General features: G+C 39.2%; 1 protein-coding gene across 1 annotated transcript; it reads left to right on the top strand.

Annotated features, from left to right (window-relative positions):
• Positions 1 to 24,380: 24,380 nt before the first annotated feature.
• Positions 24,381 to 126,125, top strand: st6galnac3 (ST6 (alpha-N-acetyl-neuraminyl-2,3-beta-galactosyl-1,3)-N-acetylgalactosaminide alpha-2,6-sialyltransferase 3). The gene is made up of 5 exons (XM_084913402.1): positions 24,381 to 24,657; positions 53,704 to 53,883; positions 64,823 to 65,232; positions 115,037 to 115,144; positions 119,967 to 126,125. Exons 1-5 carry the CDS (start codon positions 24,640 to 24,642, stop codon positions 120,154 to 120,156), a joined length of 906 nt encoding a protein of 301 aa, XP_084769528.1. The 5' UTR covers positions 24,381 to 24,639; the 3' UTR covers positions 120,157 to 126,125.
• The last annotated feature ends 18,054 nt before the right edge of the window (positions 126,126 to 144,179 follow it).

The raw sequence follows: 144,179 nt of genomic DNA, 5'->3' as shown, positions 1-144,179 counted from the left end.
GTTGCAGCTCTGAAATATGGCCAAACTGGTGGCAAGTGGCATCTTGGCAACTGCACGCTTGACTTTTCTCAGTTCATGGGCAGTTATTTTGCGCCTTGGTTTTTCCACACGCTTCTTGCGACCCTGTTGACTATTTTGAATGAAACGCTTGATTGTTCGATGATCACGCTTCAGAAGCTTTGCAATTTTGAGACTGCTGCATCCCTCTGCAAGATATCTCACTATTTTTGACTTTTCTGAGCCTGTCAAGTCCTTCTTTTGACCCATTTTGCCAAAGGAAAGGAAGTTGCCTAATAATTATGCACACCTGATATACGGTGTTGATGTCATTAGACCACACCCCTTCTCATTACAGAGATGCACATCACCTAATATGCTTAATTGGTAGTAGGCTTTCGAGCCTATACAGCTTGGAGTAAGACAACATGCATGCAGAGGATGGTGTGGACAAAATACTCATTTGCCTAATAATTCTGCACTCCCTGTAATATTAAGCATTTAAACAGCTTGCAGTTAAAGACTTTCATGGATTGCATTGATTAGGATAAAACTCGTTTACTTCCAGCATTAAGACTGATGCTGCAGTAATGAAGTTGGCAGCCCACAGACTCTGCCGATGCTGTGTGAGAGATTGTGTTTCACAGCGGTGGCAGACTGCAGTAATGGACCGGGGTAAAAAGATGGATGCAGTCCGTCTCTGTAATTCTCTCCTACCTGTTTTCCTCCATGTAATGAAGATAAGATTTCCCCCTGCAATGTAACGGAGATAAGAAAATGACACTTATTTTACAGCTGTTTGTAGTCATTTTACATTTATTTTCAGTTTTCAGTTTTCATCTGTTGTTGCTTTGTGTCTTTCAGTGGACATTTTGTGTCTGTGTCTAAGCCTTATTTCATAGAGCTGTTAATTCCTGTTGAGAAGCGCCATTAGAACATTGTGAAGATGTTAAGATATTTAACATGATTGCATGGTCATTTTTAAGCTCTGTGAGTCCAGAGGGACAATTTTCTCACTGTTTTTTGGCTGTTAGTGGTCCTTGTGAATCTGCTTGTGGTCTTATTGGGTCTATTTTTAATACTTTTCAATCTTTTTATGAACTTTTGGCCTTGTGTTTTGTGTGTGTTTTGGCCTTCTTGGGTATACCTGTGGTCATTTTGCATCAGTTTGTTTTGTGTCTTTTTTGTAGATGATATCTTAAAATATTTTTTTATGATTTTGGCCCTGGCCTCCCAGCAGTTTCCTTGGCCGCCCTTGTGCCACCTCGTTTAATAAAACCTGGAATCATCCCCCACATCTTCAGCTGACCTGTTCAATATTCCACCCATAATACTAACAAGCCATCCTTCTCTGACTCTGGTGTGAGGTATGCAGGGGCCAATCAGACCCAAGGTGCCCCTGGCCCTGCCTTCACCTCTGCCACCATTCCTGTTGCATGCATTTTTCATCGTGTTATATTCTTAGTGCAATGTGGTGCTGCAGAAAATATACTGGGAGCCTTGTATTTATTTGTGTATTCATTTAGTCCGTGGGGGAGCAGTAATCTGTGGGCCCCTGGTGTCTGGGCAGAGACAAACATGCTGGTTGTTAGGCTGCTGAGAAACCCCACTGGCTCTCATTAGTGAGAAAGAGACAGGGAAGACAGAAGGTGGGAGAGAAGCAAAAAAAAAAGAAAAAAGTGTGAATGAGAGACAGAGGCGAAGAGTGAGGAAACCAAAGAGAGAAAAGGAGCAGAGAGACAGATGGATGGATCACAGCTTTCACCTCTTTGTCGTATTTGTTTGCAAGAAAAGCCGCAACCCATTTTTCCTCCCTCTCCTCTTCTCAGTCCTGTCACCCTCTCGTTATCTCTCAGCACAAAATACAGAGGATTAGTCCAGGACAGGCAGCTGCAGCCAAATGCTGCTAAACCACAGGCACAGCAGACAATCACTTAATAAATGTTTAATTAAGCCACAGCAATATTATGTGTGTAGAGATTACTCATGAGTTTGGAGCAGTTTTGTTTTTAACTTTTCACCCAGTTTGGTTTTATTCTGCTTCTGTTATTGCCTCTCAGCAGCTCCGCGAGAGGTCGGTTTTGCAGCTTTGGCATGAATTGGACAGTCTTGTTTGTTTCCAACAAATTTATAATTTACCTCATGTTGCTGGTGAGTTTGTTACCCATCAACTGACAGAGCAGCTGCAGCTGGTATTGTGGCTTTGCTTAAAGCTTCACCGTGTTGTCATTCAAAAATATAGATTTTTCAGTGCTTTGGCTGAAGTGAAAGGATATCAGGTGTCGAAAATCTCTCAGGCAGCTCTATGCAGTGAGCTTATTTTCAGTCTGAAGGTGAAGAAAAACAAAACTGCCTCAAAAATCTCTGAGGTTTGCTGATTTTGCTTGAAGCTTCTGTCTAAAGAAGACAAAATAACTCACAAACGTAACTGACTTTTTCCTGGATTACTTATTAATAAGAAGATTTAAACCACTGTCATGTCTGTATGATAAACCATGAGATGGTTTATCATACAGGAAAAGGAAAAGGTCCAATGCTAAAAAACCCCCACCATAGTTCAACAAAGTTTTTGCTCACAATGTGAATTTTGAGGCATCCAGTGAAGACTAGGATCAAGAAGTCTCTGTGCTCAGCCAAGAAAAACTGGCCCATGACTCCTGGTGAAAACAAGAAGTCTAATACTCAGCTTTATGGATGGTGGTAGGCGGTCAGGATTGCTCTTTAGACAAGTCCAGTTTTTATTCAACAATTAAGTTCCTCATGGGGTACCAAAGCAGTACAGTGGTCAGCTCTGTTGCCTCACATCAAGAGGGTTCTTGGTTCAAACCTGCTGGCTGGCTGGAGCCTTTCTGTGTGGAGTTTTTGTGCTCTCCAGGTGCTTGTGTGGGTGTTCTGTCTGGGCACTCTACAATCCTCCCACACTAAAGTTAACTGGCAATTCTAAATCGGTACGAACATAAGCGTGAGATAGTCTCCAGCTCTCTCATCACCCTGAAATGGAAAAGTAATTAAGAAAATGTGTGGATGTATAGATGATTAAAAACTGCACAGTTTCAAAGCAAAAGGTGTAACAGCTATGATGGCCCTAAAGACAATGTCTAAAAATAGTTTGAAAAAATAATTGCACCCAAAAACCAAACAAAACTAAACACTGTCAGAAGAACAACTAAAAACAATATAAAAATAATACAGAAAAACTAATGATACCACATAGGACGCAAACTCCAAATCTCCTGGGTCAAACTCTAAAGATAACATGCCTAAACAGCAAAAAATATATATTTAAAAAAATACAAATTAAAGTAAATATTAAAAACTAACCTACACAGAATATAAACCCCAGTCTCTAGGATAAAAGTCCAGTGTTTGAGTCATGCACCACCTGGAATGGAAAAAATAAAAAAATATGACATTCACATGACTTGTATGCAGGTCAGTAGAAAGAAACAGGAATAAGTGAAAGCATCTCATAATTTTAGAGCCGTTTCCACTGTAGAAAGCTGTAGCTGGTGTACATTTGCTGTGAGACTGACTTGCAAAATATCAAGAGAGAAAATCATGACTTCGTTCTCATTTTAATTACTTTCCACTTTATCTTTTTTTGTTTTTTGCTGTGACCTGAAGTTCCGATCAGGCATCAACACCATCCTTCATGATTTTTTAATGACTCATCTTCTTCTATGGTGAACTGTCAGCCACTTAGACTGGATAAGATTTCTTTTTTTTCTTATATTTTATTCATACATCAAACATTATATTTTTAAGAGAGTTTGAACTAAGCCTGAACAGCCAGACTCTTAAGAAAACAGAACATCCCTACAGATAGTGTTATTGAGTAACGTGAACAAAAGTTTACTCCTGACCTCAGAAACAGCAGCACGCAAAACAATCTGAACTCAAGGTCTGTTTGGAAGCTGTTCTGGAGCATCTGCAGTTTCATGACAGCAGGGCACCTCTGAGATGTACGCTGGGCTGAACTTTCAACTTTCAAGAGAATATTTCATTTTGTCTCATGAGGATTGATTTTCTAAGCAACTAACAACTTGAAGTTACTAAGGAAAAACCCCACAGTAGTGAAACGAGACATCAGTAGATAGAGAAGTGTAGAAGGCATGATTATTGAAATGCTTGAAATCTCACTGCTGATGGTAAATATGAAGTCTTGCTCAATGCCAGTCTTCCCAGGAGTGGTTGTACCAGCAAACTCACCGCAAAGTCAGACTGTGCTCAGACAAGATGAAGCACGAAACCCTAGAGTTACATGTCTTGATGCATTCTCAGTCATCAAAACTTGACTGAAATTGTGTCATGCAATTAGAAAGTGAACCCAAGAACAGCAGCAAATCTACAACAGAATGACTGAAAATGTAAAGAATCATTGTGCTGCAACAGTCCAGTCAAAGCCCAGACCTCAACCAGATTAAAATGCTGTGTCAGAAACTTAAGAGAGCTGTGCAAAAATGAATGCCTGCCTCTTGATAAACTGAAGCAACGCTGTAAATAAGAATGGGCCAAAATTCCCACTGAGAGACTGATAAAGTCACACAGAAAAGGATTACTTGCTGCTAAAGGTGGTTCTACAAGCTACTTAACCATAGGTTGCAAGAACCTAATAGTCTTCTTTGTTAGGAATTCAGAACTTGTGAGATACATCTGATTTTGAATTGTAATTCACTTGTTATCAGTATATTTAGCACTACCCTGCTTTTTAAAAGGAAGACCTTATAAAACATACCTTTGAGGTATGCACTAATCAGGCATAACATTATGACCACTGAGGGGTGAAGTGAATAACACTGATTATCTCTTCATCATTGCACCTGTGGGTGGGATTTATTAGGGAGCAACTGAACATTTTATCTTCAAAGTTTATGTTGGGAGCAGGAACTGGGGAAGGGTGATGATTTGAGGAAATTTGATAAGGTTCCAGTTCTGATGGCTAGATGACTGGGTCAGAGCATCTCCAAAACATCAATGGCTAAGGCTCAGTGATGCACGTGGTGAGGAAAAGTTGTGTGGTCTGGTCTGACAGATGAGCTAATGTGGCTTTGCAGGCCAGTCAGAGTGTGGATGCTGACCAATGTCCACTGCCAAATTCACCAATAATGGACATGTGAGCATGAAGCCCTGGAAGAAGTCGGTCTGGTCTGATGAATCATGTTTTATTTTACATCAGGGGTAGGCAACTCCAGGCCTCGAGTGCCAGTGTCCTGTAGGTTTTAGATATCACCCTGGGTCAACACACCTGAATTAGATGATTAGTTCATTACCAGGAGAACTTCAAGACATGTTGAGGAGGTCATGCCATCAAATCAGCTGTGTTGGATCAAGGACACATCTAAAACCTGCAGGACACCGGCACTCGAGGCCTGGACTTGCCTACGCCTGTTTTACATCATGTGGATGGTCGGATGCTTATGCATACCTTACCTGGGGAAGTCGGTGGTGGCAGTGTGATGCTTTGGGCAATTTTCTGCTTTGATACTTTGGGTCCTGCCATCCATGTGAATGTTACTTTGTACCACCTTCCTAAGCATTGTTACAGACCATGTACATGCTTACATTGAAATGATATTCCCTGATGGATGTGGCTGAGGATCTGTTGCTAACATCTTGGTTGCACGTCCTCAGGGGTGAAATCCATGCTTCGACAGGTCAGGGTTCTTTTTGCAGCAAAAGGGGGACAAATGCAATCTTAGGCAGGTGGTCATAGTGTTAAGCCTGATGAAATCAAGTAATAGTCAGAACAGAGCATTAAATATTTCTTATAAAATAGAATCCAAATCTTTTAATTTACAATAAATCTGGAATAAAAACCTAAATGAGTTATGCACTTTTTGACATCTGCTTTTATGATGCAGATCTTCACACCTCTCGTTCATCTTTCCCTGAACAGCTTCTTCCATAACTTTTGAAATGACAGGTTGCAGCTACATTTCCACAATAACAAGAAAAAATGAGATGATGAAAAGCTCCATAACAGCTGGTAAATGGACCACCGGGTGCTAGATTTGTCTTTGGTATGATGTGTGTGAAAAGCAGCAGATGTCATATTTATTGCCCTACAGTGATAACTGATAGTCTGACAAATCTTTCTAACCCATTATCACCTACTGTTGTATTCACTAGGAGGCAGTAAAGCACAAATTTTGGACTGTGATGATGACATGGATCAGAGTTCAGAAAGAATAAAAATGTCCTTAAAGCTGCTGAAGGGAAAATGAAAATGGAAACTAAATTTTTACCTGGGCACAGACTCCTAGTCTGCAATTCATTTATTAATACAAATGAACCTTGTGTTCTGAGATGAATCATTCATACATTAACAAAATGACACAGTGTCCAAAAGAACTTGTGGTAATTACATTTCAGTTTATGCTTGAGAGAAATTTGTCATAGTGAGTCAAAATGATTCATTCTTGTGAAATGAATTCTTGAAAGCGGAGGAACACAGGACAGCAGATTATCCGCTGTTTCTGTGGCTCGAGGCGACACGAAGTGTGAGTATAGCCTCTGAAACAGATGTGTGAAAATTGTGGTTTACACAGGTCTGGTCTGGAAAGCCACAACTACCAGATCACTATGTAATATTAAAATGTTCATTATAAGACAACTGTGAAAATTAAGAGTTTTTTGAAGAAGGGTTTGTTGTTTGAGATCAATCCAGAGAAAATACTCTAAATAATCTTTGTGAAAATATGTTGAATTAAATGTTGAATTAAAGCTAAAATGTCCATTATATTTCACCAAAATTATAATTCAGCCCATTTTTAATTATAAAAAGTTGTCAGTGTATTCAATAATAGAGAAAAAAACTAACAGAGATTTCTTGGTGATACGTGTGGTAATGTGTGACCAAATTTGTAATACAGCTGATTTTTAGATAAAAGGAGCTCAGAAAGCAGCCAAGAAAAAGCTAAATATGAAGATTTCAAATGTGACGACCTGGAAAAGTCCACCTGCTGAAATTTTGCTGATAGTGCTATCATTTTGTCAGGATCTCCTAATCACATTTACATTTTATGGTCCAACTGATTACAATCATTTTCAGGGTCCTTGTTTTTATTTGGATTCTGCTACAGTGGCTTTGAATGATCCACTGTTTTAAAAAAACATATTTATCTTACAGTAGGTCTTGATACTACTCTACCTTTAAGCCAGATTTCTTCTGGTTGGATGCTGTTCATAAACAAAATGATTTGAAAAGCTGGCGAGTGGGATTTGTGTGCTCAAGGCAAGTGCAGTGAACAGAAGCTGAGGTCAATATTAGAAAAAGAAATAAGCCCATTTAAAAAAAAAAAAAAAATCTGCACAATTTCTAATATGATAAAAAAAAATTTGAGCAATGTAGTTTTATCTGTTTGATTTATTTTTATGTTTTGGATTATCAGGGCATACCAGTGAAATTGAAACTGCAGTTTCTTTCCTCATCAGGAAAGTCAGCCTTCCAGAAATAATGGTCCAAAGATGTGCTTCTATTTGATGCTCATGTTGTATTACATCTGTTACCACCGACCAATTTGTTTTAATCATTTTATGATCCATTACTCTCTCCCAGTTCATCTCTGTGCATACCATATCTTAAATTATTTTAACAACACTTGCTTCACTATCCTGAACATTGTTGGCTCATTAAGGTCACACCACTCCAAAGTAAAATCCCAGTCATGGCTTAATGAGACTCTGTACTCAGACAGCAATACAGGAGAGCAGAGCGGAAATGGAAGGAAGACAAACTTCTCGGGTCTTCTAAAATTTTAATAAATTTAAAATAAAATATTAATATTTTTAATTCTGTCATTCCTATGTCTAAATTATTTTGTGGGTATGGTTCCTGTACTCAGATCAACCATATGTCATATCTTTTTTAAAACTATTTGATTCTTTATGGTTCTTTTTGAGCCAACCTCACATCCACACTTAACTAATATTGTTAATTTGAAACCCACTGAACACCGATGCCATTTTTCCCCATACTCCTCAAAGAGACTTTCAGCAGAAATGGGTTTTAGAAAGCATGACACACACAGTGGTTATAATATTTGTGACTTTTATTTACAGAGCTGTTTCCAAGCTGCAGCAGCCGCTGTCCCTTTCTCTCTTGTTTGCCCAGTTTCCTCGCACTGCTGCTCCAACTCAGCTCTCTTCCTCTTCCAGGTCCCAATGTGCTACTGAAATAGAGGAGGCATGATTAGACGATCATTACCAGCCAAGTTGGCCAACCCTTCCCCTGCAGCTGAGCTACAGAACACACCTCACCACACTCTTATAAGAAGCCCAGACTTAAGACAAAGTAATGGCCAGAACAGAGCCACAGTAGGTACCTTTTCTGGAGAAATCCATTTCCCAACGCTAGCTATTCAATATTTCATGATCAGTGAATCATTTTTAACAATCTATCTGTGTCCACTGTACTAAATTCAATTCATATCTGTCTAACAGGTTGTTTTCAATTAGTATTAGTTTGTATAATAGGCTGTTTTGACTTGTGGTGTACCCCAGGGCTCTATTTTGGTCCTATTCTATTATCCCTCTTGGGTCCATATTAAAATGCATGTTAGTGCCCAATCACTTATATTTCAATTACACCCAGAATTTGCTCTTCATCAGTGAGAATAAAACTAAAATCCTGGTCTTTAATCCTGCTTTAATCCTGCTTGGGCAGCTCAATTCACAAATTTGCCCAAATCTCTCAGATCTCTGGCTTCATGCTATAAACCTTACATAAAGAACCCTGGTGTAAGTTTATTATTTTCCACTCTGAAATTAGATTTGTAGGTTGCATTCACTGGGAGACAGAAAAACAGCTTCATCACAGACAGAATTTGCTAAGACTTTTCACCAAAAGCTTTGTTAAAAAAATCTGTTGTCTACAAGTAGTGTCTCAAGTGGTGTCTTAAAAAACATCCGTGTTGGGCTAAGACATGCCAGCATTTCATGGAGAAAGAGGGAAAAACTCCTGTTTACTGCTGAATCCAAGACAAAGTTGAATGGCAATAGGGTGAACCCAGAGTGAAGTCTGAAGTCACTGCTCTGAGCTTTGAATCCACTCCTCCTAGACCAAGAAAGAGTAGCAGTCTACTCTTCAGAGGCATCTTAGACCCTCTGGTTTGCATCTTTGTGAAGAATGATTCATACTGCAGCAGAAAAGTGAGTTCAAACACAGCTTTGAAGGCTATATGGGCTATAAAACATGGATGTAGTCACTGTGACACTTCCCACTGGTGGATAAACCAAGGACATTGGTTGCTTACATGATAGCCACTTACCAGAGCTAATGTCATATGAAAAAAGATTGAAAAAAGGAGATTGAAATCATACTCTTTTTGCAAAAATATCTCCTGAGGTGTTGAAACAAGTGAGAAGTGGAGTCACAGACTTCTATGCAGCCGGACTTCTTTTTGCAACCACGGGACATTTCCCCCCCGCTGGCCATTAAAAAGAATGCAAGGTTGAGGTTTCTCTTTTTAGACTCCGAGCCTATATGTTAATTTCTTATATACTTATTCTAAGTCTTTAAGACCAAAGATTTTCCTGTAACTGACCACAAACCTGTTGAAAAATTTTGGAGCCATGGGAAGGCAATGAAAGAGAAATTACGTCTCTGGGGGGTTTTTCAGAACATTTCAAGATCCTGCTGGGATAAAATGGATTTTCAGGTTTGAACAAATGTGGAGAACATGCAGCTTGACTATGTGTATGTATGTAATATAAAACAGAGGAATTCCTCCTTAGTAGTATTAGAAATTTAATCCCCCACTGTACATGCTGAGGTATGCTTTGACATCACTTATATCTGCAATTATTATTGCTACAATAGTACTTACAGGCTTGTCTCCATCAGCTGAGAGCCTCTATCAGAGTCTTTGTGTCTGTGTCTGTCAGCACAGGAGGAGGGTTTCAGGGGGCAGAGAGGGCATCATCACTCAGGCATCTTCTTACTGGGTTCACTGCACTGAACTGAAGCCTGGGAACCAGACCAACGCCAACTGTTCCCATCAAGAAAATGGATGCAGGTTCTGTGAAACTGAAATCAGAGCCATACTTCGCAGCATGGTGTCCAGTATTTTTAGACAATAGCTCTGGGAGAAAAAACTGCACTGGCTTCTCTTTTCTTTTCGCAGTTTTAGATCTTTTCCTCACTGATGAGAGAAAAGTACTTAAATGAACCTCAGGGCAATGCTTCCTTCAAGCAGTCTAAATCTGTTATGACTATTAGGCTGTCCGCCTTTCTCTCTGTTACCCTCTATTTTTACACATTTATACGATTTAAACTTTTTGTCCTCAGGTACTTTTTTCCCCACACCTTTTCATCACAAGCTTCTGTGGGAACACTTCAGACACAATGTCTTTTTTCTCTCTCTGCAGGCAGTTTTTGTTATCAGACGCAAGAGAAGCTCGTCTAAAATGGCAAGTCTCAACTCATTCTATTGAAATGTGAGCAAACATTAATCTGAAGCATTAAAAAAAATTCAAAATATTTTTTCTCACATTCTCACTTTTAAAAAAGGTGTTTGTTTTAACTGTGTGCTGAAGGCACACAATTTCTCATTGGTGAAAAGCTTTTAGATGAATTGTCATGACATATCGAGGATGAATACTACAGACTTTACTTACGGGGATCACTTTTTGTTTTTTGTTTTTTAATTGATTGAGTGAAATACTGGATAGATTACTGAATAGATTAGTGATGAATAGTGGATATAGTCCAAGTTCTTATAGCATTTTATTGGGAATCAGGGTTTCTCTCCCACGGTCCAAAGATATTGTTTAGGTTAGGGTTAACTAACTGGTCATTAACTGTTGATTCCAAATAGCCCACAGGTTTGAACACTTGGTGACTTGTCCAGGGTGCACCCCGTCACTTAGCCTATGGCAGCAGGAATAGGCCCAAGTGGAACAAGCGGAAAAAAATTAGTTAAAATTCAAATTTTATTTGTCACACACACACAACCATACACAGAACGACATGTGGTGAAATGCTTATTGCTGTGCAATGCCGGCCATTAAATGACAGTAAGAATGAAAGCAAGATTTACAGATTACTACAAAATTTACAGATTTTAACTCAGCAATTTACAGTAAAAAGAATGTGCAAATAACGATTTATGAAAGAAATTATGAAAGAAAAAAAGAGATAATAAATTATAATTAGTGTACAAATAAACAGAGTGCGTGCGGTGATGTGATGTGTGTGAGAGTCCAGTCCTACACCTGATTCAGGGCCCGAATAGCCTGGGGGGAAGAAGCTTCTCCTCATTATGTTTCTAACAGTAATGTTTAAAACTGTCTGTGAGGGACCAAGCAGCAAAGGCATAGAGCAGGGGTCTCGAACTCCAGGCCTCGAGGGCCGGTGTCCTGCAGGTTTTAGATCTCACCCTGGGTCAACACACCTGAATCAAATGATTAGTTCATTACCAGGCCTCTGGAGAACTTCAAGACATGTTGAGGAGGTAACTTAGCCATTTAAATCTGCTGTGTTGGATAAAGGACACATCTAAAACCTGCAGGACAGCGGCCCTCGAGGCCTGGAGTTCGAGACCCCTGGCATAGAGGACACAGGAAAAATGTCTTCAAAATGGGCTTTTTTAATTTTAACCAACCCCAAAAAGTTCAAACAGACAAAATTCAAAATATAATTGGCAGGCCCATGAAAGAGGTCAACTAAATAGAACTCTACTCAAACTGTAACTTCCAGAAAATTAACCAAACAAAGTGGACACAACTTAACTCACAAACTGACCTGAACACAAAGACACAAGAGGGTAACCTTTATAGTGGTTTGGCCAAACCATTTACACACGATAGGGGAAACAAAAACAAACACCAATACTAACTAAGCACGAAACTACATAAGTAAACCTAAAACATCCCCGTTTCTGACAAGCACTTGGTTGGTCCTGCCAAGCACAACCATCCAACTCTTGACCACGCCTTTTACCCAGACAGGAAACAGCCACCTTCCCAAATCAGGTAACTCAAAGAAAGAGAAACATAATTAGTAACAGAAAACTTTTCTTTTTGTAAAAGCACTAAATGCTATTATAGGTGCACTTCAAAATATCACTGTTAGGTTTGAGCAAAGACATTCATTGATTATATTGCTTGACTTAACTGCGAAACAAACTGAGGTGAATGTATGGACTGATTTTACCGATGCGTGGCTAATGCCATCACACTGTTGTTACCTGTTGCTTCAGTTGCTTAGTAATCATTTGGGTTAAAGTGGGATTCATCCATCAACTGGTACATCTTGTTTTGAGTTCACACATAACTGATAGAAGCATAACAAACTCTATGGCATTTCTAATAGTTGGGTGAAACCAGTGGGAAGTAATTCTCAGTCTTTGCTATGGTATGATTCTCATTCATTTGTGTTTTCCTATTTTCTATGAAAAATTTGCAATTTTCCACTTTAGGGGTGGCATAGGGAGCAAAAGACAGTGAAGTGTTAATCTGCAGAAGACCCGTGATTAAATTCTTTTGAGTGGCTGTTTTTTTCCACAGCCACTTAATAAAAGTTTCTCAGTGTTGACTTTCAAAAACTGGAGCAAATCAAAATGTAGGACATTGTTTCAATATTTGGGGCAGGAGGACAAGGGATAAATGTGCTGTGCAGTCCCACCTGGTCCCCCTAGTTAGGGAAGGAGAGTGTTTACTGTCAGCTTGTTAAAGGTTGACTTAACCCCATATCTGAGCCCAAGAGTCTGCTGCACTAGATGAGATTCGTTCCCTTTTTGTTGTACATGTACAATGAAAATAAAGGGCTATTCTATTTTATTCTAGTGTTGTGTTCCTTATTTTTTTGAATATTCATATTCAGGTGTATTATGGTGTTTAGGACAAAAATATTGTAACACTTCAGTCTCTGATTTATTCCAGTGTGAACTGAAACCTGGGATCACAACTTTTTCAACATATCAGTCACTGACAGCGTGTTGGCTGGTCTTCTTCCTGCCATATGGTTGTATTTGTCTCTGCTAATCAGGCAGTCTCACCATGCACTTTTATTTAGAACAATTTAACCTTTAACCTTCATCTTCCATGTGCTTGTGCATTTGCACAATATCTCTGTCTTCAGAGAAAACATGGTATGTAGTGGCATTTATTTAGCTAACTTAATATTAATAATCTAACAACATTAAGCTCCTAAATTCACTTATATTTTATTCGATTTGTAAAAAATTTGAACCATTTTTAACTTTAACCCATGCCTCGGTGGCTGTTTGCTTTTGGAAACTGAAAGAGCATTTGGACGCAGTGATAACTAATGTCAGACAAGCGGCTTGTGCTGCATGGTTTCTTCTTTGAACAGGACTCTGAGCGTTTGGGAGCTGATATCTATTGACGTAGTTTGGCTGTTTCCCCCTATATTCTTGCTTGAGACAGGATTTCAGTTGATCTCCTTTGTCATATTATTTGTTTCACAGTGGTGCAAACATTTTTAATAGGGTGGCCCTTATCTGCAGGGAGGCCAACTTCTGGACTTTTATCATAATGCCATGCTGTTGAAACAAAAGTAATGTTTAGTGTTTTCTTGCTGTAATGCCTTCAGTGAAAAAATACAATCTGGATGGTTGAATTATCTTTAGTTTTAGAAATAAAAATAACAGATTTACTGGAACAAACCTTTGTACTGATATGCATGGTCCTCAGAGGAAGAATCCTCCTGATTTTTGTTTCCCAAAGCGTTCAGAGTGGAAAATCTCTACAGCTGTTTGATAGTTTAACTTGCACATATTCCTGTTTAGTGCAATAACTCTGTCATCACAAAGCTTTCTTCTACATCAGACAAACATGCAATGGAGCAGTTCACATCTGTAACCAAGTACCTGTAAAGCAAAAATCTTTGAACAGCAAACGCTGACATGCAGGCATGCAAAGGAGATGAATATTTTGGTTTTATTAACTTGTTAGTGTTAATGTCAGCATCATGTTATAGCTTTCTAGAGCTGCTAGCAAGGGGGAAGACTTTAAGCTGTGTCCTAAATCCATACCACAGTTTAAATCCATGTAGGATTTTAACATGTTGTGTGCCCACGCTGGAACACTACCAACATAACACACAGTCCCATCAGTACACAAGCGAGAAACCCTAGAGTTTTATTGCTGCTGTGGGTGGATATTTAAATATGATTGATGAGGATGAGGATTTTTTTTTGGCCATGGCACAGTATACTAAGTAAATATGTACATGCATGCATTTGGTTTGTACACATCAGGCCTGTGGAAGTGGGACAAAACACTTTGTTTCTATATTGGAAAGTCAACTGGAAGTTCACGTGCTGCTAGTTGAAGGTGAAGCTGTCGGTCATTTGATCCACGGTACAAAGCAGAGACACCCATCTGAGACAGTTTCTAACTTGAAGGTGTAGCGCTACCTTCCTCTGCTTCCTTGAGACTGATAGGTGCTTATCACATCATGAAAGGTGACAGAGTATGATCCGCAGTCCCTTAATCATCCAGAAGTAATTTCAGATGCAGATGACCTTGACTTTCTCTTTCAGTGGCACGCACACACTACTCTGAGAATTTTAATCCGTGATGTTGCACTTCCAGCGTTTGAGGGTTACTTTTTTCATGCTCTGTTTGAAAAGCTTTAAAAGAGAAGAGATGGAGACGGCGAGAAAGAAGGAGATTTGGTGATATCCCCGATAGAGCTATTGATTTGTTGAGAGGACCTGCTTCACACCTGCCGAAAATAACTGAGAAGTTTAATCAATGCTGTAGAACCTAATCAAAAGAAGTGAGGTGTACCAGCAGGCTGTGGTTACCCACTCAGAGCGTTTTATAGGTGTGGGTATGTGCTTCTTTTCAAGCAGCAAGTGTCTGTACCTCGTGAATTCATGCTTGTTTGTGCTTCAGTAATTGCAGCTGGTGTATATCAAATATTTTTTGTTAAAAAAAAAAGAGAACCTGAGATTGGTTTCTTTCATTTGCAAACAAGACTGACATCTTGGAAAATTTCTGTTTACTCAAGGTGTCATGTCATCTGGCAGGGAGGCAGGCTGCAGCTGAACTCAATTACAGCCTTCCATACAGGCAGGAGGAACACAAAGGCAGCATCAGAATAGCGTGATGGGAAAGACAGACAGGATGTTTGCCAAGTTTCTATCACTTTCTCTGATATTTCCAAGAGTTTCTGTGAAAGAACATAAAATCAATGTCTCAAACCAAATCAGCTCTCCAAATATGTGCTGTCAAAGAAGGTTAAATTGAAATTTGATGGTTGTGTGGCCACAACTTGTGTTTGTGTGTCCTTGGCTTTTTAAAATGAGGTTTCTACAATATATTTAATCCTTCTCTCATAAAGGAATGTGACATCTTGGCAAGACAGGATTTCATTCAAGTAACAGTTTGAGATCGCCTTTAAGCAAACTCTTTGAAAGGAGACAACTTTATTTACATTGGTATTTTCAGAAGGTAGTTAATATTGACCAGGCTCATCATATGGATTGATCTATTGTATCTCATCAGCATGTATGTACACAGTGTGGTCATTGTGTTAAATGAAACTTTTTTTATTAAAATAAATAACAGCTTAACAATATGAATGGTAAGTTAAAAAAATAATCTCTTATAACATTTATTTCAGAATATCTTTGTATTTATTTTACCCTCTTCGGCTTTGATGGCAGCAGCATATGATTCAAACCTGATCATCCATAATGTCTTTGAATGGTGTTAAAATGCATCAAAGAAGATCTTTTTGAGTTGTCTGTATGTAAAAAGATTAACATAGCTCCAGATTCTGAAAGAAGCCAGTGCAGAATTGCCTTAAACCTGTATTGCCCCCAAAGGCCAGCAGGGGGCGACTTCTTTGGCTGCAAAAATCAGATGATTAGAAGTCTGTGGGAAAATCATGGTAGAGGATAAACGGACTGATTCTTAAATAATTACATTTTCTACTCTACTTGAGCACTTTATACAGCATTCCTCACCCATCAATGATCACATTCACACAAATATTTTTTGTACAAGTGATTTTATCTATCATTCACGCACACTCACAGACTGATCTTAACCTTAACAGGACTTCACTAACCAGTGTGTGATGTCACAATGTCTATCTTTAATATACAGTTTATGGATGTCAACAATGCTTAGCTTTCATAGACTTAAGTAGGTTTAAGTTCAGGTGACTAGAGAAAAAATCCACAAATGTTTGCTCTATATAGCTATTTTTTTTTAGCATTTTAATTTTTTTTTTTTTTATCATATTGCAGTCTTAAAGAGAAAGGTCAGATTCTCCATACTTTATTTTGCTGACAGCTGCCATCGATTGGTGACTTTCTTCCCTGTAGCAAAGCATTTCAAATACCTAAACTCTTCAGCCACGTCCATCTCTGTGATTTTGTAGGAATCAAATGCAACAAAGAAGCAACTTCATTCCAAAAATATTCCCTATTCACCGATCTCTTGGCAATGTGTAATAATGAAAGAAAATGTAAAAATGGCAAGCTCTTCATCCATTGATGTTCATGAATACCACTACAGGGAGTGCAGAATTATTAGGCAAGTTGTATTTTTGAGGAATAATTTTATTATTGAACAACAACCATGTTCTCAATGAACCCAAAAAACTCATTAATATCAAAGCTGAATGTTTTTGGAAGTAGTTTTTAGTTTGTTTTTAGTTTTAGCTATTTTAGGGGGATATCTGTGTGTGCAGGTGACTATTACTGTGCATAATTATTAGGCAACTTAACAAAAAACAAATATATACCCATTTCAATTATTTATTTTTACCAGTGAAACCAATATAACATCTCCACATTCACAAATATACATTTCTGACATTCAAAAACAAAACAAAAACAAATCAGCGACCAATATAGCCACCTTTCTTTGCAAGGACACTCAAAAGCCTGCCATCCATGGATTCTGTCAGTGTTTTGATCTGTTCACCATCAACATTGCGTGCAGCAGCAACCACAGCCTCCCAGACACTGTTCAGAGAGTGTACTGTTTTCCCTCCTTGTAAATCTCACATTTGATGATGGACCACAGGTTCTCAATGGGGTTCAGATCAGGTGAACAAGGAGGCCATGTCATTAGTTTTTCTTCTTTTATACCCTTTCTTGCCAGCCACGCTGTGGAGTACTTGGACGCGTGTGATGGAGCATTGTCCTGCATGAAAATCATGTTTTTCTTGAAGGATGCAGACTTCTTCCTGTACCACTGCTTGAAGAAGGTGTCTTCCAGAAACTGGCAGTTGGACTGGGAGTTGAGCTTGACTCCATCCTCAACCCGAAAAGGCCCCACAAGCTCATCTTTGATGATACCAGCCCAAACCAGTACTCCACCTCCACCTTGCTGGCGTCTGAGTCGGACTGGAGCTCTCTGCCCTTTACCAATCCAGCCACGGGCCCATCCATCTGGCCCATCAAGACTCACTCTCATTTCATCAGTCCATAAAACCTTAGAAAAATCAGTCTTGAGATATTTCTTGGCCCAGTCTTGACGTTTCAGCTTGTGTGTCTTGTTCAGTGGTGGTCGTCTTTCAGCCTTTCTTACCTTGGCCATGTCTCTGAGTATTGCACACCTTGTGCTTTTGGGCACTCCAGTGATGTTGCAGCTCTGAAATATGGCCAAACTGGTGGCAAGTGGCATCTTGGCAGCTGCACGCTTGACTTTTCTCAGTTCATGGGCAGTTATTTTGCGCCTTGGTTTTTCCACACGCTTCTTGCGACCCTGTTGACTATTTTGAATGAAACGCTTGATTGTTCGATGATCACGCTTCAGAAGCTTTGCAATTTTGAGACTGCTGCATCCCTCTGCAAGATATCTCACTATTTTTGACTTTTCTGAGCCTGTCAAGTCCTTCTTTTGACCCATTTTGCCAAAGGAAAGGACGTTGCCTAATAATTATGCACACCTGATATAGGGTGTTGATGTCATTAGACCACACCCCTTCTCATTACAGAGATGCACATCACCTAATATGCTTAATTGGTAGTAGGCTTTCGAGCCTATACAGCTTGGAGTAAGACAACATGCATGAAGAGGATGATGTGGACAAAATACTCATTTGCCTAATAATTCTGCACTCCCTGTATTTTGGAGTTACATGATAAATTTATGAGGTGGCATCAAAAATTTCCACCACTGCACCTATAAAGAGCAAAAACCTCATTTAAATTCAGCCTTTTTCTTTGAAGTCCTCCCTTTCAGCAGCCATACACTGCTCTTACCACATTTGCACGGCTCCCTGGAAGTGCCATTCTGATCACTTGCTGGTGCATGTTAGCAATATCACTGTCAAAGGAGCCACCCTTTAACTTGCATTTCAAATTGGATAAGCACACAAAGTTGCATTCATCCAAAAGTGGTGAGTAGCACACTGGTGCTCCACAATCACTTTTATTAAATTCCCTGTGTTGGAGCAAAAACTGTTCCACAAGAAGCACAAACTGTTATGGGATCAACAGTACATACAGCTGCTGACTCTGAGTGAGAAAAGTTTTGGTAACTGATGGTTAGCTTGAAAACCTTTTAATTTTTTATTTTCTGATTCCATCCGTCCATCCTCTTTCACAATCCTGTACAGGGTCACAGTTAGGCTGCACCCTATCCCAGCTGTCATGGGGTGAGAGGTGGGTTACACCCTGGAGAGGCTGCCAATATATTACTGGGCTAATACAGAGAGACAGATGGCCGCACTCACACCTATACGGACAATTTAAAATCACCAGTTAACCTGAAGTGCATGCCTCTGGGCTGTCGGGGGAAGCCAGGGTATCCATAACAAACACATGTACAAGCTAGAACATGGAAACTCTGCATAGAAAAGCCACAGGTTGTTTTTGATTGTGTTTTCTGTTTTGGCTATCTGTTTTACTGGTAACAATATGATTCTCTTGTTTCTTTCTCCAGACTGTTTAAATAAAGAGTAACTTGTGCAGCCCTGTAATAAATTCTAATAACACAGAACTACAGTAAAAAGGCTAATAGAGGAAAAAGAAGGCTTAATAAAACAGTAAGACTTTATGAATATTATGGGAATATTGATGATTAAAAATAAGGTAATGAAACACACTAATGACCTCACACAGTGGTAGTCCACTGGCTCAGTGGTCATCCTCGTCCCTTCATGACCTCGTTCGAGCTCATCAGTCACCTGTGTGCATGCTGTGTGGTATTTGCATGTTCTCACTGACATTACCAGCAGCGTCACTGTAATTTTCCTGCTGTGTAACAGACTCTTAAGGTATCCTGAGGTAGCCTTGAGTCCTTGTGTTACCTCAAACGACATCTGTTTGCTGGAATTTCACGACAACAACAAAAAGCTAAGATACAAGTGGAAAAATGACAAAATCTAATTTGGCTTCTCAATATTTCAATATTTCAGGATTTCATTTAGAAACTTTCACAACTTCAGCACTGATTACTGCTCTTGGAGGTAATTGATCAATTTTCTTCAATGCCACAGTTTTGCATTCATGTGAAATCAACACTTGAAAAAAGTGCAAGTTTGACTTTATCTACCCACCAGAGCAAACAACAAAAATGTTCTCACCTAAGTTTTTGTAATTATAAAAGAAAAACAAATCAAACAGAGCTGCGAGCTTAAAAACAAACTATTTTCTCTCAGCATTACTGATATAGCCATACAATAAGTGTGTGTCTGTCTTACATAATTAAGTCCATTTCAAGAAACTGCGTAATAAACAACACCCAGTAAAAATACAGGGAGAGAAAACAACCACAATGGTGATTTAAGTTTTTAACTATTTGCTACATTTTTATTGTTGCTGTGAATTTGATTTTATGAGTCAATCCTGTGGGCTGGTTGACTCTGGTTCCAGTCTGTTCTCAAAGCAAAAAAGAGCTAAATAACATCTGCATCATGCAGCGAGGTGAAATGAAACCTGGCAGCAGTGTGGCTGCATCCCCAAAGACTTATTACAGTCAGAGGACACACTTGAAAAATTTAATTATTCTACATTTTCCTGACACTCCTTACAAAAGGCGGGGCTGACCCAAAGAGCCCGCTGGGAGAACGACTACACTGGAAAATGTCAAATCTGTGGCAAATGGAAGGAGTTGTCACCACAGCACAGCAAGATTATCTAGACTTGCATGATTTTCATTTCAATAATTCTTTCCACAAATCGATCTTGTATCTGTAATGTAACGACCTGCTCCTGCAACTTCTGTTCTTGTTTTCTCACACTGCAATAACTTCACAACAAACTGATCGCATTCCCACAAGAAAATATCTTATCCTCACAAGATTAAAATGTGCTATCTTTGGAACGGCGATCGTGTTCCAGCAGGACTTGCTGTAAGAACAACATATGGATGTTGTTCTTACAAGATAACATGTTCCCAGAGGTTAATCTTGATCTGACAAGATAAAAAGAAAGCATCTTTTGGAACACTGATTTTCTCCCAACATGACTTCTTCTCCACATTAAACTGCACTTGATACTCTCTTTGTACGACTCAGCGTCCTGCTTACAGAAAAGAGCTTGTTGTCAGAGAAACGTTTTTTTTTCTCATGCATCTCCCCATATAGTGTGTTTCCTCTGAAGTATTTTGATGTTGCAAACAAACATTAAAAATTTCTAGTTTATTGCCCTTGTTTCAGTGTAGCTTCTTCCAACAGTTAATTTAAAAATTATAAGCTCCCAAAAATATAACAGTAGGGCTGATGGATATTTCAACACAAATTGCATCTTTAAATGTCGTGTCATGAAAGAAATAAATATAGCCTTAACTTTTTACCTTCCCAACTGTTATCAACCTGCCCTCTATGTAAATTGAACCCTTAACTCTATGGTGGCAGTACTTCAATTTTTTACTGTGTTTTAATGTTATTTGAGTAAAGGCACACAAGTATAATCAGGAATATGTACTGAAAATATACAAATGCAAAAAAATTCTACTACATTTAAGTACATCTGATTATGTATTAGTAGAAGAAAAACCACCAATATAAAATATCTGTTGATAAATGCCATCTGTCAACAAGTTCATTAAGGGTTCAAATGTTATAGTTTTTTTTTTTTTTTATAGTTTTCAATATTAAGCCAATCAGTGACAAAGTTAGGATTATACTCGAGCAGTATGAATGTGCATGTGGGCACACATGAACACCCCAGAAGTATATCTATTTTTATGCTGCTCTGTCGTCGGCTTGTATTCTGCTGCTTGAAAACTTATTGCCAGCATGACTTTTGCCATTTTTCTTTGCTTTCAAAATTTATGTGATTTGGATGTATTTGGATGACAAGGCAGACCCAGGAAAGTATCAGCACTGGCTACCTGGCTTGGTTATGAAGGTGCACCTGTGTGTCTCGGTACAACTGAACACTAAATAATATCAAACGGTACAAACCCTCTCACTGAGTAATTGTGCTCATGAATGAACCTCTAATGCAATTTAAATGTGTAATTTATTAACAAAAAAAGAAAGTTCACAGGATGGATAGGAGTGGAAATGAGTACATGAGGGGGACAGCTCAGACTGAGCGTTTGGAGAAGTTAGAGAGGAAAGGCTGAGATGTTTTGGACATGTGCAGAGGAGGGATGGCGGGTGTAATGAAGTTGGAACTGCCAGACAGGAGGAGAAGAGGAAGACCCAGAGAAAGTTTATGGATGCAGAGGATTTGTTTGCCAGAAGATGCTAGGGATAGGGAAGGAAGGAGATAATCTGCTGTGGTGACTCCTAAATGGGTTTAAAAATAGAAAAAAGATAAATACTGTGCTGCTGTGTTGAAGGGGGTGGTGGTGGGGTGATAAAGCTTTTTTTTTTTTTTTTTTTTTAATGGGAGTGTATGGGGTCTGTCTCAATTTTTAAGCAGTTGTACATACAGTGAGGGAAATAATTATTTGGATGTAAAGAGCGAGGACTCCCCTGTTGAATTTGTATTGAACAGTCTCTAATTTTTATGGTAGTTTCATTATAGCAGAGAGAGAGAACGGATATTAACCAAAAATCCACAAAAAAATACATTACAGATATAAGTCGCTTTGCATGTCATTGAGTGAAATAACTCAACCGGAATTCCCAGATTGGCTGTGTGTCATACAGTTAATCAATTACAGATACTCTTACTGATTGCAGCTTATTTTGTGTATAAAGCACACATGTCCTCGCAATGATTTTTCCCCCTCCACCATCATGGGAAAGACCAAAGAGCTGTCAAGGGACATCAAGAAGCAGACCGTTGACCTGCACAAGGGTGGAATGGACTTCAAGACCACCAGCAAGAAGCTTGGTGAGAAAATGACAAATATTGGTGTGTGATTATTTGGAAATGAAACAAATAAAAATGACCACCAATTGCCCTCAGTCTGGAGCTCCATGCAAGTTCTTGCCTCATGGGGTTAGAATGATCATGAGTAAGGTGGTGGATCAGCCCAAAACTGGGAGGTAACACACAATGCAGGGTCCACAAGGTCCCTCTGCTCAAGAAGGAACATGTACAGGACTATCTTAAATTTGCCAGAGACTCAGAGAAACTGCTGTGGTCAGATGAAACCAAAATTACACCACCCCCACACTTAAGCACGGAGGAGGAAACATTATGCTTTGCAGCTGTTTTTCTATTAAGGGTTCAAAATCCTGAACAAGAGCCTCCTTCTCTCAGCCAGAACACTGAAGATGACTCAGGGATGGGTCTTCAAGCATAAGAATGACCCAAAACCAAGGTAACAAAGGAGTGGCTGAAGAAAAATGCACCTCACTGTGCAGTGACATCCACACGCTTCTTATATCCTTGAATGAAACTTACATCACTATGAGCTGTGCAGACCATTGTGATATGGAAAGCAAACCACAAGTGAATTAACACATGTGAGATCCTTAAATGATTGAAAGCATGCTCAGTTACCCATAGCTTTGGTTAACCTTCTAAGATCCACCGTTAATGAGACAAATGGACTTTAAACATCTTTCTAATACTGTAGGGTCTTTACAATATAAAGTGTCTTTAGGTGGCTGTGACTGTGAATTTATATTAGTAAAACTGAACCAAAATGATATGAATGGAATTGAATTAACATTGACTTTGTCATTATTTTAGTTTAAACTGGGCCACCCTCAGCTCCAGGGCCCATCAGCTGCAGTCCAGCTGTAGGCCCTCGAGCACATTTGACCTGTATTGCCAGTTCAAAGGTAACAGCTGTGTTTTGGGTTCACAGAGCAAGCTAAATAAAAAAAGGAAAATAAATCCATTTAAATGTTGAAAACCTCACATTAAAATCCCAGATTAGATTTTTAATATCTTACTGCCTTACAGCAAACATTGTTTAAACGCAGCACTGTTTAAAAGTCTTGAGTTTTCCGGGCTTCTTGAAGGACATTCAAAGCTCTTCTTTGGATGCTGGCTACTTTTTGTTATGTTCTCCATCAAAATGACCTCACACTGCTTCAATAATTTTGAGATCTTGGCTCCTAGGAAGCCAATCCATGACTAATGAAGTTTCATTTAGTGTTTTTCTATCCAGCTTTACTTTTATTGGCAGTGTGTCTCGGTGTTTCATTGTCATGTTGAAAAACCAAAACATTGTCAATCAGAAGACTTTCAGATTGGATCAAAATCTAACGATGCTCTTCTACTTTCAGAATTCCATCAATTTTGACAAGATCTCCAAAACTATCGGCTGAAACGCAGCCACACCCATAACAGAGCCTTCCCTTTGTTTTACAAATGGCTGTATACACTGATGAACCTCCTGACATCCTCTGTGTACTTTAACAATAATGTGAACTAAAAACTCCATGAGACCCGATGCCACTGCCACTCTCCCACTGAGACCATTTCTGATGAGGCTTCAATGGACACTATATGTCAACTGGAGGGCCAGATACATTTCTCTGGTCCTGTGTCAGGTCTTTACCTTTTCTCCTCAAGGACATGACAATCAAATATTGTTTATCTGCAGTAGATATTTTTTTTTAAGCCTATCACTTCTTCTTTTATCCTCCACGTGTACACACTGTACACCATACTGAGGTAGAAATGCAATTTGAAATTGATTCTTTCATTAAGCGGCTTAATTAAAAAACAAAAACTGCAAAAAAACAAGAAACAGTCCTCTGAAAAGGATCAGATGGACTGGACTAAAAATGAGTGAAAAAACAGCCCATGTTCCAAAAAAAAAAAGAAAAAAAACTTTGGAAGACCATCGGAATGTCTGGAAAAATCCAAGACCACTTTGAAAAACGAGTCTGGCTCTTTGGAAGCAAATTATGAAGAAATGAGGGGCGGTACTTTTGCGCGGTACTGCATAACCTTAAAGTCCGTCTCTGCCTACACTCAACACACAGCACCCTCTGTTATTATTGTTTCCCTCGTCCTCATGTTCCTGATGTTGTAAAACGCCAGGGCGTCAGCGGCGGTCACGTGACGCACACGGGGCGGGGCTACGCGTCTCAGCCGGCCAGTAGCAGCGCGGCGTCGTTGCAGGTCCCAGCAGCTCCATGGGAGGAAAAAAAAAAAAAACAGAGAGAGGAGACGAATAACGGTACACTCCAACATTTATGGAGCCGATCCCCGCATACCACCGCACTGCACCCGCATCTGCTCCTGTGATGAGCACGTGAGGAAACGTGCTTGCAGACGGAGGTGCTGAGCGCGTTTAGGGGCTGAAGAAAACAGGCGGTCCACCATTGTCTGCGTGGAAATAAGAATGGCCTGGATGTGGAAGGTAAGAGGGGGCTCCTCTTACTCATATGCTGCTGTCATTAAAGGAAGAAACGCACATAAGGAGGCTGAGACGTGGCCGGCTTTCCGCCTGTGTGCATTTTAGCAGATGTGCGCTGAAACGTGATCCGGGCAGCTGCATGTGGCAGTGGTGATGCTCGGCGGAGGTAATTAACCCTCCTCTGGTTCCTGTCTGCTGGGCTTTTTTGTGTGTGTTTTGTGGGGGCCTTGTGCAAATATGATGGAAGCAGATTCCTGTGTTTGAGTTTTGTTTTCAACCCATGTTTGTGTTTATTTAACAAACAAGCAAATAAATAAATAAATAAATGGCAGCATCAGCAGGCCAGCCAGCTGTGCACACAACATCCTTCCTGACATGTCCAGGTGTTCACATCACGTGAGCTGAGGGAAAGTTAACAAATCTCTGACGTCCTTCACAGGAAGCAGATTTCACTTCGTTTGAAACTTCTTTAATTGGACTACACACTGATTTCTCTTAATAAAGGATGACAGTAGCAGGTATTGTCTTTATGATTTAAATAACTTCTTCTTGAAATGTAGGAATATCATGAAAAATATCGACCACCGCTTTCCAGAGTTCTACTCATAGTCTAGTGGTTCAAACTGCAGGGCATGGACAGTCTGCTGAAAATATACAGTGAAATTAAGATAAATGATTAATGATGTAAAGGAATTAGTAAAAAACTGTAAGGTGTGGAGAAATAATCTTTTTTCAACTTCTGAAGTGGTGTATACCTGAGAAAGTTTGGGAACCACAACATAGTGTCTGAAATCTGCTCAGCAGGTTAAAGCTTGCTTAGCTGACTGTGGAAATTTAGGGATTATGAGTTTCAGAAGCAAAGAGTGTTTTAAAATGTTGCTTAATGAATCTAACTAAACTAAACTAATTGGACTGATTTGTTTTCCCAAGTTATAATTTAGGCTTGAATTGTGAAGGTAGTGATAGTATGGGCAGCTTTTTTAAAATGGTTAAAATGGGTATTGCTTAACTCTTAAAGATATTTTCAAAGTATCTGGTTTGTCAGTTAAGCTTTTTTGGTCTATAGATTGTCAGAAGAAAGTGGACTTTTTTAATCACAGATGGAGAGCTCAGTGTTGTCTGTCTATCAATCATTTTCTTGTCCGATTCAGGGCCGTGAGGATGGTCGACTTTTTGCCCCATGACAGCCGAACAGGTCTCTGGACCACTGCTGGGCTTAATTTAGACCTCTGTTGATTCCATGTAGAGCTTATGATGTAGCCTTTGCAAATGGCCAATGCCGCTCCCAGCCATAATAACTGCATGGACGTCATCAAAGCGATGTGTAGTTAAATTTTTCGTGAAGGTTGTGTCATGTTACGGTGTAGGATTTTAAAAAAGCTTTGTGGTTATGACATACCTACACTGTTGATTCAACTAGGGATTTATAGCTATGTGTCATAATAGATTTGGTGTAACCACAGACCCTTCTGAAACCAACATGGTAACCCACGGTGTAGCCTGAAATGTAGCCACGTCATGGTGATACAAGGACACTGACTAGCCTGGTTGGTACTATCTGTATCCAGATACTTTGACGGATTCATTTAAATCGATCAGAAGTTAATGGACTGCTCAAGGAAAGAAGTCTGAAAGTCCATCCATCCATCCATCCATCCATCCGCCCAACCATTATATCACTTAAGACCAAGAAAAAAGCAAAAATCTTTAAAACTGTGAAGCAAGAATAAGTGTGTTTGTCAGGACTGAACTAATTGACGTTGATTTTGACGTTACATATTCACTGGCCACTTTATTAGGTGCACCTTGCTAGTACTGGGTTGGACCCCTTTAATCATCAGAACTGCCTTATTTCTTTGTGGCACAGATTTAACAAGGGGCTTGTAACATTCCTCTGAGATTTTGTTCCATATTTGATGTGTTAGCATCACACATCTATGATGCAAATTTCCCATTTCACCGCATCTCAAAGGTGCTTTCACCGCATCTCAAAGGTGCTGGATTGAGCTCTAACTGAGACCAAGGAGGCCATTTGAGAGCAGTGAACTAATTTTAATGTTCAAGAAACCAGTTTGGAGGATGATGGTATAGTGTGATCATAAATTAATGGACATGGTCAAAAACAATATTCAGGTAGATTGTCAGACTTTAAAAAATGCTCAGTTGGTAATAAAGGGCCCAAAGTGTACCAAGAACATATCCCCTCCAACATTACAACAGCATAGGCCTGAGCTGTTGATTCAAGGCAGGGTGGATCCACTCTTTGCTGATGTTTACACTAAATTCTGACCCAGTCAACCTAATATTGCAAAAGAAATTGACGCTTATCAGACCAGGGAACATTTTTAAAGTCTTGTTTTTTCTTTGCCAATGTGAATTGTACTCTTAGTTTTCTGTTCTTAGCTGATAGTAGTGGAATGTGGTGTGGTGTTCTGCTGCTGTAGCCCATCTCCTTTAAGGTTTGAGATGCTCATCTGCATAACTTAGTTGCAATGAGTGGTTATTTGAGTAGCTAGTGGTGTCCTATCAGCTCAAAGTGTTTGGCCATTCTCCTCTGACTCTGACATCAAACAGGCATTTTGATCAGTCACTCAATGGATATTTTTTATTTTTTTTCCAGACCATTCTCTGTAAACTCATGATTGTGTGGTAAAATCCCAGCAGATCAACAGTTGATTAAATACTCAGCAGCCTGTTAAGCACCAACACCCAACCCATCACTTAAATGATCTGTCTTCCACATTTTGATACTGGTTTGAACTTCAGCAGGAAATCTTACCTGAATGGATTGAGTTGCGATCATGTGATTGGCTGGTTAGACATTTGTGTTATTGAGCAGTTGAATGGGGTACCCAACAATAGGCGTGAGTGAGTTTTGTGTTGTAACTTGTGTGCTTAAAGCTTAATACGGTAACTTCTTAGTCTGTTGTGCTCGATCGTGAGGTTTTTGATGCTGTAAGAGTAGTTGAAGATATTGCGTTGTGCCTTCTAAGAGGATTTTACATGTTCATTTCCCTTTCTCTTAAAAAAAGCATACACAAAATCACTTCATCACCATTAACATAATGTGTTTTTGCCACATTTAATATATTATCCTTTTTATTTTTTTTGCTATAGTTGAAAGATGACTGACAGTATCCAAACACCCACGACCTCCTCTTCAGCTTCATCAAGAAACAATATGTCACTTCAAAAACTTTACTGTCACACCCGCATCTGCTCTGTTAGGCTGTTTTTGTTATGGGAGACAGCAGTTAATTTCACACTAGATTTGACACTGTAATATGAAAAACGGGGAAAAAAGAAAATATAATTACACGGTACAAGTTTCAGAGTGACTGAACGAAATGTAAACGAGAAGTGGACGCAAGTAAATGAGCTGTAACTTTAAATTAAATGATACCAGTGTCCTTGTTTCTTGTTATCTGAGTTAAAAAAAGCAGCTTTGTATTATTATTGTAGATAGTGGCTATGAGATACATAAATCCAAACCCACCTAATACAAATGTTTGTGTCTTTAATACTTCAATCGTATAATAAATTTTCTTTTTTTCTATTATACATACGCTGCTGTAGTGATCATACAAAACATGGCAAGTTTAAATAGTGAGATTAGTCTGTCTACAAGTACTAAGTAAATAATGTATCTACCCAATAGCAGATGTCCTTAACATTATCAAATGAGACGCATACTCTGGCTGTGAGTGCAGAAACTTTCTGATTGTGAATCGATCCAATCAGAATGAAGTTAGCGTAAATATAGAGAAGGTAAAAGTTTGCTTGAGGCAGGATGCACTAAGTGTGTAGACCAAGGCTCAGTATGGCATGCTAAGGTAAGTAAAGGTGAAACTGTCAAACATGCAGAACTATTCTAGCAGAATCCAAGAATAAATATAGAGCTGGGAATAAACAGAAACGATTCCCCTTAAAGGAGCTATTAGCTGAGGACCTCCAGCATCACATTGACTTTATCATATCATTTATATACTCTCTGCATGAGTTTTAAGGTAAATGTCAACAATATACTGTCATATGTTCTTGTAATATGTTTAAATGTTGATTTGTCCAGTAGCTGTATAGCGTTTTCATGGATTTCTTGGATGTCTGTGCATATTGTTTTCTTTTTACATTCTTAAATAGGCAATAAAGGATGGATAGATGATGTAATTTAGGTGCTGCAAAAATGAAACTGCAAAATGAAAAAACCCCCAAAACAAACAAAATATGCAAATGATTGTGTTCCATTTCTGCTGAATATGTATAGATAATAGCAGTCTTTAGAAAATGACTTTCCGTTGATTCAGTGCAATTAGAAGAGCACCAATAAAACCACTGAGTGATGAAAGTCACGGTGACGTTTGTGTTTTTGTTATTGAGGAATAATGCCTGACATTTTAATCTTTCTGGCAGTTTTCTCTTAAGTGGAAACCTGGGGGGATGTTGAAGTTACATATTTCAGGAATATTATGATTTTTTTTTTCTCCATACACCAGTTTTTCCATCACCTCTTTATTATTTATTATTTTATTTTCAAGGTTTACTGCCAACTAAAATTTTAACCACTAACTAATATTAGGTAAACAAATGACTCCATGAATTAAAGCCAGATGTGGAGGTCTGACATGTTAGCAGATATCAGGTTATTGCAGTATCATGTATGCTGCTGAATTTTAAAAGGAAGCTGTTAAGGTTATTTTCGTGGCCCAGGGAAACACTGACAAGATTGTTTTTCATTTGTGAAGTGCTTTTATCAGAGCGTACAGTATCTTGGTCACCATTTGTAAACTTATAGGGTAATTCTGGTTTATTGCATCCTGGAGGATTTTCCATTATTGTCACTATTGTGGGTCTCTGGGTCATACTAGCTCAGCACTCTCAACCCCTATTTTAAAGATCTGGGAAATGAAGAGTCTCATTAAACTGCATCTGAGTAAACTCAGAAATTACACGCATTGAATTATTAATAGCTGCGTTAGAAATCTCCCTCTGGGAATGCTTGTAGACTGACTGACCTAACTGTCCAAATAGTCACTTTGTTTAGTGTGTGTTTGTGCTGGAATAAGAGTAGCAATTATATCAGCACACAAAATGACTGTTTTCTTGTTGTGATAGGTGATTTCAGAGGAGCTGAAACACTAATTTGTTTTTGCAGCTCCACACCTTGGATTGCTCTCATACATGAACGCATGAAGATTTTCCATGCCTGGAACAAACAGGTCCCAGTCAGTGCAGCAAGTTTTCCTCCAAAATCAGAGATTTTCTTTCAGAGCAGTCTTGTTGTCTTTCACAATTTCTTTGCTTCTGCATCCATCCTCCTAGTCTGTTAGAGTCCATGGACTCATCACTTTCTTCACAATGTTCCATCAATTTTCTCCCATTTATCTGGGTCCAGGTCGAGAGAGCAATTTCTAAACAGAGACACACATATCTTCATTTCCCCAGCAGAGATGTTATCACTCCAGTGTGTCTCAGGTCTATTCCAGGGCCTCCTTCTGGTAGAAGTGAAAAACCTAACCTAGGGGATGCCCAGAAGGCATCCTAGTCACCTCAACCACTTCAACTGGTTCCTTTCGATGTGGAGGAGTAGCTGCTCTTCTCTGAACTCCTCATGAATGACTGAGCTCCAGCCATTCTCCAAAGGAGAGCATTGCCACCCTTTGGAAGAAGCTCATTTGCAGTCCTTGTACCCACGATCTCATCCTTTTGGTCACAACCTAAAGCTCCTGACCATAGGTGAAGGTTATTTTATGTGTTTGACCAATATGCTTTCAGATGTATTGGCTCAACAAGGGACAAAGACTGAAAATGACATAAACAAGAATAAATGTATTTTTAGATAGACATTTTAATGTGTTTGTCCCAGTTTTATCATAGTGATTATGTAAATATACACAAACACATTGTTTTATTCACAGTTTCCTACCAAGTAGGGTCTGAAAAAAGAGATGTGACATGCAGAGTTCCCCCTTTGTCATCTTTTGTTTTAATTGGAGTGAGCTCATCCGTGAAGAGCTGTGCTTAAGCTGGGAAAGGCTGTCGTTGTTGTCCTCTGTGCTAACAGTTCAGGATAAGCCCTCTATCACATCACATCAAAAGACAGCTATTCTGCTGTCATTGCTAACCACATATGGCAGAACAGGGCCAGAGCAGCAAATTCGCCCGACGGGGTGATGTGGGTGCACACCAACCAAAACACACAAGCCGAAATTTTAGATTAATTAATGCGTGCACACACAGACAGACCGTCATTAGTGGGTGTAGAGCGGTGCTTTTACAACTATGGGGAATGCAGCCAGTGTCCCATTTCTTAAGAGTTTCAGGGATGAATGGCACTTCTCTGAGTCCCTCTTGTCCCATGTGATTATGTTGCTATAGAAAGGGAGCTGATAAAACGTGTCCCGTCACAGTTTTAGAGAAAGCACGGGATACTGGCAAGATGTTGAATGAAGCAGATACTCTAGTTTGTATTCAAACTGTTATCAAATCCCTGCTCAGATTCCCTCTTGTACCATTCTTCCCTTTATCTGTTTTACTTCTTGAGTGTGAAGTTTACAGGAGAAGTCTCAGAATCCACTGTTTTATAGTTGCCTGGTCGCACAGGGAGACAAAAACTTTTTAGTCCTAAAGTAGAATAGATCAATTACTTACAGTTAAATAGGTTCTTACACAGTAAGGGTGTGTGGAACTGTGACACGTTCTTAACTACTTCAGCAGAAGTTTAGATGAAGTTTGCTGAATTCGAATTCGGATACACCCTGAACCCAAAACCATAACTGTTTAGTTTTTGTCTGAAAAGTAAAAATCCAGCTATCCAATTAATGCTTAAAATCAGGGAGGTTTTAGGATTTAAACTCACTGGACATTTACTTAGTTACATCTTGGATTATACAGTTGCTGCAAATTTCCCTGCTGCACATCCATCATGTTAATCTGCTGTTCCACACATCCCAAAGGTGTAGTTCTATTGGATTGAGATCTGGGGACTGGGTACAGGACAATGAGTACAGTGAACTCATTGTCCTGTAAAAAACAAAACAAAACGGTTTTAGATTATTTAAGCTTTGTGACGTGGTGCATTATCCTGCTGGAAGCAGCCATGACAACACTGTGGTCAGAAAGCAATAATAGGTTGTAGCCAGAGGATTAGTAAGGAGGAAGTGAGGGCAGCTATCAAGATAATGAAGACTATCAGGTGGTTTGTCCAGATGGCATAGCTATAAAGGTATGATGATGTCTTGGACAGAGGGCAGTGGACATTTTTGGTGAGCCGATGCAAACTGTAACCTCAGTTTTATGTTCTTGGCTGCTGTGGTCTTCGGCTGCTGTACCCCATATGCTTCAGGATTCGAAATGTTGCACGTACCTGGGTTGTAATGAGTGGTTGAGTTACTGTTGCCTTCCTGTCAGCTCGAAGCAGTCTGGCCATTCCCCTCTGATCTCAGACATCAGAAAACTGTCACTTACTGGATATTTTGTGGGAGAGTAAACTCAACCTGTGTGGCACCAGCACCAATGCTACTTGAAACGTCACTAAAGATCACCTTTCTTCCCCATTTTAAAGCTTGTTTTGAACTTCAGCATACTGACTATGTGCTGAAATGTACTGAATTACTGCAATGCAACTGATTAGATATTTGTGTTACCCAAACAAAGAGGCTTGTGAGTTTATACCTCTTTTTTTTTGTTTTAATTTGTTTAATTTGCATTTGTGAAAAGTTTTAAAATAATAGGCAGTAATAGCTAGGAGCTAGGGTTGGGTGATACCCCGCTAAAAAGTTGGACACCTTGCAGCCTCAAAATGAATGAATGAACAGGTCAGGATGGCATGCTTATAATTGAGCATGGTACACAACCTCTAAGTTGCGGTAGTATTAGGAACGCGACATGCAGCTACATGTGGCAAGGTTATCAAGCATGGATAGGCGGGGTTTTGGAAAGTTGTTGGGCACAGGAATTCACATAGGTCCTCTGTTTTACACTACATTAGATGGTCATGAGAATCTCCATCAGAGTAGTACATCAATATCATATAGTTTATGTATAGGCATCCATAGGTTTATCGATATGCTTTGATTGGCAGGTGGTCAAACACAAGCAGCTGTAGCTGCTTCAGTTCAGCTAATTGAAGTCACTAAATTGGACCTTTTTGGTGGGTTGGTGCCTTTTAAAGCATTTTCATTGAATTACTGTATACAAAATATTGCTTGTTGTGTGGGGAAGACTTTCAAAAACGTTTATCTTGATGTTTTGTTGAGTGTAGTATTTTTTAGCATGCTAATTAGCACTAAATAGTGTCTGTGTGTTGCCCCCGCACAGTTCTGTTTGCAGCGTGCTAACCAAGCTTGCTAGTGGCAGCTGATAACTTTTCTCGACATTCTCGTCTAAATGTGGTCGTTTCTGGCGGTGGCCAGCACAACACTGACGCTTAAAAATCAAAAATCAAAACCAGTGGGTGAAGCTACTCTAGCTATATGTCTTTTTTACAGAGCATGCCAGTAACCTTGTTCATATTGTCACATTGTCATCATTGTTTGTTGACACAGAAGCCCTGTTAGAAATATTGATTCTAACTTATTTCAAGAGCCACTGCAAAAGGAGCAAATTCAGCCATGCATGAAGACATTTCATATTGTAACATCATTGCAGGAACGTGAAGGTTTCAGTAAAAAATGGTGCAGCTCTGTTCCATAATATTTTAGAAATAAAACGTGAGGAGAAATCAGATTTCATCCAAACTTTAGCTGAGTCCTTTTCCTGACTCAAAGACCTCAAAGAAAGTCTTTGTCTTTTGCTCTGCTGTTGCAGTCCATCCTCTGTACCCTTTTGAGCCAACAGAGTACCATTTAAGTGTGTGGCTGCTTTATTATGGTAATGTAACCTACATCTGTTGTGCACATACACACACTGCTGCAGAAGCTAGTACAAGGTTAGCTTATCCACAGTGGTAACCAAGGGCGATCACCTCCCTCCAGATCTGGCGTTAATCCACAGTGCAGCGGTCATAGTAGTGACCTCTCACTTACACAAGGGATCTTATCAGCATCTGGGAAAGACTTCTGATTTTGCCTTACTCCTTCTCATTGGTTGTGTTGTTCAGCCAGTCTCTAATCCTGTTGTGTTTAATCATGTGCTGCTCTGCCAGTTCAGGCTGCTTGAGCTCTTCCGATACGAGTTGAGCTGCCAGCACTGGCCATCCTTTTTTTTTTCTCATCCCTTTACTGGACTAAACACAAAGAAACGACACAGTTTAATGAAAGAGGTGATATGGCAGCCTACAAATTAAGTCCCGCTATAATTGCAGTCACGGTCAGCAGCATAAAATTACACGTCGCTCACAAAGAACCTCTGGGCCATAACCCCTATTATTACTGTACATGCGTTCACAGTGGAGCTGTAATGTCAAGGTTGAAGTTTTAAACTTTAATTACCTCGAAACAAGGGGACAGAGTGACAATTCATGCAGAAAATATTTGAGTGCAGTTATTAATCTGCCATTGTTTTTCTTTAATCATTACAGTCGACCGCACTCTTATAGCTGTATTTTCATCTGAAAAGTTTAGGTTGCTTCAGTTTTTGACTGAATAGAAATCCTAACTTTCAGAAACACTGGAGTTATTCTGAGGGGTTTGGCTTAAATCTCAATAAAAAAAAAACCCCCAAACATCCATATGGTCTCTTGATTTGGGGACTGTTGGTACCAAACTTGGCAATGTTTTTCTTCAGTAATCAAGTGCTTCTGTTTTTAAAGTTATTGCTCCAGTCATTTACCATTGCACACATTTAAGAGTCAGCAGAAGCAGTTGTAGCGGGGAAATGTGAGGCAGCTGGCTGCATCTGGATTTAGCACCTCCTCCTCTGTTTTTCTTTGAATGCATATCAAATTAGCTGTGTGGCAAGCATTTTACCAGCGTGTCACATAGCTACATAGATAAGTAACAGCACATGCCGAACACAAACACGTTCAGGACCTCTCGGACAGCAGGTCTGTGGGGCTTAAAGGGTCACACGCCACTTCAGGATTAAGACTGGCATCTCAACAATTCACTGTCCACTGGGATTTTAACTTCCACTTGTAGATAACACTGAGTCAGTGAGTCAGAGACAAACCTGCCAAAGTGGCAGATCCTTGGTGGTCAGATGGCAACATCCGGCCCTGATGGTTCCCTGGACCAGCTTTGGACTTTTGGGTTAGAGAATCCAGGCGGCCACCAGCCAACCTAACAGCAGCGTGGGAATGGCAAATACCGGATGGACATTCTGTGTATGTATGACGGCAGATTTGTCTCTGTGCTGTGAACACCTGCTGAGAGAGGCCCTGTCTGTGATTTGGTGAATATTCAGGTAGAGTACAGAGCAGAAATTAAAAGTGCTAGGGAAGTGAATCAGCAAGCCGGGTTTTAAAAAACATTATTATTTTCACTGTGATTTCTGATTAATTAAAAATGTGAATGCTCATTGTCATTCTCCACAAACGTAATTTTTCTATCATGTATTATTTTGTCTGACCAACCCTCTAAAGTAAAAAAAAAAAAAAGAGAAAAGAAGGGAGGATGAAAAGAAGATGAACATTACCCTGTCATATGTTATAGTCAGCAAATGTTTGGTAAAGTGCTTCTACTTTAAAATTACTTTTACGGTTAATCATCACATCACATGAATTCGTAATTTGAAATGAACTCCAGCGTAGCTCATTTTTAGACCTGCTGTAGGTTCTGGTTACAGTTGCCTACCAGTTGCACTGAATTGTCACAGCAGAATAACCACTGGAAACTCCTGTTCAAGATGTTTGAGTTCAGGTAAATGGTAAATGGCCTGTATTTGTATAGCGCTTTAAGGACCCCAAAGCACTTTACACATCCAGTCATCCACACATTCACACACACATTCACACACTGGTGTTTATAAGGTGCTAATAAGCTTAAATCAAGGTGAAACATTAAGTGAAACACTGGACTTAGGGTTGATTTTACATCAAAATGAAAGTTTTTTGTAATTATCGTTTTTCAAGGAACTAATGTTTAAACTTTAGTGTTACGGTTTTTGAAAATGTGAAAACGTGTGCTCTGTCTTGTCTTCCATTATGTGATCTGAACCTTTTTTGTGTTTTGGACTGTTGGTCAGACAACAAAAAGGAGTGTAATTTGAGTAATTAGATTATACTCTGAAGCAATATGGCAGAACGGTGTCCTACACCTAGGTGGTAAATAGGACAGAACCCCAGAGTCATAGATGATGGTGGCAAGGGAACAGAGTTAGCAGATGGTTGATGGAGACTTCAGATGAGTCTCTCTGAACATCCAGGATGAGGTGAAGTGTTGCAGGAAGGACGTTTGGAAAGGCAGGATGACAGATAAGCAATGAGGCAAGAAGATCAATGGATCAAAGTAATGATGATGAAAATGACAATGAGTGTTAGAGAGAGTTTGAGACCAGAATTGACAAAAAGGAGGAGAGCAGCATGAATCGATCAGACACCCAGGAATGCAGACAGCTATTGGAAACCACACTTTCTAGATTTAAACAGTTTAGTTTTCTGCTACCCTTTTCTTCCCTTGGACGCTTTCCAGCACTCTTAACCACAAATTTCTGCACAATTATCAGCTTTTAGGAGCATTTATTCCTTCAGTTTCTGTTCATTTCCAAGCATAAAGTGACAGAGTTACAGAGACTTACAACCTACAGCCAGTTGGATTCATTTGAGCGTGTTGCACTATTGCTGGATTACATTTGGCAAGTCCCCGTCCGCACATTGTACGCTTGGCAAGGTCTAAGAGCTTGTTGTACTCTTGGCAAGGCCTAACTGCCCGTTGGCACAGCGGCGATCCAAAGCCCCAGAAGAGACAGATCAGCAGAGGCCATGTTTGGTAAGGAGTTATGCTCTCCATAGACTTGGATGCGGCTTAGAAACACTGCCCAAATTATAAAAAAAGACTCAAAGGGATAGTTTGAGGTGTCAGACTGAGTAGGAAGGTTGCAAGAATGAAGGAATGGTTCAAGTGTTGTTTTGCTGAAATATACAAAATACTGAAACTTGGTATTTTAGTATCAGTGGCTTGTTTGTACCTGACCCTGACCATACAGCTAGCGGGAGCAAAGGGGCAAGCAAAGTCCTTCTTCAGGGTATCAATTTAGTGGGGTAATTTTCTAAAATCCTGTTGTAGGTCAAAGCTCGCATCCTTGTGGCTGTTCAAAAAATGATTTTGTTTTCATAACCTTCAATAACCCAAACCAGCAAAGCTGAGTTTGGCACAGGTTAGGCTCATCAGACGTGCAGAATACCCTGGATCTCATAACCATACTGCTGTAATCCTATATGCATTTTCTCAACGGCTCTTCCACAGAGTGAGGTGGCAAGATCAGGCTTGGCTGCTACCCTGAGAAACGCCTGATTGTGTGCAGCTCGCCTTCAGCTCTCTGCGCTCCGCCCTTGAACCGAGCCTCTGAGCAAGCAGAAAATCCCTGTAATTGCATTAGTGTTGTCTAACTGTGAGCTGTGTGCCACGCCTGCTCCCGGCAGACCAGCTTTTTAGCTTAATTTATTGCCCTGACATGTTAGGATTTATTTCCATCCCGCTGCTGAATTGTGGATGACATATACAGCATCAGATATCCTTGACGAATATCCTGGCTTTGATTCAGTTTCCCCTCTCATTGAAGTGTCAGGTAGAGCTATAAACTCAGTGATGTGCTCAGTGGGAAACATGTCTAGTCATAGTATAGGCTCTTTCCTGAGGGCTGTTGACCAGGCTAATAAAAGGTTGCAGCGCCTCTGTTATTATCCCCACTGGAAGTCCGGCAGTGCTCTGGACACCAGCGCTGGGAAGCTGATTGCCGGCGTGAACCGAAGAGGTTGACAGACACAAATAAAGCCTGGCGGTTAAGTGAGGGCATTAAATAAAGGCCAGTCTTTTTTGTGTCCCCCATGAAATAAAAACCGCCGGCTACTTTTATGTTCGCTTGTGCCTCCAAACTTTTGTTGTGGTCAGTGTGGAAAAAGGGAGTGGGCAGCATTTCAAAATGCCACTGTGCACTCTGGGTGATGTTGCATCTGCTCAGCGAGGCTCACTGCTCTCGTTCCATGTCGTGTTTGAGGTTCAGCGGCCGTTCTGTGATTGCGTTCTGTGTCCAGATTTGTATTTTGGCTTATTATTGATCTCCCTCTCAACTGCAGCGTCGGGTGCTGTTTTTTTGTTATTGACTGTGACACCTCTACCACCTCCTCCCAAACCTCCTCCCACACACTCACACACATTGAATGCCACCATTCTCCTAACACAGGGTGGCAGCTATCCACAGAGGCTTTGACAGACTCGGCAAACTTTATTGTTATTTTGCAGAGTGAACACCTGCGTGTGTCGCATAGCAGGCTTGTTTGGTGGCCTTCGATTCACCTGGCTGGGTTGTTTATTGTGTGCAACAGCTGCTCCACTTTAAGTTTCATAATGCCGTCAGTGAAGCTCTTAAAGCACCTTCACAATCTAAGAGGATTAATGAAAAACAAAGAGGTGTGCTTGCAAATCATTTGAGTGCATTCGCTGTTAGAAAGCTCACAGAAATTTCTACCGCTGTAAACAACGAGGGTGCAGCTGACTCAGATTTTCTCCTCCACAATAAAAGCTATACATGCTCAGGGTGAGACATGACTTAAAAATATAAAAATATGTCCTAAATGCAACACATGCTCTGTCTAATCCAACATATCCTATTTGTTCCACTGCTCAGGAAGATATTCCTCCACATCCGTCTTTTCTTATGCTCATTAACTTGTAGCTTCATCTTGACAGACGTGTGGAAAATGTTTCTGGCTAATGTACTGGGAATCTGCATTAATCGTTAGCGAAATGCAAGGATGCTGTAGCAACACTAAGGGTGTTCATTATGAGTATCTAGTGTATCAGCTGAGCTTTCTGTGCACTTTCTTTATTTATATATGTTGCATGTTTATATATTTTGGAGCATTTTAGACCTTTGTTACACAGCACAGTGTAGAGTAGATACGAACGTGGAGAGAGAAAGAGGGTGAGTGACATGCAGGAAATTGTCTGGGGAAGACTCAAGCCAGGCCACTGCATTAAGGACTATAGCCGTTGGTATATGGGATTCCTGCTCAATAAACTGATCTATAGGGGCACCCCCAACTGTGCAGTTATTGTAGTAAAAGGATCTCTCAAAGTCAAAGGCAAAACAAATAACTTTGCCTCTTACAACAATGCATTTGTCACCTCTAGGTATTGTAGTCGTCATCCCTCTGAAGGCTGAACTTCAAACAGGACAAATTCCCTTTTGATGCTGAACCACTTTAGAACTCTACATACATTCCTGTTTCCCCGTCTCCAGCATCCTCGAGGAGACATTTTCTTGCCAAATGTATTTCTTTAACAAATAACACCTTTTTAAAAAATCTCTGCAGAGGCTGAACTTCTGTTTAGTCAAGTGTTGAAAGAAACTGTCAGCGCTGTTTGCTCCTGCGTCCTGCAGATGATGCATTGCATCTGTCTTTCTAATCTTTCCACATTCTCAAATGTCTCTGTGTTTGCACTTTTGATAAATACATATACTCAGATTTCTGTGTGTGAGCAGTCATGCTGTGCATAATCACTTGCAATGAGATGAGGCTTTATTATGAAGTTATGGAGGGATCCTATTGAGTTTCAGGGGAAATATCAGTTGCTAAATGTCAGTAATCCTGCTCTGGCATTTGGCAAATTAAAATGGATTTTCTCTGGTCGATGTTTTTCTCAACAGCCAGATTCCCCCCCTGCCTTCGCCCTTCAAACACAAAGACAGGGACAATAATTGGTATTCTGCTGTAAAGAACTCCATAGAATTTCAAAGCTAAGTTTGCAGCCTCTGCGTTCTCATGCATGTTGGTTTTTCTCCTTTTTCTTTTTGTTTCAGTAAAGTTTGTCTTGCAAAGTGGTTGCAGTCACAACTTGTGGCCCAAATTTGGGACATTTGTGCTGGATGGAGAGCAACTGATGCATTACTGTACAGTAGCTTTGTCCTTGGCCGGCAGTGCGATCTCTTCTGCCCAATGGCCATCTGCGGCTATGAGAGCCAGCCCTTAAAAACTCAGATATGACAGAAGGATAAAGCTGAAATGACTCTTGTCATAAGTGAGCGGCAGAAGTCATTTTGTGCTCCTGGCTGAATGCCAGGAGGCATTTTGGCTCTCTCTAAAAATAACCCCTGACAATAGGAGTTATAGATGTTATAGACGAGGGAACGTTTAGTCATCATTTTTCCATCATAAAGCAAAAGTGAGCAGGTGGTCTGATAAATGGAGTTACTGTATCTTCATAGCCAGGCTTGCTCGGCTTCGCACTGAGAGCTATTAAGGTTTATTGATTGTTTGATTTACAGTTAATTGGCTTGAACCAGGTTCAACAAACATACATTAACACCTTGACTTTCACCCCTATTTTCCTTAAAGAAAAAAAAAAAAGGCAAAAAGCTTGGAATCATTTTGTTTGCTGAAGTTTTATGAGCAGTGGATCGAAATCCAACAAGTATATGCTCATAAAGATGACAGAAAGTGTCATAAACTAACTTTTTGCAGCGTGTGCACTCTTTCTGCGCTGTAAGGAACTGTTGTTGCTCTTCCGTTGGGATCTAAAGCAGCTTGAATTGTGAGGCTTTGTGCAGTCAAACGATGTATAATCTGGGCCTGAACCATTTAAAACACAGCAGGAGAACACTGAAGAGCGTTACTGATGATCAGTTTATTTAGTTAAAGATGCACATAACATTAACCACATCAAATATGTAGCACTTGCTGTGTAAAACAAATGCATCTTTTTCAGGCAAAGGCAAACAACGTTACTTTGACTAGGTTTGGGCTTTAAATCATTAAAAATAATATCATATTCATTATAGTATAATAAATAGTAAAATACATTTAAAGTACCTCTTAATTATTTTGTGATACAGTTATGTTGTTCTTAGATAGGTTAGATAGTATTATTGCAGTCATTAGTAAGGACCGGTCTATGTCCCATTCACACTGGATACACCTTCTTTGTGCATCCTGGGAGATGTTGCCCTCAGTACACAGGGGAGTTTTCAGATTGAGGATCTCAGCTGCTTATCTGAATCTGCAAAGTAAATCCTACAAAAAAAATCAGTAAAGCAGAAAAATAAATAAGCATAAAATTGAAAATACAAGCTTTCTGCTTCACATTGTTGTGTGTTGTGACCTTGAGACAGAACCTCATCAAATGAGACAAATGGGCTTACAGAAGTGCTGCGGGGAAGAAAGTCACATAGCAGAGAGTCTTTATGGAGCACAATAACTTACTGCCAAAAATAATGAATTCTCAGAATGCTTTTTTTTCTCGTCCTGACAGGTAGACTCATTCACTCAGCGCACAGATATTCCAGTTTTCAGCTTTTCAAAGTGCCACAAAGAGCAGCCCCCCCTTTCACTTTGACAAATTCTTCACTTTCTCAAGTGAGCGAGTATCAGCCTACGCAGCAGAGCATAGAGCATCACCAGACTGTTTTTTCTGAACATATGGCGCTCTTTTCCTCTTGTCCCAAAAGTTTGCTGGATCCAGAGGGGGGGGGAAGTGAATATTGCAGTGTTTAATCCTTCATACTTGTGGGGATTATATTCCATTTGATATCAGATATGCATTAGTCAAATGGGTTTTTGGAGCTTTCCTGTCGCAGGCACACATACAAGTACACGTGTGCTGGTGAACACATGTACGCAGCGATTGACGTCATCTACTGATGACTGGGATTTGCGGTATTTGAGTTTATACAGAGAAAAAGGGTGTTAAGTCCTTATTGTTGCCACCTGCAGAGTCTCATCCACACAAAAACAACCTGATTTATTTTTTGGGGTCCAGATTAAGATTGTTCATGATGGTCTGTACCAAAACGATCCAGTTTCATGCCAGTAGACCAGATTAGTGTTCATTTGACCCGGATTTAAGGATTTGCTTTTCATATGTCGCCGCTGATAAGGGTGATACTACGGAAGTAACATGCTCCAAGGGCGTCATCAGGACATTTTGTTATTGTACAGGAGGAAGGTCACTGTGCCCATATCGGGAATGAGTGAAGTTTCATTTACACAGCATGGACAGCTGTACTTACTTGATAAAATACACAAAAAATGAGTTGGAGATTGGTGCACCACATATTACGTGTTTATGCCTTTTATCTTTTACGAGAAATGATCGTTTCTGCTGCGACTTCATTTCCTGCAAATTGGTCTGCAAGCAGGAATGAGCATCTCTGAAATGAAAACTGGATGTTCATCATTACATCCATTATACCTCTTTGACGAGCATGACTTCCTTAAGTTTTGACTGAATACTGACTGCCAGAAAGAAAGCAGCATATAATGAGTTTTTTTTTTTTTTTTTAATTTTTGGTCATGTTTCCATCTGTAAGATGCTGGTTAGTTATTGTTTATTTTGTTTTTATATTATTTTGTAACCGTTGCTCCGGAGACTGTTACATGTATTTTCAATTACACCTTGCCAGCACTGTCCCCTGACCCCCTTTGTCAAAAATTTACTGGAAACATTCTTTAGAGATTTTTGGTCACACAGTTGCAGATTTATCAGATGTGAATATCCCCTGTTGCATCGAGATCTGGTGACTGTGGATGAGATTTGAATACAGTGAACTCACTGTCATGTTGAAGAAGACAGGTTGAGATGATTTGAGCTTTGTGACATGGTGTGTTATCCTGCTGGAAGCAGACGTAAGAAGATTGGTCCACTGTGGGCATTAAGCATGCTAAGAAAATTTCCCTAACATCATTACAGTTTCATGAAAAGGTGGATGGATCCATGCTTTGTCTGACCCTACCATCTGAATGTTGCAGCAGAAATCCAGACTTATGAGATGTTTTTTCATCAATCTGCAATGTTTCTTCAGTCTTCTGTTGTCCAACTTTGGTGAGCTTGTGTGAATTGTAGCCCCAGTTTCCTGTTCTTGGCTGACAGTAGTGGAACGCGGTGCGGTTTTCTGCTGCTGTGGCCCATTTGCTTCCAGGGTTGACATGTTGTGCATTCACAGATCCTCCTCTTGGTTATAATGAGTGGTTATATGAGTTACTGTTGCCCTCCTATCAGCTTGAAGCAGTCTGGCTATTCTCTGACCTCTGGCATCAATTAGATACTTTTGGATAGTTTCTCTTTTTTTAGACCATTCTCTGTAAGATGGTTGTGGGAAAATCCCGTTCTTGCATCAACAACCATGCCATGTTCACTTAAATCACCTTTATTCCTCATTCTCAGTTTGAAGTTCAGCAGGTTGTCTTGACTTCTTGTTGTCTTGTCAATGCCTCAACACAATGAATTGCTATCATGTGATTGGCTGATTAGATTAGGTATACCCAGTAAAGTGGCTGTGCATATTACATACTATATATAAATCGTGACAGATACCGGAACTAAGAAAATTTCACTCAATGGTTGTTTGAATATTTTCAGTCATATAACATGATTGACATTACTCACTGGTAATAATAAGATTGGAATATTGGATTTAACATATGTCAGTAAATACAACCTTAGCCCAGAATGGTGACTATTTTTAAAAATATGGTAGAAAGAAATTATTGTTTTTTTACAACTTCTCTGTCTGTAATTATTAGAGAGAACACCAAGAACCCAAGGTGAGGTCTTTAAATGTCCAGTAATATATAAATTGTATATACTAAATCTCTGAAAAGCAAGGACTGATGTATTTCTCTCATTTGTCATTCAAGAAGACTCACAATATTTAACTAATTGTTTCAGTACTACTTGCATGTTCTGTGTTATTATATTTCCCAACTATAGCTAAGTACATTATGCCTCAAATGCCACACTTGTCAGCAAACTAATCGTGAGCGAGTAACAATTCAAATTTCTTTTCAAATTTTTTTTTCTGTCAAGAAATAAAGCTGTCATTTCGGTTGCCTTTTAAACCTGCTGCATACACATGCTCACTAGAAGTGATTTATTTAGAAGCATGTTTTTTGGATTATGGGCACACCATGGGCAAAGTAAATGAATGAAACACGTTGACTGGATTTGGTTCTTGGTGTTCATTCAGAAAATAAACCTTGTTCTTCTGGTTTAACTTACTGTAACTAACCTAGTGAGTGTTTGGAGGGTTTCTCCAGGCCAGTGGCTTAGTCAGAGGAGCTCCACAGATCAGTTTTTAAGATGCAAGGCTGCAACCAGTGCTCTTCTGCTCCCATATGTTCTCCACATGACAGCTGTGTAAGGGGACTGCCCCCTCTGCTGGGCTTGGTTGGGATCATCAGGTTTTAAAACCCCCAAATGAGCAATGAACTTTGCTGCTCCTCATTCATTTTTACGGCTGCAGCTGTAGTTCATTAGGGCAGGGAAAATAGAAACAGAGATGTGGAGTGCATTTTACATTTATATATGTATATACAAATCAGTCCTTTTTATTTTTCTTACTTTCTAGCACACCTCAACAACAAAGGAATTTATGTGAGAAATTTTACTTAGCAATAAACCAGTTTCTGGTTCTTATACAGTTTTAAAGTATATGTGCTTTACTGTGAGCCTGTTTAAAGCAAAATAGAAATAATATACCCCCTCACTCTCAGCTCTAACTCAACCCTTCTGCATAATTTTGAAAATGCTAAAAAGTGTGCAAGAGAGGAATGGATCAACACAGACATGCAAAACACCTCTGCCTGAGATTTTCCTGAGACGTCAGTGTAGTGAAGGACCACGTTGCTCCCACTCTGCATTAATTTGAGCTGTTTTCTCCAGCCTTGGTAATTCCTGGATCTGAACTCTCCTCGTCTCTCTCCGTCTGCATCCATTGCTGTGCCAGGGGTACGAAAGTAATTTCACAAGAGTTCCTCTATAGCTGACCAAGTCAACCAATATATATAAAAAAGAAAATACTACTTATAGGGTTTATTTATAGCGATCTACTCAAGGGCTTGGGTGTACCTCTAATAAAAGGATGTTGACTTAAGTTTTTTGATATGAATTTCACAATATTGTTAAATCTCAATCTGAATAAAACTGCAGATGGTGCCTTAAGCAACGTTCAAAATACTGGACAGATACATTCACAATCAACTCAGTAGTTTGCAGATGTTATTTTGAAGCCATAGTTTGGTGTTTTGGCTGATTTTAAAATCAGATTTTAACCCTGTTCAGCTTGGTTGCCAAAGTGCATCTGCAATTCATATTAATTGGGGTGCTAGTCTTTAATAAGAGATTCATGAAAAGTATCATATCATCACTATAAAGTAATGATTTAGCTTACAACTAAAAAAAACCCAAAACATATAAGACAAGGGAAGACACTGAATTCAGACTCAACACGCTGAATGCAGTTAGGAGATTTATTTTCACACAATGAAGAAGATAATGTAAAGGCAACTGTTAACTGGATCAACAACGGGTGTTCTGTTGAAGGAGGACAGAATGAGTTAGCCAGGGGTCCATAAGGAATTGAACTATGTCCAAGTGTGACAGAAAAAGAATGGAACAGTTTAACTTGACTTGAGAGAGGCATAGGTATGGGGTGATATCTCTGGAGGCAGGCGGGATCCAAGTGAGAAGTGGATGTTAGCAGGCAGGTGAGTAGTCCAGGTGAGTTCTTCTCTTTGGAGGTTTTAGATATATTTGGAGCTGGACTGGAGCCACCTGACACAGGACTGAAGTGATGCATCTTTGCCTTTACTTGATCAAGCTACTGTTCACAAAGCCTCATTGGAAATGGTCTGAGTTAAAGGGTGGCTGTCAAGAAGCCATTCTTAGGGAAGTGAAACTTGGAGCAAATTTTTGGTTCAATTCATCATCAGAATATTTGGGGCTATATTTCAGCCAGTGGTCCTGGAGATTTTGTCAGATTTCATGGAATTATGAACACAGCAAAGCACTGTAAGATTTTGAGTTTTTTTGCAGCACCATCCGGAAAGTGTCTGATTGGCAGCATAACAATCATCCCAAACACACAAACACTATAGGTCACAGATTGGCCTCCCAGAAACCAGAAGTCTTTTTAAACAGAGATGAGATCAAAAACATGCAGCCATCATCCAAAGAAAAGCTTTGAAGAAGCTCTGGTTTTACCCCATATACTTTATTTAGCCCTGCGACAGACCGGCGACCTGTCCAGGGTGTACCCTTTCGCCCTATGACAGCTGGGATAGGCTCCAGCGTCCCCCGCAACCCTGCAAAAGGATGAGCGGAAGCAAATGGATGGATGGATAGACTTTATTTCCATTTATGTTTGCACATGCTTCAGTAAATCGCTGCACCTAGTTCCCATTTTCCTACCTTTCTTTAAATATAAAGAAATGAGTGGTGGCTAAGACTTTAAACCCATGTCAAGTTTAAATTCATAATGCTACTTTATACGATCATAGTTATGCCAACAGTCCATTTTTCTACAACAAAGCAGCATCAACTCTATAGTTATTCAGAATCAAAATGTTCAAGGGTATTGTAGTCAATAACCACAATACAACTATATTCATCTCTTGAAAATGAAGGTTTGCCTTTTTGCACCTTTAAATATGAATATTATTGGATTTTTCCCTTCAGGTCTAGACTCTACAGTTTAGTTTGTGAAAAACAAAGGTGAAAAATGCTGTCTGTAGGCATGCTTACATTTTGTAACATAAATCTAAACTAGAATACGTTTGACTTGGCATACCTTTTTCCACACTTGGCACTGTAGGGTGATCTGATCCAATTGTCATATACTTTTCTGTAAGGTTGTAACCAGTACTGTTGTCATCCACTTATTATTGTAACTATCCACCCTCCATGTTGCATAGCCCAAAGACAAAAATGGAAATGTGATACCGCTCATGAGAGAGCGAGACATGCACCAGGGAGTTCATTTCCCACTTCCAGCATTAATAGAAGGAACATAGGATATACTGGGAATAACAATGAATGATTCCGATGGCAGTAATTAGGGACCATATGCGACAGATATCAGCTGAGCATGAAGTGGTTCTTGTCATAACATTTATGTTGGCTCTTTAGGCCTGTAGTTCTGCTAACACTGGAACTATCCCTCTGCCTGGTGAAGTGAAACTCTAACAGAAAATAATAAAATACCCTCTATATGTTTTTATCCCATTTTGACAAGATGGATCGCTATAGCCGCTCCACACATTCCTTTCAAAGACAGAAGTGAGAGCATGAACTTGTGAGTGTGACACACGTGATGCCTTCATGAAACTGTACTGAAGCAGATTAAGTTTAAACGTAGAAATAACTCCTCAATTAACTTGATAAGACAGTGATGAACCTAATCTAAATGCAGATACAGCTGCAAATTATATTAACAGCATTTCTCAGTTCCTGTGGCAGTCTAGGCTCCCGTGGGTGAAATTTGAAGGGGAACCTGTGCGTGACCGTGTTACTGGCAGCAAAGACTCGGCCTCTTCCTCCGCCGGGAAAAGAATAGTTTGTTATCTTGTACTTGGATGGCTTTGAAGCGAGACCTTTGCTGGAAATATGACACGAGTGAAGTAATGTGCCTGGGCCCTCTTTTAATCTCAGGAGTGGTTCTTTGTTTATATTTCTGTCTTATTGCCTTGGAGAGAAACACTAGCACTATGAAGAGGAAGAGGAAGAGTGAGAGTAAGGCTCCTCAAATATTTTCTCAAACACCTTAATTGAAATTGGATTTTAACTGCTTGCTGGACCGTGGTGGAGAGAATCAGGAGCCAGTGAGGTAGCGTTTTTGCATTGCAAATGTAATTTTCTGTTTTTTGCCCATTGCCCATGAGACACTCAAAAATAGCTACCAGATATGTTTTTTCATGAGCCATTTTCTTCAGGTTGAGCCTCTCATTATTCCAATACCCACTGCCATTAGCTTTTTGGATTGAACTACTGTGGGGCCCTGTTGTTTACTGAGCTGGAGCATTAGTCTTTGTGGGAAATTGTATTCTCTTCATGCTCAGATAGAGCCTGATGGAGGTGAAATTTTGAATGCACTATATATGCATGAGGAAATAAACAGCTAATTTGCTTTGAATTTTTATTCATCACACAAGTGAATTGAGCACGACTTGTTGATTATTCTGCAGTTTACAGATTTATTATACCTTTTTTGTTGTATATTTAGTAAGAAAAGTGCCCTAGTGATTTACGTAGTTAGTAATATTTAGTGAAGGTATCAGATCTTTTTCATAAACAAAAGTGATAACACTCCATTGTAAGTAAAAGGAAGGAGTGAAGGAGTGAGACAATTTAAATATTTACAGATGGGATGGGTGGTGTTATTCCAGGAATTCTGAAATCACCTCCTTGGTCGTGCATTATAAACCCAAATACAATAATTACTTTGTCAAAATGAAGGGATGGCAATCTTTGTCATATCTGATCTTACTATAAGACTGAGGACTGTGAAAAACTGAGTGGAAAAACTAAAACTACAAACAGAGCTCCCAACCAATCCACCACAACCATCCTGGCTACCACCTCAGCAGGTGTGGGTGTTCTTTGGACATGGTCTGCTTTATCACTCATTTTTAGTCCAGTCTTTGTACCTGACCAATTTACCATTTTCAGAGGAATGGGGTTTTTTTTGTGGTTAAGACACTGACCAATAAATCATTCAAGCATAAAAACAGACTCCTAACCCAAGGGATGAGCAAATATAGTATCTACACACACAGACAACCTAGTAAAGAAGTTGTATCTGTAGACACTTTGGCACGGCAGCCTGTGTTGTACCTGAGAGCTACAACAGTGAGCGCCTACAGAATTGTACAAACTCTGTTTTTATCTTATGAACTGTATTTCCGTGTATGTGTGAACACATTTCAGTAAATTGCTGCACCTACTGTGCTTCCTATTTTACTAGCAAAACATAAAGAAATAAGAAATGGCTCCAAACTGTTGCACAGTACTTCATTTGAAGTCAGTGACACTGACTAATCAGCTAAAAATGTTTCTGAGGTTTATTTATTTTTTATTTTATTTTGAGGTTTTTGAGCCTTTATTATGAAGCTTTACATATATTACTGTAGTATTATTACAGATGAAGTACTATAAACAAATAAAAATGTGTTTGTATGATCTCTAAAGCTAAAGCTGTAAAAATGTAAAAATAAATAGCATAAAACAGAAATACAGACATTTGATTGAATGTACTTTATACCAAACACATAGCTTGCTATTGCTCAATTTCTGCACAACTGACAAGTCAGTTTGGTCATTGCCACAAATGGACAAGCTGGCCATCAATAACCTTCTGCTAGCTTCCTGTGTGCAATCTGCTCATACAGGCTCCCTGCAGGAGGGACTGGGGGGAAATTATGGCTCTCTCATGTACCAGAGCCCAGTGATCCCACACAGTCTGCCGGTGAACTGAGATCAATATCTCCTAAGAGTAGGTTTTAGCACTTTTAAAAATAGACAACTCAGAGCCTTCAGACGGCGCGCATTATATGAAACGTTCCCAGGCTACAGCCGTTAAGTGCCTGTGCCGTTAATGGCCATCATTGTCTGATCTGGTGATGGCAAACAAGGTCGTTGCAGCTGCATATGGAGTCATATTGCTCAAGCGAAATGTTTTAACATTGACCGAAAGCTCTAATGTTGAAACTTTATAGCTGTTCTGCTGCCTCTATGATGGTGTTAATGGTCCCACTCCCCGACTGTACTCCTCCTTTTATACTGAGCCTTTCAATTTCTGTGTCACACGCCTCAACAGGCTGACTCGTGATCACCCTGATGGATGAGCAAACGAGGAGAGAAGTTGTGAGTCTTTCACTCGAGCTAGTGGAGGTTCAGTGCCCCACAACGCCCACATGGAGCCCTCCAATCGCCTCCAGTCTTTGACACATCATTTCCCCTGTGATTTGTGGCCAGATTGAGGTTGAAGGAGACAAGGAAATTTTCTGTCCTCATGAGAACAGATGGATGCTGCAGCTCTGCAGACTGAGCCGAGGGTTGTTTTTTTCGCCTCATGATGAACCCTCCTGCTTTATAAAGGATTTGTTTTCATGCTCCATTATGGACTCTTGATGACTGGCTATTACAGCACATTTTCAGAAACCTCGACCTGCCACTTTTTTGTTCTTTTTTGGGGGGGATGGCATATAACTGACTGTTCTTTCAGGAAAGTGTTATATATTATCTTGTAAAGTACTGATCGAGTGGAAAAAGGATTTCTCATTGGTCCCCTTTGTGCTGTTTTCATGCCAGATCAAAGTTGAGAGTCTGTTTATGATCAAAGATGGTTGTAATGCCATGAAATGATGTATGATGTAACAAACATGCAACTGGTAAAGTGTGATAGGCTTGTCAGGGCAGCAAATGGTCGCCGTCTTTTTCAACCCCACTCCCACCGCACACCAAATGTTTGATCTCATCTCTGAAGAGCACAGCCTCCGGTGTCTCCCTTGGGATGTTTGATGTTGGAGATCAGAGCTTGTGGTGGTGCAGGCAGGCTGGCGGTGGGGGCTTCACCATTACCACGCGCCACATTCAATCTTCCCAACATCAGATAAATTCAAAGAATTTGCAAAACAGCACCTTCTTAAAAACCCAGACTTTCCTGCTGTCGTGTGTTATATTAGCAGCGCATTATTAAAGTTTCCTGGAATAAAAGAGAAAAAAAATAAAGCATCTCTGGCTCTGCTGCAGTCTATCATCACCCTCTGGCTGAGAGCTGTTGTAGCATGCCTCAGATTTCTTTCACCACAGTCCGATTCTTTCTCTCTTGTATCTATTGATCTCCAGCTCTGCCCTGCCAATATCTTCTTGTCTGTGAGACCTTTCCTCGTCCTCCATCTTTTATCCATTATTCATCACTCAGCTCTTTCAGCCAGGCCGTAATACCTCTTACCTCCATATGATCTGTTGTGCACCGTTTGTATTAATGCAGCCCCAGCTGTTGCTTCATTAGTAAAAATATTGAAACAGAAAAGAAGCCCATATCATTTATGCACAGTCAGTGCATTAGTGCAACCAGATGAAAAGTAGAACACAATCATCGTCTGAGAGCCACGAACGTCTGTCGAGTAACCTCAAGCTGAGCTGTGACGCTCCTACAGAATTGATTACGACTTTGCCTGTGCCAGCTCAGCTTTTTCAAGGTGTGTTGGCTCAGTCACACTAGAAAGAGGGAAATTGCGTGTGTCAGTGAGCAGAGATTAAGGGTTAATCTCTGCAAATTGACTACATAGGAAGGAGGAGGACTTCACAGGAATCTTTTCATATTCGATGTATTTGAAGTGAAAGGAAGAGGATATTGTGACTCACAAGTCTGTAATTGAAAACATAATGATTGAATTTAACTTTCATTTTCTTCCCTTATAAAGTTTCTGACTTGAAAACATCCTCTCACAGTATGAGTGCTCATATCTCCGTGGGCCCTAGAAAGATGCACTTATATCCTCATTTGTTCTGTAGGAGGTTTTACTCAGACAGTTAAGCTGTATTAGTAGATGCATCAGTATCCAGCAGTGGTGAACTCTTTTTACAGTATCATGAAAACAAATCATTTTTTGAGTTTTGATCAAAACCGATGGTCGTGTTTACTCTGTTTCATGATTATGACTACAAGCCAGGCAAATACAATTCTCTATTATTTATTAGCAAGTTGTTGTGGAAAATACAGTGGGGCCTGGTTTTCTTCTTGCAGAAGTAATCTTTCAGGAGAGATGAAGAGTATAAAAATAGATAAATTTATTATGACATACAATTGATATAGTGGAGAAAAGACATGGGCACACAGGAGGTACGGTCTTGTATAGAGTTTTTTGTACTCTACACAAATAGGACAACTCAGTGAGTCATTGGACATTCAACAATCAGCTAGTCTTGCCTTGAAATCAAAACACTGACTGACCCATTCAGATTTCCCCAAAATAGTCAAAAAATGCATTACAGAGGTTCTTGTGACTGAATTAGCCTCATGCACAAGCTTGTCTTCCTTCTCCAACCTAATGTAATACAATTAGTAATACAATTAGGCCCATAAAGTTCTGAACAGTAACACAATTTACCTCTTGTATACACTAAAGAATTGCATTTTAAGCAGACAACCAAGATGTCATTAATCTGCAGGCTTTCACTTTTAATTCAAGAGGTTTAACAAAATTATTGCGTCCTCACAACATCTAACCAAGTCAAGAACACTCTCAATGAATTAGATGTACCATTGTTAAAATCTACATGAACATAGAGGGACTACAAAGGTGTGAACAAGAACAAGAAGGCCAAGTTTGCCACAAAACATCTAAAAGAGCATCCAATTATTTAAAAAATACCTCTTTGCATAGATATAACCAAGAAGAGAACTTTGATGCAATTTAATTAACACTGCATTAAGGCACTTTATATTGTAAGTTAAAGACCCTACAAAAATAGACAGAAGTCCCATCAGATGACCCCCTGCAAGCAAGCTATTGGCAAAAGTGGGACCAAAAAATTCCCTTTTAACAGGATGAGACCTTCGGGAGAACCAAGCTCAGGGAGGTGCAGCTATGTTGTGACCGGTGGGGTATGAGGGGAGAGAGACGGGAAAAATAACACACAGGTTAGATTTAGAATATGACATGCAAAATTGTGTATATGTATAAACAACTAGAGAGTGAAAGGAGGTGAGTGAAGAAGAGCTCATGGTCCAAAAAACACAACAAATCTGTCAAACATGGTGAAAGCAATGTTATTGCAAGAGCATGCATGGCTGCCAGTGGAACTGGGCCACTGGTGTTTATTAATGATGTGACTGCTGATAGAAGCCGCAGGATGAATTCTGAAGTGTACAGGACCCCACTCTCTGCTCAGAATCAGCCAAATGCTGCAAAACTGATCGGACAGTCCTGTATAGTGCGAATGGATAATGACCCAAAACATACTGCAAAAGCAACCCCAGAGTTTCTGAAGGTAAAGAAATGGGACATTTTTTTTAATGGTTAAGTCAGTCACGTGATCTCAACCTAGCGGCGCATGTTTTTTTAGTTATCAAATACAAAAAAACTGAAGGCAGAGAGTTGCACAAACAAGCGCCAACTGAAGGCGGCTGCAGTAAGGGTCTAACAGAGCATATCAAAGAAGGAAACAGTATTTGGTGATGTGAACACTCATATTTAAAATCATGTCAGCCTCTGAAAAATGGAGAATTTCCTAAAACAGTTGATGCAATACTTTAAAATTTTTATAACATTTTGTCATATACAAAGGCAAAATAACAAAAGCTGGGTCATAGTGCTAAAAATCCGTGAACCTAACTGTATGCGGTGGTATTAGGACATTAAAATGCGGCATCATATTTAACAAAAATAAAGCTCAAATTCCATGAATTCCTGGTGATGTGCATGAGCAATCATCCTGGTAAATGACTGCCTGGAAAAGCACCTTCAATTTTTCCTATTTAGCTGTGCAAAATGCACACGCTCAGTGACTAACAAACAAACAGCAGAGCCTGACCTTGTTAGATTATCAGGAATGAAAAAAAAAATCACCACACAAAATTACAGTTACAGAAATTTGTGTATATCATGTTGTATTCTAATGTACTCAATATATTTGTGTTTGTATTTGTCTTGTGATGTCTTGTTAAGTGAAATAATCAACTTAAAGCTTTAACTTTCTGTTTTGAAATCTTTGAAGAATAAAATCAAATCTAGTTTAGGGGTTTGCAGCGTCAACATGTATTGAGTTTGCTGAAAGAATTGTGCCACTGTTGGCTGAACTTGTTTTCACTGATCTTTTCCTTTGAGCTCAGTGTTATTAAATGTTAAAGATGTTGTTTTCCCCACTAAGTTTCATGCACAACTGTGTGCACTGTTGGCATCTGGAATCTAATACACAATTATGTTTAAATTGGACTTTTTAGTGTAAATATGTTTTCATCATGCTATTTTATTTTCGAAACGAATAGTTGACTTTCACAGTTACAGTTTTACGATGAAACTGCAAATCTTCTTTTCTGCTTATCATTCAGCCCAAGCTGTTAAACCACAGAAAATACTGAAAGGCCACATTTAGATTTGCTCTAACATATATTCAGGTTTTATTCTGTCCACTGGTCAGGCATCTCATGAATGTGCTTTCTCTCCCTCCACAGAGGAAGTCCCTGATCGCGACCAGTCTGATTGTGGCAGTGTCGCTCTTTGTGGTGGTGGTGAACTATTCTGAGAAGCCCTCCTTCCTCTTTCAGCCTGTATTTGGCGAGACGTTGTTCTCCAAGCAGCCATACAAGCCTTACAAGCCCCACCTGGGATACGTCAGCATTCCCAAACAGGAGGTGAGGAACAAACACCTGGAACTACAGGAAAGACACACATAGATTAAGCTGTTACATCTCACTAAGTGTTCATTTATTTGTAGATGCTAGATAACATTTGCACTTCTATTCTCATGTGTTTTTTCATATTTTTCGCATAAAAAAAATCAGAAGACTGTTATCAATTGTTTTCGAAATTGTATGTAAATGTGATGAATGTTAAATTATCAACATATTGCTGATAATAGATGCTGATGATTTCCATATGAAATTTAAAAAAAATGCTAATTCAGTGGATTTCAAACTTTGGGGGTCAGGTACATCTGCAGGCGAGGTGCAGCAAACTAAGCTAAATGTATCAAGTCAAAGTAAGGGAAATGAACATGATTGTCTTTAGGCAAAATAAACAACAAAAGATTTTGATTTAAGTAAAATATATCTTTTATCATTTTATTTTTTAATCACTAAAGATTAACAATAGACCCGCCAGGATTCAAACTCTCTGGAACAAAATGATCCCTCTTGCAACAACAACTGTGATGGCAAAGACGTCATTTCTTAAAGAACTTCATTTTTATGTCTTTTTAAAAATTTTTTTTTTAATTTATCTTTTCTCTAACTACAGTCCCCAATGTATTTATTTCTTTATGTCTAGCTAGCTCAGCCTCATGTTATAGCAACCGTCACATCAAAATGTGTGAAAACAATCCAGCACTGATTTTACAGATTTTATTTCTATGGGGGTCAAAACACCCCCTCAGCGGTTCTAGAGTTAATAAAAAAAATATGGGGTGTGAACTTCTTTCCAGCTCTTTGAGTTGGGAATTATTTTACTAATTAAGCTAAGTAACAAACTGATAAAATACTGACCAGTGCAGACTGTTGTACCACACAGCGGGATTTAATATTGTGTCAGTTTCATTAAATGCCCTCAAAAACCACCAGTACTGCAACACAGTGGAGTTCAGTGACCTCAGTTAGCAGAGGTGAAGCCTTGGCTTGACGTGATTGGCTCCAGCAGCTTGTGTCTGCCCCCTTGCCAATCAAATTGGCCACGCCCCACACATAAACACACACACTTTTAAACCATAATAAAAGCCAAAGGGTTAACTTCAAATGTGATAAAGAGCCAAGAAGTTCCCAGTAGGGCTGGGCCATATCATATCGTTCACGGTAATACCGGTATAATGTTGGGCAAAGATAAGAAAATGAAATATCGCGATAGAATATGGGTTAAACGTGCATGCGCAGTGCCTTTGTTTTCATACGCACATGGTGGAAAAAGCATGGCGGCGACGGAGAATGAGAAGGGCGAAAGCGGATCGTTAAATGAAACAGATGAACCAGAACTGGTTTGTAAAAATGCTGCAACTTCAGTGGTGTGGAACTGGTTTAGCTTTCGCCCGTCAGATACACAACAAAGCACTATTTTTGGTAGAGCATGCTAGCGGGCCGTCGTTATTACCGTGTTTTTTGGAAAATAAAATCAATCCTTTGATTTTTCTGAAAATCGACAGTGCCCCTTATAATCCCGTGTGCCCTATGTATGAATTCTGGTTGTGCTTACTGACCTCGAAACGATTTTATGTGGTACACGGCGCTCGAAAATCTGTCAACTGGTACGACTTTGCTAAGCTACAAACCCGCACCGCTTGATGGATTGTCGGAGCATTACGGCTATCATAGGCAGGCGCCTCACGGAGTGATACGTACTGTGCTTCAACATAATATTACCGTATTGTGTGTGTATAACCTCTTTTTAAGTTTTGTGGATATTATACATGGTTATGCTGAGGATATGTCGGCCAATTTCCACTGGAAATGCCTTTTGGTCAGCAAGGAATTTGCATTTGCACTGTTAAATTTTTATATAACTTTAATGCACATAAAAAACAGCTGCTTGTTGAAGTGAAAATACATTGATGGTTTTTGTTTTTTGCACTAATAAAGTTGTGGAGTTGTAAAGTGTTTTGTCTAGTGTCAATTATATCATCGTTATCGCAAATTTTCAAATGTATATCGTGATAAATATTTTTGGTCATATCTCCCTGCTCTAGTTCCCAGTAAATAACAGAATTCAGGATTTCAGTAAAAACTAACAAACAAAACCGAATGTAAAAAAGTGAAAAATGGTCACATTTCAGCTATCAAGGCAAACTAAGAAGATTAAGAGAGTATAAGCAGATTAAAAGATGTTTTTAAATTAATGACAAAGGTGCAGGTGTAATTCTTCAATATTTGGCTTTAATCTTCCTAATATTAATAAAGTATCTTTCACATATTCTTACACATATTTTATTTTAGAGGAAAATGTTTCTGCTGCTTATGATAAAGGCATCTCACATTTTACATAGATATACATTAGGGGAAATAATTAGCTAAATGCCAGCTGAATTTGCTCACTTAAGAAGTGTACATGTCTCTAATTTTTATGGCAGTTTAATTTTCATTTCATTTCTTGCAGTTGGTCATCAGATTTGAACAGATCTCAGTAGTTTTTGGCCCACTCCTCTTTACAGAAACACTTTAAAGCCTTTAGGTTTCTTGGCTGTCACTTGCCAACTCATAGCTTCAGCCAACTCCACTGATTTTCTGTAGAATTGAGGTTTGGAGAGTGGCTATGCTACTCCATGACCTTGATGTGCTTCTTCATTAGCCACTCCTTTGTTGCCTTAGCGGTATGTTTTGGGTCATTTGTCATACTGGAAGACCCATCTATGACCCAACTTGAAGCTTCTGGCTGAGGGATGGAGGTACATGGCGTTAGACTTAGGGCAACTGATGTTTCTTTTATATTTCTTCCTTTTTTGAATAATCATTCTAGCCTTGACAGTTCTTTGGTCACATCACACTTACAAATTCAGCAGGGCATCAAATACTTATTTTCCCCACTGTTTTTTTTAAACATTTAATAATACAACACATTTGTAATATAATAATACTTCATACATGAGTAATATTTTCTCCTGCAGTACATTTATATTCTATAAGCATTCACCTTCACAATGAAGGTGTAGTCTATTCAAAATAGAGCACCCCCTTAAGAGTTTTCTTAATTTATTATATCAGATTCTCTGTGATGGATCTGAAAATGCTCGTTTTGATGTCCCTTGTGAGTGTTATTTATTTTTAATCCCAAACACCCGTGTCCGTGATCCCATTCCTCTGCCTTCAAACAGCTTTGTGCTGTATATTCCCTGCACAATTTATGGAAATTGAAATATCAAAGCCTTTTAATTCCCACCACATCAAAATGTAAAAACCAAGCTGTGTTTATTGTTTGGGAAGGCAGCCTGTTTAAACACAGCCCATTGTGCTTATGCTATTGGATATTGAGTAGTCAGGGTAAAAAAATGTTTTAAAAAATGTACATTTTACTAAGCATGAATGTGTGTAACATTTCCGGGTGAAAATGAGAATTCGAAATCAATTCATGTGAAGTGGATGTCTTATATTCAGCAGGATGATACTCGCAGATTAATGCAGAGCGCCATCCTCTGCCTCTGGAGAGTTTCATCCACACAACATGGGCCCAGAGGCAATCACACTTTACACCAGTCTCTACGTCTGCACCTCCTTCTGCCTCCAGACAAGACTGCTTAAATCACTGCCCTCTCCCCATGGAGATTTATGTAAATCATCGTAAAAAAGACTGGCAGCTTCTACAGAATTAGGCCTCTTTTGGCTCAAATTCCCCCACCAGTGAGTTCTCTATATCTAATCAGGAAGGCAGTGATTGGCCTGAGAATGAGTGTCAAAAGTGCTCTGCACTCTTATGAAATTTCTGACAAAGGATGGATGAAATTGTGGAGGTCTGGTCAAGGCGATACTCCCGCGCCAGGTGTCGTAAGTGATGAAGTCGGGAATGAAGGCCTGCTGTGTGAGCTGTCAGCCTCTGTTAAGTACACATCATCACCTTTAGAAGCTGTAGCATTTCACCTGGACAGTAAGGCAATCTCACATGATCCCCAGTGAGGTGTCATTTGAAGTGTTATAAACCTCTCGCAAACATGTATAATGCATAACCCGGTAGCAGGGGTATGGCCTGCCTTATTTTATTCATTTGATTGAGTCTGTCTCCAGCTGTGATAAATTGTTCCTGCGCTGCTTTCAGGAGAAATAGAAAACATTTTTCTTGTGGCACTTTACATCCATGTGTCTGGTCCATCACAGAGCGAGGGAGAAACTCTATATTTTCATTTGGACGTGAGCATTTTAAATGCAGGCCTTTCTCACAACGTTTTCCGCTGTGTATGTTTCGAAAGTGGTTTGAGTTTTGGAGCACTTTGTGGATATTAATGGACGTTAATGAGAAAGCTTCTCGTTTGTTGCACCGGCTAATAAAATATGCATTATTGTATGTAAGTCCTCTCTAAGTTGTTATAAGCTCCTTGCAGACAAGAGAGAATAAAATTGCTCGCACCAATTAAAACTTGTCTTCATAAACATCTGTTACATAACATCCAAAACCATCTGCTTTGATTGCTCAAATAATACCAAACGATTAAACCTGTGTTAGTGAAGAATTATGTGTTTCAGAGTTAGTGTTGGTGTTTAGATTAGAATGTCTGGGAAACATCTGGTTAAAATGCCTTTTTTTCTTATTTTTATTAGTTTATAATGATAAAATGTTTTTTTGTATTTATTTGTAGTATCCAGGTTTACCTTGTTATGAAATAGGATTTGTGATTAAATGTCAGATAAGATGTCAGAAAGACATTTACACTCTTCAGTCACTTTGCAACTGGATCAAACCTTTTGCAGTCAGAACTTCTTTAGTTCATTGTAGCATAAATTCAACAAGGTGTTGGAAACATTTCTGAGAGATTTTGGTCCATATTGACATGATAGTATCACACAGCTGTAGATATGTTGACCACACATGCGTGATGGGATGCTCCCGTTTCACTACTTCTGGTGACTGTGGAGGTCATTTGAGTACAGCAAACTCATTGTCATGTTCAAGGAGCCAGTTTAAGATGATTTGAGCTTTACCTTCTATAGCAAATCTGCTTCAAGGTTTGATATGTTGTACATTCCCAGATGCTCTTCTGCATAACTGGTGACATTTTCACCCACAGAACTGCTGGATATTTTCTATTTCTCTGTAAACCCCAGAGATGGTTGTGCAGGAAAATCCCATAGGATCAGCAGTTTCTGAAACACTCAGATCAGCCAGTCTTACAACAACCGTGCCACGTTATTTAAATCACCTTTCTTTTCCATTCTAATACTCAGTTTGAATTTCAGTGGGTTTCCTTAGCCTAGTTTACATGCCTAAATATATTAAGTTGCTGCCATGTGATCGGCTGATTAGATATTTATGCTACTGAGCGGTTGAACAGGTTACCCTCACAAAGTGGCCAGAGAGTGTAAGTTAGCTGCTGCTACTTATAAATATTGAGCCTCTAATTTGAAAGTAATTTGTAAGTTACCCAACCCAGAAAGCACTCTAGGTAGGGGAAGCAGCGTAATGGTGCTGTAAACATTCATTTAGCACCATTTGTTGTTTAGACAAGGATTAATAGGATTAATTAAACATGTATAACAAAGCCTTTAATCTAGTGAGGGATGTTTGGTGACTCCTGGTCTAAAAGTTTAAAGCTTAAAATACTACAGCACGCAAGTCCACTGCCATGCTAGCAGCTCAAGGTTGTGCTTGTAGCTGTGTTGAAGTAAAAAGACAATGCAGGTTTCAAGCAACATTTTTTCTAATATCCAGCAGGGGGCGACTCCTCTGGTTGGAGAAAGATGTGTGATTTCGTGGTAGTTTGTGGGGAAAAAACAATCACCCCATTGCTTACTTGTTTATGACCTTGGGACACTTTGTTTTTCTTTCATGTTCTCAAGCATTAAATCCAAGGATTCATGTCACAGTCGCACTTTTTGAAAACAGTGTTGGAGCATGATCAGAATTATTGTAACCATGTGCAACAAAGTTGTGTTTTGTTGCCCTTGAAACAGTTGCTTTATAGACAGCGACTTGGTGTGTAATCACTCGCTGTCAGCTGCTGTCTTCAGGGTGCCTTTGTTGTGTTGAGACGGCCATAAAACAGCAATATGATGGAGGCAGTCTGCTATCAGTTTGTGATAACACAGCAATTAACTGTGATGAATTGGTTAAAATTGCAAATCTATTATCCATCTGTGTACACAGAAATTCACATTAACTACTTACATGCAGAATTCAACCAGAATCTCATAGATCTAAAGCAGAAATTCAGAAATTCCTCAACAAATAGTAATGTAGTTGGTGCAGGATGACGATTTGACTGCAAAATGACAGGTACTTGGCAGCCTTCCTGTTAAAGAGGAATATAACCAGAATGCAACCAGTTGGCAACTAGCTAAGTCAAGTCCCCTTAAGCAAAGAGACATGTCACAGGCGAGTTGTGCACAGACCGATAGCAAATGTGTTGGCACATTTGCTGTTTGGAAACTTTTGCCAGTCTGCCTGTGATTTATTATAAATAGTTAAGTCTTTGATTGGAGACAGGTTGCCTCCCTCTGGGTGACCTGTGCAATCGCCTCTTGATTAAAAGTGTTCGCCCAGAGGGTAAGAGTGTGGCATGCTTAAACTCTGGGCAACTAGCTGGTTACCACAACTCCTTCCAACCAGTTATTGAATGTGAAAAGATGTAATTGAATCACTGGAAGACCACCCAATTTCCTTTATCACAAGGAGTTTGCGGTCCTGCTTTCACTGTAGTGTGAGTGAGCCATGAAATGATAAAACTGGGTATGCTTTAGTAAGTGGAGGCCGTGTATTTGAAAACCATGCCCGTGAGTAATCGCCTAGACACTTCACTTTGGGTAATTAGCACTACATCATCAGTTATGTATAAAAACAAAACAAAACAAAAGAATAAAAGCAGTAAAACAATCAAACAAAACATCCACAGAACTTTACCTGGTCCTATCCTTGCATTATATAAAACAAACTGTAAGCTACTCAAGATTAACTGAACAAATAAAAAACTAAATCACTACAAAGAATCTAAGTAATCAAAGTTTCAAAGAAGGTTGCCTCCCACTGGACGACCTGTGGTTATTATTAAAAAACTCATAAATAGCTCGTACAGAACTAAATGTGAGAATATTTTCATGTTTAGTTAATGTACCTCTTAATCATTTGTTTCTGAGAAGGGCTTTCAAATGTGAACTGTACATTTCTCCTTTATTTTAATGTAAACGCCCCAAGAGAAGCATTTGAAATGAACCACTTTCCCCCATGGAGACAGCTGAAGCTAATTTTTTAAGCAGAAAGACTTCGAAGTCCCAGAGACTTACAATGAAATATTTGGCAAGTTAATGTAATAATTATTGCTTATTAATTAATCGTGTTCAGATCATTTTAATGAACAAGCCAAGGTTAAGTTCACACCCCAGTGCTATAATTTAATGATGGCTGTGTCCCCGGCATTAAGCCTGCTTTTTAAATAACCCACTTTATTTTTAACATGCTCATGCATTAAAAATCTAAAGCTTTGGTGAGTCGATTTCGTACTCATCAGAGTGCCCGAATTACTCGGATTATAAAAGTGCACTCTGTTTGCGATTACTGCAGGCCACACTGAAACAGCACCGTCGTGAACATGGAACTGAAACATGAATCAAAGCGAGGAGAGGAAGAGGAGGAGGCCGTAACATTTTTATTGATTTATAGGACGTAAAACTCAGATTTATTGGGAGCCAGATTCCAGTGCATACTGAATAAAAAGTGTTCCAACGGGGTTTGTAGTTATTAGATCAGGTTTCCACTCTTCTGTAATGCATGTAAATGAGATTAGAAACAATAATGTTCACTGCTGGTTTTATTTGTGTGACTGTAAACTGCTCACATGCCTTTTAAAAACCAAAACCTCAATCTTTGTTTATTTGTCACTGAGCAGCTACACTGCAGCAGAAGTATGGTGAAATGCCTTGCTCAGGGGCTCCTTGTTGGTAGGTTTCCAGTGACAAACCCATATGTTTCACATACAGTTAGCCAGTCAGTGCTCCCCACAGAGCCCAGCCAATCTGTGTGTGCTAAAAGGCGTGATGGAGTTATGGGCTAGGCTGAGGGGTGATGATGGACGAGCTGCTGACGGCTCAAGGCTGCGGTGATGTGTATCTCAACCACCCAGTAAATGGAGACTGGGTCCAGAAATCCTGTCTTAACCCGTGATTGAATCCATACATGAAAGAGAAGGCAATACCAGCAGCCTCAGCTGGAGTTATGTATGAAAGAAACATGTCAGATACAAAAGAAAACCAATGGTAGTTTTGTGTAGTTCCCTTTTGCAGCAACCGATCTTGTGTCGTAAGCGTGTTGTGAGTGCTGATAAGCCACGGAGCTGTAACAGTTTTTAGTGGATTGTCTTGTGCGATTCTGCTTGCACTCTAAAACTCTTGTGTTTGTTGATCAAATGCCAAAGAGTTTTGCGTTCGAAACCAGAGTGCATTGAAAGTGCAGCAAAAATGCAATTTGCATTCAGACCAGTGACATTACAGTTATTCTCCATTAAGCAAATGATGAACAGGGTTTAGTCGTGACACAGTGCGTTTTCTTTTCCCAACTTTGCCGTGCATTCATTTACTTAAGTAAGTTTAATCTCATCAAAACAAACCAAGCATATTAGCTTCAATTAGGTAAATCTCCAATTTTGGATTCAGTGAGGGCTTTTTTCCTCGGTTGGCAAAGCGTAGCTAAGGGCTCTTACTGAAGATTCATTACAAGTCCCCTTGCTCCTGTAACATATAATAAGATATATAAAAATATATATATACAGTAACAGTAAGATAAATGACACAGCTTGCTTGCTTCTCTGTCATCCTCGCAGCTGTAACCTTTGAGGTCCCATATTCAATTAACTTAATCTATGTTAGTTCTGGGCAGTGTGACATCAGTCTTAGGGAATAAAAGAAAATTATAGAGGCCCGTAAAACCCTGATTAATATTTTTTTATGAATAATCACCAAATGCATTTTGTTTAAAGTCCCTTGCCAAAACATCACTTTAATAATATCACTGAACACATATAAAATATATCACAACTCTAACAAAACAAGACGAAGCTGCGTCAAATGCATTATAATTTTGAAGGAAACCACTTATTCAGTATTTAAAACGTATTTAATTTAATGAAAGGGAATGTACACTCGTGGGTCCCTTTATTAGGCACAATGAATTTGAACATGGCAAGGTTGTTGACGCCAGATGGGCTGATGTGAGTAGTTCAGAAACTGATGATCTACTGCAGGGGTGGGGAACTCCAGGCCTGCAGGTTTTAGATGTGTCCTTGATCCAACACAGCTGATTTAAATGGCTAAATGACCTCCTCAACATGTCTTGAAGTTCTCCAGAGGGCTAATAATGAACTAATCATTTGATTCAGGTGTGTTGACCCAGGGTGAGATCTAAAACCTGCAGGACACCAGCCCTTGAGGCCTTGAGGCCCTGATCTACTGGGATAGGAAGGCAGCAGTAATTCAAGGAACCACTCGTTTCTGCTGCAATAGCTAAATGGTAAGGTCAGAATTTGGTGTAAACAGCATGAAAGCATGGATCCATCCTGCTTGTGTCAACGGTTCATCAGGGAAAAAGAGGGGTCCAACACAGTACTAGCAAGGTGTACCTTATAAAGTGGCCAGTTTGCACAATTTAAAGACTGAATATAAAAGTCTCCTCATTTCATGTGTTTAAGGTTTTTAATGTGCTTTTAATCTTTAAAAAAACTGCTGTTTAATGTGTTTTCAGGAGTTCGTTTCAGCAGAATATTTATCAGTAAGACAGCTTTCATAGAGTTTTCTAACATCATTAAGATTCTGTAGGAGGACATTATTTTGTTTTGCCTTGATAATTTCAGTGTATTTAATATATTTTCCTGTCGGTTTTCATGTATTCGTATCTTCCTGGTGATGGTGCATGTAAAGACCTTGTTCTCCAGCAATAGAAGCCGGTGATAAAGCGCTGCAGTATTTCGCACTGTGATAAATTTCCTTTCTGCTTGCTGGCTGTTCTAATTATCTTGCTTTCTTGTGGCTTTATTTTATGAACTGTTCCACAGTCCTGCTGAACTTGCACTGATAGAAACTGATGAAAGTCGCTGAGCGTTGTTTGATTATTTAACTCACACAAATCAGAGAACAATGCAGGCCTAAACAAACTTTCTTTAACTTCTTTGGAAGTTAAAAATGTTCAGGCTTTCCTATGTTACCGTTAAAATTGATTCTTAACCTAAGATTTGAACAAGGTAAATGAACCTGGAACCTCAAACCTAAATGAGCCACGCCAGTGATAATAGCAGTGGCAACAAAATTCAATTTTTGGTGTTGGGTTCTTTTAAACGTGGCTTCTGCGGCACAAATTTCACAGCGTGCACAGTGGGGTTCAAAGCCAAATGACTGAAGAATGAAGAAAATGACAAGATGGCGGAACTGACTTTGAACCCTATCCTGAAAATAATCAGGAATACAAAGTCTTAATAGCAGCCCATATTTTATTTTGATGTTTTGAATTGGTTTGGTAGTTTTATGGTGCTGTTTGTTTTTGTTCTGATCAAATTATTTATGTTAATAAATTTTAAAAACACATTTTTCCTCAATAAAGTTTTATTACACTCTAATAAACAGTGAAATATTAAATAAACTGAACTGGATTCATTTCAGGACCATGGACAGCGTATGTGTTATTTCACAATGATCTTATGGACTGTGCTGTTTTCAGTAGTTGAAATGCACTAATTCAGCTGCATGCCCTTTGAAAATACGTGAGATATAGATCACAGGTGCTTCTTATTTGTCTGTTACCTTCATTAGCCATAATCATTGTTGATTCATTTTGGTCTTTGGTCCTTGCTATGAAAATGTGTGATAGGAGAGGTTGGAAGTCTAAATTTGGAAGCAAAAAATAAGTAGCCTTGACAGGTGCTCTGCAAGTGCCCTTAAAGTTCTAATGGACTTTCTTCCTCTCCTCCAGCCCTTGAAGCTGAACTGCGAACTCTGCAGCATCGTGTCCAGCTCTGGTCAGATGTTGGGCCAGGGTGCCGGCCCGCAGATAGATCGTTCTCCCTGCATCTGGCGGATGAACAACGCACCCACACGGGGGTTTGAGAACGATGTGGGCCGACGCACGACTCTGAGGGTCGTCTCTCATACCAGCGTTCCCCTGCTGCTGCAGAAGCCCCAGTACTTCTTCGGCCAGGCCAACGACACGGTCTACGTTGTGTGGGGGCCGCTCCGGAACATGAGGAAAGACGGGAAAGGCATTGTGTACAACATGCTGCGGCAGGCGTCGGAAAACTACCCTCATGCCCGCATCTTTGTCACCACAGAGGACAGGATGAACCACTGCGACATGGTCTTTAAGAAGGAGACTGGAAGAGACAGGTGAGTCAAACTGCAGTTGCCCTGTTTTTGTTTTTGGCACAGCATCACTGAATTCCACAGCAGACCTCCACTTTTTCACTCTGACAGATTTGCTGCTCAGCACTTTGACATCTACCCCTCTGTTTGTTGCTATAATATTGATCTTATCAGTACTGATGGTCTGTTCATTGCTCTGTGCTTTTCTCGTCTCAAATCTTCCCTCTCACGAGGCTTCATCAAAGTGAGTTACTTAACTTTGCCTCTAAAGAGGCTCTGCATGGCACTGGGGGCCATTTTTTGAAAAATGAGCTCTTACACAGCGCCTTAGAAGTGTGCTGTGCCTGGGTTATAGGCATCAGCCAAATGCTGGTCTGGGAGAAATCTGGCTAATGAGGTAGCATGATTCTGGCAGTCTTTCTAAGCACCCCCACACACAGCTGGTCTCACAACTTCTCCGACAGCGTCTTGGCACATTCTGAAAAGCAGTGAATTGATTTAAGTTGCAGATCAGTGAAAGTTTTTAGGGATATTTTACTACAACCTGTGTTAAAACTGCAAACCGCAACTTAAAGAGAGGCTCACCTGGTTATTTTTTTTTCCTGTCAATTCCCCAGAGAGAATTGCAGGTTAATGAAAATGGGATCAAAGCTCGAGGCCTGCTTTTGTTTAGGATGAACCTAATTTCTCAGATTAGTCTCTGCTCATTTCTGCAGCGCTTTATACCTCTGCCTTGCCCACATGCCATCAAGACCTGCCTTAACTTCTTAAGAGGATTAACGTGTTTGGTAATGGGCGTAGCATCCATTCCATTTCGGCTCCATTGTCTCGCCGTTATTCATGATGGCAAGGTTAACACTGAATTTCATGTAGAGCGTCCATGTTCATCTTGGCTCAGCTGTTGTGAAGGCCCACAAAGCACAGATAGAAGCGTGGGATTAGGGAGGGATGTTCGGGGAGAAGAATCTCATTACGCAACATAATGCTCCTGGGTGAGATGCAGCACTTCAGTCGTTACTGATTGGTATCACAGACCAAACTCAATGTGTAACAAAAAATTCCGTCAAATGAAAATGTGATGAGCACTGAGAGGTTCGTCTGTATGTTTTTCGATCATTTTTTTTTGTGCTTGCCTCAAACTTTGCTGCACTTATTTCAGTATTTTAATGTAATCAGAGGTAGCGAAGGGGATAATTGCCGTTATGTTGAAATAATACACTAAGGCACTGCTCTGAAATTCTTTATTTCACTCAGACATGAAATATCTATAAAAACATGGTCCTTTCCTTCTCTTATCCATGCAAACTACATTTATTAATGTCTACAGCAATATGATAACTCTTAAAATACCACAGCAGCTTGTCTGCCGTTACCTTGTAATTTGTGCGTGTCTGTGTTTGCTGGTTTACTGTCACTGCTTTCTGCATGCGGGGATAATCATCAGCTTGGCAAAGATGGAACACTGATCGAACACAACTCTAATTATCCAGATTGCCGCAAGCAGCCTAGGAGACGTGCCGTCCCAGCTTCGACTTGCTTACTTGATCAAGGGGAGAGAGGCGTCAGTGCTGACTGATTAGCCAGCCAACCGTGTAACTGTCTCTCAGCCTGTCAGGAAGCTCAGTCATCTCTGGACAGAGGAAATTAAACTGTGGGGTAATTAGAAAAGCGGTTATGATAATCTAAATGGAGCTACAGTGAAGACCACCTCAATTAAGCTGATTTAAGTCAGGAGCAGGTCAAAAGGAGGTGCAGACCACGTCACGACCAGGATCACAGTGTGAGACAGCGCCTGGCATAATGCGCCACGTTCTTAGTCTTTAGTTTTTTCCCGCGTCTTTGATGCTTATCTTCCCTGTTTGTCTTTTGCACTCTCATTAGTTTCATCCATCATCTCTCTGCCTTCCTAATCCTGTCTCTCCGTCTATCAGTTTGTCTGTTTGTTGTTCCATGCATTTTCTGATGTGTTTGTACATTGGACTGTATTTATCTGGACTGTAGTCAGACTGTAGTCTTTCCTTATTGGCTTTATTAACACTCACTTTTTGCTGGTTGTGCTCCTGCTTTTGTCTTTGTTTAGGTCTTTCTTTTGATAAACATAAGAAAGAAGATATTAGGAAACCAACGATGTGCTAAAGCTGAGCAGACTCTGTTTATATGCAAAGTGTAGATGAGAAATTCAAAATCTTCTAAAGTTGTTGGGCCCCCTTATTTACTAAGTGTATACCGTTTCTTTGTTATAGTTGTTAAGTTAGGACGTATAGACCCTCTTTAATGTTGTTTCTGTGTCTGAGCCTCGCAGATATATGCTAACTGAGGCTCTCCTCTTCTTCTTCAGCATGCTGCAAAGTCGTTTCCCTTGTTTGTTAAACAGACTCAAGTCCTTAAACCATCTACTTGTCATTCTACAACAGTACAGCTTTTATTAGCGCTATTCATGTGTAGCACACCTTTAAGCTAAGCTTTTAAAATCTCATGGTATACACTACAGCCTCCGGGCTCACAACGTCCAGGACACCAAATGTTTTACGCTTCAGAAAAGACGAATCACTCCTAGATTAGGGCTATTTTTTTCAGTAAAATAATTCAGCCCTCAGACAGCAGCAACCTGGATGCATTGTTGTGGATCGGGTGACTGCAGGCACTCTGTTGGCTGCATTTTTGGGCCTGACTAGCACATCCATGGAAATGTGACACATTTTCTCAATGCAGCCCACACCTATTGTGATTGCGATTGTGTACTGTGGATTCCTCCTATGAATTTAGTGTTATTTTTTGCCACAGTTTTTGAATGCATCAGTCAGAGGATTGCCTCGATATAAAAGCCATAGCCTCAACATAAGGACTCACAGATGTCAGCAAAGTCCTAAGGGGGAGATTGCTGAAACTATTAGAATGATTGTGATGGAAAGTACAAAGACATAGTGGCTGGTATAAAACACTGTGACATGAGCACAAGGTAATTAACACATAAAAAAACCATGCAGAAGCATTAATGATGGTAATGATGGCGACCACTCACAGCGGCCAAGATTCACTGCAGAAGTCAAAATCAGTTGTTAGTCTAACAATAACTCACCAGGTGGCAAATCATTATCATCCGTTTTCTTAACCCCTTATGTTACTGAGTAAATATTCAGTTAAACTTTAGAAAGAAAAATAAAAGTGAATTTTTCTGTAGTGAGGTGTCACACTGGAAGATTCATCTTTTCTAGTATCCATGCCGTACACGTTGACAGTTTTTTGCCATATAAAGAACTCAAAAATCGTGCATGTGGACTGGATTGAGGATAGAGTCGATTGTCTATTGTCGCAGAACGTGTTCCTCAAAGAAAATTCAAAGAGCTGCTCACAGCTTGAAAGAGAGTACAAATGGATTGTGGTGAAGCAGCAATACATCAGAGAGCGAACAAATATAAATGTTTGGGGAAAAAATAAACTAATTTGTTCTTTTAGGATGTGCTGAGATGTGGAACATTCTGAGCTTCATTTTAATCCAATTATTGACACAAAAAACAAGTGAGTACATATTAATACATTTAAAAATCTTCTCACAGAAAAGTATCTGTTTGTCTCAAGTCTAATGGCATGATGACGTCTTGGGTTCAAATCAAGTCAAGACCATTAGTGTCCTCCGTGTCTCTCTCCTCATCCATCCTCTTCTGAGAACTAAGAGGTAATGATGATAATCTAAAAGCGATAAACAGGAAATGGCCAATCCAGCTTCTATCTGGAGCCATGATAATGAACAGTCCTGCACGTGAATGTATTTGACAGCCACTTAAACATATGATTCATAATTGCGCACTGCGGCTGGAAGTTGCACGAGCTGAGGATGGGTGTTATCAGCACCACCTCCTGAGCTGCAGTCGCCGGCTGTCGGAGCGTATCGGCACTGGCCTGTTAGCGGCGGTAGATAACGGGCCTGACGACGACACAGGACTTTAATCACACTGTCACTTTATAGCACTGCCACCTAGGCCTGCGTGACCTGGGTCTCTGCTTCCCGGCCAGCTGCTCCTTCATAGCACCACCGTGTGTTTCTGTTCAAATGTGTGCGGAAGTAGATTGTGAAACGAATGTGTGAGTTTTCACAAGTGTGTCACCACCCTTCTGTTTATGATAGTGTGAGCAATGTTTCTTCTTCCTGTGAGTCTTTATTGCCTAATGCTGCAGACTTGGCTCAGGTGGAAGAGTGGGTGGTGCACTGCACCCAGGTGGCTTGGTGGTTTGATCGCTGGGAGCAGCATGGGCCACAGCCATCTTTGAAGGCCAAGCTCCTCCTGATGGCAAGAAGACGTCTTACTTGGCAGCTCTACTGCCATTTGTGAGCGACTGAGAATATTAAAAACTGCTTTATAGACCTGCTTTAAATATGTACAGTCACAACTGTATTTGTTTTAGCTGTGAAACATCTTAAAGATCAGACATATTTCAGCTTTTTAAAATGCTAATCTGACTTAAAAAAAAAAGTAACACATAATCAGTTTTATATAATGTCTTCAATGGTTAAAAATGCTGCAGCTATTTTTTCTAACAAGTAGAAAGATAATGGAGCACATTACAGCAGTGCTGGCCTGTGTTGGCTGCCAGTACAATTTAAAGTCAGTATAAAAATTATAGTTAATGCTCATCAGCCTTGACATAGTGAAATCCCAAGATGCCTTTCTGAATTGTTGTGCTTGTCAAACCAGCATCTGGTGAGTGTGCAGGAACTCGACCTTAGGTGTCAGAAGGTTGAGCTGTCTGTATGAAGACAACAGCTACTGTTGACTGCTCCTTCATTCAGAAGAAGTCCGCACAGCGGGTAGCTCTGCATGTTTAATTTGGTGGTTTTTACCCCGATGCCCTTCCTGAATCAAACCCAAAGGAAATTTGTGTTTTACCCCCAGATCGAACCGGGGATCTTGTGTGACAACAGAAATGCAACCAACAACTTTCTTAAATAATAACAATCAATAATCCAGTAATTGTTACATTTTTCAGAACTGCATTGGATGTTTGGTTGACCTTTTGTTAAAACCAGTGACTCCTAATTTCTTTGAAATAGAATTCAGAATGTAAACTCCTTGAATTAGAAATTCACTGCAGTGCTGTTTTAAACTGTCAGTCTTTTCCAAGTTGTTGACACACACACACGAAATCAAACTAGATGTGATGGAAAGATCTATTTAAAACAAAGTCGTACAGTGAAAGGTTTTCTAAGTAACCTATGATATAAAACCTTGGTTACAATCTTCCTACAACATTACAACTTGACTTTTGATAATTTTACTTACTTTAAAAAACAAAACAATTGCTTTCATTTGATTAGTTCAGTTGAAGCAATTTACAAGTTTTTCACACCTGTAACTGTTTTCTTTGTAAAGTACAAGAAAACTTTGAGGTTATTCAGACACAGACTACAGATACAGTTTTTTATTGTTGTTTTTCAATCAAACTATAATTAAAACAATTTGCAATACGCATGTGTTTTTTCTGTTTGAAAAATACTGCAGTGTTGGCTGACTTAAAACTTGTTAACCACCCACAGGACACTTGTTAAGATGCTTTTGAATAGAGTAGAAACAGCCATTCTCAAACTTTAGACTGCCACAGCAGATTTTGAAATCAGAAAATCTTCTGTGACACTCCTAAACTTTAAACCACAACTCCTACAATCAGACGAGCACAAGAGGAAGTCATGGTTTGGAAGTTTTATTGAGTTTACGTTCAAGTTATACATTTATCTAACTAACAAAAGATCCCTGGCTCGAGACCGGGTCGAAATACAAATCCCTTGAAGGGTGCATCAGGAAGGGCTTAAAAACCTTCTAAATAAAACATGTGGGGCCATCCACTGTGACGACCCCTTCTGAGTGAGGGAGCAGCTGAATAAAGCTTCTCTGTGATGATTGATTCTTGTGCTTCTGTCAGTTTTACTTTCTTACTTTGATGGCTTTCCTCTCCTTTATAATTTTCTGGCCCTCCCTCATCAGGCTCGCCTGAGGTTTCTTCCACACCTGTTCCTAATCTGCCAATCAGGGACCCCCGCATGTACACTTCACTGCTTCCCTTTGTTCGTGTGCTCTGCTGTAATTTTTTTGTTGTTCAGTCTTCCCCACAAAAAGTCTTTCATCCCACTCTATAGAAGAAAGACAGTTTTAAAATTTTGAAGCACAGTAGGTCATCTACTTATCATCAGTCCAGAGTGGGATTTTAAAAAAAAAGGCAAGTGAATACAGCCAATTTTATTTCCGTCTTAATAAGATTTGAAAATAAGAAATAACGGTCATACTGCAATGAGTCAGTGATGCTGATGTTACTGAATCTCAGAGTTGCATAGAGTTGATAGTCGATAGAGTTGCAGCTTTGATGCAGCAGGAATATAGCATAACAAATTCTACATCCTTTTGTTGCCATAGTAGATGAGCCGTGCCTCGGTAACTTTCAGAAAATCGATATTCAGATAGTTTCTACAGCAACTTAGGAATGCTATCCAGAAAAGGTGGCTCAGGTAGATAGGCTGTGTTCATGCAAGATCTTGCAAATAAGTACTGTTTAGGACTAAGAGAAAAGGCAGCATTTGAGATCTGTTCCTTCCTGAGCTTTCTGTCATGAAGATTTGAAGATGCTGCATGTGACGACTGACAAACCCCTGCCGATGCCTGGAGATCCATATGCTTTCATAAACCACTTCCAAACTGACCTGATTTGATTTTCTTTGTAAGAAAAATGGAATTGTGTTTTTGTTCACGGAGGAACACAAGATTAAAATCAGCAAAACGAGATGGCGTATACATATTAAGGCCAGCTAGGGTGCAATGAACTCTATAAAAAGTAGAAAATTACAGGTTTCTTATAAATTTCATCTGACTGACAAGAAGCAACATTTTGACTCTGCTGGGTCTTCATCAGGCAAACAATCAGAGCGCAATATTCATTACATGGATCTGCTCATTAAACATTACCAGAGGTTAAAAAAACTTCATAAATAAGCTTTAATTATAATTTCACTGATTACTTTAATGCAGTTCTTATTTCTCTCCTCATGCAATAAATCATGCAAGGTAAAAGATTAAAAATTACCTGTTATCTCTGTGCAGGCTTTACTCTAGAAGTAAGGGGCTGGTATTCATTTGTATTTGCAGGTGCACTTGGCAGAAATGTTTGTCTCAGCTTGTACTGGTCATTAGTCCGCATATTAGTGCAGGGGATAGAAACTGTTTAGGTACCTTCTAATCAAAACATTAGTCTAACTCATGGCCCATGGTCAAAAACTCCAAAGGTGACCATTAATTTCAAGAGAACACAGGTGTCATTTAGTTATAGCTCATTTATTTTTGTGTACTCCAGTTAAAATTTTAAAGTAATCCCCAATCATGAAATTAGAGTCTTTGAGAGTCCGATCTGGCTCCAGCTCCTGCTACTATAAGAAAAGGAAGGACACTAATGGTAAAATCTCCAATCACGGGACTTCGGTTTCTTACTTTGGGCTTCAGATGAACACAAGCAGTGCTCAGGGTGGTTAATCAATACCAACGATTCAAACTGGTCAAATGGGAATCGTATAAGTTCAGCTGTAACATTTGTCAGAATTGATTTCAACAAACATGAAGTCAGAAGTTTGACACAAAGCTGGCAAGAAGATGTTGTTAATGCCTCAGGCACAAGAATCAAAAATGGATGATTCATCTGCAGTTCATCTTCAGGAATGAGTCACTCTGGTCACAGATGAACTTAATAGCAGATGCTCCACTCTCGTGTGCCTCCAAATGTATGTTGAGAATTATATTTTAATCTGTTTTTATTAGTGTGAATGTCATGGCTGTGCAGCCATGCTTCAAAATCTCCAGCCGTCCACTTCACATTGGTGTGAGTGCCCCTGGCAGTCAGCACTTACTCATCCCAAAATAGTTTCAAATGAAACACCATTAAGTTCAACAGCTTCTCTTCTGTGTTATAATCACAGTCTACGAGATTCTCAATGCGAACAGCTCTTTACCGACGAGACGCTTTTGTCAGTTAGAAACACCTGACTTTTCTCAATAGAGAAATAACTGGGAAGACATTCATGGGGATTTTCTGGGCTTTAAGGAAGATTTTTGTTTAATAAAAATAGAAAAACCTCTCATGTATGTAAACACTCAAATAAAACTGGAATTTAGTCTTCCATTTGTCTGTGAGAGAGCTAGATTTTTTGGGAGGATATCTTTGGTACAGTTGATCTGAGTTTTGGCTCTAGTTTAAACTTTCTCAATCCCCAAACCTGTGGTTGGACTGCAACTGCAAAAATCTCATTTTACATTCTTGATGAATGCAGCCGATCGTCCTGGAAACTTTGCGACAGAGTGCCATTCTGTGTCTGCTGTTGGCTGTAGCTGCTTTCATTTCATTTCATTGGTTAACCCGATAGAAAACGTCCTAGAACCTGGTGTGGCTTAATTAATTTAATTGCTATTATTCTAATTATTAAAGAACAGGGTCATAAAATGTGCGCACTAAGATGGTTCAAACTCAATACAGTCAATAGAGTCAAAGTTAGTACAGTTTACAAAGACACAAATGATTTTAACCAGTTAAAGTCTTCTAGAAAACATAATTGAAAACAATTTTATATAATGAAAGTCTAATAATAATAATAATAATAATAATAATAATAATAATTACCAAAAAGTTGATTATGATTGAATAAAGCCTTTTTAAATAACTCATCCTTTTAAATAGACCTGCCATGAATTGGAACAAGTTGTTCTCCAGTGTTTCTGCTCTGCACGGATGACCAGCTGCCAGAGTCATGTCAGACTGACAGCTGGTCCATTTTGCAAATTGCATTTTGCAAATGGGCAGCATGCACACAGTGGTGCAGGTAAATAGTTGCTTCCACTCAGAGCCACATGCTAAAACGTTGCTAACGTAGAAAGTTCCTCACTATGATCAAAGACACAAAGTGAAAATGCTTTACAGACCAAATAGGATAGAAATCAGCCCCACTGAGCTGGACATAGATATTTTTAAAAAGCTAACAAAGAAAAAAGTAGCTAAAGCTATCCTGTGCTCAGAGCCAACCACAAGCTAGCAGCCTTGGTATGAGGAATGGACAAAAAAAGTTACAAGTTCAGTAACTTATTTTATTATGAACATAACATTTTGCATTTAGGAAGAATTGGTTTTTTTTTGTCATTGATAGTTCTAGTTGTACCCTGTCTGATACACTGAGACAGTTTATCCTTGCAGCTCACTAACCAAGCTTGCTAGTGTTAGCTAACAGATTTTCACTCCATGTCATCCAAAAATATTTGGATGGGAGGTTTTTTTGAGACAGATCGGCACACTTGAAACCCGGGCTTCACATAATAATAGGTTATATTATAATATCTACATGGAAGTAAACATGTCTATATTCAGCACCTTTCTATTCATCGTCTGCATCTTTTTCTTTTTTTTTTTAATCTCAAGAATGGATTATATCAACCATTGTGCACATTTCTTCATGTAAATATTAATGTCTCAAAACAAATTTTCTGACTGTTTTTAGGGTATTCTTGATGATAAACTAATTGTACTGACTTGAGCTCTTTCATCATGTTAATGTCTTGAAAAGCTACCACATATTTATTTTGGTGTCTTGACAACAACAAAAGCTTAATTTGCAGACGGTATCGTGTAACCTGTCCTTGTCAGTCAGATTATTACATAGAAGATCTGTGATAAATAAGTAGCTAGAATTTCACCTTACAGATGTGGTTCTCCTCTTTGTTGCTGCCTCAATGCATTGTGGCTTTGACAAAATACTTCCAGCACACAGAAGCTTTGAAATGTGACAGACTTAAAAGCTGAGAATTGCTGTTTGACCGTGAAATATTCTAACTCAAATGAAGGAATGTGATTGAAAGTTTCAATTACTGAACTTTGTTGATGCAATCTGTGTCCTGATGCGATTGAGAGCAGCCACTGGCTTCAATGTCAAATAACTCTGCAGCAGTGCTGGTCTTGTGTTTACAGGGCGCGCAGTACGTGACTGTGTCTGTAATTGCTTTGTGTTTTGGATGTCAAGAGAAGAAACAGCAGATAGGATTGCTGCGGTCAGTTCACGTGGAAGATTGAATCGCAGTGTTTGCAGCATCACCACTTAACTGTAATTTCATGCTCATAACAACGAGCAGTTTAAAGAGAAAAGAGAGCAAGAGAATCCATTGTCTCGCACCACATAAAGTTGTGATTTCCACTGTACGCGGCCCTAAAATCAGCACAGAGCGTGTTGCGCTTTGCCAACACCAGCATATAATGACATTACATTTCAGTGCTGAAAGCTTCTAATTGCTATGAAATTATCTTATTAAATGAAGCCACTGGAAACCCTGAAACACAAATAACATGGCGTTCCGGCTGGCTGTTCACTGGGTCAAAGGCTGCCAATTTAGAGGAACGGGAAAGTCGTCAGTGTTTCCTCCTAAAGGAAGAATGGATCAGTGACTCGTGACCTCATCAGAGAAAGAAAGGCAATTGTTGACAAAAAGCAAATTATCAGCTGGAGGCAAAGTGCAGTCTTCCTTAAAATGCATTTCCATTTCTGTGCTAGTGATGTAATCACATTTGGGTGATGCTAGCAAAGCTATTAGCAAGGGAGTGGACATTGGGTTTTCCAATGGATCCATCTGGAATGTCAAAAAGGCACAAATCCTTTTGTCCCATCTATGATAAAAGCAGTGATATCCCATATAATTAAGAACCTCCAGGGGAACTCAGCTCAGAGTTTGAGGACAAAGCGCCAAACAAACACACAGACAGACAGGAATTTAATGTATTATACTAAGATTAAAGAATTGAGTTCTTTAATCACTTTTTGTGTAAAAGTAAACATTAAACCTTATGGCCACAAAAATGTCTAATCTCAAATATTAAAGCTGTGTAGTGGTAACACATTCATTAGCACGCTTATTAAACAATCCCTGGGCTGGTGGAAGAATAAGTGAATCGTTGGATTTAATAATTGGTTGCATCTTCTTTGCTAGCAGTAATGTCAGATAATGTTTGGGGCCATTACAGGTCAGCTTCAGCCAGGTCTTTTTGTCTCTGGTGTGAGTATCTCTCTGGTCATTATCACCCACCGTCTATAGAAATCTAGCTGCGCAGGAACCCACCATTATCTTGTAAGATATCTTTATTGGTTATTCCCACTTATGAAGGTTGTTTTTTGTGATGCATTTTCTTTACAGCATACACTGTAATGTATGCTCCATCCGACCTATTCAACCATAATCTATTGAGTTCACAAAAGACCACTGGGTAGTGTCAAGGTGCCTTTAGACAAACTCCTGCATTAAAATGCTTTTGTTGTTGTTTGCTGTTTGGAGAGCGGTTGTTTTCTATGAGGTGACCTGCTCTGAGTGCCATAGTTCATGGTTGCAGACAAGTCCAATGAAAACTTTAAGCCTGAAGCCTTAGTCTCATAGGATTAGTATTAGCAGTGGACGTGATTTAAAAATTAGCCCACAGGTCTGTGTTTTGTGCACCACATTTACACGGGATATGCAAAGTCTGTCTTTTACTTACATTTACGGATATGACCACAAGTATTAGTTGGAAAGTGTCTCCAAATCCAAGGTTTGAATCTTATCTGCTTTTTTTTAGACAGGGAATTGAATATGATGAATGGGATGAAACAAAAAAGGAAAAACAAGAAAAATATTTTTTCAGAAGCATTATCACTTAATCATGATTGGATCTTGAAAGAAAAACAAACTCGATTATTCAGTTCATTCTTTAGCTGGATGGTCTTTCAACGGCATACCTGACTAGCATGCATTAATCACCACAGCACCACACGGACAATTATCACGAGGAACAAGAGCACATGGGTAATTAGCATATTATTAGTTCAAATCTGTCTTTTAGGGTTATTTTTCAACCTATATTTACAGATATGCTGTGCACAGTAACATGGGTAAACACTGGGGCTATACACAAATATTCTGTCTCCATATTTGGGTAAGTACTGAGTGAGCAGCATCCCTTACATGGGTCATTATCATGTCTATAAAAGTGTCAACATAATTTTATGGCCACAGGGTGTATTCATTTTTTGCTTTTCTATACGATCTGATTATTCTTGGTAGGAAAATGGCAGACAGCTCTTACTTTCATGTCACCAACAATACGCTTAAAAATGGCAGACATTTCTCATACCTCCTTTTATAGAAGCCTCCTTGCTTTTTGAATAAAATCTTTCTGCAGTTGACTCTAACAAAGTCGTGTCAGGCTCACATGAATTGGTTATTCTGCCAGCTGGGCAGTAATTCAGGTAGACATGATGGTTAGTCCGCAGGCACATAAGCTTTAAATGCATTTTCTGCTCTTTTTTGCAGCTCCCGAATAAGCTTCATTGGGTGAACACACACCCAAACACACACCTGCATCACTGGTCATGTGGCAAGCCAGCCTCATCTACAGGGAGTGCAGAATTATTAGGCAAATGAGTATTTTGTCCACATCATCCTCTTCATGCATGTTGTCTTACTCCAAGCTGTATAGGCTCGAAAGCCTACTACCAATTAAGCATATTAGGTGATGTGCATCTCTGTAATGAGAAGGGGTGTGGTCTAATGACATCAACACCCTATATCAGGTGTGCATAATTATTAGGCAACGTCCTTTCCTTTGGCAAAATGGGTCAAAAGAAGGACTTGACAGGCTCAGAAAAGTCAAAAATAGTGAGATATCTTGCAGAGGGATGCAGCAGTCTCAAAATTGCAAAGCTTCTGAAGCGTGATCATCGAACAATCAAGCGTTTCATTCAAAATAGTCAACAGGGTCGCAAGAAGCGTGTGGAAAAACCAAGGCGCAAAATAACTGCCCATGAACTGAGAAAAGTCAAGCGTGCAGCTGCCAAGATGCCACTTGCCACCAGTTTGGCCATATTTCAGAGCTGCAACATCACTGGAGTGCCCAAAAGCACAAGGTGTGCAATACTCAGAGACATGGCCAAGGTAAGAAAGGCTGAAAGACGACCACCACTGAACAAGACACACAAGCTGAAACGTCAAGACTGGGCCAAGAAATATCTCAAGACTGATTTTTCTAAGGTTTTATGGACTGATGAAATGAGAGTGAGTCTTGATGGGCCAGATGGATGGGCCCGTGGCTGGATTGGTAAAGGGCAGAGAGCTCCAGTCTGACTCAGACGCCAGCAAGGTGGAGGTGGAGTACTGGTTTGGGCTGGTATCATCAAAGATGAGCTTGTGGGGCCTTTTCGGGTTGAGGATGGAGTCAAGCTCAACTCCCAGTCCTACTGCCAGTTTCTGGAAGACACCTTCTTCAAGCAGTGGTACAGGAATAAGTCTGCATCCTTCAAGAAAAACATGATTTTCATGCAGGACAATGCTCCATCACACGCGTCCAAGTACTCCACAGCGTGGCTGGCAAGAAAGGGTATAAAAGAAGAAAAACTAATGACATGGCCTCCTTGTTCACCTGATCTGAACCCCATTGAGAACCTGTGGTCCATCATCAAATGTGAGATTTACAAGGAGGGAAAACAGTACACCTCTCTGAACAGTGTCTGGGAGGCTGTGGTTGCTGCTGCACGCAATGTTGATGGTGAACAGATCAAAACACTGACAGAATCCATGGATGGCAGGCTTTTGAGTGTCCTTGCAAAGAAAGGTGGCTATATTGGTCGCTGATTTGTTTTTGTTTTGTTTTTGAATGTCAGAAATGTATATTTGTGAATGTGGAGATGTTATATTGGTTTTACTGGTAAAAATAAATAATTGAAATGGGTATATATTTGTTTTTTGTTAAGTTGCCTAATAATTATGCACAGTAATAGTCACCTGCACACACAGATATCCCCCTAAAATAGCTAAAACTAAAAACAAACTAAAAACTACTTCCAAAAACATTCAGCTTTGATATTAATGAGTTTTTTGGGTTCATTGAGAACATGGTTGTTGTTCAATAATAAAATTATTCCTCAAAAATACAACTTGCCTAATAATTCTGCACTCCCTGTAATAAGCCTTATTAGATCAAATGCCTGTATGGCCTCAGAAAATAGCACCCTAAAGAGATAAAACGTCCTCCTAACAGAAAGCTTCACAGTATGTCACTGTGCATTAGGAATATATCTGTACACCGGTGTCTCCAGCTCAGTTTCTTCCATTTTTGCTGTATGCTTTTTATAAGCATTTTATTTGTCCTTTAAAGAACTACATTGCCCTTATTCAGGCATTCGAAGATAAGATAAAACCTTATTGGTCTTGGATGAGAAATTATAAAGCTGCAACAGCAAAAAGTAATATGACTCAGGAGGTAAGAATAACTGTAGAATATAAAAGAGAGCATTAGGAGCAGTTTTTGCAAAGTAAAAAAGTCATTTTTTAAATCAGGTTTCTCCTTCACAGATCTGAAGATTTGTTGCTTTTTTATGCTTCATGTGAGATCCATGCTTCTTGTGTGTGTTTTACGCACACTCCACCTCTTTCAGCCAGTCTTTGACAACAAAAAAGTTGAATGCAATCACCAGACAACCGCTGATTTCTCTCAGTCAGATTTGACTCAAGTGTGACGGAGCATCTGAAGGATTAATCAGGTCTACAGATGACCATGAGCAATCCAGAAAGAGTTGTGTTTTTGTCTGAATCATTGCTGAGGAAAAAAGCAACTGATGTGACTGTCTCTGTGATTGTGTAGAGGCTGATTGTTTTGGCGTGAAGGTGAGAGCCTGAAACTGCATGAAATGTGGTACGCTGTAGTCAGGCATGAGTCTTTCACAGGTATACTGCTGTAAATTTTTACCAGTCCTCCTCCTCACTATCCTCCCTTCTCCTTTTCCCAGTCCAGCGTTTGACATTTTAACTGCAGCAGGTGCTGAATTCTGAATCTCTCAGCAGACCAGATAACTTGCTCGCACGGATCCCCTAACAGTGTATGACTCGAACAAGCTTTTCTGTGATGTTTAGGCTGTTGAACAACTTGTTTTTTTTTTTTGCTTTGTTTTTCTTTTTACATTTGCTGTACAGTTGAATTTCAATCAAATAATCTGCAAAACATAAAATACAAAGGGTGTAGCCTGCTGCATAATTTCAGACAACACTCACAGTGTGATCTTAAGTAATGCACTTACTGTCGCGTGGCTGACAAAGATGGATCGCCCATCATTGTCCTAAGCAAGAAGAATGAGTGCGACCATAATAGTCTATGCTGCCTCAGCTGTAATGCATCCTGTCAGTGGTGTTCTGTTATATGTTCAGCCCTAAATTGGATGTGAACTAGTCACTTCAGATTACAGTTGTACAGTACTGTGTGAAAAGGGAGGCAATCACCTCTTGGCAGCAGTATTAAAATCTGCTTGTGAAATTGTCAAGCCCTCATCTCCCCAAACAGAGCTGCGCTTTTTCTTCTGAGAGCGTCCCAGCAAGTGACAAATAATAATTCACCCTTTTCCTTTTTTTTTTTCTTTTGCCCAACAAACAACAGCTTCTGGGGCTGCGATTTACTGCTTTGCATTTTCTTTTTGATTTTTAAATGCATTGACACACAAATCATAGTAATCCCAGCACAAGGCTTCCAGCTCAGTAATGTAATGTTTGTTTCTCCTAAATGAATAGATTATTAAAAACTGTTAGTAACAGAGCAATGTGGTATTTCATATCAAGTATTTAAGAGATACAAACAGCTGCTCCCTCTGAGCCTACTGTGTTTAAGGTTTCAAAGTTGCTATACAGCAGTTAAAAAAAAAAAAAAAATTATATACACACACACACACACACACACACACACACACACACACACACACACACATATACTTGACTCATTGTATGATCAGCATTACAAAAACCCATGGGTTTAGCTGCTCATTAATGCAAACATCTAATTAGCCAGGCACATGTTAGCAACTCAGTGCATTTAGGCATGCAGATGTGGTTAAGAGCACCTGTTGAAGTTCAAACTGAGCATCAGGATGGAAGGGAAATATGATTTCAGTGACTTTGAACATGGCATGTTTGGTGGTGCCAGATAGTCTCGTCTGAGCATTTTAGAAACTGCTGATCTACTGGGATTTTCCCACACAACCATTTCTAGGGTTTACAGAAAAGAGAAAATATCCAGTGAGCAGCAGTTCTTTGGGTGAAAATGCCTTGTTGATGCCAGAGGTCAGAGGAGAATGGCCAGACTGCTTCGAGCTGATAGGAAGGCAACAGTAACTCAGTCCAAAACAACCAAGGTATGCAGAAGACCATCTCTGAACGCACAACACATTGAACCATTGAAGCCTTGTATAAATGGTGTGGGGGATATTTCCTTGGCACACTTCGGGCTCATTGGTAACAATGATTGTTTAAATGCAAGACCATACCTGAGTATTGTTGCTTTATGACCACAGTATACCCATCTTCTGATGACTGTTTCCAGTAAGATAATGCTCCATATCACAAAGCTCAAATCAATAATTTATGTAATTTATGATTTAAAATGACCCTGAAATGGATAAGGAGTTGGGGAAAATGAATGCATGAATAAATTTAAAATGGCTTTTTCCAATCGAATGAATATTAAATAAATTAGTTTTCTGTCAATCGACTGACTGATCACTTGATTAATTGTAGCTCTAGCATTAACACTGGGCCATTTTAATGTTGTTAAGCAAATTTTAATAATTTTAAAGTTTTAGAAGTTAAAAACTCACAGATCATCCGTTCCCATGATGCTTCGGGGAGAATGTACAATAGATTTAGTGAATTGTGCTGAGGGCTACAACTCTTTTCTCATTTGTCTTAGTCAGTTTTAAGCTAATTAAAAAAATGTAAAAGCAACTATTTGGTGTTTCTGGTTACATGAATGCACATACTGTCAGGGCTCTGTGTGCAGGTGGATGGAGAGGAGGATCCAAATGCGAGACTCTGAGACTGAATTGAAACTGAGAACCTTAGCTTTATTGCTAATGATAAACGAAAACATGAACTGAACAATGACACTGAGAACTGAACACACAGGCATAATTCTGAGGGTACGACGCGACACTGAGCACAGGAAAACACAGGGCTAATATACACAGGGTGGTAATCAGGGAATGGGCAACAGGAGGGAGACACAGCTGGGAGAAATTGGACTAATGAGACAGGGGGAGCAAAGCTGCACACACTAACATAAGACATAGACTTTCACAATAAAACAGGAAATAAGACACAAGGATGCAGACTAAGAAACACAGACTTAACACGGGCAGAACTAAAAATAAACCAGAATAAGCTGGAACATAGAACATCATCATCATCACAAGCACTAAGAGAATAAGAAAACAATCAAACACACCAAAGTAACTTGAAACGCTGATTCATCATAAAACCCAACAAGCACCAGAGAAACATAAAGAACAATCCATCATTAAAAAATAAAACAAAACATAACAACTCAAAATACTGGGTCAAACTGACCCAGAACCGTGACACATACAGCGTGTACTGGGTTACTGAGAAGCTTAAAAATGTGATCATTGTCAGTTTCAGGGGCCTCTTTTTTTCTGTGGTTATGACTCAGAGCAGTGAAATTTTCTTGCACAAATTGCAGCAATCAAACACTAAGAGTTTTAAAGTGTCGTAATTGCCTCCAGAGCTGCTAAAAGTGCTGAATGGGCCAGATCACCTCCCTGTTTTCAGACCACCTGCATCTCTTGCAGTGTCTTTGTCTCTCGTTTCTCCCCTGCAGGTCGTTAACTTCTTAGTATGAACGCTGAAGAGAATATGTGTAGAGTTTTTTTTTCTTTCTCTTTTTTAGAATAAAGAAATAATCAAGGGTAAGTGAAAGTTACTCTAAAGGGCAAAAGAAATAAAATTTTGATGAAGTGATTTACATTAATCATGTAGCTTGTAACTACATTGTAACTACTTTGACTTTGACCAGATCGATGCCTGTAACAATGAACAGCGGATTCAGTGTTGTGATTGATGTAGAGTTGAAAACTTAATATGGAAGCTTAATCAGTATGTGGCTTTGTGTAAATGTGTCAGATTAATTTGTTACACGTTGAAAGAAGGAAAAATAATTTCTTTGTTCCTTGTAGCACATCTTTCAGTATTCTGATTTGTGTGCAGCATCGTTTACCGTGATCATAATGTGCAGTGATGAACATGAAAAGCACTGTAAGTCAGCTGTAAAACTAGGAGTGAGAGGGTGTTATCCTAGCACATTTCTATGTGAACCACCATAAATCTTCTTTACTGTAAGAGAGGTGACCTGGTGTGGCTTGAGAGCGGCTCGGGAGGACTTAATAGTACCACAGTTATTGGGATTAGTCCCTATTGTGACGCCCAAGAGGACTCTGCTGTAAATTATTCAACAGCACCAGTCGGATTTAATTGATTATTAAGCTTTAAATCAATGATAATCAGTAGTTCTGTGTGTAATTCTTGGTTTTAGGTTTTTGTCTTGATCTCTGTCCCTGGAGAAATCTCATAAGTTAGTCCTCATCTGTTTTGCTAATCCTTGGCTTTTACTCCCCGGACTTGGACAGGCATTCCATTAACATGCTGAATAGGCTGTGGAGCTTTCAGAGTCTGCCAGTTACCTCACACTGTTTTTCTACATTCTCCTTTCTGGAGTCATAAAAAAGGTGCTCTTTTAACAAACCTATTCAGGCTTCTGCTCACCTCCGCTGACCTTAAGCCATTTGTTACTCCGCTTTTTCTGCGCAGTAAATCTTCATAAATGGTTGATGGCTGCTGTGCACAGAGCCACAGAGACAGCATTGTTGCCATGTCTGGTAAGAAGAACATGGCGCTAACACTGGCAGGCTTTGCTTCTCTTTGACGACAAAGACTGTAAGCTGTTATGTAGCAAAGCTTTTTTTTTTTTTTTTTTTTTTAATGATAAACCTCTCAACTGGCACGAAGCTTTCAGTTCCAAGACGCTTCATCCTTCTTTGAATAATGCATAAATCAGACTCTTTTAGCAAAACAAATGCTGTTTTCTCCTGTGAAGTGAGTTAAGGTCTTGGCTCGGGTCATGGATAATGATGGGATTCTTTTGCTTGGGGCTGTTTGTCAGAGCTTTGATAAGTGGAGCTAATACGCTTATCGACCATGAAGTCTAGGTTTCTTTATATCAAGATATTGTTCCATGAGATGCAGAGAATTTTTGTCAGTGACATTTGAAATTAAATATTACCTTCCCAAAGTGAATAGTGTTTAATTAACTGCAGAAGCTATGAAAAAGACCTGCAGCGTAAGTTTGCTTTCATGTTTTAGTAATTTGCCAGTTGGTTTTGATTTTTTTTTTTCAGAGTGAAATTGTTAATTTAGTCAGTAAAAGCTGTTTAAAATGCTCCATTTTTCCCTTAAGCCGATGTTTGAAGCAGTACCTGTGTTTGACACAGTACAATCACTGTTCTTGTAAACGCTGACGTCAGTACAGCGCTAGGCTTATACTGGGCTTGAGGTCTTTGTTATGTGACGGCTGTGTGCAGACAGGAATAGGACCCAAGGTGCAGACTCCGGAGACAAACGTAAACTCAAATATAACATAACTGGAAAAAAATCAAAATAAACTCAAACCGGAGGACTGACAGAACACACAGCTAGGTAAACGGTAGATCGCAACCCAGACACAAAGAAACACAGGGCTTAAATACACAGAGGGAGCAATCAGGGAATGGGTAACAGGAGGGAAACACAGCTGGGGCAAATCAGAACTGACGAGACAAGGAAGCGTAAACTGAACACACTGAGATGAGACAGAGACCTTCAAAGTAAAACAGGAAACACAAAACACAGACTGAACAAAAGACAAAGACTCACATGCAGGCACTACAGAGGGAACAGAGACGTGGGACCAGGGCAAACACAGACACTGACTGGACACGGGGATATAGCAACTAAGGATACACAGAGACACGAACTAGACAAGGGGATATAACTGACAGGGGAGACAGAGCGACTAGAGAAGACAGAGACATAAACCAAAAGACAGAACTCTAACAAAGAAACCAAAGACTAGAATTTATAAATAATAATAAACTCAAAAACCCTGGGTCAACGACCCAGGCATCCTAACAGTCTTCCCTTAAATGATGTTGTTGTTGCTAAGAAAAGTGCAGCGCTGTACCATTGTAATAGCAACAGAAGGTATAATGTACAGGAGGTGCATTATTTAAACACAAACACAGCAGTTTCATCTATACCAACCTTTGCAGCCTTCTCCCTCCGTGAGCTCAGTGCCATCTGGGAGTCCTGTGCTCCCACACTGATGGATTGTAGAGATGCTTGTAGAGACAGACCTGCTTACAGAATTGTGTCTTGAACACAAAGTGCGCAGGGTTACCCAAATTAGAAGGAAAAACAAGCCAAAGCACATGAAGCACCAGCAGTATTGATGCTTTTGTGTTTCAGCACAACATGCAAGAGGGAATGAGTGGAAGTGAAACTTGAAAATTGTAGAGACTGAGACCAGTGGCCTTCAAAGGTAAAAAATTTTTTAAGTTTTAAAAAAACGTAAGCCAGGAGTGCTTGTGATTGCAGATAAGGTGTCTTCTGTGCAGACTACAGGCAACTGTCTCAATTTGTCACTTACCAAAGCAACTACAAGGACCTTTGTGACCAATTTTCACTTAGTGGAAAATCTCAAGCAACCACCCCAAACTGGTCAGGGAATACACATTTTTTCCTATTGCCCACACTTTGCCATCCAGGCAGAACAACAGTGAATATTAACTTAGGCCTCAGTTACAAAGTACCCATCCAGCCATTGCTTATACAATTTAGGGTGCAAGGATACTGGACCCTATTCTAGTCATCATAGGTCAAGAGGCGGGGTAAACACCCATTTAGAATCAATTAACCTAGTTAACATAATCCCACTAACTGCATGTCTTTGGACTGTGGGAGGAAGATGGATTACTTCTTGCTATTAGGCACCAGTACTAACTGCCACAGCGCCATGCTTTCCCTTGCACTACACACTAGTACTGCTAGTGTTTGGTGTTCTGTGGCTTGTTTGTCTTCTAGTGGTCCCTCTCCTGTTTATAACCTTTTATAACTTTTTTATAACCTCCTTTTATAACTGAATTTCCCGGAGGAACCCACCCGAGGGATTAATAAAGTTTCATCTAAACTAGTCTATTCTAACCTGGCACATGCGATGTTTGATTCACAAGTCTGTGAGCTTTAAAAGAAATCTATCAATCTCAGTTCTTATGCTCTGTATTTTTATTTTGTGACTTGACTAGAATAGTAGCACCTCAGTCCAGCTCCTTGACAACAGTCTATTTCAATTCCTGACTCTTTAAGGCCTTCCTCCCTAGTCAGTACTTGTTTATGGTACCTTTTTCCCTTGATTACAAATTCTGCAAATTTATATATTTATTTCAAGACATTTAAATTCAGGATTGTCGTTGCCTGGACAAATACAGAAAAGGTCATGTTAAAGAAATCAACTGAAAGAAATGACTGATGCATGATGGGTCTATTGCAATTTTAACTTATTTTGTTTCCATCACTCAGACGACCTTTTAATCAAGGAAAAAAAATGTGTCTGCACACTGAATGAAATTTTATTCGACTGAAAAGAGGCAACATTTACGTTGATATAAAAGGTACAAAATGTTGCCTATTTCAATCATTTAACATTTAGTGCAGCTGTAATTCAGTGTGCAGGCTCCTTTACCCACTGCCACACCTGTCCTAAATACTGTACAGGATATGCACACACTATCTTGCCAGTTGTTTATCAAGTGTGCAGATGTATCAAAAGTCACCACTTCAACTCCCGATGAACTGGAGCTTTAATCTTTTGTGTTTCAAGATTATCAGTCTGTATGGATTAAAACAAGTCACGTCAGACCACAGCTCCAGTTTTTGCCACTTTCATTTGAAAGACAGAAAACAAATATGCACACTGACTTTAAGGGAATTTCTCCTTGCAAATAAACCAAGAAATGCACAAATATGTATTGTCATTGTTCTTATTGTTACTTTATACTTAAAATGACAGTCGTATTATATGGAAATGGAAATGAAAATAATACCAGTATTTAACCAGTCATGTCATTCATATTCAGTTCAGGTTTGTTGCTGTGGAGACTTTTTGGTTTTGTTGTTGTTGTTGTTGCAGGGATTTCTTTCTCTCATTTAAAATTCAAACCTGTCACTCACAGAGTCCGTGTCTCACCCTGTCCCCTTCGACCGCACCCTACCAAAAGCACAACTTATAGTAGCTGACAGGTGATAGGTAGGTTGTGGGAAAGTTACTGGTTGACAGGTGGCGCGTTTCCACAACACTAGGGCTGCCACAAACGATTATTTTCATAGTCGACTAGTCACCGATTATTTTTGCGATTAGTCGACTAATCAGATCATGCATCCATTGGACGTACAACCTACAGCTTATTGCACCAGCATGCATCTGCTCTTATATAACTATCATTAGCTTACAGCTTTAAGTGTTTAAGGTATGTGCTAACTAAAAATAAAGACAAGATGACAGTTTATTAAATTTTAATGAAGTTTGCAGATTGTTTCGGTGAAGTTTAATAAACTCCTTGCTATCTAAAATATAACAGGACACCGGAGTATATTCTCGAGCATCTCACACTTCTGATAATCAGCTGTCTGCTTGACATTTATTCAGCTGTGTAAAAACTATAACTTTAATCTCAGCCAAACGATTTACTCAGGAACAAATAAAACACTAAAAAAAAGCCAAACAATATTATTTTTAAGTTATCTAAGTGACTTATATATCATGTTTAACCTGAGTAGCGAAAGACGGCAGTGGGTTTGAAAACGATTTGCCGGGAGTCCGGTGTTCTCACGGGCTCTAGTGCCCCTGGCTAGCTATCGAGCTAGTGGGTAACAGATGTCTCTGAAAACGTCGGAGCGCTTTTGAAAATATGTGGTGTCTTGACAAACTGAGCAGATCTTTGACGTTTACACAGTTACATTCTCGCCTGAAAATATGTTAAACGTTTATTTTGTGACCCAGAAAGAATAATAAGAGTAATATTAAAACTAACTAGCTGCCGCCATTGTTGGAAACGGAGCAGGGCGCTATGGATTCTGGGATACAGCTTCTTTTTTTAATGGCAGCTGGCATCCTTGTACATGCAGTGCTGCCATCTTCTGTTTCAGTCCGTTATTACACTCTTAAATCCTACTACTTATTCCTGCGTCTTTTGGGATCTTACAAAGCCTCAAACAACGCGTCGACTATTAAATTAGTTGTCGACGATTTTAATAGTCGACGTAATCGTGATTAGTCGACTAATCGTGGCAGCCCTACAACACTAAGGCTCATGCTCATTACCATGCCACAAATGGCCCGTGTGGGAGAGTGCATTCATTACGTTTGGCTAGTGCGGTGACTCCAACACCCTTTTGTGATTGGTTACAATCGTGTTAGCGTAGGAGTCTGGACCTGTTTGCACTGAATTAGCAAAACATAGTGTATATTATATTTTAGCCTGTATTATACTGTACAATAGTACAATAAGTGCTGTTAGACAAAGATGGAATAAATACTTTTTTTTTTAACACAGCTGCATAATTTTCAGTTATGAAATCAGCATGGCTGTACAGCTGATGAAAAAACCTCATTAAATATTTGGTTGGACTGTGGAGAGACTCACTGCCCATAGATTTTAGTCATCTGGGAATTAGGTTTTTAGTGCGATAACAAGTCAGGTAAATATCTACAACATGTTTATGCACAGATTTCCAGCAGATCTTTATGGTCTCCATGGGAACCGGATTAATTCAGCTTTATTGACCTTTGTGCTATTTAGAAATAGGTCTTCCACAACATTTTCAAATATTCTCCAAAACCTAAAGTGCCACATTTATTGTTGTTTGTACGTGTAGTCTATTCATTATCTGCCTTTGTTTCGTTTGCTCTGAGCTGAAAGGAACTCAATACTCATCAGCTTTATACATTTCTCACAAATGGATCTGTCTGGTGTTGTACTTTTTTTTGTTTTGGGTTTTTTGTGTGTGCAATTTTTGCACACTTGCATTTTATGTAGTCCTGTGTTAATTGTCGGTTATATGTTATACATATACCGGGGCAGCACGGTCGCACGGTGGTTAGCACTGTTGCCGCACAGCAAGAAGGTCCTGAGTTCAATTCCAACATCAGGTCTTTCGGTGTGGAGCATGTTCTCCCCGTGTTTGCGTGGGTTCCCTCCGGGTACTCCGGCTTCCTCCCACCGTCCAAAGACATGCAGCTTGTGGGGATAGGTTAATTGGATAATCCAAATAGCCACTAGGTGTGAATGTGAGTGCGAATGGTTGTCTGTCCCTGTGTGTTGGCCCTGCGACAGACTGGCGACCTGTCCAGGGTGTACCCCGCCTCTCGCCCTATGACAGCTGGGATAGGCTCCAGCGCCCCCCGCGACCCTGAAAAAGGATAAGCGGAAGCGAATGGATGGATGAATGGATGGATGTTATATGTAGCACCATGCTCTTGGAGGAATGTTATCTCGCTTCACTGTGTACTGTACTGCTGGACATGGTTGAAATGATAATAAAGCCACTTGACTTGAGATTGGTGACAGAAATGTCCATGACTGTGCGAAACTAAACCCTGATTTAACTAATCTTGTACATACATTAATATTTTAAGCTTGAAATCGTCTTTTTTTGGCTGGGTGTGGGGGTGGTGTTTGACTACCTTCTGGTAAATGAAAAACATGGGTTTTAATGTTTTTGTTTAAAGATTCTACATAATTTATATAATTTTTTATAACATTTTTTTTGATGCCCAGTAACTTTTTTAACATAAGGATCACTAAACTGGCTAATTGGTTTGATCAAGGAAAGCCGATAAAAGCTATTTAAAATGGTCAAGTATTCAGCATGTGGTTTAAATATAAATAATAACAGGTGTTGAACATTCATTTAAAAATCAAATTAAAATTAAATTAAAAATCAACTGCAGCACTTAGGAAAAATATATAATTTCAAATAATCACAAGTCACCGATTCCTCACATGGGAGCTGAGGGTAGTGCAGGTAAAAAAGTAACTAAAAGTTTTTAGGTGTAAAGGATTTGTTTTTGTTTTAATCCTGTAGACAGGTGTTAAAGTGGGAATGAATGATCCAGAATGGCATTCTGGGACCTTTAGCTATTGAGCATTTAACTCTGATTAATGGCAGGTTAATTCAAAATACTGTCAAGGGACTTAATTTTTCGCGTACTGCAACCTGGTATTGCTTGAAGTTGACGGCATGGAGATAATTGCTCAGTAATAAGAAACTAATGACATCCCACGGTCCACGTGCGATCCCAACACATCATTTTTTTTCTTTCTTTCCTTCGTGTGATTGTGGCCAGAGTACTTACATGTAAGCTCCTCTTCTTAGTAATGTTGCAAACGTTCTTGAAAAACAAACTAGATAATTTAGTACAATTTAATTCTGGCAAATCTAGATAGATTGTAATATTGCAGTTTCCAGTAATGCTCTTTACCAGAGTGGTACAGAGCAGACTGGTATTCATGGTCAGTGTTACGTTACCTTAGCAGTATCAGACATCAATTTAAATTAGAGTTACACTGATTTTTTGGCTAGGGACCAGAAGTGGCTGATTTTCAGCCTTGTGGGGAGTGACAGCAGCCTATTTGCCAACCAGGGAAATGGTCATGTGCATTTGCTTAGCAGATAGATTATGGTCACTTTATTATGGTCATTATGGTCAATTTGGGAATCTCTAGTTTAAATTCAAGCCAATGACCAAATCACCAAACGACATTGAAAATAAGCCTCAATCTTCAGTTCAAATGCACAAAGGGCAGCAGCACAGGTCAGCTGATCACAGGCTGTACACAAAGAAATCTACTGCAGTTCATAATACACAATATTGTGACTAAATTCTAAATGATTGTTTTCCTGACACTGCAGCCAATCTGCCAAATCCCACTTTCACCCATGACTATTGAATACAGTGCATTTTTACAGGCTGAATCTTTCTGGTTTAATTCTTTAAATGATACAATACTTTGGCAGCGGCTCTAAAATAAAATAGATCTTTCTCTTACAGGTTTTTTCTCTTCCTTCTTAAAGGACTTTTGAGTGTGGCTTTGGCAGTTAGTTTCAAATTGCCATGAAATATACTCTTTTTAAAAAGAAACTGAACAAATGGAATAAAGCTATGAGATTTAAAAATGATTCACTTAGTATTATTCGTCCTTTTCTGACATTTTTGAACCTGAACTTTTAATGGAGCTGTTGATGGAGAATCAAATTCAACAACGAAATCGGAGGATCAAAAAAGAATGAATGGAAACCGAAGGCTTAAAGGTTTCATTTTTTAGATTAAAGTTGTCGTAGAGTCAGAGAAGATTTTAGCATTTCAAACTGGGCCATGGGGATATGTAGTTACATTACGTTATGAGTTTATATACTAATAATGTATTATTTAGCAGCTATAGTTTATTTAGGGTTTGGGATTTATAATTTCGAATTTATTTTGGTTTATGAGCAATGTATTCCACGTGTAAATAACTTGGATACACATATGCTTTATACCTGCTTTATATCACCTATAATACAACAAAGAAATTTAACGCAAACTTTAAAAGCTGAAAAAACAAACATGAGCTAGTAATAGCTAAAAATGCTAAAATTACTTGAACCCACCCATATGGAAAAGATATATAAATCTTATAAAGTTTGTATCTGTTTTGTGTGAAACTTGTATGAAAAGCACACAAGAGTGAAAACAGATATAAGATCCCTTGAAAAATTATGTAATTGAAACTTGTATGTTACTAAAACAATATATGAAAGTAATGAGAAAGTGGCCACTTTCATGAGTAAATCATATAAGTTTTTACTATTTCTTTTCCATATGGGCAAGTAGGAAAGTGTTGTTCTGCTCATTGTGTGACGCAGAGGATTAGCATGCCAGTTAAATGCCCTGAAATGTAACAGAAAATATGCTTAGCATGTGTGACACCCTTTGATTCGAGGCTGAGCTCTAGTTATCTAATCCAGCTTTGTCTTTTAAATTGAGAAACAAGGTTATACAATCAGTTTGAAGAAATGGGAGAGAAATTTGCTTTGAAGTTTTCGCTGGAGTGTTACTGGGACTGAGACAGCGACGGAAACTGTGGGTGGTAATTGTGTGAAACAACTATCTATCCTACTTTTAACTTTGACTCACCACTGAAACATTTAAGTGCAGCCAGCTGAAACAAATGGAAATATTTCTCCATCATTCCACTTTTCTCCTTTGAAATATCACTTTTTTCTTTATCCTTGGGGCTTTAGGAAGGTTTTTTTTAATTAGGTCCAAATTTTTCAAATAATTTGTCAGTATTTTTTTTGGCAAAGGTAACTGCATCTGTCAGTGGTCTATTGTAGAAATACACAGGGAGTTAATTATGATTTATTATCAAAGCTGTGTGCAGCAAAGCCATGAATTTAATCTCACTGAATAGTTTAGATTTAATGCATTACAAGAAAGGCTTGACGGCAACCAAGAGGATAATAGGACATAATTCTAAATGTTTTTTGCTCTAAAACATGTAGGAAGAAACTTTGTAAAACAAACAGCACAGGCACCTTAGACCAGAAAGACACAGAGTAAGATGTAAGCGTGTTATCTTCTCTCCCTAAGTCTTTGCCTCGGAGTTGCTGGGGTGCTGTGAAATTAATGAGAGAAAACTGCTGGTGTTGTGGTGGGTATAAAGGCATCCGATGCCTTCCTGTGCTCTGAGAGAATTATTAAAGTGCTAGTTGCCAGGCAGAGACAAGGAGATGAGTGGAAACCCCTCGCCGAGCGCTCCATGCATGTCAGGAGGGGGGAAGGAGCGCTGCGAGGATGCAGGAGGGATGCAGAGAAATATGTTATTTTTTGGCTTTCACTACCTAGCACCATCTGGTCAGTCATTTGGGTGTTTGTGTTGCTGTTGTTTTTTCTGTTTTTTGTTCGTTGCTCTAAATGTGACAGGGGACAAATGCACCGAATGTGGAGAAACTTAGGATGATGGATGTTTTCCACATGCAGAGTGTCAATGAACACAGCAGCCTGGACCGTGCTAGCAGCACGGCGCCTGCAGGGGAGCAGTGCCAAAAAATGACACACTGCACCTCGGCACTTCTTTTCTCAACAAATTTTTAGTTTGTGTGAAAATCTGCAGAGTTTTACTGATGTTGTAGTCACTGTCTTCACTTTTAATAAAAACTGAATAAACTAAATTAATAAAATAAAAGAACTAGTAAATTAATAAACAAGAGACCTGATTATAAAGGTAAAAAATGATCACGGATCAGCTGAAACATTAAAACAACTGACAGGTGAACGGAGTAAGTCGTATGGTCTTGTTACATTGGCACCTGTCGAGAGTTGGGATGCATTAGGCAGCAAGTGAGCAGTAAGCTTTTGATGTCATTGTGTTGGGAAAACGTCAAGCGTAAGGAGCAGAGTGTCAGTCTGTCACATGTAATTAGGCAATTATGCACGTTTGCATTCTGTGTTTTCACCACGCATCCTGATCTAAAACCAAATCTTTACACCATTATTCCACGCAGTGTTCACAGCACTATCACTTCACTCCACAGGAACGCTGGAATACCAGATTATTCCAGCCCGTTTTCTGCATTTAAAGTTAATTTTATCCAGTCCCACTAATAAAATCCACTGATCAAATCAAAAACCTATGAGTCACTCGTCAGTGAGTAACTAAAATGATAAATAACAGTTTTGATCAGCTGTTTTTGGCTTCTAAATTAGTCACCACACCACCCGGAGCTCCAATGTGAACATGAAATAAACATCAAAAGATATGAAGTGTTGATCGATATGAATTATTCTGAGAAAAATAGCGGTATGGTTCAGACCTATGAGCCCAATGTGAACGCTGAAAATATTGCTCTCTAGGTATAAAAAGTTCAACGTGGACTTTGTAATGTCATTTTATATCCATCTATAGAGACATAGATGGATAGAAAGAGTCTTATCGCTCATTCACTTCATGCTTTTACAAACTGATTTGAGCAGAATTCAGTCAACAATGTGAGAACGATAATTAGCATAGGTTAAATAATGTATTCTTGATAATATTGGTCAAAGTGCTATAAGCGACTGTCAACAATGACTCAAGGTTCTTGTATGATACTATAAATGCTATGCAGAGCTTTGCAGACTAGCTTTTTATAGTCACTGCTATTTTATTTCCTTAACTTTCTCCAAGATACAGCTTGACAGTATCAGGTTGGACCTCCTTTTGGTTTCAGGACTGATGTAATTGTTCATGGTGCAGGTAACATTCCTCAGACATTTGTGTCTATGTTGACATGAGAGCAACAGTTGTCACAGAGTTTTGTTTGCATGATGCATGTCATCCATTGCACCAGATTAGAAAGGTGGGTGACGCAGACCAGCCAATCTGGTACCAACAACAGTGTCACATTTAAATAATCTTCCTTCCTCCCATTGCGATGCTCAGTTTGGTCTTCACCAGGTGTTTTTAAGTGCGTGTACATGCCTGAATGCACTGAGCTGCTGTCATGTGATTGGCTGATTAGAGCACTGTCTTTTTAGTAATATTTTTTGCTTCTCATCTATGCATCTTTACTATTTTTTAATATATTTGTGATCTTTTCTCTTTGTGATGAACATATCTGTGGTTCCCCTTTCTGTTAAACTTTCAAGCAAGTCAACATTTAACCTTCAAATGGCCTCATTGCTGCTGGGTAACATGCAGTTAGCTTTAGGAGTAATAGACTGCATAGGTTTAATGCCCATAATCTTCTCACTGCATATCCAAAGTAATCTTAAGATAATGTTTTCTAATAAGGGAGAGGCAAAACATGTGATAAGAGATTGGTTCAAAGTATCCAAATATTTTACTCTAGCCTTGTATATACCAACATACTGTAGCACAGCAGCTAGCAAACAATTTTCTGCTGATACACTGAACAAATTGGAGAAGAGGATGACACATCAGTAGCCTGGCTTGGCAGCATGCAGCTTGAAAATGTTGCTTCCTAATTAGCTTGCATTTCATAAAATATATAGATGCTACAATATTATATATTCTACTATCTTAAATTAATTCTAACTTGGCTTTAAATGTAACTTTGCAAAAAAAAAAAGACAGATTAAATGGCACAAGAAATGCCTTCTGGGGACAGAAGGTAAGTAATCTTATCTAAAACAAGAGAAAAAAGTCTTTAACAAAATAAAAAGTGCTTACTAGATTTTGGCCATAGGCCATGCTTATTATCTTTGCCATGATAAATCTCCCACCACTACTTTTGCACCACTGCCTGAGGTTAATCAGACATATTTTACTCTAGCACTCCCAATTTCAACTGATTGCACCTTTTTTGTTTTTTTTTTTTTTTCTTATATCGGTCATCTACCACCTTCAAAACTTGTTGAAAAGTTTGTTTTTTTACCTAATTATCATGACATTTGAGAACATGAATGGGGAGACGTTTTTACTTTAACAGCAAAACATCAGCAAAACATCAAAATCAGCAGCATGCTTTAAAGCTCTGACATTTTCCTAGAACGTTTTCCAGGGAATGTTGACAGTCAGTGTTTGTGGTGATATTTTCATCGTATCATGGTTGACACTGCAGTATTCTCCTGTCATCACTGAAACAGAGCACAATTTGGCTTTGGTGGAGAAAATCTCCCTTTGCCCAGGATAAGCGAGTCAGTGGGTACTTCACTTTACAGAGTCCTCCATGCAAAATGTCAGAGCAGTGATATGACTGCTGGCTGTTTGCTAGGACATCAGCCTCGACACTGGGACTTCAAAGCCTCTTTGTACCTTTTATACTGCACTCTGTCTCCTCACTGTGCTCGTATTGACAACTGCTTTAGTAGGAGTATGAGGCCATTAATTCGTGGAAGAGGGGAAGGTCAGACACAGAAGGTCAGAAGAGAGAGAAGCAGAGGAAGGGGGATGGGGAGAAAATAGTTGAAAGGGTCAGAGAGAGAATTGTAGATAGAAAGGATAAAACTCGTGAACAAAAGCGGAAAAAAGGGGTGACCAAAAGAGAGATGAAAATTTGAAAACAGCAATGAAGATTGAACCAGAAAAATATAAAGCCATACTCGGGGGACTAAATTCCAATATCGCCAATCCCTGAAGGATTGGCAAAAAAGAAGAAAGAAATAAAGAAGCCCAGCATGTCTAAGGACAAAAATAGAAAATGAAAGAATTTTTGGTGGGTTTTTTTGGAATGCAGACAATATATATAGAAAGTTGCTTCAGAGTGACTCTGAATAAAGATGTATTCATGTCCATTTAAATCAAAATTCAAATGAAAGGCAATTAAAATATACTTATAACAGAGCATATAATGAATTTTCAAAACTTAACTATTATATATCTTTTAATATTTAAAATTCTGATTCTGTCCAGGAATTCTGATATAGAATACAACTTGTTGCCTCTATGTTACAACAGCATCTGTACGAGAGATTCCTGCCAGTCGTTTGCATAGTTTCAGTGAGTATTACAGGAAAACTGACTTTTCTGTTTTACAGCCATGTTAAGGAAGGTTTAGGGATGTGTAGAAATTGAGCCTGCAGTAAAGAGTCAAAGTGAATTATTTAAACAATTTCTGCGTTGTGCTGCTGATGTTGTTGTCTTTGTGATGCAGCATTTAAAGGATAAGGCTTGCAATATATGTGAAAAGATCAAAATTATACTTCAGGATTTTTCTGCTTGGAAATTTAAAAAAAAAAAAGAAGAAGCATTTGTTCCTCTTGAACTTGTAATTTTCTAAAAGCACGATGTGTCATTGTTGCAGTTTTTGTGTTGTGTCGTTCTGTTCTGTCTAGTGTCGCACTGTCTTGGTTTCGTGTTTTTGCAATTCTTGCACACTTGCACTTTATGTAGTCCTGTGTTGACTGTCTGTTATATGTTATATGTAGCGCCATGGGTACTGTATCACTGCACATGGTTGAAATGACAATAAAGCCACTTGACTTGTTGGGGACTATTTCAGCAACATTTTACAGTGCCACTGTGGCGTTGACTCAAAAAACACACCCACCACTCAAATCTCTTAGCTGTGTGAAATATTGGATTAAAGGAAAGGTGTCTATAAATGTGATGAAGCACGCAGAAACCCAGGTAAAGTCCAATTTATTGTACTTTTATGTTTCCTGTAATTTCAATCAATACTTCTAGTTTTACATGCAGAAGAAGATTTCATTTAAATACCCTTGTTTATTTTCTACAGTATGTCAAACTGTGTCTGTTCTTGGAATTATTGTGTTCCAGTTATTGCATTTTAACAGTGCAAAGTCACTTGCGGTATGTTCATAAGTAAATACATTTCTTAAAAAACCACCAGTCAGGATACAACATCGACCGGTCATCAGCAAACACCACAGATTGTACAATTGCCACCATCATCAGAGGGCAAAATGTGTTTGATGACCAGCCAGATCACACCTTGGACATGTATGACTGCACTAAGTGGGGTTTTCCTCTTACGGCTTAGCGATTTGTTGGATAAGGATTTGGGGTAAAAATGTGTGGTTTATTTGCAGTTTATTAATCAGAAACTCTTCAATAAATGACATTTTTTGGACAAACATTGAATATATTTTTAAAAAGCTTAGTACAGGGAATCTGGATAAAACATGACTTGTATCAAAGGAGTAGAAGCTCAATAAAGGTTTTTAAATTCATGCGGGCGAGATCTAAATTCAGCAAATGCTCTTTATACTTTGGCTTGAACTGTTGCACTGGTCTATGTTCGCTCATAATGAGCATAATTCATTTAAAGGAGTAACAGTCAAAAGAAGAAATTAATCAAAAGATAATACCTCAAAATTAAGAACGAAACAAACCAAAACATCTGCAGCCTTGTAGTTGATTGAAAGTGAGTTTAATTATGAGACATATCAGTGGACCTTGACTGTAGCCAATGCTGCATGGATATTTTATGGTTAGCTGAAGTACATTTTCTGTACTGAATGCAATACCACAACAAAATGTTATCATTCTTCTGCAAAAGTTATTCAAGAATTCATAGCTCTGCAAGAAAATGAGAAATAGTAGTACTGAAGGGCTGGAGTTTCAGTTTACCTCCTGCTGCTATGAGACAGGAACATTTGATGGTGAACTGTATTAGAAACACACACAGTAAAACTTGGCTGAATTACGCATCTACTGCTGTGCATGTACAACACGCCCTGTAAACTAGTATCACAGTAAAATCTCAATATGACCGTCTTAATTAAAGATACCATGTTTTACTAATGCATATATCACAGAAATAAGTATGAATTGTTTAGTTGCAGATAAAAGGTTTTCAGAAGTTCTGCTTAGATGCATTTGTTCCCCTTTCAATGTCACTTAAATTGCCTTTCTTCCCCATTATGGTGTTAAATTTGAACTCGAGCTCATCTTGACGATGCCTAAATGCACTGAGCTGCATCCACCTGATTGGCTGATTAGGCATTTGCATCAATGAGCAGTTTAACTGGTGTACCTAACAAAGTAAGCGTAGGCCCGTTTTCAGCAACTGGCACATTGTGTTACTGATGCACGTTTATTATTTTAAAGGTTTTGTGATTGAATAAAGCTTAAAACTTTTCTACTAATTTAAGAAGCAATAGCTGAGTGTCTGAGGCATCGGCCCCAGTGGGTTTGATTATAGTCTTACAGCCAAAGATATTTGTCATTCTCGCATCAGAATGTTATTGTTGTAAAAATGAAGGTTGTTCAATATCGAAAACTGCCAAAAACTGAAATGTTTATGAGACAATGTGTGTTTTCTCTTCCAACAAACCAGAATATTCTGGCACGTTCTGGATTTACTGAAGCCAGTCAAGGACTCGTGATGTGTCTGTTTTAAATTAGAGACCCTGATGCAAGTTTCCTACCACTAATTTTATTATTGTTCAAAGCCAGTTCTTGCATTAGGTAGCACAATATGACATTGGAACACTCCTGTGACCAGGAGAGAAAGTGAACCTTTATATGCCTACATGAATGTTAAAAATAAAAAATATTAATGATTAACAATTCCATTAATCCGTAATTGCTACTTCATGCAGTGCCGTACATTACTGTTTTTAAGAAGACCACGGCAGTATTATCAGTTCCTTTTCAGGCTATATTTGCTTTTATTTCGCCAGTGTAAGACTGACCGGCATTTTTGCTTGAAGCAAACCATGTGTATGTAAAAGGATAAAAATATAGCTCCCAACAAGCGTAGCTAAACTACCTCAAAAATGGGCACTGTGATTTTATGCATGCAAAATCAGGAGGTGGGATGTTCAAATTGAGCTAAGAACATGTCAATTCTACACTGATGGTGAAGTCCTGGTTATTTTTGCCACACATAACAGACTTTTATGCAAGTAATTAATATTCTGGTTCTTGATAACACTTTAAATCTAACTAGATACCTGACAAGATCCATGGAAGTGCTTCTAAAAGGACAAATAGGCCTAAGGGACTTAAGTTCAAGCAGCAAAGCATTTTGATTGTGGTTCAGAAACAAACAATTTCAATTATATAAAAAAAGATGGAAGGAACCTCCACTCCACAGGTTCACAAGGTGCTGGCTTCCTAAAGGTGACAATGCTATTGAGTTATTTTCATAGCCATATAGGTTTACTTTACTTAAAAAGGTAAACATGGCTTTAAAAAGTCATGCTAAGGGTAAAAGGAATATCTTATCAAATTTTCAGTCCAGCCAGTATTTACTGAGATACTAAAACCTCTGAACAATACAAGTTTATTATGTTGTTGCCTTAAAACATATAAAACAGAGTTCAGACTTCTGCTAAAAGTTTTAAAAGGGTCGATTTTAACCCACATCACTATTTACTAATGCTAACTAAAGTTGGACTTTTTCTTTCTTTGAAATTGGAAACGCTCCTATATGTTGTTTTAGGAAAGCTTACATGGGTCATTTCAGACTGCAGATGCAAACAACCAACGTGGTCATTTAGCTTGAGGACTTGTTGGATATTTCAGCCACGCTAGCTGGTATGGATAAAAGCAAAAAACCCATTTCAGAGAGTCGTTGGAGAAAAGGGAAAAACATAAAAGCCTTTTTTGTCCTGACATCATCCGAACAAGAGATGGAGCTTCTCTGCATCAACAGGCGTCTGCTCTCTGAGGGCCCAAGTCATCTCCCTGGTTATTAATAGAGTCACATAGAAAAGTAAACAAAACTGGAATTATGGAAAGCAAATTGTCTTTTTCATAATGTGGGCTGTTGGAGGTCATCCCCGATGCTTCACATTGCCTCCTGGCAGAATTAAGAAACGCCTCAGCGAGCCCACACAGCTGCATTGTTCATTCCTATCGTTAAATTGCTGTGCTCTGCGGTCTGTATAAAAGAAAAATGTTGCCAAAATGCCCTGCTTTCACCTCGCGGCTCAGCTCAGGATTTTGTCACTGTTTTGTCCCAGGGGCTCGTCAGCTACTTCAGAGACACATGAAGACATGGTGTGCCATTCCTCTACACGGAACTCGCCCACGGGCAACCGCAGTGACTTGTCTCACGGTCTCTTGCTGTATGAAGTAATCAATTAATAACAAACTCTCATTTGCATCAAGCTGCACCCTGCAGGGAGAAGAAAATTACATGCGGATGAAGAAATAGGGGGACAGAAGCAATGCTGTCTGCTGTTCATGTTCAGATCGATTTTTAAGGCTGCAGAGCGAGTGAAAAAGTCCTTCATGTAACAGCTTTATGTTGGATGGTACTTGTGCAAACCCCAGACAATACTGTATATTTGAAGCTCTGTTCGAGTGGCAATTTCTTTGAGCCAAAACAGAAGAGAGAAAAAGAGATTGAGAGAAATAGACGGTTGACTTGATGCCCACCATCTTTTCAAAGAGGAAGGAACTTGGCCTGATAAAATGCTCTCACCAGATTGTGTCTGAAGTAAATTGATAGAGGATGGATGTGTGGGAGGGTGTAGGTCTATCCACGTAAACCTCAAACCAACCTGGCTGAAAGAATAGGAAGTACTTCACTGATCCCCATCTTTAACTCCTAAATACCGATATAACATTAGGTATACAGCAGGTTTGGACGCAGAAAAACCAGACACTACTAGAGAAAAAATCACTGCAATGCTCCACATAATAACAGGTATCAGAAAGATGCTGATTGTGATGCAGAAGGAACGAGCTGGTATCATTTTGCTGATTAGCAAATAAAAACAACTCTAAATATCAAGGTTAAAACAATTCTAAATTTGGTCACACAGATTTTTTTTATATAATTATGTTGTTTGTTTTTTTTTGTTTGGTTTTTTTTTGGGTTTTTTTAAGAAATCAGGGATACATAGACTCATCAGCTGTTTAAGGAGAGATTGCATTTCAAACATCATTTAACAAGAAGTGTAATCAAAAAGCATTATGTGGATATGAATTGATTTTGATGGAGTGTGCTGTCGGGTCTCATGTAAAAAAGATTTTTTTTAAAAAGAAAAAAGATAAAAGACTCCCTAGTTGGATGGATAACTAGTTAAATAAATAAATAATGTTTGTGCTATGGGAAGAGTTACATAAGGTAAGTACAATCAGAGTTGTCATAGGTACTCACAGCCAGACTAAAAGCTAAAAGGAGGACCACAATTTTAACAACAATTTTAAGTGACTTTACAGAACTAAGTAAAAGATTTGGCACATGTATGGGAATCCACATGACTGTGAGTCAACTGCCTACAAAGTGTTGTGTTTATTTGTAATAACTAATCTGATTTTGCAGACACATTGACTTCAGTGTTGCAAGTTAACTTTAATATGAAATACAGACCTGGCTATATGAAGTCCACGTCTTAGGTATTCTGGACTTTTTAAATCTCTTGGGTAACTCATGTGTCAACATGATTCAATCAAACAAATGCGAACCTGGCAGAATAAGAAATAAACAATGAATAATACCCAAGTGATTTGGTCCATACACGTAGAATTAAAAACACTACAGAAAAGCCGCGTATGATGGAAGATTAAGGCTTAATTCGGTGAAGAACTTTGAACTGCAGCATTATTGAGCTTCACCTTGTACTGACCACCTTCAGTGTCCAGTATTAAACTTTCCTTTGGCTGTCTGTACACAGATCTTAAAAATCTTTATGCAAAGGCCAAGAGTTTTGATACAGGAGCTTTCTGGTTTCTGTTTGTAGTCCATTCATAATCCAGGTTCTGTTAGTCAATCACATTTGAGCAGATTGTCCATGACAAACATTTGAATTTGTGGAACTGTAGTCTTGAAACAAGGGAATGTGGTCAGGTGATGATTTAGCCTTTTGTTATGTTCTTAACACGGTGAGGTTGAGATGGTTTGGACATTTGCAGAGGAGGGAGAGATAATGTATTGTTCAAAGGATGTTGAATATGTAGTTGTCAGGCAGGAGGAGAAGTGAAAGATATTTCCTTATTGATTTATATTATCTACTTTGTGCATCAGTTTAGTATAGCCTGACCTCCTTTTTGTACTGTGTGTAGTTATTAATCCTTCATCTTTGTCATATGATTCTACCATGTAGTTACTTCCTGTTTTATTTTGATAGTCATTTGTCTCTTGTGCCCTATATTTAAATTACTTCCTCGTCTTGTTGTCATGATTAATTACAGCTGTGTTTTGTTCCTCAGCTCCTTGATTTGCCGTCCTTGTATCTCTGTGTGTATACCTGGTCTCAGGTTCTTTTTGTCCTTTGTCAAAGTGTGTGTTAATCCACCCTGTTATCCCTCTTTGTGTATTGCCAGCCTGTTTTTGGATTCTCTTTATCCTCCCTGTGTTTCCCAGTTCATGTCTTGGATTTTTTGGATTCTAGTTGCTTTCCTTGTGGATTTTTGCAGCTCATGGACTTCCAACCTAAATAAAAAGTGATTTTTATGTTTACCTATTCTGCCTGAGAGTCCTGCCTCGGGGTGTTGTTCCTGCTGAATCTCGAAAGAAAGATGGCATGGGGAGTGTTGGTGTGACAGAGAAAGTGAACCTACTAAAATAGAATTTGTGAAACTATTTTTAAATTGCACTTTATGGTTAGTACACTTTATGTTCACAAAAATTCCATGTTTTTTCAAATTGATAACATGTTTTTAACTTCTTACATAACTTCTTGAAATGTCCTTGGATATCCACATGGTGCACTCAGTCATAATAAAAAGACCTAACATTAATTACAAAACAAGAAAAGACTGGTTAGACTTTTTATCTTAGATATTTTTATCTTACAAGGTGTCAGCTACAGAGACTAGGTTTTAAATCACATCTGATACTAACTAAAATAATAATTTTATTTCCATCCACCAACCAATAGTTAAACTAGTTTTCAGGTATATGATATCCTTTCACCTGTCCATTTTGATTCCCTTACCATTCTTTTGACACCATCATCATGACATTCTTTATTTTCTTCAGATGATGCAGACCCAAAGTGAGGATGTAGGGTTGTGCTGCAAACTAATACAAGATTAGTTTAATTTTGTGCTAAGACACAGGCAAACAGACCTAGAGACCGGTCATCTGATAATTGCTAATCATATGGGAAGAAATGTTTAGTATCCGACTGGTCACTATGGAATTAATTGCAAAAGCTGTAGGGGCCCAAAGTTTGGTAAGTTCAGTTCAATTCAATTTTATTTTTGTCATGCCAAATCACAACAACAGTCGCCTCAAGGCGCTTTATATTGCGCAGTAGATCGTACAATAATAGATACAGAGAAAAGCCCAACAATCATATGACCGCCTATGAGCAAGCACTTTGGCGACAGTGGGAAGGAAAAACTCCCTTTTAACAGGAAGAAACCTCCAGCAGAACCAGGCTCAGGGAGGGGCGGGGCCATCTGTTACAACCGGTTGGGGTGAGAGAAGGAAGACAGGATAAAGACATGCTGTGGAAGAGAGACAGAGGTTAATAACAGATATGATTCAATGCAGAGAGGTCTATTAACACATAGTGAGTGAGAAATGTGACTGGAAAGGAAAAACTCAGTGCATCATGGGAATCCCCCGGCAGCCTACGTCTATTGCAGCACAACTAAGGGAGGATTCAGGCTCACCTGGTCCAGCCCTAACTATATGCTTTAGCAAAAAGGAAAGTTTTAAGCCTAATCTTAAATGTAGAGATAGTGTCGGTCTCCCGAATCCAAACAGGAAGCTGGTTCCACAGAAAAGGGGCCTGAAAACTGAAGGCTCTGCCTCCCATTCTACTTTTAAATGGCCCCTGGTAACCGTCAGTTGCTAGTGAAAGGGGTTTTTGTTGCAGTCACTAGCAGTTCACATTAAAGGCGATGACTTCCTGCAAACACTTGCAAACTGCTCGCTAAATGATGGTGAAACCATGCAGACGGCAACAAAAACCACTACTTTAATGGTGGAGACCATTCACCATTAACTAATCATTGTTGTTGTGGTAAGACATACCTTTAGTTTGAGGACAAAGGTTCTCAATTTCTGGTTTGCATCATAATTTTTCCAAGTTTCACTGTAACTTGGAGAGCAAATGGTGAGTGTTTGCAGTCGGTATCTTCTAGTTAGCAAAGCAATATCAAGGAAGTTTTTGGTGCAGCAACTTTCACCTGGTATCAGCCAGCAACCTCAAGCAGCTACTTGCCACCTGGTCACGGAAAACACCCCAACAACCAGTTGAAGACATCCCTGGAAACCTCTGGCCTAAGCTAACTACCCTAAACTAACCTGCAGGATACAGCTATACATTTAGGCACAAGAGTTGAATCAATGCAATAATCTAACTGAGTAAGAAGGTAAATGACCTTAATAAATTCCATTACATTTCTTTGTATCTTGAGTCATGATTTATGAGCTGCCAAAGGCAGTTATATCAGCAGTGGGTCGTGCATAATGAGAGCAGGTGTTCTTTTAAACATGCAGTCAAAGAGTGACACCCAGCCAGGCGATTATGTGAATATGTGCATTTGCCTGATATTACATCATTTATTTTTGCCAACTGTAAAACAGTTTTCAGAGTCAAAAGGATTTCCTCTCCGAGTAAGGATCAAGTTTTTACAATAGAGCTGAGTTTTATTCCACTAAGCACTTCTGACAGGTGTCATGTCATATTTGTGCAGCTTGCAGAGGCATTAGATAGCATGGCTCGACTGAATCAGTCGTCAGTGCAGAGTTTCTTGCACACGTGGACAGCTCTCTTGCTGTGAATGTCAAGTGTGAGTTATTGAACAGAGTCGTAGGTAAAGGAGTCTCTCACTGATCCTGGGCAGTTCTCCACCGCTCCTTAGCCCCTGGCGCTCGGCAGGTAAAGCACAACAAGCTCCAGATCAGTCCGACTTAGGGGATTATTTACTTAGACCCCGCTCAGAGCATCTGACTTCATTTCTCAAACACCCTTCATTTCGCAGTGCCAGTAGCATGGCAGTATCCTAGCATGTCAGTCCCAATCGCTCTCGCCTCACTTGTCTCAGGTCTGTGTTGGAGAGCAACAAAAAGAGGGATTTATCTGAGCTTTTTATGCACATTTTTTATTTATTTTTTTAATCCCCATGGTTCATGCCCAAACCCAATTTATTGTTTTATTTTTCAAGAAAGATGTCTCAGTAGCTTTAAAAACTGCTTAAAAAGCCAGGCAGTGTCGAGCCAGACACATTTTGTTTGCCGTCTTTGAGTAAAAGACGAAATTTTTCTGCTTTAACAAAACAAGCAAATTGCATTCTCTCTGTCCTCCGGCTCTGGATGTTATTTGTTGCCTGCCAAAGCAGCTTCACACCGTGTCTTATCTCTCTTAAATTGGCCACACAATAACAGCATCTTTTCTGCTCTTTTGTCCCATTATAATTGTCACAGGTAAACACATTACTGGTTGTAGACCCTGAATTCAGTCGTTCTCGGCACGTCTTCACTGCCAGACATCTGCTTTGAAATGTTAGCCATCGGGTCAGCGGATCCCACCCCCTTTATTTATTCCTGACTGCCTTTTTGCTCCAGGACATCCAGCTCTCAACTGGGACGTGGTGTATGTGTGCCTGTATTCGTCTCTGTCTGCGTGTGTGCCGCAAGAGTGGCAAATTACTAATGAATAATGCAGGGTAATAGTGATGTGTTGACAACTCTGACAGCTGAGAGCTGCCGAGCTGTGTATCAGTGATAATGTGCCATTTCCCTTCTGTGCTCCTCCACTCCTTTATTACAGCAAATTGCATTTTTTTTTATTTTCACCTCCCCACAACCCCACTGTCTATGTGTTTATGAGGGTTTTGTTGTACCACTAAACCTCAAAAAACAAACTACTTTCTGTTCACATTTTTTATTAACTCTTTAGTTTAATCTCTGATTGGTTTCTGGATTTATTTTGGCTCGTTTGTACCCAGACTCTGGCTTTGTAAGATACTGGTGATTTGAGTGTTCGGCTTCTCATTTAACCACCTAATGAATTCACTAGAGAGTCACTCAGAGAGCACACTTTTTTACAAAGCTCTTTTCCCTTGTTTGCATTTTCAAAGAAGTGGATTCATACCTAAATTTAATGGGTTCTTTCTTTGTCCTCTCTTGGTCCTGATAGTTCATCATGTTGTTAAAATACAAACACAAACATTCTAACTCCAATCCGAAAAATAAAATAAAATGTTGGTGTTTTTGAAGTAGACACTAGAGGATATTGAGGTTATCATATGATTTTAAATGTGTTTTAGCCTCGTAAATTTAATTTTACACTCAATTGTTTTGCTATCAATCCGCCATAATGGTAATTGTAAAGCACAGATGGAAACGCAGAGCTTTGTTGGCCTACAGAGGAAGACAACTGGGAGTTTATTTCTCACTTTACAACCTGTACTGACAAGAGAGCACCAAATCATTATTGTTCGCATATGGTAAAGAACCATCTAGCCCACCATAAATGGATGGATATCAGCTAAACAGATGAAACAGTTTTAAATTAAAACATTTGCCTGTTTTTAAAATTTCTTTTAAAAACTTTTTTTTAAAGTTTTAAAAACTACAACAGCTAAATTAGTTAATATGACATTTTAGCACTATGATGGAAACCCTGCAAAATCCACTTGATGGTTTAATCTGTGTTTTATCCTTGTTAATACCAGCTCTGTTAGATAAAGATTAAAAAATTCATGAAAGATCTCATTATTAAAGTTAACACAGTATAATTTTTTTTACTTTATAATGACACTAGAGAAAAAGTCAGGCCATCATTTCATTCAGCCTTTTGGCGCCCTGAACATGTGAAATGTCAATGTAATCTATCTGGTAGTTGTTTGAATAATTTAAGACTATAGTTGAGATACATTTTGGCATGACTAAAATAGAGCTGAGTCAACCAGGTTTCTGGTTTTGTTCAACATAAGCGTACTAGAAAACATTCACGTAATGGCTAGAAGATGAGCCCATCCATCCATGTTCATCCACTTAAGAGGCGAGGAAAACCCTGCAAAGGTTTCCAGTTTGTTATGGGACTAATACAGAGAAACAAACAAAAATTTACACAGATTTAGAATCATCAGTTAACCTAGCATGTTTGTCTTTAGCGTGTGGGAGGAAGAACCCACACAGACATGGGGAAAAACATCCAAACGTCACACAGGAAGCTCCCACTGTTTGTCTGATGTTACCAACAAGCAAAAGAACTGCTGTATTTATTGTGTTTGTCCAGATAACATGAAAAGAAGAATGTGACACACATACAGAGAGTGAAATGAAGTGTCCAGATAACTTACCTGGCACACGATCGTGTGACAGATGATGAAATTTGTTAAAATTGGTTGTTAATAAAGTTGCTGATCAGCAGCAGCAGCAGAAAAACACAAGCAACCTAACAAGAACTTACAGAAACTAAAATAAAAGCAATTTTATCATCAAGGACACAGAGCATTGCTCACAGTAACCAGTCAGAAAAATTCAAAGCAATTATTGTACTTAATAATGAGCAGAGAGCACTGTGTGGCTGTCATGTTTAATCCTAGAAACTGTTTAATTTTCAAGACTTACATGTTGTGTCCCTACACATCCACCTGCTCCCTCCACCTCTCACAGTTGTGACTGAAATAGCGAAACCCACAGTATGTAAATGTTAAATGTTTTGATGTTAAAATTTTGACCCCCTTGCATTTAATGATGCATGTGTTTGCATAATATTTTGCAGTGATTCTGGACTATGTTGAAGGAGGTCACTGCAAACCAAATGCCCTTGTGTGTTTGTGCGCCTTTGCTTTTTCTGAATACAAAATTTAGATGATGCATTTGTTATAAAGTCTGAACCAAAGCTATTGGGCATAATTGGATTCTATAAAAATGAAAGTTTAAACCATTCTTCACTGGTGAGTTTTAATGATTTTTCTTATGTAACCGCATTATGTATTATCTTGAGGCAGGATTTGATTCATATCACAGAATTAATCTCATGATTAAAGCAAATGAAAACAGTTGTATCAAAGGCTAAGTGTGTGTGTCTGTACTAGAAGTAATGTTGAGGTACAAAAACATGTTATCCTCACAAATTAGTCACTGGCCCTATATTCTAATAAAAGGTTGTGGTTTAAGTAACTGTTCCGTAATGTAAATCATGTGCAGCTCACTTTTAGTTCTTTTTGTTTATTTATTTTTTAAATTCCTTCCCAGTCAGTTGAACACCCTCGCAATCACTAATACATCTATCATCACTAACATCTATATCCATGATTGCATGTGAATTTTAAAAAGGTGGCAAGTTCGCAAAACATTTTGTATATGTTACAAGACAGATGTAATGAGAAAGGGGAGTAATATATTCCTTGGAAATGGAAAAAGAATAGGTGTGAGAAGGTGTGTTAAATAGAAATGTTAGAGTTTTTCCACAAACTGATTAAATTCTTTCACTGGTCTTTCATGAGGATGGTATAAACTAGTTAAAAAAAACAGTCCACAGGTTTATTGGGCAGCTCAAGTTTATTTTACGAGGAGGCTTTTGGATAACAGCAACAATACAATCGTGTGTTCAGCTGTGTGAGCTCCGTGAGTGAAAGTACTGCCGCTGTATTTCACCTTGATTTTACATCATGTGCACAAACCTCAGATTCAAACCGAAATTTAGACTTTGTGAACCCTTTTAAAACCCCCAACAGAAACTATAATTTTCATTTTATAATAAGTGTACATACACAATAGAAAGATTTCTTCCCTTTTCTGCGATCTATACGGAGGCATGCCTATTAAAGGATCTAATGTTATTTAAGTCAAAATGGAACTGAATGTTTTGTAGTTAAAAAACCTTGACATGCCTCAAAAAAGTGGTGTACAACAGATGGTCAATGCCTAAGCACTGTATAACATCGTCAGCTATGAGAACATGCTTTATAATGTGAATGATTATTTACCTGCCGCATTAACGGGAGAGGACGTGCAAACGTTACCGCTGCTGCTGGATTCACGAGTCCGGAGCGGAATTAAAAACACGACATTCATTTAAGGTCATCACGTGTTTTGTGAGCAAATACTTTTGCATATTCGTAGTGTTTCCTCCCTTAAATGAAATATCTACTTTGCAAGTATTGCAAGTCGCCCTGTTGTCATCCGTTCTCGTAAAGTATAACCAAAGCGTTTGAGCCGCTTAGGCGCCGTGTTTCCTGCCGGGTAAATGACGCTCCGCAACGTGGTGACGTCATTCGGGGCGACTGGAATCGATAAGGGAATCGTTTGCAAAAATGGCAAACAATTCCAAGGAATTGAAACAGTGGGAACCGGTTCTCAACAAGAACCGGGTTTCGATACCCATCCCTAGCCACACCTTAATGTTTGAATTCCTCTGGATTAACATCAGCACAAAAACTGTTTGCCAGGAGCTTCGTGGCTGAGGCTTTTGTCCTTATGGTGTTTTCTCTGCAGATGTTTGTCTTTATATATGCCCTTATTAGAAAAAAATATTAAATGTCTAATAAAAATCCAACATTTTCCTGTAAAATAATAACTACCTAAGAAATCTACACAAGTTCTAAGCTACACACATATACATGGACTGTATTATTATTGGCAAATTCAGCACATAACGAAAATACAATGCCTGCAAGCACGCTGTCTTTACTTTAATGCTCAAAGACACTATTATTTTCTGGGAGAGCCAGTGATGATCTAATAATAAGCGTTCACAAAATAAACAAACACTATTCAGCATCAGCTATGCACCGACTATTATGAAAATATCTCCAAGCAAAATATCTAAAAACATTCACTTACACATTATTTACAGACAAATAAATTGCACTGGATCACCAACTTTCTGTTAATAACAGGCTGATGTGCATTTTTGGCTACTGTGCAGTAGTAGAGCAATGAAAAACTGGTCTTACCTCACCCTGATACTCCAAAAGTGTTTTTTTTTTTCACATGGAATTGGCTTTGATTGTTGGAGTTTTCTATCAGAACTGAAGGATTTTACCTTGCAATATAAAGCACCTTAAGATGACTATTGTTGTGAGTTGGCGCTATATAAAAAACCCAGTTGAGCTGAATTGAAACTGTTCATCATGCAATGCATTTTCAACTGCTGCCTTGACAGATGTTAGCTCCGAGCTCTCAAGCCAGCAAAGAAATTGCATTTGGGCTATGAGCCTACATTCTGCTGTGGTCAGGGGTTGATTCTGATTATCTGCTCGGTGTTGCTGTTTTTGATTGCTTCGTCAGAGGTGCCATAACAGAGAGAGCTATTATGCTGTTAAGCTGTAGCCCATGGAGCAGATGGAGACAAACATTAAAACACACAATTAAGTTAATTCAGCATTCATACATTTAATTTTGATTATTTTATATGCATATACACTAACAGTCGAAGATTTGGACATACCTTCTCATTAAAAGTTTTTCTTTATTTTCATGAGTATTTACATTTTAGAGTCTCACTGAAGGCATCACAATTATGAATGAACACTTATGGAATTATGTGATAAACAAAAAAGTGTGAAATAACTCAAAACATGTTTATATTTTAGATTCTTAAAAAATGCCACCCTTTGCTTTGATTACTGTTTTGCACACTCTTGGCATTCTCTCGATGAGCTTCATGAGGTCGTCACCTGAAATGGTTTTCCAACTGTCTTGAAGGAGTTCAGAGATGCTGAGCACTTGTTGGTCCTTTTGTCGTCACTCTGTGGTCCATCTCATTCCAAACCATCTCAACTGGGTTTAGGTCAGGAGACTGTGGAGGCCAGGCCATCTAGCGCAGCACCATCACTCTCCTTCTTGGTCAAATAGCCCTTACACAGCCTGAAGGTTTGTTCGGGGTCATTGTCCTGTTGAAAAATAAATGATGGTCCAACTAAACGCAAAATGATTGGGATTGTGTGTCGCTGCAGGATGCTGTGTGGTAGCCATGCTGGATCAGTGTGCCTTCAATTTTGAATAAATCCCCAACAAAGCACCTCCACACCATCACACCTTCTCCATGCTTGACGGTGGGAACCATGCATGTAGAGACCATCCGTTCACCTTTTCTACGTCAAACAAAGACACCACAGGTGGAACCAAAGAAGTCAAATTTGGACTCATTACACCAAAGCACAGATTTCCACTGGTCTAATGTCCTAGTGTTTCTTGGCCCAAACAAATCTCTTCTGCTTGTTGCTTTTCCTTAGTTGTGGCTTCTTAGCGGCTGTTTGACCATAAAGGGCCGATTCGCGCAGAATCCTCTGAACAGTTTATGTAGAGATGTGTCTGCTACTGGAACTCAGTGTGGCATTTATCTGAGCTCTAATCTGAGATGCTGTTAACTTGTGATTTCTGAGGCTGGTGACTCTCGGTCTTCTTTTCCTGGGGCGGTCCTCTTGTGAGCCAGTTTTGTCGTAGTGCTTGATGGTTTTCCAACTGCACTTGGGGACACATTCAAAGTTTGACTGACCTTCAGTTCTTAAAGTAATGATGGACTTCCTCTTTACCTAGCTTATTGGTTCCTAATATGAATTCTAACAAGGATCAAATAGGACTGTAAGCTGTGTACCAACCTGACTTCTGCACAACACAACTGATGGTTCTAATCCCATTAAGAAGGTAAGAAATTCCAAATGAACCCTGACAAGGTACACCTGTGACATGAAAACTACTACTACTGCATCATGAAGCTCACTGAGCGAAGGCCAAGGGTATGCAGCACAATCAACAAATCAAAGCATTGCTACTTTCAGGAATCTAAAATATAAGCCATATTTAGAGTTATTTGTCATATTTTTCTTTGCTCCATAATCCCATATATGTTGCTTCATATGGTTAATGTATCTACAATGTAGAAAGTAGTAAAAAAAAGAACTGGTAGTGTGTATATATCAAAAATGACCAAAAATGACCAAAGGGGTTTTTTTATGCCCCAGTGACTGTTGGTTATCCTTCAAAATAACTGCATTAGAATAAGTGCAGAGGAATGTTCTGAGACTTGCTTCTAAAAGGAATTCAATGAGAAATCAGATACTCTTGTGCTGTTGTGTTTGCTTGTTTGGTCTAACCATACTTGGTGAGGGACCTTAGCAACATAACATTAACTATTTGCACTATTAAAAATTTAGTATCTATTGCCAGAGAAAGAGAACTGTGCGTCACACCACAAACTGTATTTATCAAACTGGGAATATGCTTTGCACAATATTTATGTATTACAAATATCATATTAATTATTTATTTATTTATTTATTTATTTAGCAGATGACCTATTATTTTGTATTGCAACTGAATGATGAGAAAATGACCGAAGTGGTGGCCAAAATATTAATTTCCTCGGGAGCTCACTATATCATCTTCTGCAGCTCACTACACAGAAAATAGAGAAGCGTGAATGAGTGAATGCTTTTGGATACAACCTTTATCTCACATGGAAAAATCAGACTGTAAATCATCTGCAGAAAACAAGCAACACATAAGAAACCCTTTTTAAAAGATTATCTCAGTATTTACTACAGAACAATGCTGGTTTTGGTTGTGAAGTTTAATTGGCACAGTTCCTGTTTGTCAAGATTTTCTGACTCATTTTGTGTACTGGCTTCTTGCATGTAGCAACAGTAGTTTTACTGTAGTTCACACTGTGTGCTTTAAAGTCTAGTGAATGGAATAGAGTGCTGTCCATGGTCCTAACCCTGAAACAGTATCTTCAAAGTATTGAATCCAATATTAGGCATTGTTTGCAGGTTTTGCATTTGTATTTTAATTTGGAGACAAAAAGGGCTTTAATTAACATCCTACAAACAATCTGGTTTAATGAATTAATTCAATTAATTCAAGAAGGATGTAATATTTGTTTGTTTTCTAAGTCTGTTTTTACACATACTGATCTACTAACATTAATAACTCTGCAGCTTTAGCCTCTTTAAACAGAAATAGAAAGAAGTCATTTGTCCAGAACTAAATGATCTGAACTTAATCTTGAGCCCACACTATGAAAGCTCATAGCAGTAGCAGTAGTTGTCTTTACTGACCTTTTGGGAATTCATTTGTGTTTGTGGCAACTGATGGATAAATATAACCACAATAAAGAAGAAATCACAAGTGCAGACGTTACATCCCACATATAAAAAATAACTGTTGTTATAGTTTCTGTTGTTATATAACTGATATATAACAACAGCAGAAATATAACCAAGAATCAAAGCACACCAATGTTAAAGGAACTCAACTGTCATATTAAGTTGTGCTTTTTTTTGTGGTTTACAGAAGGTAAAGAAGTGTGTTCAAGACCACTACATCTCCCTTTCTGTTGTCATACTCTACATTTATTGTTTTTGGAATTATTTTTTCTTGATCACAATATCCACTTGTGAAAGCTAACAATAAGTCTTTTTAGTCATCTTTAAATTAAAAATTCCAGCTTTTAATTTTTTTTAAACGTCATTAAGCTCGTCTTTGTCCTATGTGTTATTGAACTGAATGTCCTTGAAGGTTTTGTGCTGTTGGTAAAACAAAACAAGCCATCTGAACACACCTCCTCGGGACGTGCGTAACTATAACAAACACCTTTCACTGTTTTCTGACAGTTTTTAAGAAAGAAATAAGCTGAAGTGAACAATAATGAAAATAATTTGTAGTTTCAGACCTAATTTATTCATTTGTTTATTTTAATGATGGTGTCGTATAATTGGATGCTCTAAATGAATTTTCATTGCACCTCTCCATATTGATGCTGCATTACACGGTGGTCATGTCCCATTTCATTTATCATTATCGGTGTCATGCAGTGCACTGCATTTAATTTACTCACAGTCTAAGGCTCCTGCTGGTGTTTTGCATTGCAGAGAAGAGTGGCCCTCGGGGTATGTGGGGGGCCCCTGCCTGGAAGAGGCTAGGGAAGCACATTTTATGACCCGCTTCAGGTGTTACTAATCAGGTTTCTTAAAAAAAATCTTGAGTCTGTGTGCTCTGTGTTTGAAAATGATCAAAGCTCTCTTTTTTACAACTTTGATGGGTCAGAGCTCATAAACTACGGGTCTGATGATGATGGTGATGAAAGGATAATGCATGTTGTTATTGACTGGCCTGCTTCACTCACAGGGGATGACTGCTGTGAATGAAGCTAATCAACAACATCAAGCATTTCTCAGCCTTCAAATCTTTTTATATACAGCCACTGTGAATGTTACAACCGTACATAATATTTATTTGGTCTCTAAAATTAGAAACATTTCTCATGTGAAACTTGACATATGGTTATGCATCTGCCAGCTTTCTTGCTGTTCTGTAGATATATATACATTTGAGCTGAGGCTCAGATCCAGAGCAGCCTACGCTAAGAACATCTGTTAGGATAATTATAATTCTCAGATCAGCTGAATTGCAATCACACAAGAGAGAAGTGTACAAAGGGCTGAAAAATGGCATACTTAAAACTTTGTGCTTGTTTTTTTTTTATTTCAATGCAAATGATTAGGATTTTTATGCAAATGAATATTACAGTGCATTATCTTTGTGTGTTGCAGGATCCAGTCCGGCTCCTACCTCAGCACGGGCTGGTTCACGCTCATCCTCGCCATGGACATGTGCAAAGAGATCCATATCTACGGCATGATAAATGACACCTATTGCAAGTAAGACATGAACTGTCACACTCTCGCTACCCGCTCCCACATCTTCCTTCCTCTATACTTGCATGAAAAATGCACGCGTTCCTACAAAACTTTGAAAACTCCATTCACATTCACCGCAGCGCCGGCCAATCACAACCTCCCATAACCATGGTCTGTCCTGTTACATTTCCAATGCCTCAGTTTGGATTTAATGGCTGAGTTTCTATGCTGAAATCCATATTGGGTTCTCTGTGCCGTGAATACCATTATGTTTCCCTGCCTAGAATACCCAGCAGGCAGCAGTCTCTCTTTGGCTGTGGGTGGCTGGGCTGCAGCACCCCAATTCCTCCTCTGCTTCGAGTTTTATTTGTATATCGGGCCCGTCGTCTTCTCTCTGACTCCGGGGTGAGTGATTACTGTCTGACTGCAAGGCCATGGGAGGGATGACAAACAAGATGCTCTTGCTCTGGGCATGGCTGCTCAGTCTCAAGTCATCTCAGCCTTGATGATCTCGCCTCCTCTCGCAGCTCTACCTGAGCTCTCTCTATCCCCCAAATCAAACACTTTTACCTAATGCACACTGAAAATCCTGCCTTTTATCCTCTCTGTGCTGCCTGTGCACAGCAGGAGCTGAAATAAAGACACATGGCAGAGCGAAGCGATAATTCAACCAGCACGGAGGATTTTATGATTCAGTGAGGCAGTTAAGGGCCAGTTTTCTCTCCCTGCCTCTCTCATTTATTTCCCTCCATCCTGCATAGGACAGGAATATATTGTGTTTCACCAAGTTTCTGAATTGACAGTTTAGAGTCACGCAAAGTGCTTTTGTCAGCTGGATGCTCCAGAACAACAAGGAGAAGGAAACTTTTGTGTGGCAATATTTATGGTTTTAGTTAGGATTGACCCCAGTGGTTCTGTGGCAGTGGTGCTTCAACAGGTGCTGCAGAGAGGGTGAAATTGAATTTATTTGTCAACACTGGTGCACACTGTGTGACACAGAGGAGAGGCAGTGATTGGGCTTTGTATTACTGTAAGCTGGCAGACAGCCACGGTCGCTTTCCCGCTGTGGAGCCACTGGCTGCCGTGATGGCTGTTTCCCTTCTCTCTGTGTTCATTCTCTCAGTGCAATTGTTACACAAGTCATCCTCTCATAAAGCTGTCACTCGCCATTAGAAACCAGTGGCAGAGTGCACAATGAACCTTATCCATTGCTCCAAGCTTCCTTCTGTTTTTATTGATCCCTTCTTTTGAATGCAAACTCTAAACCGAGCGACGCATCGTGAAATCCATTACTGTACATTACTGAGCTTGCTGCATGTTTTCAGATTTACTTTGTCTCAGAATAGAAGTGAATCTGTTGTGATGTAAATCAGAGTTTAGTTAAAAGACTATTTATTGAATAAATGCGGGCGCCGACAGCAGCCCCTTTTTTCAAATAAGGTAGACCTGCCGAGTAGAAGCCTTTGCTCGCGGCAGAATCCGCTCGAATTACTGAACACCGTCTCAAAGGAGCTTCGTTTTAATGGTTTAATAATTTAATTTGTTTTCTTACTTTAGATTTTTATTTATTTTAAGCCAAAACCAAGAACACTAAATGTATTCTTAACTGTGAGAAAGAGAAGATTGAAAATTTTAACAATATATATTCATCAATATGTATATATTTAACAATATGCGAATACTCAAACATCAGTCATGGTTTTAATTTGATATGTAGTAGAAAAATAAATACCAATATGTTTTTTTTTAAACCTGAGTGACTAGTGCAAACACATTTTCTCAGGGTGCTATGGTTACACACATGCATGTTATGTTAAGTGATGAATCTAAATTGGTCCTAGCTGTGAATGCCTGTCTCTCTGAGTTAGCCCAGCGATGAACTAGCAACCTGTCCAGGATGTACCTTGTATCTGTGAGAGCTGGGATAGCTTTGTGAGCTGTGACCTTAGTTGGATAAGCAGTTAAAAAGCTGGCTGGATAACTGGATGGATAGACATTAGACAAATGTTCTACTACTATAACAGTCTCTACTTTGCGGGGCAGCTTTTTCACAATTTTTGAGACTTTATGCAGGGATTTGCTCCCATTTATACACGACAGCATTAACAGGATGTAGAGTGATGAACTCTGGCCTGGAGATCCTATTCCAATTCATCCAACTGAGAAAACCTTTTCTTTACTGACCTCGATTTGTGCCTGTGGGATTTGCCATGTTGAAACAGGAGCAGGCTGGCATCAGTGTCTGCCATAGCAAATTAAAAATGTTCCCTGACAAACATGTGCACACCTGGATAAAGAAAATAGCTTAGCATATGTACAAACCCAATTCCCAAACAGCTGGAATACTGTATAAAATGAAAAACAGAATGTAATGATTTACAAACCCATGAACCTATATTTTACTCACAATAGAGAACATATTAAGCGTTCAAATTCTGGGAGAGGAATGTTGTCCCATTCTTGGCTGCTCAAAAGTCATGGGTTACATTTGTCATGTTTTTTGTTTTATGATGCTCCAAATGTTTTCAATTGGTGAAATATCTGGACTGCAAGAAGTATGTACCTGTATGTACCTTTCAGCATTAATGGTGTCTTTTCAGATGTATAAGCCGCCAAGTCTGTGATGTTCCCATAACATCAGACTTTTGAACTGAACACTGATAACAAGCCAAATACTCCTTTTTCTCTTGGAGTCAAAAAACATAAAAGTGGAAAACTGCTCTGGGGTCAGATGAATTGAAATTTCGATTTATTTTGGAAAACATGAACATCTCGTGCTCTGGACTAAAATTTATGTATGAGATATGGGGCAGAATCACGCCTGTTTTTAATGCTCTGCTGTGAGGGTCCAAAGATCATGAGCAACCAATAGATTTCTCCAGATTTTACATTGAGGAACATTATTCTCCGGTTAGGGTTAAATCAACATTCAAAGGTGTACAGAGGTGAACAATCTGTTACCAAAGTGTAAAAAAGTAAACAAAAAGATTTGTACTTAATGGATAATTCAAAGGCAGACAGATTGACGTTACACAAAGCTGAACATGTCCCATCAATACATCAGTTAAATTGAAAAGCAAGATTAGGACCCCAAGCATTTTCATATTAATAACAAGATGTCAGTATTTCAATTCCAAATAATTGATACACACATGGTGCCTTCATCACAGTTTCATAAATGTTCATAAAGGTAAGGTTACCTGGCTACAGTGCAGTTAGTTTACTCAATTTTTAATACTATACTACCACCGTATACACTTTTGTTAGACTTTTGTATGCTATGTCGGTGCATTTCTCCAACATCAGAATTGATACAGCAGAACTAGAGATATCATGTTTTTTTTAACACACTCATTCTTCTTCCTTGTCAAAACCTACCGCCCACAGTACTCACAGTGCAACTGAACCACTGATAGGTCAGCTGGAAATTCCAATGTAATATGTGTGGTGGCTAATGAAGCCTCAAGCTGATCTCAGACACAGATGAGGAGTGGGCTGAATTTTTTTAATAGCTTTTTTCCCACATATGCAGTGCCATCCCCAAGTGAAGAGGGTGTACTGAGAAAATGGAACGAGTGCTTTGAGGAGCTCATGGATGAAGAAAATGAGAGCGGGAAGAGGAAAATTGGTCAATCAGGAAGTGCTGAGAATTAGGAAGGAGGAAGTGAGGGCAGATGTGAAGAGTGGAAAGCAGCTGATATGGGTGTGACATACCTGTGGAGGGTATGGAGATGTCTAGGAGAGAGGGCAGTGGACTTTTTAACCAGACTGTTGGAGAATGCCCGAAGAAAAGAGAAGTGTATTGGTACTGATTTTCAACAACAAGTGTCATGTGCAGAGCTGTAGTAACTACAGAGGTATAAAGCTGATAACCCATATCATGATGATATAGGAAAGAGTTGTTGAAGCTAGACTGAGAAAACAGCTGACGATCAGTGAGCAGCAGCATGGCTTCATGCCGAAAAAGAGCACTGTAAATGTGATATTTGCTTTGAGAGTGTTAATGGAGAAGTATAGAGAGGGTCAGAAGCAGCACTGTGCCTTTGTAGGAACTGTGGTACTGCATGAGGAAGTCAGGAGTGGCAGAGAAGCGCATGTATGAGGACAGCAAGACAGTGGTAAGGCTTGCAGTAGGAGTGACATAACAGTTCAAGGTGGAATTACATTGGCTCTGAGCATTTTCTTGCTTTGTGATGGGCAGGTTGACTGGAGTCTCTGGACTATTCAGTGCACAGAAGACATTGTGATCTGTAGTGAAAGTAGGAAGGAGATAGAAGAGAGCCTGGAGCAGTGGAGGTACGCTCTGTAGAGAAGAGGAATGAAAGTCAGTAGAAGCAAGACAGAATACATACTTGTGAATGGCAGGGAGACGGGTGTAAAGGTGGAGCTGCAAGGAGTAGAGGTAGTGAAAGTAGATGAGTTTAAATATCCAAGGTTAACCATCTGAACCAATGGACACTGGAAAGAAGAAGAAGAGAGTGCAGACAGGGTGGAGCGGATGAAGATGAGTGTCAGGAGTAAATTGTGACTGAAAGAAAAGACTGTAGTGAGAACTGCTATGGATTGGAGACAGTGGCACTAACAAAAAGACAGAAGGCGAAGCTGGAGGTGGCAAAGTTAAAGATGTTATGGTTTTCACTGAGTGTGACCAGGATAGACAAGATTAGAAATGAGTTTATTAGACAGACAGCTCAGGTTGAGCCGTTTGGAGACAAAGTCAGGGAGATATAGCAGAGATGGTCTGTACATGTGCAGAGAAGGTATAGTGCCACTCCCAAACAATTGTAGACGAAAGTTTTTTAAAACAATGTGTAAATAATCTTCTTCTTCTTCTTCTTTTTAGGACAGAGGATTACAAAAAAGTTCCCTACCATTATTACGAGGCGGGCAGCCGAGACGAGTGTGCTGAGTATCTCCTGCATGAGAGTGCCCCATATGGAGGACACCGTTTCATCACGGAGAAGTCCGTTTTTGCCAAGTGGGCAAAGTCTCATGCCATCAAGTTCTTCAACCCACCGTGGCAGCTGTCGTGACCCTGGCTGAAGCAGCATGGAAGCATCATTATCATCATCATCATCATAACTATCATCCACAGAGACAAAATGAATCTCTGCAGTTACACTAACCAACACACAGCCATTTTTGCCCAAATTCCAGCCCATATCTATTAATAAAGTCCTGGTTGGGTACACATGGAGCCTCATACAAAAAAAAGAAAAAAAATTAAATAAAAGTTTGTCCAACGTGAACAGCAATGACACATCTGCTTTTTTGAATTTAAAGCCCTCTCCTGAATTTTAGAGCTGAGGCCTGCTGCTCTGCACTGACTAATCGATCCGCTCGCTGCTCTGTGAGTCTAGCAAAGGATGGTTTGAACTTTAAAAAAAGGAGAAGAAACAAGCGTCCGTCAACTCGCAGTGACCTCAGTGGCTCAGATTTCCGTATTCTCTACACATCACAGAGGCCGAATTTACATTTTCTCTCAAGGCTGTAGCAGAAGAAGCGCTTAGCTGCCGCCGTGGAGGCGAGTCGCATCAGCTTGGACGTCTGACGAGCTCGTCCACTTTGTTTCCTCTGCGTGTCTGTCTTCTGTCAGGCTGTAATTAATCTATAACAAGTATCATTCAGGCCTTCATCTCTGACTGAGCGAGTGGTGAAGGCAGATGCTCTGTCAGATTCAATTTTATTCCGTTCTGTTCAAAGACGCTTCAAAACAAGGTCACGAGAAAAAGACAGCACTAGCAGATTGCAGTCAAACTTGAAGGTAAACCAGAGGTGGAGATGTAAATCAGCTTTTTTGCTTCTGTGTGGTCATACACGCAACTTAAAGATGTCCTCTTTATGTAATTTTGTTTCTTTTTATAATGCTGTGAAATTGACGATTAAGACACGTTGCGGTGTTGGCCTGATGTCCTGATAGTTTGCTAATGTATTCCCGCGGAGATAAATTGTTAATTCTGTTGAACAGTGTGCCAATCGACAGTGTGAGTATCACAGCGCACAGAACAATGTGCAATTAGAAGCTTCGTCTTTACGGAAGGAGTTAAGTCATTTGTGACCCTGCGGAGAGAGAGATTTATATGTGCAGTGAAACCATTTGAAGTTAATTGTATTCTGTTATCATTGTGCCTGCAACATACTCTGCAGTTCATCGTATAGACACAAAGGAAGATGCTCTCTCTCGTACTCTCATCCAGCTTTGTGCCTCTTTGTGTAAAGCTTTGCTGCGTGAACGCATCTTCCCATTTGTCTCTGGGTGGAGCGTGCGTGTGTCTTGGCTCGGGCCATTACATCTGAATACATCTCTTCCAGGACGGTGAAGAATAATCAGTGAAGTGGTGAGGTGTGTATGCTGGCTGGTAGCTGTGGATGTGACCAAGACTGCCCCTCCTGAGGCTGTGATTAGTGTCCTGGTCAGAGCGGTGGCCCAGAGGGGAGGACTGGAACGACTCAAAGACTTTAAATACAGACTGCTCGATGCAAACACTCCCTGGTGATTGCAGCTGAGATCCAGAGTCTCAGAATTGCTGCAAATCAATGCCTAACAACACACGGAGGCTATGCTGTTTGTCTGTGAGCACTGATGTGGTAATTTGCAGGTCAAGTTTACAGGTTAAAACTTGACTGAACATAAGCATGAAATCCATTAGATTTTTTTAAGGTCCATTTGTAGCTTTTTCTAATACTTTCACTTAAAAGAAAAATGGGGGTGAAAATTTAACATTTTTACATATCAGCAGAGTTTCTGCAACTCTGCACTCACTGCATTTCATTTGAAACCAGGTACCACCTACACATTGAAATTCAGTGCTTCAGATTCTCTGTAAGTTATTTGTAACCTAGTAATCTTGTGTGAGAACCCTTCTAGACCCGTAAAAACATAGAACATGGGTGTCTGAATGTACTTGCTGATGGCACAGGAACGATTAAGAAGGTGCTTAATGTTGCTAAAACGTCAAGGCAGCTATAACTTGCATACATGTATTCGGATAGTAAGTAGGAAAAACAATTGTAACAATGCAATGACCATATAAAAAAACTCATTTTTGATCTCAACTTGTTGGCCTTATAGCATCTCCCCCCCCCAAACATCTAAGCTGCTTTTAAGGCCCATAAGATGTAGCTGGAGACCTTGAAAAACAAAGGTATTGGATGTACATCAAGATTAAAGGCACCTTGTGGAGTTTTTTTTTAATCAATAAAGAACATTTAGATTTACATTCAGAAATCATTGTGCGTATCCTTGAGGTTTAACAGCTACAATGAATGGATTCCCTACTCAAAAAACACTCTCATAGCCCCGTTTTGTGACAAACAAAATGTGGAGCCACTCGTAGAAAAAAAGAAACAAACAAACATTCAATATCAGCAATATTAGAGGTCACAAACTCCACAAAGTACTTTTAAAGGTTTTTCTTTTTTCAGAGTTTTCTACTTTGAAGAGGTACACTAATGGACTTTCAGACTCCACCTCTAACAGTTTACTTTGTAACAGTTTTCTAGACTCTCTCTGTCAGTGTTGTTTGCCTGAAGCCGTTTTCACACATGCACTTTGGACAATTTTGTGAGAATCAGGTTGGGATATTTTCCACAGTTGTCTTTCCTCATATCTATCGCACAGCAGGAAATAGTCCGTTTTAGATGCGTTCGCCATCCTGGAAATACTCTGTGTTGTTTAGGTGAGGGAGCTGCCTAAATACGACTTCCTAGAGGCATTACACATGATGCACTCACTGCATGTAATATTAGATGCTCTGCTCTCACATCGGCACACGTCATACAGCCTTTGTACAAGTGAGCTGGCGGGTTAAAGACCAGCTAATGGCTGATTTAATTGCATTAGACATTTGCAGTCTCACCTCCACCTTTGTTGGGTTAGTCCTAGAAAGGTTCTGTGCAGCAGTCCATGCGTGAAAACTGCTTTTTGTTACAATTTTTTGTGTTCAAGCTTATTTATTTGAATCCCTAAATCAGTCAAAAACTAACAAAGTAGTTTAAGTTTTGAACGAAAGTTACAGTAATAGGGTCTAACCATTATTTCCATGGTCTAGACAGAACTTTCTTGCAGGCTTATAAGAAATCCTATTGAGATTACACTTCAACTGCTTGATCTGTATGACAGCTGAGCAAAGCCTTCCCCTGATGAAGACAGTCTTCTGTGATTGAAAGCTGTGGAAAAAGCTGGCATGTGGATTTTATTGTCAATTTTAGGGCAGTTTTAGCGCATCAGTAAAATCAAGCTTTCTGCGTTCTTGTGTATCTGATGCACTTCTGAAAACAACAGTATGTTTCAGTCCAAGAGAGCACAGCGAAAGCTCTGCATCTCTACTTAAAACTGTTGTCACCTTGTCACTCGTTATAAGTCAGCCCAGCTGATGAGCACATCGGCAAAATGTAAAACCGCGCTGCTTTAAATTCCTCCCGGTGTAGCTCAGCGGATAGGAGACGGCCGTAACACAGGTGGGGTCAGTGGTCAGATTTCCTCGGGGATGGCGCGTGTTCAAGAGGTGTTTGGAATCCCAGCACGACGGGTAGCAGTGGATCAAAGTGTCCTCCACGTGTACGTGAAGTATTAGAGCATGAAAATGAAATCTGGGCTGGCAGAGTTGGAAATCATACTTCTTCTCTTTCCCGTGGGGAAAAAACAGCCACAGACACTGAAGCGTGGATAGGTACAGTAGGCCATGCATGTTAAACATTTAACATACGTGTTTTATACATCTCGCTCAGCCCGCAATTGGGCAGTCATCTGGCAGCTCTCCAACAGGCGGTTGCATTTCTGCTGTAGTTTTCAACCTACATTGTAAAGTGCTTCACATCAATACAAGAAACTGAGACTTGCTGTGAGACACGTTTGACGTGTTTTTAGGGTTTTTTGATTAATTATTTGAAGGCTTTTTGTTTGTTTTCTCACAAGTGGAAGAAGAGTGCTGTTTTTTTCTGTTTATCTCCAATCCTCCTTTTGTGGCATGTTTTTAATTTAATTTAATTTGATGCCTTTTTTGTTTGTATGTTTGTTTGTTTGTTTGTTTGTTTGTTTTTTGTTGATGCACTCGTTTGTGTGCAGTCGTTTTTTTTCTGCTGCTGCAGGCCACATAGTTGGTTTTTTCCTGAGCAACAGACACTGCATTGTTCTCAGCTGGAGCACACTGGATGAAAACCCAAGGATGCATTATACAGTATATTATGAAGAATACATCCTCTTATGGGCTCTCATGAATCATCTGTGGCTCGCAGGAAGGGGACTGAATAAAAGACTGGGCTGAGATGCAGGCAGATAATAAGGTAGCTTTATTTCCAGAAGTTCTTTTTTTCAAATGCAAGAGCTTTTTTTTGTTTTTTAAAGAAAATATGAGCATTCATATCTGCCAGCTAAATATACAGCCAGCAACAGGTTACAGTAGGTTACCTTAGAATACAAAATGAAAATGGGTCATAAAAGGTAACAAAATCCACCGAATAGCATCTCTGAATTTCTCCTATTAAAATGTTTTATATCTTATTTGTTTACAAAAACGCTCTTTTACATAATCATTACTAGTTGGCCAGCTATGAAGTGGTTTTCCCTTGTTTGCAGCTTTAAGTCGGGGGCCTGAAGCTTCATATTTACTGTACAGATATGAGAATGGAATTGATTTGCTCAACTATTTTTTGTGTCCTAAAATTTTGAACTATTTTACCCCTTTTGTTCTCATCCAGACCTTAAAGTATACCTTAAATGACCTCAAGTCATGTTCTGAGCAGTGCTGTTTAATTTGAAAAAGTATAAACTGTCGTTAAATCCAAAGAAAAGTCTGCACTCGAATGAAAACACAGATCAGCTACAACATTTAGACTGGCTGCTAAATATTGAGCCGTCCCCCTTTCTGTAGCAAAAACAGCTCTGATCATATGCGTAGGTCATCCTGTAGACTGGGTGTGTTGTAGGGCATCTAACACATGCTGCAGAAGTTTGGGGGCTGGATCACCACATTGGGCTCATTTTTATGTTCCTTCCTTGATCGGTTTCTGGGCAGTTTTTGTCTCGAGTAGGTACCCCTACTCTTGCTTTCCCAGCTTAGAATTTATTAGCACTAGTCCTACATGACCAGGTCAGTTTTACAGGGAAGAGCAATGCAGACACACTAGCACATGCCTATAAATGACAATGTATCAGTAACTATGGCATATGACAGAATGTAAGTTTTCTAAGCGGAACACTGCGTTGTTGACAAGATGATAAGTGTAATTAATTTCACCTGTCAGCGTTTTTAATGTTGTGGCTGATCAGTGTAAATAAAAATTAGGGGCAAATGTTGAAGTTAAAAGCAAACCGAAGTCCTGATTAAAACATTTGAGTCTCGACATTTGCAGAACAAAGACGTGAATTTGATTATTCGTCACAGTTTTAAAATACAGTCATTATTTTTCTGGGTGTCCTGCTGTGAAGTAATTACAGTTTGGAATTTAGTTACAATTTGACAAAACTTTTGATTGTTTCTTTATGTAGCACATTATTTATTCCCTCCTAATTATCGTACTTGTTGCCATTTCAAACTCTTGAAGTGCTTTTTTGCATTGAAAAGTTTATTATGACATTATAATTATGTCATCTCCTTTCCTCTGTGCATGTCTTACAGTTTTTTTTGTGTCCTGACACATGTTTGTTTTTCGTGTCCAGGTTAAGTGTCCTTGTGAAGTGTGTAACTTTGCGTGTTTAAGTTGCATAGAATGTAAAATGACACTATGATGAAAAAAAGTGGTTTTGCTAACACAGCTAACACACCTTTTTTTTAATCAGTGGTGAAATAACATCCAAATGCTGCATGGATTTTTGCAGGTTATTGAATTGTACATTTCGTTAAAAATAATAATAATAGTGATTATATGTATTACTTCTGTCATTTGCTGTCTGCATATTAGCTAAAATTAGATATATTGTGAATGTTCTTATTTTTACCGATGTGAAGTGTGTCCTCTGTCTTTTATTCACTGTGGGGATTAAAGAAAACCGTAAAACTCCTTTTATATGATTAATTTCTTTTTATAACAAAGCCGAGTAAGGAGGATAAGAATATAAGACGACTGGTGAAATGTGTTCATGTTATATGAATGGAGCGCCGGCTGAGCTGTCATCTTAAATCTGGTGTCTCATGAGAATTTTAAAATGTGGGTAGAGGAGCAGAGATGTGCTGAGTCCAGACACTTCCTGGGAGTTTTTGGTTTTTATGTAACCTCTGCATAAATGATCATAAGTTTGAAATAATAATGCCTACACTTGTGCTTTTTATGCCACAGTAATGAATAAAGAATCAAGACAGAAAATTAAAAGGGCACTGCAGCAGTATGTTAATGCACTTTTGTTACTTTAGAAACAAGAACAGCTGAACTCGAAGCACGCAAAATGAAATATCCTGACTGAAAACAGTGGAGTTTTTCTTTCTCCTCTCTGTAACCTAAATACTACATTGCCAAATTCAGCACCACCTGCTCAACTCCTCATTAATGCAAATATCTAGTCAGCCAATTACATGGCAGCAACTCAATGCATTACTGGGTTTACTGACAGGAAGTCACCAGTAACTGAAATAACCACTCATTACAACCAAGAAAAGCAAAAGAGAATCTCTCAACAAACATCATGCCGAACCTTGAAGCAGAAGAGCTACAGCAGCAGAAGACCACATTGGGTGTGACTCCTCTCTGCAAAGATCAGGAAATGAGGCTACATTGTAATCTGCTCACCAAAATTGGACAATGGAAGATTAGAAAAAATGTTTGATGGGTCTGGTCTGATGAGTCCCAATTTCTGCTGCAACATTTGGATGGTAGAGCCTGATTTTGGTGTAAACAACACGAAAGCATCAATTCATCCTATTTTAATCAACAGTTCAGGCCTGTGGTTGTTGTTTAATGATGTGGGGGATCGTTGTGTCAGAAAAAGCTCAGATCATCAAATAGCGGGGGGGTGGGGGGGTGTTTAACATGACAACATGTTTAGTATATTCAGATGGCCTTCACAGTCTCCAGATCTAATGTCTGGTACTTGCTCTGTGGACACTAAGCTAATGTATAGGTTTGTTTGGTAACAATATCCAGTGTAAATATAGCATATTGATTAGCCTCTGGATAAGCTACCCTGAAACTCACTGTAATAGGCTGTAATTGCATCGAGCTTGCTCAGTAATGCACTAGTTTGTATTCTGCCAGTGCAAACATCCAGTTTTTCTCATTCTTATAGTTTAAGATTTATAAAACCTAAATCCACCATGATGAGGTCAGTTTTAGCAATAGAGACAGACAAGCGCATGCTTACAGATGGCAAAACAATCACTACCAACGACAGTGTAGGCTGCCTGACATCCGAGGCAGTACTATAAATCAACATCCACATCAAGATCACGATGCAGGGTTTTTAAGCAGAACATTACATTGTTGACAAGATGATCTATATTATTAATTTCACCTGTTCTAATGTTGTAACCGATCATTGTAATAACAAATAGGGTTCTTTTGAACATGAATGCATTCCCAGTACTCAAATGGCCTCCAGAGCCAGCAGATCACAATCAAATAGAGCACCTTTGAAATGTGGTGGAACAGGAGATTCACATCATGGATGTGCAGCAGACCAATCGGAAGCAATTATGTGATGCTGACATGTCACCGTGGACCAAACTCTACAGCACCTTCTTGAATCTATGAAGAATTACGGCAGATCTGAAGACAAAAGGGAATCACTGTCAAGGTGTAACTAATTGCCAGTGAGTCCATCTTAATTTTTAATATTAGATATGCTTTCCAAAGTAAATTAAGCATCATTTTTTGCTTTCTTTTTACTTGATTTTATTTATTTGGTACATTAACTAATGTTTTAATGAGCGTGTTTTCTAAGTTGCAATTTATTCATTGACAGTCTTCTTCATTTGAGCTTGTGGCAATTTAATTAGAAATGACGCTTATAATAATGCATCTCACATCATTTTGGGAACATCAGAAAAGAGATTTAGCTAAATATAGATTTCTGGTTAAATATAGAAAAAAAAAAATCCAACCAAGATGAAAAGCAGGAATTTATTGTAAATTATGTTGTTAAATTATTAACAACATGGGGGAAATGGAAAAAACCTGACATCCATTTCTACAATCCACCGACTGAGAAAAACATTACCACTGAACACACACATTCAGGAAATTACCTGTCCTTCAAAACTGTTCAGTACACTGTAAACATAACATGAAGGCATCAGGGGTAGCGTGGCCTCTCAAGCCCTGCTACCAATAGGAGTGAAGTCTTAGTTCTTTAAAAAAAAAAGAAGTGTATTTTCTTTTTAAATATGAATCGATTGAGCCGTGATGCTCAATGTTTTCAGCTCACGTACGTGCTGGCGTGTTTGAATAGCACATTTACATAAGTTTAATCAAAGAGTCATGTAGTGTCCAGGAGGACGCCAAGCCACAGCACAGAAAAGTATGTTTGGATGTTGTTGTTATGCTCCCTCTGGCTTTAGTTTAATTAACTGACAGTTTGAGTTGTTGTCTGCTTGAGCTGACCAGCGTCTGTGTCAGCAACGCTGTCCCGAGCCCTGTAGAAGTCAGTTGGTCACATTAGTGCATATTCCAAATGAGATTTAAAAATCATTCAGTGTTATGCTTCCAGCACTACTTTTACAACTTTTCCCTCATGGCTTAGAAGTCCTGTTCTGACTTATTGGATGTACAAATGTGCACAGAGACCAACTGCAACTCAGAGAACAAACAGGAGACTTTATTGAGGATCCATCTGTGACCATGCCAGGAGCACATCTATAGTCTCTATCATTACCATAAGGTTCTAGTTCTATAGTAATGTCCTGAAGCACCTGTGGGAGGACACTAGGCATTGTGCACTTTTTGGCTGAACCAACACATTTATAATTCACCACCCATCACACCTCCTATTTGCCTAGTTTGAGTTATTTTAACCGTGTTCTCTTCCTGGAAATGATGGTTGACTTTCTGGCTCAACATTTTGAAACACGGGAGAAAATTAAAGGAGTTTAACAAAAATATTGTTTAAACTTTTTAGGAAATACAGATAGACATTTTTATACATAGTCCCTTTAAATAGTTTTCAGATGCTCAGAAGTAATTAGAGAAACTCGGGCAATTAACGGTTGTTTTTAGTTCTTGGATTGAAAACCTTTGCAGTTAAGTCCAAAACCTGCAGATATCGCCAAACGCTGTTTCCTCCTTTGAGATTCTCTGCCAGGCCTTTGCTGCAGTCCTCTGCAGTTGCTGCTTGATTGTTTGTCTTTCTGTATTCAATTTTGTATTAACTATCTGGAAAGCATGCTCTTCTGGATTGTGATCACATGACTGACTTGGTCATTGAAGGATGTCCCATTTCTTTGCATTGAGAAACTACGGAGTTGTTTTTGGCTCATTATCCGTTTGGACTGTCAAGCACCATCAGTTTTGCAGCATTTGGCTCAATGTGGACAGAAAGTATTGCCCTATATGCTTAAGATTTATCCTGTTACTTCTGTCAGCAGTCATGTCACCAATAAACACTAGTGACCTGTGGGAAGTTCTCTGTGACACTTGGAACAACCTACCAGCCGAGAAGAGCTCTGGACCAGTGCAACTAGGAGAATTGGTTTTCTGTTCTAAGATTACTTAGCATTAAGCATTGTCCCTTCTAAACACACACACACACACACACACACATTAATTTGCCTCCCCATTGTGCTTTGTCACAAACAAATATGAGTTACATCGCATCAAATAATAAACTAAGGTGCCTGGAATCCATATTCAGAGCTGACCACATCAGCTCGGCATGCTCTTCAGTCTTCTTTATGAAATCCGTAGACAGTACAATGACACGGCTGATGTATTAACTAATAACTAAATAGCTGCAAGCTCCACAGCCCATTCATTTCTCTGAAGTGCTGGGTGGAGCCATACAGGGAGCTTGCTTTCTGAGCAATGGAAGTAATGGACATGATGTAATTTGCACAAGCTTACAACAACAGAGAAACTAATGAGCCGTTGGGTAAATGTAGAAAATAACTTTTTCAGTCTACCTTACCCTGAGGAGAGAGAAACAATCTGCCATTATCACTTCGCTTACCTTCACTGTGCAAGAACTCAATTAAATTCCAGTCTGACCCCATGCTTACCTGATTTTTTTCCTGCCTTCATCTTTTTGTTGTTGTCCTGGCAGCTGGTGCACATTAGCGTTTTCTGTTATGTGCACAGTTCTAACTGCACAAGGTCAATGACACAACTGGAATCTTTTCAATTTGGTGTTTGCAAATTTGTTCTTGCGGAGCGTTTGACCTCTGGAACATAGTTGCAGGAGGATGTGCTCTCCAGGGCCAGATGGTGCTGCAGCATGTACCATTACCGTGGCTCAGGGACACGCACAGTGGTAATTATAAGGGATGAAGTGAAAAAAAGAAAAACAGATAAAAGAAAAAGTCTAAAGTAGCTCTGTCTCTCTCTACGTGCCTCTAAAAAAATGTTCCAGCCTAATAAAAAATGAGACTGACATATTTTATGTTTGAATAAATACACTGGCTGTGCACAGGCCCAGTACATACTACATCGCAATCAAATAGAGCACCTTTGGGATGTGTATTCAAATCAAGGATGTGTAGCCAGTAAATCTGCTTTGACTGTGTGATGCTGTCATGTAAATGTGGAGCAAAATCTGTGATGAATGTCTCCAGCACCTTGTTGAATCTACACCTCAAAGAATTAAAGCAGTTCTGAAGACAAAGAGTGTAACCCAGTAGGAGCATTCTTGTTGTTCTCCAACTTTAAAAAAAGCTTTTGAATTGTATATTAGAGAAAAAAAGCCATAAACATCTGCCAAGCTATATTAATGCATACATTTTTTTTTTTTTACTTCTCACAGTTGTGTGGAATCACTAAGGCGTAGGTTTATTTTTCAGCTCCAGACTTTGCCACTTTTGCTAAAATTTACTGACAAACAGAACACCAGTAATGAATGACTTCTTACTGAGAAATATTTACAGCACATTTGTTGCTATGAATTTGAACATTGATTAAAACCTGCAGGTAAATATGGTGCTGATAGGCATGACAGGAGGCCGAGCTGGCAGTGCTGAAGATGCTAAGATTTTCTGTGGGCGTGACAAGGATGGATAGGATTAGAAATCGGTACATCAGACGGACAGCTCAGTTTGAGATGGTTTGGAGGTGTAGATAGTAGGCATGTTAGGTAAAGGATGTAAAAAATAGAGCTGTCAGATAGAAGTCAAACAGAAAGAAGATTCATTACTGTAATGACAGAAGAGGATGCAAGAGTGAGACGTAGGCAGATGATCTGCTGTTGATCAGCCGAAAGAAGAAGAAGACCTAAGGTAGCACTGTACATGAGTGGTATTTGTCGCTGATCTTTGGAAAACACAAAAGGGAATAAAGCCTGAAAAAAACAACAACATTTTTTTCATGGTAATTATCAGGTAAACTCCCCATATTAAATTCATCCTATTCAGCATTTTCTGTTTTTAACAAATGATTTGAAAATCAGTTTTCAATCACATATAGTCACAGAGCAAGGAGATCCATGCTACAGTGGAATATATGCCGTGGAAAATAACCAGTTGTGGTTTGCTGGTTCACTGAGTTGTTTTCTGCAAAATGTTATCATGCCGATCTTTTTCTAGCCTGCAGGCAAAGATATCTGTACAAATCTCTACTTGCATCACATAAATTTTGTGCCCTGAATGCGAAAGTCATTTTTAATAAGTAACTGAACCAAATTACCATGTTTCTGACACTTCAGTCCAGCCGTCTGCTTGTCTCAAATGAAAACTCCTCTTATGTCTTCCTCGTGTTTTACTCCTGCGCTAATGACCGTTTTGTTGTTTGTTGACAGATGCAGCCAATTAGTCAGGTGTGTGTGTGGGGAAAACATCAAGCCAAAACACATCACAACATATCACCTTCCCACGAGTGCTGATCTCCAGCTGTGTAAAGCTCCTTGTTTGCACCTTCAAATATCTGCAACCCCGTCTCTGCTCATTTGTATTTTTCATGTGGACTGAACGGAATGGGAGTCATGATTTTTGGACTCTCTCCTGTCCACTTGGCGAAGCACTCGTGTTTTTGTCGCCAGATCCTGTTAATTGGTGTATTTCACTGGTTTCGACGCAGCCAACAAGTCTAGAAGCTGTGTCCAGTTTTTAGCAGGAAGAAATGAGAGTCCCAGTGGGAGTAAGAGTCCAGTCATATGTTCCTTCACTGTCTGGTAACGTTTTTAAAAAGACTGCGAAACGAGTGAAAGACTGAGCAGGAGCTTGTGTTTTATTTAATTCCATACAGGTTTCTTAAAGGCTCTTTAACATTATATTCCTGTAGCCGCGCTGGTGCCTCATTAGTGACTTGCACGGAGCACACATCACTTTGATCGCCACATTTTTACGCCCACCTCCCTAAAGAAATATGAGTGCTACACTAATTACCTCATGTTTATATTGATTACACCCACCTCCTCCAGTAGTCCCTCATCCTCCTGTCTTCGTTTTCTCCGCGCATATCGAGCCTGTCAGGAATCGGGAGGATAAAGTGTATGGGCTGGCACTAAATGTCAACGATTTTCAGATTATCTGAAGCAACAGAAAACATTCAACTGTAACTAATTGCAGCCGTAGCGCTGACAAAATAAATCTCTGTATTGTCATGCATGTCTACAGTATATTATTTTGGAGTCTGTGCTGGTGCTATTTCAATAATCTTGCGCAATTATTCAAGCACTTTAAAAGCAGAAATAAGTGGTTTGCATTGACTCGAGTAAAGACTGAGCAATATATGATCACAAGCCATAACATTTCAGTTAATGTTCCTGTTTACAACTCTCTCCACCCATCCTTTCACCTGCCTTGATGTAATCAAAGTTTATAGCAACCCACATTTCCTGTGGGCCTGGAGGTAATTGAATTGTTCTAAAAGGTCTTCTCCCTGGAAATCCTCCCTTTGCTCATCTCAATCAATCACACCAACCTCAGATGCCTATTTATATTTCAGCAAATACACGAGCCACAGGTTTTCTTTATTCATTTTCCATGTTTCCATTTCTCAGTTTTATGCAGATGACGTCCTGGTGTGTGTGACAGCCGACAGACTTGATTGACTGCTCTGTCAAATCTACTGCTGGGAGGCGTCAGCTGCTTTCAAGGTGCATGAGGATCAAGGGGAGCTCTTATTGACTGAGAACGCTTCCTGGAAATAAACGCTTCTCCCCCGAACACCCTGCTTCACATTCATACAGTCTCCCCTGGGAGCCTCCCAGCACACCCACAGTGTTCTGCTGTTGGCTACCGAGTAGCTCCACTAAACCCAGTAGGTGGTAACCGTTTACTGAAGTACAACATGTACTACAATTTCAAGGTACATTTGATTCCATTATATTTCAGAAAGAAATAATGTTTTTTCTCACTTCACTATCTATATTCGTCTTGATTTATTAAATTCCTGCTTCCACTTCTATCTAACAGTGATCCTTTTTTTCAGTGATATCTTTGAGAGGAGCTGCCTATTTAAGCCTTCAGCATAGCTTATAGAAACTCTTCATGGGTCATGGGTCCTCCTCTTTTATTTGTGTTTCCATCAACTATGGACATCATCTTGCTTTTAAGTTGAAAACTGCTGCTTCCCTTTCCCTCAACAGCAAGTGCATAGGTAACTGTAATTGCTATATCTATTGTTATTATATTATATCTATTGTTGTATAGGTAACAGCTTCCTCCCCGTGTAATTCCTGTTATCAGTAACCGGTCCCACAAGTATGTGCCCCAGTGTATCTACTACAAGACCAGATGTGTGTTATCTTCCATTTTTCTTTACTGGTACAAAAGTATGAAAAGTAAAAGCTATGTAAATTTTTTTTTTTAAATTAGCTTTTTAACATTCGGTTTCATTATGAAAAAGAGGGTTGTTCTTCTTTTGTAACCAAATAATTTTACTGCCAAAAACTAACCAAGCAGCAAGTGAGACCAAAGCTGAACAGCAAGAAAAATGATCTGAGTCCAACAATAAAAGAAATGTGGAAAAAAATAAATAAATAACAGCCCCACGTGGGAATGAAGCCAACCCTTTTGGCTGTAAATCATCTGATTTCTTCCACCATCTTTCCAGCATCCTTATGTTGACTTTTGTCGCTGTTCCAAAGTGAAACTCTCCTTCTATACATCTTTTTAGCAATGCAGAACCACCCTGATTAAATGAGTTCATAACTACTTAGTGATATCTCCAGCTGACGGAGCAGTCTGCCTAAAAGCTATATTCGTTTGATTGATATCATTTGATATAAATGGAGGACTTATCAAGCAGTTATTTTGAGCATCTTTCGTGCATTCACTGCAGTCTTAAACTTTATCCTGCCAGTTCTTGATTCTGTCGACTATCACATGGCGCAGGATGGAGGTCCTGGACAATTTCCAGATTTAATGTCTGAAAACATCTTAAATTTACTGGCATGTAAACCGTAGATTATACTGTATCATCAAAAGTTGCTGAATGAGGTGGTTGAGACATCTGACTCAGACTCCTCCTAGATGAGGTATTTTGGGAGTGTCCTACACAGAAGTGACCCCTCTGTGAACCTGGGATGCGCTGCAGAGATTATGGCTCAGTGGATTTGGGAACACCTCAGTGTCCCCCTGAAAAAGCTGGAGGACATGGATGGTGAGGGAGTACTGGGTAACGCCAATGACCCGGATCTGAATAAATGGCAGAAAATGGATGGATGGACAATTGCATCTGCTGTGCTTGAAATAAGTTTCCTGCACACTTAGTTTTGATTGTTTTAGCAAGACCACTAGTGCAATAATATGACAAACACACAAAAAGTAAAGAGCCTGAGGTAAACAACATAAATTTACATACTAAACAGAAGGACAAAAAGATGCTGTGCAAACAGTTTTAGGGTGTAGTTAAGTGTGCAGTGCTGTTCTGTATATTATAAGGAGGCTATGAGGAGCACATAATAACAGGGAGGAGAAAAGATCACCAACAAGGTGGAATATTTAAGAATCTGAAATGCTTCACATGGATAAATACATGTACATGTACACAGATCCGTAGGTAGTACGCTTGCTCACTGACCTGTTCTCATCATTTTGAAGCCCGTAGGCAATGAGCGAACAAATCTCACCTGCCATTGCATGACTTGTGCACCCTGAATCTCAAAGTTGTTTTTAAAAAATGACTCACACTATATATTCAATAGAAATGTTCGAATTTCACAAACCAGCTTTGCCAGCCATTTGACTGCAGTCGGTCATGGATGTAAAATTGCAGAGAAGAGCTGCCTCCCATCATCTGAGCGACGATTTTACAGGCAGTGAGAGGAGATGTTCACAGCGTATTTGCAGCCATGGCAGGCAGCTGAAGACATGAAAGATTTCACCAACTGTGCTAACCCAACTTAGTAAAATTTTGGAATACATTGACAGTTTGATGAATCCCTACTCTGTTGGATATATACTACCAGCAGCAGCTTTTTTTTCTTTTTTTTTTTTTTTACCCTGAAGCAAAGTAAAGCAGAACAGCCACACACACATTCGTTGTTCTCCTTCTAACCAAACACGATGTGAGCACACTTATCATGCCTGCCTCAGAAACCCACTGTGTATGTTGAGCGGTTTGCTTGTCTGTCCAAACCTCAGAGGCAGCACTGATCTCGCTGGGAATTCTCACACAACAGAGACAGAGGAGCTTTCAAAAGCCTCCTGAAAATAAGATATGTCCAAACCAATCGCGTATCGCACAAGAATATTTCCACAAAAGAAAAAAAGACAGCAGGACGAGAAAAGGATTCATAGCTCTTCAACAGCTAGGCTGTCTATCTGCCCCAGTGCTCAGTGCAGCCATGCAAACATTCATGACAAGCTGGTACATCTGCACTATGATCCTGCAAAAAACATGATATCTTGTTTAAAAAGTCTCATCTGTGCTTTCAGAATGATTGACAGTGAGCTGCTTTTCTTTGTTAGGGCAAGTAAGAAGTTTAAAGTCGTGTTTTAAGTGGTGATTCATCCAAATTAGGGAATAGATTTTCTCACTTGCTACCTCTGCTGTTGCAGATATGGAGTGTGACGGAGAGCTACATGTATAGGAGAGGTAAATAGATCATTCTTTGACTGCAGCTCTACAGGGACTACATGATTGATTTTTTTTATTATATACACATACACATATATATATATATATATATATATATATATATATATATATATATATATATATATATACACATACACACATATATACACACATACATATATACACACACATATACACACACACATACATATATATATATATATATATATATATATATATATATATATATATATATATATATATATATATATATATATATATATATATATATATATACACAGTTACTTCAGATCTGGTGACTGTGGAGACCATTTGAATACAATGAACTCATTGTCATGTTCAAGAAATCCTTTTGAGATGATTTGAGCTTTGTGACATGGTGTGTTATCCTGCTGGAAGCAGCAATCGGAACATGGGTACACTGTGGTCACAAAGGGGCGGACATGGCTAGCGACAATACTCAGCAAGGCTGTGGTGTTTAAACAAAGCTCATTTGGTACTAAGGGGCTGAACGCGTGCCAAGAAAATATCTCCCACACCATAACGCCATCAGCAGCTTGATTTTCTGATTAGGTGAAATTAAATGTTAAATTCCTTGCACTTACATAGTAGTTACAGAGCACTCTGACATTTTTCTTTAACCTGGTAGACCAAAAATTATTCAATAATTTAATACACAGGGCTTTCTGAAGTTGTTACAAATTATATTTGGGAAAATAAATTAGGTTTATAATGTGTCAGCCCTGCAGTTAAATTGGGTTAACTGCAGCTTTTTAAATTATCATTGTGGTTTTTCCACAACAGGCAGCTTAATTCTGCAAAAATAAAACTTCACTGCAGAGTACCGGCAAAGCAACAAACAGCAGAGAGACACAGATAGCAACTCAACGATGAACACCGAAAATTTAGCCGTGGAAGAGACAGATATTTTCCACAGGTGTTGGCAGAACCCAAAACCAGAGCTAAATGAGCGCGGATATTAGATCTTCACCAGGTGGCCAAAGACTCAACAAGTAAATGAGCAGCTGCTGCTAGCGAGTTCACCACATCCACTTCAAAGGTCAAACTTGTTTCTGCTGCTCCAGAGTTGCCACTGAACCCATTATTGCAAGTTTCATGGTTGTAATCATGGTCGTAAACACTTGCAGTCTGAAAATGGAAAACAGCAGTTTGCATTGTGCATTGTTTCGTAATATTACTTCCACTTTATAAGTTTTTAGCATTTAAAGGACTTGGTCCTTTTAAAACTGTTGGTTTTGGTAACTTGATCACAAAACTGCTGTAGTTTTTTTGTTTTTTTAGGGTGTAGATTTTAAGGTTAAATGACGATTGGCATTTTTCTTTAAAATTTAGTTCCATCTCATTATTTATTTGAAGGTAAACTATGTTGCTCCTGTAACATATTTTATTAAAATTAACCACTGTTAGGTTGTTTGGCTTTGTCGCATTCTTTTTTATTCATTAATTTGTCTGTAATTTTATAAGCTTTAGTTAGCTGCAAGCTTTGTGTCATGTTGCATCATAGTTTTTTGTGTTGGAAAAGTAAATATATATGTATGAAATTACAATTAGATGTCTATTGTATCGCAGTGGAAGCAGAAGTCTCCAAATCTCTCTGCTTCAAACCAGACTCCACTACAGGTACAATAGCTTGCCACTGGGGCGCACTTCTCTAAAACACTCTTATTTATACCCCCGTGGTTTGTACCTCACAGAGACCATTCCTGAACCTCTGGTCACAATTTCTGTGTACGTTAATGGAACACTACAAAAAAAAACATTTTTAAAAGGATGCAGAGTTGAATGTTACCTGTTATTTTGGTGTATATTTGAGCTTGAACTCTGGGAGAAATCCGCAGTACCAAGAGAAAACCCACCAGGCACAGAGAGAACCGGCTACAAAATGAAACTTGTCATAATGATGTAAAGGAAACACTGAACCATAGAATCTAAGCTCAAACTGCACATATGCCATCTCCTGCTACTTCACCTCAAAATCTAGACAAATTGCTGCCAACATGTGCCTTTAGCTTTTTCTGCATCGTTACCTTGATTTCCACTAATTAGTGATATGTTGATTGCACCTGTATTATTTCTGAGAGTGTAAGTGAGAAAAAAGAATAATAATTTGAGCAAGCGCACCCTTGAAGACTTTACAGAGGAAAGTCTGGATATATAACAGTCCTAACCTAAGTATTTACAGTGCCATTATTATATTACCCGTAGTTGAATAAGTCCAGAGGATGAAATTTGCCATGAGGAAAGCTGCACTCAGTCTGATATGACAGGGCGTGTGTCATGAAAAACAAACTACACTAAAAAGCTCTTTTTGCCCGTTAGTTACCAAAGTGCAAAGGCTCAAGTGACATATTTAGCACTGTTATATTCCTTAAAGAGTAACAGCCATTTAAAAGGGGGCACTGCCGTGGCTTTTGCACTCACTGACAGCATTATAAATGATTTCAGCCTCGATGTTTTGCAGTCCTTCACTCCTGACCTCCAATGGCTCCCTTGTCATTCGCTAGCATCTGGCCCACTTGCTTCCCCCCACGAGAGTGAGCATGTCGGGGCAGACAAGTGTGCCTCCCTATGGGCCCAGATGATGAGACAGTGCATTTACATTAGCCTAGTGAAGCAGGAGCGGTGGCACAATGCCAGCACTGAGGCACAGACCTTACAGCAGAGCATCTGGTACGTTTGCACTATTATCAGGAGTGGACTGGCCTGACTGCAGACAGACTCATAGACGACACTAAGGCAGAGAGGCAGACAAACTGGCACACAGTCAGATCATAAAGTCAGATAAACAATCATATTCAGACAGTTAATTAGCCATTACTCATTCAGCCAAACCAGCCAAAGAGGGAGATAGACTCCTAGCCTGTATCTCAGCCAGTTATTACCAGGGAGTGGAACTAGAATGGAGAAAAGACGCCTTCATTTATGGGATTCTGGCCTCCAGTCACTTGGATGGTAGGTTGCTATGTCCACAGGGAAATTAGGATGGCGAGAGAGTCGCTGAGTGTCGAAATTACCTTGGACACAAACTAATCTTCCTCCTAACCATGAATTTTCTTGGAATTTCAGCACAACTTTCAATAAAGATTCAAATGGAGGGGGCTGAAAATGGCACATTAGAGTGGCACTTTGAAAAAGGCACTTAGGTGCACCAAATGTAAATTTCCATTAGCTGGAAGGTGGATAGACGCATTAATGGCAGTGAGGGCAGCAACGTTTTCAGAAGGGTTGCATTACACCGAGATTTGGTGTAACAGAGGAGAAAACTGCTGTTCTTTAGCTGAATTGGGTTAAAAATCATTGTGCACTAGAGCTGAAATATGCAATAAAAGTAGTTGCAAGAGGCATTTTTTTTTTTTTTTTTTTTTTTTTTTAAAAACACCTTGCAAAGCTGCCCAAGCAGCAAAACAGAGAGAAAAAAAAATCCATAGTAGAACAGAAAAGGAACGATCATTGTGGGTGATGATAAGAAAAGTTTCCCAGCCTTTACATCACAAGTTAGGGCCTGTGTACTTTCCCAACACAGTTTGTTTCAAATGAAGACTTTTACCTTTACATAAAAGGAATTGTTGTCAAGCATTAATAGCCCGAATTTGTATGCTTAAAATAGACAATACATAAATGCAAAACTCATTTGGTAAGAGATATAGAATAATACAAAATATTATTTTCCTCTTCATTATTTCATTCTTCAGTTCCTCCCGTGTCCTGTTTTCTTTGGAACTTCATTCTTTGTCTCGCTTTCAGTTTATTTCTGTTATATTTTGAAGGTTATTTTCTTGGGTGGCTTTCACTAACCTCTGTTCTTTTTTCCCCACACTTGTTAAATATGTTACCTGAGTTCACGTGTGCTTTGTTACTCTCCCAGTCCGTATGTTTGTGTGGAACACAATACTAATGCTGAGAGCTAATCTTACACATCAGGTATTCGTCATATGAAGGATAAATGTGCTTTATTTGAAAGCAATTTCCCTCATTTCCTCACTAAGTTAATGCAATAAGTAGAAATGAACAGTAAAGTTTGTTTTAGTGGTCTTATGCAAAAGTCCTTGGACACACTTTTATGTTTCATTTAAAATAAATTGTGACAACTCTCCAAATCATTAGATGCTTTAGCTGCTTTTATGTCTACCAATCATGCTTTAGTTTGATCAGGAATTCATCTCTGTTATAACAAATCTTTCAGAACCACATGTATTCAATGTGAAACTCGTGTTTTGAGAAATCAAAATATGGGAAATTGTCATAACACGTGTCTCAACATGTGAAACTTGAACAAAGTTAATATAAAAGTGGGACACCTGGCTACCCTATCCTATCGCCCTCATACAGTCCAGCTTCCTGAGTTTCCAGAGTGCTATCCCCTCTTCTGTTTCAGTTCTTATCTGAACGTGGGTCGACTTTGTGAAACTTTGCCATTGTGACAGAAGAATTTTTTTAAAAGGAAACCTTACAATTGATATGTCCAATTTTACTGAGATAGAAATACCAACACAATTCACCTCTTATAGACATCGGCATGTCTATAAGAGGCATGTGCATAGTCTAATATTAGAACATTTGACAATGCGATCACAATATAGCTACAACATAGGAATCGCAAAATTGTATCTGTAGTTTATATGTCTGTTCGCAAATCCAGAAGCTACATCTTGAGATGAAATTGTGGAGTACAATGGCATATGTAAATACTAAAAAACAAACAGGAAGACCACAGAGAAGGTTTGTGGATATAGTAGAGGAGGACATGCAGACTATTTTGCATGGTGGATCAAAATCTGATGGTATTTTTCTGAGGTCACAATTAAGTTAATTTTTACAAAACAGGAGGCTAGGGATAAATTGAGATGGAAGTAAACGATCTGCTCTGACTAGCCCTAAAAGGATGAGCAGAAAGCAGAGGATATGAAAAACAGTACTGAGCAACCTAAACGTTATAGCTCCAGATGCTTCTCAGCCATGGAAACGCATGCCACAAAGCTCCCAGCACACAGCTGATGTTGATGCTAGGAGAGGTTTGAACCTCTGCAAAGTGTTGGCAACTTTTATGCACTGTGTGCCTCCGTCATTTATTTAAGATTCATTGCCTTTTTACTTTCACTTTCACTCATTGGTTGGATGTTGGCACACACAGACACACACACAGATCGATTACATAAGTTCTTTACCTAACAACAAAACAAATTTCCTTGCGAGGATAAAAGAGTAAAAATATCTCCTGATTCATCACCAGGACGTTGCTTTAATTATTGGTGAAGTTATACTCTGAGTGCTTGTCTGCTCGTCTCCCCTCCAATAGAGGCACACAACAAAGCCAGACCTGTACAAAGCACCAGGTCTTCACCCGTGGCCCAGTCACCCCTGAAACTAGATTCCCTCTTGCATCATGCCTGAGGGAGCAATTTAATTAAAGGCTAGCTCAGAGCAAAGGACACCCATCACCCTATTCTTGATGTTTCCACAGTCAACAAATATGGAAAACAAACAATCCCCCAGTGGACGATGTCCTGGCCTAGCTACACCAGCTGCAAATACACACAAAGTGAACAGATTGTCATGTAATGACAGCAGTTTACTGGGTAAAGGGGTAGGATTAAGTATTATTTGGTCTTTATTTTCATTTGAATGGCCCTAATGATTGACGTTATTTAATTAAATTCAGTCCTGGAAATCCCTTTTCTAATTTACCTGCATACCATCATGAATGGGCTTCATTTTTTGGCCCATCTGGTAATATAATTCATTAATTTCCCTCCTAATGGCCTGTCAACTGTCATTATCATGTTAACAAAGTGTTTGTTACAGAAAGAGCTAGACCCCCATTCATGCAAAAATGAAAGGGGTCAAACTGTTTAAGTTTCAGTTGATCAGATTTTTGGCAACGTTTAGGTCATTTACTGGTATTACTGGTAGTAGCTTTCCGATTTACATGTCAAAGTCTGCATATGGAAAATAATAATAATAATAATAATAATAATAACAATAACAGTTATAGGAGTCACAAAACTTGTGACAGTGTTGTTCCTCTCTAGCCCACCCTTCATTTGTGCTTGAGGCTAGTAGTTGTCAGCAACATCAGCCAGTGTAACATCTGTAAATCTGTGACTGAACTCCTGGCAGTTGGTTGAGCTGCACCGAGGATGTGTAGGGAGGCTGTGACAACAAAAAGGAATAAATATAAGAGAAAAAGAAGCACAACACTTGTTCTGATAAGAACTAACTGAGTGAGGAATTAAATTAAAGGAATTAAAAATAAAAGCATACATAAATGAACATTTTTTAAAAAACATTTGGGGGGGGACTGTAATAAAATGCTCACATTGAAAATCACGAGACACAGACTTGACTAAAAGCAAGTGGAAAAAAAAAAAAAAAAAAAAAAAGGGTATGTCAGTTGTCAGGTTTTTACATTGAATGGCAGACTGTTCCAGAGCCTGGGGGCAATAACAGCAGAGACAGTTTGCCTTTAGCTTTCCGGCAAGTAGGGGGGCCACTGAGAGAAGTCTTTGGCAGGGTGACCTCTGTGACCTGGAGGCAAAATATGGAGTTAAATGATCTGTGATATATTGTGCAACTGATCCATCGAGGGCTTTAAAACTGGCTTTAACTTAGCAATGTTTGTCAAAGCTTCTCTTCACGACATTGCTGACTTCAATAAAACCATGAAAACAGAAGGATTTCTGCAGTTTGGACACATGTAGATGAAGCACCAAGTGTTTTAGAATAAAGCATTGTAGAGTTTGATGGACTAAATAAAATAATTTCAGTTTTGCTGTTATTGGCAGGTAAGTGAGTGTAACTAGGAGTGATACTGAATATTGTGTATCTCAAAGACGGAGCTGAGGGAGTAACATGTGTAATTATAATGCAGTTTTATTCAAAGTTCAGATTTAGATTATTGGTTCTCATTTGGCCACCTGGAATATGGGACTAAGAACAGTGACAGAATTAAAATGGTGCAATTAGAAAAATCCCAAAATTATGAGCTGCAAGAAATGCAACTTAATGCAGAGAGAAGCTACAGTTGGCTCTTCTGCACACATGGGACCTATAGTATTAGAATTCTCCCTTACAGTATGGGGGGGAAAGTCTTGAGCCACCTATCATGTAAAAAAATAATAATTATTGTGAGGAAAATCAGAAATAGGTGCAGCGATTTACTGAAACGTATGCAAACATACAAAACTAGTGTTACGAACTTGCATGTTCACGTGTTTGTTTTGTGCAGTTGATATATCTTTTTACGTTAATTCAGCTGTGCCAGGGCCCTGCTCCAATTGGTGCGTGGATACACCGCCCCGACGTGACTGGTCCCAGCTGGAGGACCCGCCCATTAAAAGGAGGCTGGAGTGCTACGGCGGGAGAGGTCCTCGCGTTTCTCCTCATGACCCAGCAGTGTACCTGTGGCAGCCGCTGGCTGCAGTGCGGCTTAAAAGTTGTGGAAGTGGAGTGGGTAGGGGTGAGCTGCCATTTCTTTTGATCACCCGTTTTCTCCTGTTTTGACTTAGTTAAGGAGGTCAGACTCTGTCTTTATTTTGGACTTTGTTTTGGTAAGGTCAGGGGTGCGGGATTTGCGTAGATTTGTTTTTGTTTTGGCCTTGGGTCACCCTGAAGTGTTGACACTCCCGTTTTGTTGTTCCTTTTTTTTTTCCCCACATTGTAAATAAATCACATTATAATGAACGGATTTGTTTCTTGTGGCTGCTTGGGTCTTGGGGAAGCGAGTGCCTCACTCATGTTATTGCCTGGCCCTAGACGGGTCGTAACAAGTGTATGAGGCAAAAACAACTTTGTCCGACAAATTCGAAAGTCCATATTTGGTCTGACCACTTTTCTTCTTCAAAACAACCTGAACTCTCTTAGAGTAGCTTTCTTGTTGTCTGTGAAGATTCTCAGTCATCCAGGTCATCGTAGTCTAAGG

The sequence above is a fragment of the Perissodus microlepis genome, chromosome 18 (assembly GCF_051167445.1).
Source record: "Perissodus microlepis isolate ML-2025 ecotype Zambia chromosome 18, ASM5116744v1, whole genome shotgun sequence".
Taxonomy (NCBI): domain Eukaryota; kingdom Metazoa; phylum Chordata; class Actinopteri; order Cichliformes; family Cichlidae; genus Perissodus; species Perissodus microlepis.
This window is presented reverse-complemented; position numbering and strand designations above follow the sequence as displayed.

Excerpts from the sequence above, each read along its gene's own strand:
- st6galnac3 (XM_084913402.1), top strand. Across the intron at positions 65,233-115,036 it reads AAGGAGACTGGAAGAGACAG|GATCCAGTCCGGCTCCTACC; the intron begins GTGAGTCAAACT and ends TGTGTGTTGCAG. Across the intron at positions 115,145-119,966 it reads ATAAATGACACCTATTGCAA|GACAGAGGATTACAAAAAAG; the intron begins GTAAGACATGAA and ends TCTTCTTTTTAG.